At 45.0% G+C, this 144,179-nt stretch overlaps 1 protein-coding gene and 1 non-coding gene across 6 annotated transcripts; one reads left to right on the top strand and one right to left on the bottom strand.

The window, feature by feature from the left end:
• Window positions 1-186: 186 nt before the first annotated feature.
• LOC132356311 (U6 spliceosomal RNA) lies at window positions 187-293 on the top strand. Its single transcript, XR_009499828.1, has one exon. It is a non-coding gene; the product is annotated as a U6 spliceosomal RNA (small nuclear RNA).
• A 46,466-nt stretch (window positions 294-46,759) lies between these two features.
• AKAP1 (A-kinase anchoring protein 1) lies at window positions 46,760-117,808 on the bottom strand. Of its 5 annotated transcripts, XM_059906490.1 has the most exons (13): window positions 117,065-117,808; window positions 83,734-83,817; window positions 83,558-83,657; window positions 58,700-60,347; window positions 56,067-56,200; window positions 54,376-54,502; window positions 53,441-53,568; window positions 51,389-51,566; window positions 49,915-50,065; window positions 49,447-49,514; window positions 48,486-48,559; window positions 48,190-48,252; window positions 46,760-47,769 (listed from the first exon to the last, which is right to left on the bottom strand). In XM_059906490.1, exons 4-13 carry the CDS (start codon window positions 60,321-60,323, stop codon window positions 47,695-47,697), a joined length of 2,622 nt encoding a protein of 873 aa, XP_059762473.1. In that variant the 5' UTR covers window positions 60,324-60,347; window positions 83,558-83,657; window positions 83,734-83,817; window positions 117,065-117,808; the 3' UTR covers window positions 46,760-47,694. The 5 variants fall into 5 exon arrangements, with proteins under 5 accessions (XP_059762473.1, XP_059762475.1, XP_059762471.1 ...); XM_059906492.1 differs by lacking the exons at window positions 83,558-83,657; window positions 83,734-83,817; window positions 117,065-117,808 and adding an exon at window positions 79,418-79,439; XM_059906488.1 differs by lacking the exons at window positions 83,558-83,657; window positions 83,734-83,817; window positions 117,065-117,808 and adding an exon at window positions 79,150-79,235.
• Window positions 117,809-144,179: the final 26,371 nt, after the last annotated feature.

The raw sequence follows: 144,179 nt of genomic DNA, 5'->3' as shown, positions 1-144,179 counted from the left end.
ATTGAATTTATAATTTAAAACCTTCCCACAAAGAAAACTCCAGGCCTATGTGGCTTAACTGGTGAATTCTATTAAAAAATTTAAAAAGAAAATTCCAATTTTATACAAATGTTTTCAGAGAACAAAGGAAGAACAAACAATTCCAAACCAGCATAACATAACCCTAATATCAAAATCTGACAAAGGGTGCTCGTTTTGGCAGCACATATACTAAAATTGGAATGATACGGAGCAGATCAGTATGGCTCCTGCACAAGGATGATACACAGATTCTTAAACTGTTCCATATTTTTCTCTCACTTCTTCCATTGGATGGAGGAAAAACAAGCCATGGCTCCCCACCCAGCCCTCCCCTCCTCTCCCTTCAACAGTTTCTCCATGGGAAAAATCAACATGTATGAATAAAGACACCAATTGAATGGCAAAAAAAAAAAAAATCTGACATAAGGCATCATAAGAAAAGAAAATTTCAAGCCCAAATCACTTATGAATATAGACATTAACATCCTAAACAAAATATTAGCATATTAAATCTGCCAATTCATAAAAAACAATACATCATGACTAAATGTGGTTTATCCCAGGAATGCAAGGCTAGTTTCATATGCAAAAACCAATCAATGTAATTCACAATGTTAATAGAATAGAGGAGAACAACCATCTGAACATTTCAATAGATTCAAGAAAAGCATATAACAAAATCAAACTGATTCATGATTTTTTTAAAAAGAGAAAGAAAACTCTCAGCAAACAAGGGATAACATGAAACTTGCTCAATCTAATAAAAAATATCTATGAAAATCTACAGCTAACATCATACCTAGTGGTGAAAGACTGAACACCTTCCCCTAAAATTCATAACACAAGGATTCTTACCACAACTCTTCAACATAGATTCAGGGATCTTAACCAATGTAACAAGGCAAGAAAAAGAAATAAAATATATAAAAATAGATATTGAAGGATAAAACTACTTGCAGATAACATGATTTAATGCATGGAAAATTCAAAGGAATCTATAAAACCACTACTATAACTAATGGGAGGATTTGCATAATAAAAAGACAATGTAAAAAAATCAATTGCATTTCTATATATTAACAATGAATAATTGAAAAATAAAATTTTAAAAGAACTTTTACAAAAATACCAAAAAATGTTAAATACTTAGGGAAAATTTTAACAAAATAAGACTAAGACATGTACACTGAAAACTACATAATATTCCTGAGAGGAATTTTAAAGGTTTACAATGTCCATTGATTGGAAGACTCAATATTGTTAAGATATCAATTCTGCAGATTGATCTATAGATTCAATGCATTGACCTATAGATTCTAATCAGAACCTCAGCTGTTTGGTTTTTTTTTGGTAGAAATCAACATGCTTATTTTAAAGTTCATATGGAAATTCAAGTGACCTAGAAGAATCAAACAATTCTGAAAAACAATAAAGTTGGAAGACTTATATTACCTGCTTTTAAGACGTTCTATGTTATTGACATAAGGATCAATGGCAACAGAATAGAGAGTCTAGAAATAGGTCAATACACAAATGGTTCAGTTGAATTTTGACAAAGTTTCAAAGGTAATTTAATGGGGAAAAGATAATCTTTTCAACATGTAGTTCTGGAACAACTGGATATCCACATGGAAAATAATGACCATCGGTTCATACCTTACACTATACACAAAAACTAACTCAAATGGATTAGAGGCCTAAATGTGAAAGCTAAAACAATGAAGCTTCTTGAAAAAGCTTCTAAAACAGGAAATATCTTTATGACCTTGGGGTAAGCAAAAATTTCTTGAGACACAAAAGGCACTAACCATAAAAGAAACATAAATAAATTGTACTTCATCAAAATTAAAAACTCCTGTTCTTCAGAATATAAAATTAAGAAAGTGGATAGACAGCCACAGACTAGAAGAAAATACTTGCAATACATATAGCTGACAAAGAACTCATATTCAATATATATAAAAACTCCTACAAATTAAAAATAAAAGACAATGCAATAAAAAAGAACAAAAGACTTAAGAAAGTATTTCAAAAACTACATATCTGAATATCCAATAATCATGTGAAAAGGTGCTCCACATCATTTGTCATCAGAAACATACAAATTAAAACCACGATGAGGGGCTTCCATGGTGGCACAGTGGTTAAGAATCCACCTGCCAATGCAGGGGACACGGGTTTGAGCCCTGGCCCGGGAAGATCCCACATGCCGTGGAGCAAATAAGCCTGTGCGTCACAACTACTGAGCCTGTGCTCTAGAGCCCATGAGCCACAACCACTGAGCCCAAGTGCCACAACTACTGAAGCCCGTGTACCTAGAGCCTGTGCTCTGCAGCAAAAGAAGTTACCGCAATGAGAAGCCCGCGCACCGCCACTAAGAGTAGCCCCCGCTCACTGCAACTAGAGAAAGCCCGTATGCAGCAATGAAGACCCAAAGCAGCCAAAAATAAATAAATAAATAAATTTATTAAAAAATCCACAATGAGATAGACCTTTACACACACTTAAATGGATAAAATTTAAAACACTGAAAATACCCAGTGCTGGCAAGGTTATGGAGCAACTGGAACTCTCATTTATTTCTGGTTGGAATATGAAATGGTACTACCCCCTTGGACAACTCTTTGGTGCTTTTTAATAAAGTTAAACATACATTTATCATATAATACAGAGATTCAAGTTGGTCACACAAATTTGCACATAATGGCCAAAAACTGGAACAACCCAAATGTCCATTTATAGGGAATAAACAAACTGTGGTATAGAAATAAACAGCAGAATGCTACTCAGCAAGTCTGCCCAGCCTGGGTAACTTAACAAAATACCACAGACTGGGTAACTTAAACAACAGACATTTATTTCTCACAGTTCTGGAGCCTGGGGAGTCCAAGATCAAGATGCTGGCCAAGTAAGTTTCTGAGGCCTCTTCTTTTGTCTAGGAGGTGGCCACCATGTTGCTGTGTGTTCACATGACCTTCGCCTTGTGCCTCTTCTTATAAGGACACTAATCCTATTGGATCAAGGCCCCACCCTTACCACCTCACAACCTAGTTATTTCCTTAAAGGCCCCATCTCCAAATACAGCCACACTGAGGTTTAGAGCTTCAACATATGAATTTGGGGGGAACACAAGCACTCAATGTACAACAGCAACAACAAGGAAACTACTGTTACTTGAAACAACATAACTGAATATTTTAAAAACTATAATTCCAAAAATATGAAGTTTAAGGAGAGACAAAATGGATCTATGGTGTTATAAATCAGAATAGCGGTTACTTCTGCGTGGATGAGGAGGGATCGATGGAAAAGTGGCATGAGGGAAATTTTTTAAGTGATGGAAATGTTTTTTCTTGATGGGAGGGATGGTGACAAGTGAATACCTTTGCCAAAATGCATAGAGCTGTATTGCATTCCACCAAATTAATGCATTTATTGCATATAAATTATGGCTCACTAGAGTACATTTCTCTATATCAACTCATATGGAGTTACCTCTATCTTTGTAGCAGCTATATTGTCTTCTGTATATGAATGCATCATAATTTATTAAACTATTTCCCCATTGCTATATATTTATATGGCTTACAAGTTTTTGCTATTATCAGTAATGCCGTAGTGAACATACTTAAGGATAGATTCCTAAGTGGGATTGTTAGAGCATTTTCTCTGTAAAGATGAAGAATCTGAAGCCCAGAAGCAAGAAGAGACTTCTCCAAGGCCTACCGCAATTACGCACTGTAAGTTATGGTGGAAGAAGTTGGAACTGAAGAGGTCTGTGTGGCTCCACAGAAATACTGTTGGGGAGCAGGAGGGCAATGCTGGGCTTCCAACCAGAATAATAGAAACCATTTAGACTAATTCCACTTCCCTCTTTGTCTAACTCCTACTCATCCTGTGGGTAAAAAATGCCTTTGAGCTGCCTTAATTTAACATTATGCTAAGTTAATTCCTGGGATCCCGTAATACCCTAGGCTTAATAATAACTCACTATGTGCCAAGTAATGCAGTAGCACTTTAAATGCATTATCTCCTTTAACCCTCACAACTCCATAAGACATAGCTGTTATGGATTCCATGCCCATTATATAGATGGGAATACTGAGGCTTAAACAGTTTAAGTAAATTGCCCAAGGCTACACAGCCAAAAAGTAGTATAAACAGGTTTCAAACCCAGGTGCCTGATATAAAAGGGACTCTGTTATACTATACTACCTCTCAGGAACAGTACTTCACAGGATGTTGTTGTGAAGGTTACATGAAATGGTTGCAGTGTTCATTACTGGCCTCTCAACAACTTGAAGGCAGTTACTGCATCTTTATCTCTGTCCTCCTAACATCTGGTGCACAATGGAGTTCAAAGAGCTTAGCACTGTGCCTGACACAGAGCAAGCACTCAATGAGCGTTAATTATTATCATTATTGGAATCCAATAGAGATTTGTTGAGTAAGTAAACATTTGCATGAATGACTAATTATCTAAAGTATTCTTTCAGCAAATAAACAATGAACAGAGGGACAACAGGTTGCAGGCCTCCTCTCCTGCCAAGCAGCTCATTTGGAGGCAGCTGACCCATGAAGGAATCGCCAGCCCTCTTCTGTTCACATGTCTGCTTCCCCATGGGACACGGAAGCAGGAAGGGCATCTGACTCAGTGCTGCGGCTCCAGCCCCAGCTCAGTGTACCACAGTGTTGGGCAGAGTGTTCTTTCCTCATGCACAGCATATTTGTGCATAAGTAAAGAACCAGCTGGGGTGGTGGTGGTGCTCTGTGTGTGTCTGTGTGTGTCTGTGTGCATGTGTCTCTTCCTTCCCCTCACAGTGAAGCCAACTGACGATGGGGTGGTGTTGAGGGGGTGCTTAATACAAAGCTCTGGGCAACATCACAGCACACAAAGGACGAACACAGGCTTAAGGAGGACCACTCACGTACTCAGGGTCCAAGAACATCAGGCCCTTGAACCTCTGTTATATGTTTTTATTCTGTTGCTTCATCTTCTTCAGAGGAAGACCCTGCATCATGGAGGTAATGGGTTTAGGTTGGAGAAGAGCCTGCTCAACCTCATAAGCCAGATGAATGCTGCTTCCCTTGACCCACACGACCTTGGATGCTGGTTAGCATTCAGACCCTCTGTCAGTGTATTAACTGACCTCGACATCCACTCAAACCTCACTCTGGGCCCTTCTCTGATTCTCCTGCCTAGTGCCTTGATTAGCTTCTATCCTTGGCAGGGAGGCCCCCCCCTGCCCTTCCCAGTCCAGCTGCCTTGCTCAGGGACGATCCCATCACAGACTTGAGATTTGACCCTTTCAGTTCCTCTGCCCGATTGGCTGACCCTACCCACTTCTTGGCATGGGTGGGGAGCAGGGGGCAGCATGCCCCAAGAGCATGGGGACCAGAAGTAGCACCTGAAGCACTTGCCAAGACCACAGTTTTCTTTCTCCTCCCTGCCTCCTGCCTCACCTAGTTACTGCAGTCTTCATTTTAGGCCGCTAAAAGCCCTCACTCTCATTTTTGTAGTGAAGTTTTCAGAGCCTCGCTCACTGAAGGTAGTTTTTTTTTTTGTTTTTTTTTTTTTTTAAATTTATTTATTTATTTTTGGCTGCGTTGGGTGTTCATTGCTGAGCGGGGGCTATTCATTGCGGTGGCTTCTCATTGCGGAGCACAGGCTCCAGGCGTGTGGGCTGGGTAGTTGCGGCACACGGGCTTAGTTGCTCCGTGGCATGTGGGATCCTCCCAGACCAGGGCTCGAACCCATGTCCCCTGCATTGGCAGACGGATTCTTAACCACTGCGCCACCAGGGAAGCCCTGAAGGTAGTTTTGATTTATGTTTTATGGTTATCCTAAAAGTCTTAAGTGAACATCTCTTGTTTGAAATGTCTGTCACTCTGTTATTATAGACACAATATAACAAGAAATACATTTTCATATAAGACTGTAAGTGAAAAGACAAATTGTTCTCGAGCTTATATATCCTTGTGTGATTTGAAAACATCAAGACAAAGAGATGGAAAATACAAGCCAACAGAGGAGAGACAGGGAGGAAGGATCAAAAAAGTATCCAAGCATTAGGAGTTTCTGAAAAAAGAGGATGAAAACACAGAGGAGAGGAAATTATCAAAGAAATAATAAAGGAAAATTTCTCAGAGATGAAGGACACAAGACCTCAGAACAGTGTGTGAAGCAGGCCCACACCTGAAACAGGGAACATCACTGAGCTAGAGGTCAGCCAGGATAAGGAGAGCACCTTAAAAGCTTCCACTGAGGGTCAGGTCCCTAGAAAGTGATAGAATGAGAATGAATCAGGGTTTTCAATAGGAAAATCTATATAGCAGGCAACAGAGCAGTGCCTTCAGAGTCTTAAGGGAACTTGATTTACCACCTACGATTCAATGCCCAGCCCAAGTATCAATCAAGTCTAAAGGCAAAATAAATACATTTCCAAACATAAAATATTTAGAAATTTTACCCACCATACACCTCTGCATAAGATGTTACTTAATGGTATGCTCTGGCAAAATAAGGAAAGAAACTCAAGAATGTAACCCAAATCTTCGAAAGTATGGATCGAGCCCAGGAAATCAGTGAAAAGAAGTTCCTGGATTATTACTGTCCAGATTGAAGCAGGAGCACAGAAGACTCTAGAAGGTAGATTCTTGGGGAGGGGGAAAACTCAATAGAACACCTGTTGGGCTGGAAAGTTAGGGAGAAATTGAGAATATGATGAAGCCAACTAGTGCTAGAAAAAAAGAAAAGCTATTTGAAATTCCTGATTCAAGAAAAGTACTGCAAGAAAGCAAACATAAGCAGGTATGTCACTGGCTGGGCAACGAGCCATATGTGTATGTATATAAATCTCAGTAAGGTAAACATTGTTTATTAGTTTTAGAATCAATCTTTAAGCAAAGCATGGAAGGCTTCATTACAGTTACGAAACAATGGGAATGCTATGGATGGAGACGATGTAAAAGTACATATGACTGAAACGGGGGAGAAGAAGAAGGAGGAGAGATGAGGGGAGGCTGTGGCGTGAGCTGCCCTTTCTCAGGAAGCATCGGTGGGGATCATCGTCGGGAGATAACAGTAGTGTGTTTCCTAAAGTGACAATTGGTGATATAATCCAAAATAGTGATATAATTGTGTTGGGAAAATGAGACAAAGGGAGAGGGAGGCTGGGCTTGAGTGAGCTAAACCCTCTTCCAATAGCAGGAAGTCAATGAATATATTGTTAAAACATAAAATAGAGAAACAGCAGTGTTTGCACAGGGATATGCAGATAACATTCAGAAGAAACAGCTAAACAGGTGAGAGGTGGTTGCCCTGGTGATTGGAATAGAAGAACGGGGGACTCTTACTTTGACTGGAAAAAAAAGTATGTTAAGGAAGCACATTTATGTCCCATATGTTGAGCGGCCTGTGGTCCGTCTCTCATTTGAAGATGTGAGTGTGGAAGGGCAGGGAAGGCCAGGGGGCAGGACAGACAGGGCAGGGCTTCCGCAGGGCGACGCTTGCTGTGGTTTCGGTCTCCAGTGGCCGACAAAGCCAGTGGGCATGAGGGCCGGAATTCAAGTGCAGCCTGTCCCCAGACAACCCCCCGCCACACTTATTTTTTTTAAAATCATATTCTTACTGTAAAAACATGACGATGACTTTCCAGGAATGTGTTTCAATCGCCCATAATCCTCCCGAGGCCTGTGCCCAATAATTACTTAGTCTTTTCCGTGATCCCGTCTAGTCTTTTTCTATATTATACGTCATTGGGCATAGTTCTGATACTTGTGTCCATATAACTTTGTAAGCATTCTACCTCTCATAAATGGTGCCGCCTGTTTCTACATAGTCTGCATAATTATCCATGTTAATGGCTGCATATTATGCAGGATCATTTTTAATTAACAACACCACTCTGGGTTAACAGTTCATCATTCTGCCAAGTATTTCTTTAATTTCTAATCTCCATTTTGTATAACATTGTTCCTTTTACTGAACTCTTTCTTATCAACCTCACAACTTTACAGTATGTAATAGGGGCAGGTGTTAATATCCCCGCTTTACAGACAGGGAAACTGAGATCTAGAAGACCAGCTTGCCCAAGGTCGTACTGGCAGCAGAGATGGGGCTGAGAGGAAACCTTCCTCTGGGTCTTTTCTCTCCAAGTTGAGAACCCCTTTCATCACACTGCCCCAATGCTGGGCATGGCTCAGCTCATTCTCTTGTTGAGCCAGGGCCCTTCTCAGGAAGGAATTATTACCACCTCATTGTACAGGTGAGGAAACTGAGGCCCAGAGAGGGAGGTAACTTGCCTAAGGTCTCATGGCAGAGCCAGGAGTCAAACCCAGGCAGGCTTACTCCAAAGCCAGATCTCTTTCCAATAATTTACTTTTTGTGTTACTGTCTTTTGGCTACTTCAAATAATGCCGCTCTGAGCACTGGTGTACAAATATCTGTTTGAGTCTCTGCTTTCAATTATTTTGAAAGAAGTAGGTGAGCTGGGCTTCCCTGGTGGCGCAGTGGTTGAGAATCTGCCTGCCAATGCAGGGGACACGGGTTCGATCCCTGGTCTGGGAAGATCCCACATGCCACAGAGCAACTAAGCCCGTGCACCACAACTACCGAGCCTGTGCTCTAGAGCCTACACGCCGCAATTACTGAAGCCCGTGAGCCACAACTACTGAGCCTGCGAGCCACAACTACTGAAGCCCACGCGCCTAGAGCCCATGCTCCGCAATAAGAGAAGCCACCACAATGAGAAGCCCACGCACTGCAACGAAGAGTAGCCCCTGCTCGCTGCAACTAGAGAAAGCCCGCACACAGCAATGAAGACCCAACGCAGCCATAAATAAATAAATTAATTAATTTAAAAAAAAAAGAAGTAGGTGAGCTTTTAAAAACAAATCAAAACTGTTTACACTCTCTGTTTCCAGCTTTTCTGGGTGGCAGTGGAGGGCAAGGAGAGGGAGGCAAGCACTATATCAGAGTGCATGGGTGGGTAAAAATATTGCAGATCATATATATGATAAGGGGCTTGTATCCAGAAAATATAAAGAACTCTCACAACTCAATAATAAAAGGACAAATAACCCAACTTAAAGAAGACAAAGGATCTGAATAGACATTTGTCCAAGAAAGAAATACAAATGGCCAATAGGCACATGGATAGATGCTCTGCAACATCAGTCATCACAGAAATGCAAAACAAAACCACTAGGAGATACCACTTCACATCCACTAGGATGGCTAAAATCAAAAAGTCAGACAATAACAAGTGTTAGTGAGGATGTGGAGAAGTCAGAACCCTCATGCACTGTTGGTGCGAGTGTGAAATGGTGCAGCCACTTTGGAAAATAGTTTGGCAGCTCCTCAAAGTGACTAAACATAGAATTACCACATGACCCAGCAATTCCACTCTTAGGTAAATACCCAGAAGAATTGAAAAACAGGTGTTCAAACAAAAACATGTATAGGAATGTTTCTAGCAGCATTATTCACAGTAGCCAAAAGGTGGAAACAATCCAATTGTTCATCAGATAATGAAAGGATAAACAAGATAATAATAGTATAAATTATAAAATATAATGGAATATTATTCAACCATAAAATGGATGAAGTATAGGAGTCTTATTCATAATTGCACAAACTTGGAGGTAACCAAGATATCCTTCAGTAACTGAATGGGTAAATAGAGTGTGGTACATCCATACAGTGGAATATTATTCAACCATCAAAAGGAATGAGCTATCAAGCCATGAAAAGACATGTTACTAAGTGAAAGAATACAATCTGAAAAGGCTACATACTATGTGATTCCAGGTATGTGACACTCTGGAAAAGAAAAAACTATGGAGACAGTAAAAAGATCAGTGGTTGCCAGTGGTTGGGGAGAAGGAGGAATGAACAGGTGGAACACAGAGGATTTTTAGGGCAGTGAAACTATTCGTATGACTCTGTACAAGGAGAAGGTGGATACATTTGCCAATATCCACAAAATTTACAACACCAAGAGTGGATCTTTACAATACCTATGTTCAACTTTAGGTTTGGGTGACAATGAGGTGTCAATGCAGGTTCATCGACTGTAGTAAATACATCGAATGTAGTAAATGAATTTACATTTGACAGTAAATGTCAAATCCGGTGGCAGATTTAACAGTGGGGAAGGTTATGGGGGCAGGGGAGGGGACCAGGAGGTATACGGAAACTGTACTTTTCCCTCAATTTTGCTGTAAGCATAAAATGACTCAAAAATAAAATCTAAAAAAATGAATGAAATATTGACACATGTTACAACATGAATGAACGTTGAAGCCATTATGCTAAGTGAAAAAAACCAGTCACAAAACACCACATATTGTATGATTCCATTTATATGGAATGTCCAGACTAGGAAAATCTATAGAGACAGAAAGGAGATTAGTGGTTGTTTAGGGCAGGGGGATACAGGGTAGGGGTTGGGGAAGGGGGAGTCATGGCTAAAGGGTATGGGGTTTCTCTGTGAGGTCACGAAAATGCCCTAAAATTGTGGTGATAGCTGCACACATCCATGAATAAACTAAAACCATTGAATCATACACTTTAAAGGGGTGAATTGTATGGTATGTAAATTATATCTCAATAAAGCTACTTCTTAAAAGAAGAAGAAGGAGACCAAGGAGGAGCGGATAGGATTGCAGCCTCCCAGAAGTCCCTACTAACTGCCTTCATCTGCAGCTAAAAGGCTGCCCCCAGCAAGCCCAGCCCCACCCCAAGCCTGAGGGAAAACGCTCTGTCTCGAGTGATGAGGGATAAGGGTAAGCTTTCTGCCAGGAGGTTTCAGCAGCATCAACACAGCTCAGCTTAGCTGCCGAACAGGTGCTCTTACCTCGGTGGGCACCTCGACAACCCTCTCCATCATAACACTGTGACACAGACCATTACGGATGGGACACAGTGACCTATTGCCATTGAATCAGCAAAATGGGCCCACATGAGACAAAAGCAGACTGCTCCAAGGAAGTGTGTGATTTATGAGACTTCTGTCTTTTTCTCAAGTTCAGAGAAGGCAGCCAACCCTGCATCCCTCCCTCAGCCTGGAGGCAACCGCAGGCCAAGGCAGATTCCTGAGCCCCATGGAGCCTGTTACTTGACCTTTAGAGTTTGTTTTTGTTTTTTTTTTTAATTTATTTATTTGGCTGTGTTGGGTCTTCGTTGCTGCATGCAGGCTTTCTCTAGTTGCGGCAAGCAGGGGCTACTCTTCGTTGTGGTGCATGGACTTCTCATTGCAGTGGCTTCTCTTGTTGCAGAACACAGGCTCTAGGCGCGTGGGCTTCAGTAGCTGTGGCACGTGGGCTCAGTAGTTGTGGCTCACGGGCTCTAGAGTGCAGGCTCAGTAGTTGTGGCGCACGGGCTTAGTTGCTCCATGGCATGTGGGATCTTCCCAGACCAGGGCTCAAACTCGTGTCCCTTGCATTGGCAGGCAGATTCTTAACCACTGCGCCACCAGGGAAGCCCTACAGTTTTTTTTAAAGTTATAAAAGTTTAGAACTGAAAAAGACATTGGAAGTCATCCAGGTAGTGGCTTCTAGACTTTTCGATTTCATAGCCTATATCATCCCCAAATATCTGGGGAGACAGACAAGGTTGACAACTTTTTCTTTTGCTAAATTAAGAAAAATTTAAAAACTAACATCATTATTTGATTTCAAAAAGAACAGTTGACAAGATAGAACATCAGAATAAAGAGAAGCCATTTAAATGGAATAAATTGAGCTTTTTGAAAAACTTGCTGCATTTCTCCTTTCCCCTCCCTACCTCGCCCCTACCCCCAAGTAGAAGAAACTTGCCAAATCCTGGAGAAGGAATGGTTTGGGGGCCCAGGCCCACTCCCCATTCAGTACTTGAATCCTCTTGAAACCATCTCTGGACACATGCTTCTCCAACAGCAGGAGTTTAGTGTCAGGCAGACCTGGGTTCAAATCCTGCCTTGCAATTTACTGGCTATGTATAGATGTCTGCAAGTTTCTTACTTTCTCTGAGCCTCAATTCTCTTATCTTTAAAATAATCCTTGCCTCACAGACTTTTTGGTGGAAATTGTCTCACAGTAAAAGAAAAAAATAGGAGAGTCCTTGGCACAGAGTAGGCACTACATTGTTAGTTCCATGCCCTCTGGTGATGAAAATTAGTCTGAGGTAATTCATGCCATTTTCCTGGCACTTTGCTGGATGAAAAGATCTTCCCCAGGTAAAGCTAAACACGCCTCCCTGTATATCCACCCACTGATCTCCTACATGTACTTTAGGATCACATGCAATAAACTTAATCCTTCTGTCATGTGACAGACTTTAGTTTCTTTTTAATCTTCTGTTCTGCAGATAAGTATCCTGTCTCTGTCAATCATTCCTTAGAGAAGTCCTCACCACCCTGCTCTTATTGGTCAGCTATTGACAGAATAATGCTGTATAACAAACCTCTCCAAAAACTCAAAGGCAAAACAAACAACTCAATGGCATAAACTAGGCTTAGTGGGGTTTGACTCCAGGATTCAAGATGGGTCCAGGTCTGCTCCAGGTGTCTCTCATCTTCCTTGGACTCCCCAAGGCTTGTTCTTTTAATAACAAAAGGCAGAAGTGTAAGGAGTTATATTCATTTGTGCCTGCATATTTCCAGCCTTTGTTGCCTTCACATATCATTGGCCAAAGCAAGTCACAAGATGAAGCCCAAACTCAAGAGGCCATGGCAAGGGTATGGATGTAGAATATGGAGGAGTGAAGAATTGAGGCCAGTAATTCAATCTTTCCACTGCTCACTTTCCCTTTGTCTTATTTCCATTGACCTTGACCTATTTCCGTTGGACACATTTTTCTAAGAGCTCACTGGGATGTGGGGAGTAGGAGGCTAGGGAGGAAAAACAAGACCTTGCATGATCTGTCCCCTACCTACCTCTCTGGCCTCACCTCCTATCACTCTCCTCCTTGCTCTCCACTCATTAGCCACACTGGGTTCCTTTCATTTTCTTGAAGACACTAATTTCTTTGCCACCTCAGGGCCTTTGCAGTGCTGTGCCTTATGCTTTGTGTGGAAAACTCTGTTTCTCCTAACCTCTTCCTCTGCTCCAAGATGGCTTTCTTCTTATATTTAAAATAGAATTTACAAAACAGATGTAGAATCATGGATGTAGAAACAAACGTATCGTTACGCAGGGATAAGGCGGGGAGGGATAAACTGGGGATTGGGATTGACATATACACACTACTACGTATAAAATAGATGACTAATAAGGACCTGCTGCATAGCACAGGGAACCCTACTCTGTAATGGCCTATATGGGAAAAGAACCAAAAAAAAAAAAGTGGATATATGTATAACTGATTCACTTTGCTGTACACCTGAAACTAACAAAACGTTGTAAATCAACTATGCTGCAATATAAATTTTTTAAAAATAAATAAATAAAATAGAACTACATGGCATGTCCTAAAAGAGATGTCTTTCTGATCATCGAATCCAATTAAGTCTTCCTCTTTTGTTCTCTAGGGTCTTGTTTATTTTCCTCCTGGTACTTTACCTTGATTTGTAATTATTTGTTTATTTAATTTTGTTTTTCTTCCTCTGCTAGGCTCCAAGTTCCACGAAGGCAAAGACCATGTCTGCCTTGCTCACTTCTGTACCCCCATTGCCCAGCACAGACCCCAACACACAGGATATGCTTCATACACACTTACTGAGTGAAGAAATGTAGGATTAAATGCAAAGGAATAAGTGAATGAATGGCTTTCATCATTTTCTTTCCATCATATTCATTCACATCCTCTTGCCCTCTGTTCAATGACAGAAGGCAAAGGAGGAAAGGAAGTATAAACCTGCTCTCGGAACACAGCCCAGCAAAGGCTCCTACTCTTTTCTTAGGTGTATGGCCTTTGCCACCAATGCTTAACTACTTTGGGTGAGGATTTGCTTCCACGACTCATTTTGCTTAGACACTTGCTCAGAGGAATTCATGCCTTCTGACCACATGTTCACTGTCGAGGGAGGTGACCAGATCAAAAACATGCTACCAATCATTCACCAGGGAGACAATTGACAAGGGTCAGCCTAGGGGAATTATGGATAAACAGAGGTCCAGGACACAAACTGCTGCTTGCAAGATAGAGAGGTCTGATTTTCGACGCTAAATGTGTCCATTCCGGTGCCCACTTTGAAACCCTTCTCTGTCCTCCCACACAGCCTTTCACTGAGACTTTGCTCTTCACACCCCCATGAACCACTGAACCAAGGAGAAGGCTTGGACTTTTCTGTCTGTGGTCCTTTGAAAACATCTGCACCTGTATGATGAAGCCTTCTGTAGCGTAGAGAACAAGCACAACGGGAGCCAGAAGGTCAAGAAGTTTCTGAGTCCCATCTCTCTGCCCATTACCAGCTGGAGGATGCAGGCGGGTAGGTGACTTAACCTTTTCAAACCTCAAGTTTCCTCACCTGACAAACGGGCTCGGTCATACCTACTAACCGGGCAGTGATGAGGATTGGTTGAGACGGGACAACATCAAAGTGCTTCCTGAACCGTGAAAGACAATTCTAATACGTGATGTTATTTACCTTCTTCAGTCAAGTAGGGCTGTGTCGTGAAGCATAAGGGGTTAAGGATTCAGGAGCCAAAAACTCCCTCTACGATAGAAGAAAAGAGAAAAATAATGCCCACTTCCAGATGCACTTGAAGGACAGATTGCTTAGGATGGGATTGCAATCGGGTCTCCAAGTGGGAGAAATGATTGCCATCCTCATCAATATTACTGCCGCCTAAGTCTACGGGGAACAGGATCAGGTAATTGAGGTCCCCAATTCAGTTTTTATCCAGACACCAAGATTAATAGGAATGACTTCTTGGAATTAACTCTTTGTAGCTTTCTAACGTACAATGCACTTAGGATTTGACATTAACGTTTTAGACCTGCACATTTGGAAGGCAAAGATCTGTTGTCTGGTTTAGCTAGCCCAAATGTTACAAAGGCCAAGGTCATAGGATTTCTGTATAGTTGTCAGTTCTGGTTGACCTGAGGAGGTTCAACTACCTGAACCCCTAGATAGCCACTTCCAAGATGTCGTTGTAGGTCAAAAGGACGCTGGGAGAGAGCGGACGGTGATGACTGGGGCAATCCAACTTAGATGCCATAAAAACAACAACAGACCAGCAACACAGAAAAACATAACTAAACTGTACAGCAACACCACTCTGCTGTTGTCGGGGCAGTGGCACTTATATCATTAACTCAATAAATATTTACTGAATCTTTATCATGCACCCAGTACCATATTAATAGAAAAAAAAACCTATAGTAGATACAGACAAATCCCTTGGGGAAAAAAAATCCAACACCTTTTCATGATAAATACAATCAACAAACTAGGCGTTGAAGGGAACATTCCTCAACCTTTATAAAGGCATCTATGAAAAACTCTCTGCAGGCTTCCCTGGTGGCGCAGTGGTTGAGAATCCGCCTGCCAATGCAGGGGACACGGGTTCGAGCCCTGGTCTGGGAAGATCCCACATGCAGCGGAGCAAGTAGGCCCGTGTGCCACAACTACTGAGCCTGCGCGTCTGGAGCCTGTGCTCCGCAACAAGAGAGGCCTCAACAGTGAGAGGCCCGCGCACCGCGATGAAGAGTGCCCCCCGCTCGCCACAACTAGAGAAAGCCCTCGCACAGAAACGAAGACCCAACACAGCCAAAAATAAATAATAAATAAAAATTAAAAAAAAAAAAAAACTTTCTGCTAACGTCACACTTAGACTGATGCTTTCCCCCTAAGATCAGGAAGTAGACAAGGAAGTCCACTTTTGCCCCTTCTATTCAACATTGTACTAGAAGTCCTCGCCAGGGCAATTAGGCAGGGGGGGAAGTGATCCAGGTTGGAAAGGCAGAAGTAAAACTATCTCTATTCATAGATGATATGATCTTACATATGGAAACCACTAAAGAATTCACACACACCAAAACAAAACAAACTATTAAAGCTAATAAACAAGTTCAGCAACGTTGCAGGATCAATACACACAAATCACTTGTATTTCTATATACCAGCAGTGGGCAATCCAAAAATGAAATTAAAACAATTCCTTTCACAATAGCATCAAAGAGAATAAACTATTTAGGAGTAAATCTAACCAAAGAAGTGCAAGACTTGTACTCTGAAAACTACAAAATGTTGTGCTGTTGGTGTTATATTTAAGAAACTGTTGCCTAATCCAAGGTCACAAAGATTTATGTTTTCTTCTAAGAGTTCAATAGTTTTAACTCTTATGTTTATATCTTGGATTGATTTTGAGTTAATTGAAAAAATTAAATAAAGCAAATAAATGGAAAGACGTCATGTGTTCATGGATTGGAAGACTTAATATTGTTAAGATGCAAAATTCTCCAAAATGATCCACAGCTTCAATTCAATCTGTATCAAAAATCTAACTGCTTTCTTTGCAGAAATGGACAAGTTTATCCTTAAATTCATATGAAATTGCAGGGGGCCCCAAATAGCTTAAACGATCTTGAAAAAGAAGAACAAAAGTGGGGATCTTGTACTTTCCAATTTCAACACTTACTACGAAGCTACAGTAATCCAAACATTGTGGTACTCATAAGGATAGATATATAGATCAATGGAATAAAATTGAGAATCCAGAAATAAACCCATACATCTATGTGTGATCAATTGTTTGTGACAGGATGCCAAGACCATTCAATGGTAAAAGAATAGTCTTATCAACAAATGTTGCTGGGAATTGGATATCCACATGCAAAAGGATGACGTTGGATCCCTATCTCACACCATAAACAAAAATTAATTCAAAATCAACCCAAGACCTAAATGTAAGAGTTAAAACTACTGAACTCTTAGAAGAAAACATAAATGTAAATCTTTGTGACCTTGGATTAGGCAACAGTTTCTTAAATATAACACCAACAGCACAAGCCAATAAAAGAAAACGCAAATTAAACTTCATCAAGATTAAAAACTTCAAGAAAGACAGACACCATATGATTTCACTTATGTGTGGAATCTAAAAAACAAAATGAACAAACATAAAGCAGAAACATACTCAAAGATACAGAGAACAAACTGGTGGTTACCAGAGGGGAAGGGATTGGGCAGATAAGTGAAAATAGATGGGGGAGATTAAGAGGTGCAAAATTCCTGTTATAAAATAAATAAGGCACTGCAATGTAATGTACAACATAGGGAATATAGTCAATAATATTGTAATAACTTTGTATGGTGACAGATGGTAACTAGACTTATCATAGTGATCATTTTGTAATGTATAAAAATACTGAACCACTATGTTTTATACCTGAAAATAATACAATACTGTAAGTCAATTATACTTCAATAAAAATTTTACACTCGTGTATCAAAGGACATTATTGAGAAAGTAAAAAGACAACACAAAAAATGGGAGAAAATACTTGGGACTTCCCTGGTGGTCCAGTGGTTAGGACTCTGTGCTTCTACTGCAGGGGGCACAGGTTCCATCCCTGGTCAGGCAACTAAGATCCCGCATGCCTCACGGCCAAAAAGTAAAAAATAAATAAAATTAATTTTTTTTAAAAATGGGAGAAAATACTTGTAAATCATACATCTGATAAAAGTCTAGTATCTAGAATATATCCATAACTCTTACAACTCAGCAACAAAAGGACAAACAACCCAATTTTTAAGTGAGCAAAGGACTTGAATAGCTATTTCTCCAAAGAGCATATACAAATGGCCAATAAGCACATGAAAAGATGCTCAACATCATCAGTCATTAGGGAGATGAAAATCAAAACTACAGTGAGATATCACTTCACACACACTAGAATGGTTATAATCAAAAAGGCAAACAGTAACAAGTGTTGATGAGGATGTGAAGAAATTGGAACCCTCATAATTTGCTTGTGGGAATATAAGACGATGCAACAACTGTGGAAAATGATTTGGCTTTTCCTCAAAATGTTAAACATAGAATTTCCATATGTCCCAGCAATTCCACTCTTCGGTATATACCCCAAAGAACTGAGAACAGATGTTCAAACAAAAATTTGTACACAAATGTTCATAGCAGTGCTGTTCACAATAGCCAAAATGTGGAAACAAGCCATATGTCCATCACTGATGAATGGATAGTCAAAATGTGATGTATCTATACAGTGGAATATTATTCAGTCATAAAAAGCAATAAGTACTGATTCATGCTACAACATGGATGAAACTTGAAAACTGCTGAGTGAAAGAAGCCAGACAAAACAAGCCACATAGTGTGTGATTCCATATAGACGAAATTCCAGAATAGGAAAATCCATAGAGACAGAAAGCAGATTACTGTTAGCCAAGGGTTGGGAGAAGGTGAAAGGGGGGTGACAGTTTGAGTGGGGGATATCTTTGGCAGGTAATGACTATGTTCTAGAATTAGATAGTGGCGATGGTTGCACAATATTGATACTAAAAATCACTGAATTGTACACTTGAAAGTGGATTAAATGGTCACTTTTATTTTACTTTTTAAAAATATTTATTTAGCTGCACCGGGTCTTAGTTGCAGCATGCGGGATCTGGTTCCCTGGCCAGGGATCGAACCCAGGCCCCCCGCATTGAGAGCACAGAGTCTTAGCCACTGGACCTCCAGGGAAGTCCCTAAATGATGACTTTTAAATTATAGTTTAAAAGAAAAAATGTATGGCAAGTCAAGATGTTTGCTGATGGAATACAATAAAGGGAATCAAACTCTTCAGTCCCTGCATGTACAATTTGAGGTCCCTGCTTTTAACCCTGTTATGACTTTGATCACACGCAGCTCTCCACAAGACTGTAAGCTTAATGAGGGTAGGGATGGAGTCTGGATCCCAGAAGTCTTTCTCAGTGCCAAGAAAACAGTGGGACCTCGAAAACTTAGAGATGCCACAGAGACAGCCGATCAATAATTGACCCGGGGAGGAAATAGGACAACCTTTATTCTTGTCCAAATCTAGTGGTCCCTCTTAGAGTAACAGTACGAACAGAAAAAAAGAAACTCCCGTAAAACATGTGATAGCACAGAAGAACAATCTGAATTTCCTCTTCTACTTCCCTTCCTCCAAATTCTAAGGCATCAGGGCTGAAAAAGAAAGCATCTATTGCAATGAATGCTAAGGTTACCGAAGGGAAATCACGTTGATTATTGAAATGTGAAGATCTATCCACTCAAAGCACCAGGAGCTGTTAAAAGCAGAATGAGCCATCTCCATGGAAGAATCAGGCAGCCTTTCAGGGGTTATGATGGCAGTGCTAGAATGCTTGTTTCAGAGCAAGTAGGAAGAAAGTAAAAGCTAAAACTATACTTTATCACCTGACATTTTCACCCTCCTCTCCGGGCATGGCTAAGCCCCACTCTCAGATTCTCAGACACTTGACTCATCGTTTTCCTGCACCACAGTGAAGGCACATCTTTGAGTGTGGACTAGAGTTTCAGCCACGTCAAAATCTCCCAGTTGCCCGTTCAGGTTCTTACCTGGGTTCAGTCTTACAGCCTCTGCATTTCTCCAACCATACATGTCCCTAGGTCTTGGCTGAAGCTGTCCTCTCTTCTAACACCATCGTTCCAAGTGGCTGACCCTTATTCTTCTGTCAAGACTCAGCTGAGATTTCCTCTCCAGAGGGAAGTGCTTCCTGATCGCAGGCCGGATGAGACCACCCCGTCTCCGTCCTCACAGCCTCCTGGACCATTCCATCAGAGCCCACCCCTGTTTCCTGCCTTTTCCTCACCAGACTGTGAGTGCCTTGAAGGCAAAGAGCTCTGAGTTGACTGCCGTTATTTAAATCGATAACCAAGTAAACCCTCTAGGGCACATTTCCTCCTCTGTGAAATAATGGGGTTGGACAAGATCATTGATATGGTCTGAATATAGCCCACAGACCTATTTGGCCAACACAATACTTATTGCATTTAAACAAGCCTTTTAAAATTGGGAAAGTTTATATTAAAATCTTGATCTCTGCCTTGTCTTGAAAACTCAGGCAATTTGGCAGCATTGGGCCCCCATTCGTGCATGGAGCAGTCAGCCGCCTCTTTAGGTGGGGTGCACGCTGGTCCCTCACTCCTTTAGGCTTCTGAAGGCATTGAGCTTGAGTCCCTGGTCTAGATGCCTTCTGCAGCTCCAGATCTGAGGCTCTACCACCCCCTGATTCCAATTTCTCTTCTTCCTCCCCCATCCAGTCAACATTATCACTATTTTTTTTTAATCTTGGTGAGAGCCAATGAACTGAGACATTCAACTTTCCTTGTTTTTTAAAAATAATTAATTAATTAATTAATTTTTGGCTGCATTGGGTATTTGTTGCTGCACGAGGGCTTTTCTCTAGCTACGGAGAGTGGGGGCTATGCTTCGTTGTGGTGCGCGGGCTTCTCATTGCCGTGGCTTCTCTTGTGGTGGAGCATGGGCTCTAGGCACGTGGGCTTCAGTAGTTGTGGCTCGTGGGCTCAGTAGTTGTGGCTCGTGGGCTCTAGAGCACAGGCTCAGTAGTTGTGGCGCACGGGCTTAGGTGTTCCGCGGCATGTGGACTCTTCCTGGACCAGGGCTCGAACCCGTGTCCCCTGCATTGGCAGGAGGATTCTTAACCACTGTGCCACCAGGGAAGTCCCCTTGTTTTGTTTGATTGTTTGTTTGCTTACTTTCCTTGTACTTTAAGGCAGTAGTCACAAGCCTCCCCAGTTATTTCCTAAAAATTAATCACCAGATACGAGTTAATCATCCTTGGAAACAATGCCAGCCCTCTAAAAAGCACTGTGGCTTTTAGGTTATACAGAGAACCCTCCTCTTTCCCAGCACTGAACTGGGAATAGCAAACTCCAATTTCCAAAGCACATTTCAAAGGTAATCCAACTGAATACAGAATTCTTAAAAGTACCTCAAATGCTTGAACAAATCCTACCTATATATAACCATTTAAGCAATTTCAAATACATTTCCGTTGCATAATTATGCAAGGGCTTTGGTCATAAAACATGCTGCTGCAAACTTAAGTGAAATCACCACAAATGTTATTCGTAAGAAAAATGCCCAGTTACAAGGATACCTGTCATCAGCTCCTCAGTGGATTTCCATCCTTCATTTCCCACCAACCGGCTGGTCCCAATCAGTCCAAACTCAGGTCGTTGGAAAAGCTGCCCAGAACAAGCACCCAGCCCAAAGAGGAAACTCAATTAGCATCTAGCTGGGCCCTGAGTAGATTGGCTCATAATGCTGGGGATTTTCAGCTTGAAAGCAGAAGTCATTATGTTTCTATATATTAGTGAAAAGGGACCATTCTTTCCTCCAGAAACCCGCTATTTCTCCTGTATTCCCTATTGACAGAGTTTAGAGCAGCAGTTCTCAACCCTGGCTGTACATTAGAAACACCCAGGGGGCTTTTTTAAAAATGCCAAAATTCGGACACCACTGATGACCAATTCAGTCAGACTTTCAGAGAGGGGAGCCAGCTGGCATCAGAATGTGTAAGTGCTTAGATGATTCCAAGGCACGGCCTTGTTATTGGGATGCAGTGGTACCCAACATGTGGTCCTTGGATCAACCGCATCAGCATCACTCAGGAACGCATTAGAAATGCAGATTCTGGGACTTCCCTGGTGGCGCAGAGGTTACAAATCCGCCTGCCAATGCAGGGGACACGGGTTCGAGCCCTGGTCCGGGAAGATCCCACATGCTGCGAAGCAACTAAGCCCGTGCACCACAACTACTGAAGCCCGTGCACCTAGAGCCCGTGCTCCACAACACGAGAAGCCACCGAAATGAGAAGCCTGCGCACCGCAATGAAGAGTAGACCCCGCTCGCCGCAACTAGAGAAAGCCCGCGCACAGCAACGAAGACCCAACACAGCCAAAAATAAATAAATAAATTTTTTTTAAAAAAAGAAATGCAGGGCTTCCCTGGTGGCGCAGTGGTTGCGAATCTGCCTGCCAATGCAGGGGACACGGGTTCGAGCCCTGGTCTGGGAAGATCCCACATGCCGCGGAGCAACTGGGCCCGTGAGCCACAACTACTGAGCGTACGTGTCTGGAGCCTGTGCTCCGCAACAAGAGAGGCCGCGATAATGAGAGGCCCGCGCATCGCGATGAAGAGTGGCCCCAGTGGCCCCCGCTTGCCGCAACTAGAGAAAGCCCTCACACAGAAATGAAGACCCAACACAGCCATAAATAAATAAATTAAAAAAAAAAAAAAAAAAAAAAAGAAATGCAGATTCTCGGGCCTCACCCCAGACCTACTGAACTAGAAACTCTGGTGTAGGTCCCAGTCATCTCTAGTTGAACAAGCATTCCAGGTGATTCTAATACATGCTAAGGTTTGAGGGCCACTGGTATCATGGATTCAGTCAGGCTTGGGTTTCCATACCAAACCACCATTTACTAACTTTGTGACCTGAGTGCTTTCCTAGCTGAGGCTCAGTTTTCACATCTATAAAATGGGCATAATGAGGAATTAAATGTAACAAAGCACAGAATGCACTTAATATACTATCCGATACAGAATCAGCACTCAATTAAATGCCAGCTAATATTATCCAGGTGTCCAAATTGGAAGTTATCCCCCATTTCCCTTCCCCACCATGCCCCCCATCCAGTCCTTGACCAAGTCTATCCATCTTTTACTCAATATTTCTTCCCTTCTTCTCCTCTCCTTCCACTACTGCCTTGGAGTCCAAGTTCTCATCACCCCCCATTGGAGTGAAATGCAGATTCTGCACAAGGGCTGAGACTAGGAATGAGATGACAAAGGAAAAGAGACAAAGGAGCTCAGGGCCCCTCCCTGACACAAGTTCACAAGGTCATCAGGGGCAGGGTCACTTCTGAGGAAGAGGATGAGCCAGTGCTGGCCAACTGTGCCAATCCTCTCCTCTTGGGATTTCATGCTGAGTGGCAAGTTCGGCCTGAAATTTTTTTTTTTTCAATCAACAGACAAGATTTAATACAAATAATTTGTTAAATAGATATTGGAGAACTGAAAAAGCAGCTCGGCAAAACAGAAATAATAAGTATAAGAGGCAGCTATTATTTCTAAATCTGGGAGAACCAAGGAAAGGTTTCTCCAGAACCCTTTCAGCGGAATCTAGAAGCTTGGAGAAGAAGCCCTGTGGAGTTGGGGAAATTCTAAAATTGCAAAATTAGAAATCTCATATTAGCTAATTTACATAGCTTATGGCATATTGATCCAAAGTCATTTGTATCCCTAAGCTTTAAACCGGCCCTGAAATTTTAAGAAAACCCTTAAGACTGCAGTACTGTTGCCCCTGCAGCAGAGTCATTTCCAGAACTTCCCGTGTTATTTATTGGAGCTCAAGGCATCCTTGAGACCTACTGCTCTGTTCTCAGCAGCTACCCCCCAGGAAGTGAGAAAGCCACGTCGGAGATATTGGCCAAGGGGCCTCAGTTCTAAATGAGGCCCGATCAATTTATCCACAAAGCCCACTTTCAGGTGGGTCCTCACGCCTTCTCCCTGAAGGGCACGATTGCTCATCGAGAGAAACAGCCCCTAATTTGTCCTTCTTGGGTAATGTTCCCAAACTGTCTCCCCAGGTAACTGTCACGTGGATGGAATAAGCAAGAAAAGGGGATTGGGATCCAGAGCCTTGGTGACACAGGGAATGTGACTTCACCATTGCCGTACTTGTCTGGGCCCCAGTGGCCTCCTTACTGTCCCTCAGGCTCACCAGGCACATTCCCACCCTCGGGCCTCGGGGCTGGTCCTTGCTTCTTCCTGGCTCTTGCTTCCCCTCACAAGCCCAGAGAGCACCGCCCCATCTCCTTCACACTTGGGTTCAATCATCGCCTCTCACCGAGCCCACTGTGACCAACCTATTTACAGCTGCAGACCAACCCCCCCAAAACACACACACACACACACACACACACACACACACACACACACACACACGCTCTCCATCTCCCTCCCACCCTCCCTCCCTCACTGGGCTCTTCTTTTCGTTGTCTGTTATCTACCATCTTTTAGCTCAGAGCATCTCTAACTTGAGTTGCATCAGAATCATCTGGCGGGCTTGTTAAAACACAGGCTGCTGGGCCCCACCCCCAGAGGGTCTGATTCTAGCAAGTCCTCAAATGATACTGACGTTGCCCATCCAGGGACCTGGCTTTGAGAACCACCGTGCTGACATACCACATACCCTGCCGGTATACAACCCCGTGACGGGTTGGAGTGTATGGTCTTGGGAGTAGGACAGCCCTGAGTCCAAGTACTAAGTCCACCACTTCCCAGGTGTGACCTTGGGCAGATTATGTATGGGCCTTGGTTTGCTCGTTTGTAAATTGAGTATAATCAGGACTGGTACCGAATTTGCAGGGCCCAGTGCAACACGGAAACACGGAACCCTTTGCTAAAAAGTTATGAAGAATTTCCAGGTGTTGACAGCAGAGCATTAAACTGAGTGCAGGGCTCCTTCTGAGACCAGGGACTTGCGTGACTACGCTTGCGTGTGTACCCAAGCCGCTGGGCCTGGGTGTGATAATAAATAGTATCTGGTCCATTGGGTTGTTGTGAAGACCAAACAGGATTAGGTATGTGGAAGACCTTATACAGTGCGTGGCATATAGTAGCTGCTAAAAGAACACGAATTTCCCTCCTTGCATCTTACCTTCCTCTTCCACCCATCTGTTACCCCTCAGAATAAGCCTTCTTGGCTCCACGGCTCCAGTCCTCACCCTTGAGCTTGGTCCTGCTGGGACGCACAGCAAAGCCCTCCCCTGCCCAGGACTTGGCCTTGCCCTGCTGTGGCTGCCGGCTGCCCCTGGGAAGTGAGGGAGGGACCCCCTTCCAGCGACCCTTTGTTGCCTGGGTAGTTCAAGGGGCAAGTTCTGGGAGGAGCAGGCTGGGCTGCAGGAGTGAGCAAAGGCCAGCCCACAGCTGTGCAGCTGGCCCCGGAGCTGCTCCCCTGGAATGAACGAGAGATCACAGGTGGGGAGGGCACCGCTGTGCCCCCTGCGAGGCCGTCGACGTCCCACAGAATGACTGAGCCCCACACAGGGCTGGTGACTTGCTCCTCCTACCCATCCGAGGGAACAAGCAGAGGGATGGTTATTTCGGGACCTGGAAAGCATCACTTTCTTTCTTTTTTTTTTTTTTTAATTTTTATTTATTTATGTATTTATTTTTGGCTGCGTTGGGTCTTCGTTGCTGTGTGCGGGCTTCCTCTAGTTGCGGCGAGAGGGGGCTACTCTTTGTGGCGGTGTGTGGGCTTCTCATTGCGGTGGCTTCTCTTGTTGCAGAGCAAGGGCTCTAGGCCCGCAGGCCTCAGTAGTTGTGGCACACGGGCTTAGTTGCTCCGCGGCATGTGGGAATCTTCCCGGACCAGGGCTCGAACCTGTGTCCCCTGAGTTGGCAGGTGGATTCTTAATCAATGCGCCACCGGGGAAGTCCCATAGCATCACTTTCTATAGCTTTACTGCGCTAGCTTACCTCACAGACTCTGAAATAATCAGACCTGGCAGAAATGACCAGCCCCTCTGTGGATGCTGAGCTGGCAAGGGTGGTGGTAAGGGGTGGAGAAAGCAAGACCCTGGCCCTCACGCACTACTCCGAATCCTGCAGGCTGTGGACGCCTCCTACCCAACCAGGCCAAGGCAGAGAGCCAATCGGGGGCCTTGCCCACTTCAGGCCACTGCAGACCAAGGCAGGACGCCGAGCTTCCCGCAATGTACACGTGATGGCGGCAGATGGGGTGGGTGGTAGGGGGAGGGGGGTCCATGCACCCCTGCTTTAAGCAAGTGTCAATGATAAAAACCTATAGATTCACACCCAAGAAAAGACAGGGTCACATTTTCCAATGGCCTCACCCTATATCTCCTATTAGATCTTTTGTTTAAAAGTCACCTCTCCTGGTAAATAATGTAATGCAATTCACAAAACATCCCTTTGTGCTTCGTCTTTCAGAAAGAGCCATGCCTGTCACAGGAGGTAGTGTTCACACGCACACGTCTGTGTGTATGTGCACACATGTGCACACATGTAACTCACAGTCACAGGGGCTCTGCTGGCCCAGGAACCATGTGGCCTCCCCACTGTGCCGGGTGGGCTGGGGCAGGTCCTGTGTTGGTGCTTCCTTGCTCTGTGACCCTGCGTGAGTTCCTTGTCTTTCTGCTTTGCCTTTTTCTCTTTTGTACGTGGCGCAGTCGTGAAGATGGGTGATAATGAACATTAACGAGGTGCCTGACACAGGGTAATAGCCAATCATGCCAAATTTGCAAGGCTGGTGGAATGGTCGCACGAAGTAACAAATGCACCTGGCATGTGGGAGCTGCCCAAAAAATGTCAGCTGAAAGGAGTCAAGGACCCTGAGTTAGGGTCCACGTGGCTTTGCCTGATCCCACAGTGAGAAATGGCAACTCGGGATCACTTCCTCTCCTTTCTCCCATCGGGCCGTCTCCTTCTCGGGTTAGTTGCCCTTTCCCGACCTCATTGATTGGGAGAACACTTCCCCCACCCCCATCGCTTGGGTGGCTGGAGGATGAGGAAAGGCTGAAGTACAGCAAGGTGATGGTTAATTTTATGGCTCAGTTTGCCTGGGCTGAGGGAGGCCCAGGTAACTGGTAAAATATTATGTCTGGGTGTGTCTCTGCGGGTGTCTCTGGAGAAGATTAGCATTTGAATCAGGAGATGGAGTAAAGAAGATCGCCCTCCCGGATCCAGGTGGGTATCATCCAATCCATTGAGGGCCCTAGTAGAGCAAAAAGGCAGAGAAAGAGTGGACTGCTCTCTTTGCTTGAGCTGGGACATCCATCTTCTCCTGCCCCCAGACATCAGCGCTCCTGGTCTCAGGCCTTCAGAGTCAGACTGAACTACACCACCTGCTTCCCTGGGCCTCCAGCTGGCAGACAGCAGATAGTGGGACTTCACATGAGCCAATTCCTATAACAAATATCCTCTTATAGAGACCAATCGGTCTCTGTTTCTGTTATATAACCTACTGGTTCTGTTTCTCTGGAAAACCCTAATACAGGCAATTCCTAAGACAAAGCAGTGCCTCTGTGGCGTTTTCTTAACAGATAGGAACCCAGTGGGGCACCAGGAGGCTGCCCAGGCCTCAAGGAGGTCCTGAGTAAACTTTGACATCTCTCCAAAATACTCCATTCACAGCGTGACACTGAAAGGACTAAGGACATGACATTTGTCCTCCATCTCTAAATGTCTATTCCATACTCATGTGCTGCTGTGAGAGTGGTAATTGGTACAACCACTTGGGAAAACTCTTTGGCCATATCTTTGAAATCTGAACATACACATACCCTGTCCAAGGGAAACGAGTGAATATGGCCATGAAAAAAGCGTGCAAGAACATTGTCTTAATCTGTTCAGGCCGCTATAACAGAAATGCCACAGACTGCGTGGCTCATAAACAACAGAAATTTATTTCTCCCAGTTGTGGAGGCTGGGAAGTCTAAGATCAAGGCACGGGCAGAGATGGTGCCTGGTGAGGACCTGCCTCCTGGCTCATGGACAGCTGTCTTCTTGCTGTGTCCTCACACGGTGGAAGGGGCAAGGGGCCTCTCTGGGATCTCTTTTATAAGGTCACTAATCCCACGACCTAATCACCTGCCAAAGGCCCCACCTCTATACACCATGGCACTGGGGATTAGGTTTCAACATAGAATCTTGGGGGGAAACAAACATTCGGTCTATAGTAAGTGCTCATAATAGTTTATTCGTGATAGTTCCAAAATGGAAATAACCCAGATGCCCATCTATAAGAGAATGGGTAACTAAATCGTGCATATTCATACAATGGAATGCTACATAACAGTAAAAAGAATAAACCACCGCTAAATGCAAAAGCATGGATGATCTCACATATTACGTTCAGTGAAAGAAGCCAGGCACAAGAGAATATACATTGTATTACTCAACTTACATGAAATTCAAGAACAGGCAAAATCAACCCATGGTGATAGAAGTCATGATGGTGGTTACCTCTTAGGGGGTATTGACTGCAAAGGGGCATAAGAGAACCTTCCAGGTGCTGTAAATATCCTGATCTGTGTAGGGTTACAGGGATGCATGTAAGAATGTAAAAGCCACCAAGTTGTATACCTAGGATTAGAGTACTTTACACATACTTTGCTGTATGTGTTATATCCCAATAAAAACGAAAGAATACTTATATTCCTTTACCAGATTCTATTGTCTGTGTGAGCTGTGAACAAATAAATCCACTAACTATCTTGGAAAAAGCACACTTAAATTACTTTATATTATTTTTTGCGCTAATGGCCTTAATTTTAAACATGTTCACAATTGAAATACACTACAATGTTTGCAAGCCATTTTGGCATGTCTTCATTGGGTAATAAACCGAAGCTTGAAGAAAGGGCCTCTCTGGCCCCCTCTGAACCTCTGGGAGGCCCCGTCCTGAACGCAGCCACAGGACAGGTGAAGACGGGTGGGGTCTGTGGGAGGTGGGAGATGGGACAGGGTCTGAGAAAGTGCCCACATTGGGGGCCCTGATGGGGCAGGAGGGTGGCCTCGGGGGCCCAGTCCAGGCTCTAGTCCCAGCTAGGTCTCTTGCTGGCTGAGACATCTCAGCCGAGCTATAAACCTCTGTGCTTCAGCCCTTTGGCTGCAATGTGAGGGTAACAGCAAAACTCCTAGAGAAGATGTCAAGAGAATTAAATCTGCCTTTGGCACCGGGCCTGGCACATTACAAGTGCTCAATAAAGTTTCGTGATTAGTGTTAAGATGATCGAGGGAGGATTATTGCGGCTGTAGTCTTGCCTGGACCTGCCTCAGAAATGCCTTTTCTAAAGGCAGGAGCCAAAGAAAGAAGATTTAGGATTAACTCTTCCAAAATAGCAAATGTTTTCTCTTTGGCATTAGGTCTAACACCAGCTGCATTGTTACACCCCAGGAGAAATGTGTCCTCATCAAGTCACAAAAGGCTGGTTTCAACCCACAGAGGGAACAACAACACAACAAAAATAGTCTGAAATCCTGAAAAAGCCAATAGCTTCAGGTACACATTATCCAGTCCATCTTTGATTTGGGGGTTCACTGAAGCATGGCTGACGCGTGGTTATCTTGGGTCCTATGTGTCGCTTCTGTAAATAGACTTTCATTTAAAAAAAAAAAATGGACTGACTTGGAAAAATGGAAAGAAATACGAGGAGCAGGGAGAAATACTTTTTCTCTCTATCCTTTCCCAGGAAATTGACAGGTCTGAGGAGTCTGGCTGTTCACACATTAGTTAACCTCTCGTAGCCACTGTTTCTGCCCTTGTACATGGGATGCACACAGTGGAGACTAGGAATGCAGATTCTGGAGTCAGACTCCAGGGGGTGTCTTCACACCATCACTTTCCAGTTGCTTGGCCTGGGACCAGTCGTGGGGCTCCCTGTGCTTCTGCTTCTTCACCTCTAAATGGAAGAAATAATGATACCTGCCTCCTGGGGTTCTTGTGAGGATGACAACACATGTTTGGTATATAGAACGGTGCCTGGCATAGGATGCACTCAATAGATGTTAGCTGCCGGTCACAAGCATACTGCACCCAGACACTGTCGTGCAGAATAATGAGGGAGTAGTAGTAGCGACCATCGTTATTGCTATTTAGACGGCCCCAGGACCTCTGGTCTTGTGGCTGCAGGTCCCTTTTGAGGAAGCCTTCAAGAAGGTCACACCAGTGATGGTTCAAGGCCTGGGAGACAACCTCCACCTACCTGAGATCCTCCCAACCTTCCGAGGGCAGTGACCATAGAGCTCAAAGGCATTTTAATGTCAGAGTGAAGAAAGCTGGCCTTAGTGGGCAGCGAGTCCACATTCCTCATTTATATGTGAGGAACCAAGGCTCAGAGAAGGCAAGCGACCCGCCCAAGGTCACATAGCAGAGTATGTGACCTGAGCTGGGAAGCCGGCTCAGGGCTCATGACTTGCCATAGCCCTGCCCTGCTCCTTCCCTCCCACAGCTCGTTCTGCCAGAGCTTCTGGCACCTCACACAGTCCTCCCACCTCACCATCTCCCGGGTGGGCTCTCTATCAGGTTATGGGCTCATCTAATTCTTGGCCACATCCTGCTGAAGACCCATTTTTCTTACTGAATCAGGCCGCCATTAGGTCCTGAAAGCCCCATAAGTCTTCTGTGGATGAGCACATCCTTTAATCTATTATTCCACAGTCCTATTTATATGTATTTATCCATATGGCTATATAAATAGGGCTTTGAGACATATACGTGGCAGGTTATTGCTGTAGCATAGCTGTTCTCCCCAAGAGGAAAACAAAAATGATGTATGGCTGAGGCTCTTTTCCATGCAGAAAGCTCCCATCTGATTTATTAAGAGTTAGGTGGCAGCCACATGCTCTGGAGGTAGAGAATCTATTGCAAAGTTATCTAAGACCAGGACGCTCTCAGCTCCAGACACCAAAAGGCAAGGCTGGGGCGTGGCAGGAGCTCAAAGAGGCTTAGAGCACCTGCTCACAGACGCCTGCCATGCCCTGGTCCATTAACTAGGAGCCCTTTGGTTGCAAATTTAAGCAAAAAGGGGGAGTTTGGTATAAAGATACTGGGTGTCTCCGGGAACCCAGAGAGGAACGTGGCTGGGTATCAGGAATGGCTGGGTTTGGAGAGATGAACACCAGTGTGTCTGTCTGTCTGTCTGTCTCTCCCCCTCACACCTCTGCTTCTCTCCATGCCTTGCTTCCAGTCCTCCTGCCCCCTCCAGAGTGACATTGTCCATATGGAAGAAGACACTCCCAAGTTCTCCTCTTACTGCTTCCACAGGCTGACTTTGCCTTTTCTCTGATCCCGAGTACAAGAAACCCATGGACTTGAACTCCTGTCCCCTGCTTGGTCCAAGGGCCATAAGCAGGGTCATGAGAGACCAGAGCAGCTACTGCAGGCAACATATGGACAGACTGGGTGTGAGAAGAAGCAGTTCCCCAGATGCAAGTGAAGGGATTTTGGTGAAGAAGTGCCAGTAGACAAAGCCACCAGATTGCTTATTCTGTTCATTTGTTCCATTCGCTGTGTAAACTCAGAAAAGGCACTTAACCTCTCTGTGCTCCAGCATCCTTAAGTGTAACATCAGAATTGTGGTGTGCTCCATAAAGGCAGACATTTGCAACTGTTGCATCTCCAGTGCCTAATCAGAGCCTGGAACACGGTCATGTTCAATAAATCTCTAAATACATAAATAATATCTAAACCTCTATTTAAATGAATGGAGGATAACTCCCTTGTAGGGTTGTTGGGAGGATTAATTGAGATAAAAATAACTAACATTTAGAGAGCACTTACTTGCCAGGAACTGTTCTAAGCATGTAATTTAGTATGTGAAGTGTGCTTACAATAGTGCCTGGTGCACGCACCCACACATAAGAATAAACTAGGGTCCCCGGAAGTTAGGCAACGTGGTGAATGGCAAAAGCAGGATTCAGATCGAGGGCTTTCTGAAGCCACAATGCTACCTTCCCCATCACCGACATCTCTAGTCCGGTAGTTTCCAACCATGGATGGAGAGGTGGAGGAATGTGTATAAATCCAGGATGTGGAGCACATGTCCGTATATGTATAAAACATGGTGTTGAAGAAATATGTTGATCACAGATACATTTATGACCATTTCAAAATATATTACATGTTACAGTGTTTAATGAAGTACAAATTCATTGTAAATCACTCATGAACTCACAGTAGCCTAGGATGTTATTGTATTTTCTCAATCACAGAATACTGTGAGTACATCTGTTTTTTACGGGGAAGGTGGTGAAATTTTAATTTTGAGTGAAAACACTCAGATTAGGAACCTCTGAGCTAGCGCTACCTCCTCATGTCACAGATGAGAGTCAGGCTGGGGTGGGGGCCCAGGAAGTGACTCACCCAAGGCCACACGGTGAGTTAGGACAGGCTCAGGGCTAGAACTCAGTCCCGGGACAATCAAGGTTTCCGGAGGGCAAGGGTATCACACACTAGCGGGATGGTGGGGGGCACAGTCCCCTTCCTTTCTGACAATTCCAACACAGGTGAGGATGGGGAGTTACAGGGGGGTGTGCTCTGCTCTGGAGGGGAATGCAACTCTTATAAGCCTTGGAGATGATTTAGCATTTTCCGGTGAAGTTGGGGTATATACACCCTGTGATTTAGGATTGTGTCCTAGAGAAGCTCTAGACACATGAATAAGGAAATATGCTCAAGATGGTTCACTGGAGCTTTAAAAAATGGAATAAAGTAAATGACCATCAAGAGGAAAACATAAGTTGAAGCATTCAAAGACTTTCTTTCCAGTGGTTAGAAAGAATAATCCAGTTATATCCATTCACAGGAATAAACCTCATGGCTGGAAACAGGACAACCTGGGCTGGCGCTGGACCTGTTGTGAGGCCTTAGTCCCTTCTCCTCTCCAGGCCTCAGTTTCTTCATCTGTAAAATGGGAACGTGTGATTAGACCAGTGGTTTTCAAACTGTGCTTGGCAAAGCCCTAGAGAGGCTTCACAGGTTCTGCAAATTTAGATGCAAATGTCACCTTTCAAAAAGATTTTAAACTACTTTAAAGCTGTAGGAAACAGCATGCACACTCCAATGTGCTTTGTACAAATGTTAACCCCTCGCAGACTGGTGGTGCCAGGGCAGTGTGAAGGCTGCTCCACTCCTATTCTACAGAACTCAGAGTGAGCTCCCCGCCTTCCCTGTTTCATCGGAGCGCATCCTGAGACGGCAAGGCAGCAGCTGTTAAAATCTGTTGCCATTTTCAACTGCTCAGCTGAGAAAGTCAAGGTTTTGTTTCAATGTCGTGTAACCAAAGCAAAACATAGCAATAATTTCTGTGTTTTAGAAGATGATAATGGTCATCCATAATTTCAAATTTGTACTTTTTGTTAAATTTTATTTACTAATGCAATAAAATTGTTAAAATAACCTTTTTCTTTCGCAAATTTTATATTCACAGGAGACTTGTAGTCCCAAGAGTTCCTGAATACCCTCATACAATTTCAGTTTCTCCTAATATTTGCCATCATACATTACGGTGGTATATTTGTCAAAACTAAGAAACCAACCTGGGTATATTACTATTAAGTAAACCCTAGATTTTATTTGGATTTCACCGGTTTTTTTCCCCACTAATGTCCTTTTTCTGTTCTAAGATCCAATCAATCCAGGATACCACATTACGTTTAGTAAAATTTGTATTTTCCTCAATCTCAATATCCTCCTTTAACAAATAAATGTGCTAAATGTAAGCCCGTAGTTCTTTTTATTTAAATATTTATTTATTTATTTATTTATTTTTGGCTGCATCGGGTCTTCATTGCTGCACGCGAGCTTTCTCTAGTTGTGTCGAGCAGGGGCTAGTCTTCATTGTGGTGCACGGGCTTCATGGGCTTCTCATTGCGGTGGCTTCTCTTGTTGCAGGGCACGGGCTCTAGGCTCACGGGCTTCAGTAGTTGTGGCATGCGGGCTTCAGTAGTTGTGGCTCGTGGGCTCTAGAGTGCAGGCTCAGTAGTTGTGGCTCACGGGCTTTGTTGCTCCGCGGCATGTGGGATCTTCCCAGCCCAGGGCTCGAACCCGTGTCCCCTGCATCCAGGGCAGACGGATTCTTAACCACTGCACCACCAGGGAAGCCCGAGCCCGTAGTTTTATACTAATAAAATTTTATCTATTTTGTGTAATGAAATTCCAGGAAGACTCTCTAGGGGAAAAGAGCAGGGATACACTGTTTTTTTAAACAGTTTGCAAACACCTGGAGGAGCTGATCCTTGAGGTCGGTGTGATCCCAACAGCCCGTGGGGCACAGTTCCAACACTGTTGGGTCTACCAGGACTTGCTAAAGAGAGCTAAGTCCCCAGGTCTCAGTGTGGAAGTTTCATGCCCTCTTTAGGTTGAAATTGCCTCTGGCTGTTCATCCTGAAGGGACTGGGATGCTCTTCTCCAATAGAACGAACATGAACCAGGCGTTCATTTATTCATTCAGGTGCATTAAATATTTAAGCACCTGCCATGTGCCTGGCAGTCTAGGAGCTGGGGCTACCGATGGGTCAAGTAGACAAATTACTGCCCTCGCGGAGCTTATATTCTAGTGGAGGAGATAATGATAAACGAGAGAGAAGTAAACTATACGATGTGTTAGATGGTGGTGCCTAGAGAAAAAACATAGTGGGAAAGGGACATGAAAGGTTGGTGGGAGGTGAAATTTTAGATAAGGAAGGAGCACACATCCTGGGGAAGAGCATCCTAGCAGAGGGATTGGCAAGTGCAAAGGCCCTGAGGCAGGAACACACCTGTGTGCTTGAGGAACAGCAAGAGGGCCGGTGAGGCTGTGGGGGAGAGACCAGTTAGGAGGCTGGATGGAACCTGAGGGGCTGCCCAGAGCCTTCCAGAAACGATAGCTGGAGACTTTCGGGCAGCCCTGAGGCTCTAGGTGAGCAGCAGGGGCTGAGCACTCATAGTCTGAGCTTATATACGAGTGTGACCACGTGTGCGTCCCTGGGGCAGCAGGAATACACCCTGACAGACAGTGGAGCATCTCAGATGTGTCCCTACATGGAGCGAACTGGTAGAGTAGGGCTGGCCTGGGTACCATGCTAGGGCGGCTGCTGGCACCTCTCCTGACCCAGCTCCCTGAGGAGCCACAGACGCAAGGAATGGGTGTTAGCCAGCCCCCCACACCCAGCCTGCCCTCGGATGGGGCCCATGGGGGTGGAGTGAGGCAGGGCACTGCCCAGGCAGGTCTCCCTGTGCTGGCAGCAGGCCCTGAACTTAACAACCCACGGAGAAATGAACCCTGCAGCTCTTGGGGCTCTTGAGAAATTAGGAGAAACTTGGGAAGCAAGAGGAACTTCCTGCAATTCATGGCATGGGTGGGGGGGCGGTTAGAGACATTTTCATGTGAATATTAAACTGAAATGTCCTTCTACACATGGATAAATCTACAAAGTGTGGTCCATCCATTCAATGGAACTCAGCAGTAAAAAGGAAAGAGCCATTGATATTGGCACCAACATGGATGTGTCTCCACAAAGGATGCTGAGTGAAAGAAGCCAGCCAGAGGGACTTCCCCGGTGGCGCAGTGGTTAAGAATCCACCTGCCAATGCAGGGGACACGGGTTCGAGCCCTGGTCCGGGAAGATTCCCACATGCCGCGGAGCAACTAAGCCTGTGCACCACAACTACTGAGCCTGCGCTCTAGAGCCTGCGATCCACAACTCCTGAGCCTGCGCTCTAGAGCCCGCGAGCCACAACTACTGAGCCCACGTGCCACAACTACTGAAGCCCGCGCACCTAGAGCCCGTGCTCCGCAACAAAGAGAAGCCACCGCAATGAGAAGCCTGTGCACCGCAACAAAGAGTAGCCCCCGCTCACCGCAACTAGAGAAAGCCCGCGCGCAGCAACGAAGACCCAACTCAGCCATTAAAAAAGAAAAAGAAAGAAGCCAGCCAGAAAAGAACACATACTGTACGATTCCATGTATACAAAGTTCCAGAAAACACAATCTAATCTACAGTGACATAAAGCGGATTGCTGATTGCCTGGGGATGGGAGGGCAGCAGGGAGGGACAGGAGGGACTTCAAAGGGACTGGAGTAAATTGGGGGGACGATGAATACGTTCATGATCTTGACTGTGGAAATGGGTTCCCAGTTGTGTACATATGTCAGAATTTATCAAGTTGTGTGCTTCAAATATGTGCAACTTATGGTATGCCAATTATACATCAATAAATTTGAAAAATGTAAATGGAGTAAACACTCCAAGTAAAAGTTAGAGAGAGAATGGGAAAAACAAAAGGTGTGACTTTATTTTCCAAGATTTTACTTATACTTTATGTATATATGTACATTTATATATGTTTAAAACATGATTACATGTTCTATATTTCATGTATGTTATAATTTTATACATGATTATATACTATAATGTATACTTCTATGTATTGTACTTGTATCATATAAATATATTTGATTTTTATGTATCTTATATTTTATCTTACAAGTTTACAGGTTTATAAATATATTTAACATACTGTATATAATTTATACATATCGTGTGTTATATAAAATTTTGCATTTATTCATTTTATATATTGTGAACATATATATTTTTAAAATTTATTTATTTAATTTATTTATTTTTGGCTGCGTTGGGTCTTCGTTGCTGTGCATGGGCTTTCTCTAGTTGTGGTGAGCGGGGGCTACTCTTCCTTGCGGTGCGCGGGCTTCTCATTGCGGTGGCTTCTCTTGTTGCGGGCTCTAGGCACGCGGGCTTCAGTAGTTGTGGCACGCGGGCTCAGTATTTGTGTCTCATGGGCTCTAGAGCACAGGCTCAGTAGTTGTGGCACTACTACATGGGCTTAGTCGCTCCGCGGCATGTGGGATCTTCCCGGACCAGAGCCCGAACCCGTGTTCCCCCACATTGGCGGGCAGATTCTTAACCACTGCACCACCAGGGAAGCCCATGAACACATTCTTGTGTGTGTATGTGTGTTTATAAAGAAAATCCCAGGCTGCCTAAGGGGTGGTTGATTCAATCGTCTCATTCCATCAGCCAAAGCTCTCTCCAAATTCCCAACTGTTTGAAGTTCTAGACTTCCAGCCTCTGTCTCCTGGCTGTGGCTTCATCTGCACCCCAGTATTAGTTTATAAAGGAGACACACATCACTTCCGCTATCACACCACTCCCCTGCTACTCCCCAGGGAACCTCGAATACAAAGCTGCTGCCTAAAAGCTGAACTTTCTGTGACTGCTAGGGGTTCACAGCTGCACCTCACAGCAAGCAACTTACAAGGGCATCTTATTCCTCGGGCCACCCTGGTTGGGGCTTCTCCTCCGCCCCCCCGCCCAGCCCTCCTCCCTCCCGGCTCCCCACTTTCCTCTATGCCCCGCCCTGTTGGACCGCCTCAGATTCTTCTCTTCAGAGCAGGGCATTCTGCCTGCCCAGAGCCTCCTCCCAAACTCTCAAAATGTTCGACAGAACAAAAGACCAACAGAGGATAGTTGTGGCCACTGACAGCTATTTTTTTTCCAGCCTCCTACATATATATATATATATATATATACAGGTTTGTAACTGCACATGCATATGTATTCAGGTGTACACACACACAGGCTTACCCCCCGAACAACTACCGAGATGCTAACCCAAAAAGCAGCTCCCGAGGACTGGCCGGCCACCCCACCCCCTGGGTTCCTTTCCCCTCCCCACGCCCACGTCCCGGGGGCCCTCAGAGCTGCTGCCTCACCCCCTCACCCTCTGAAGTGTCTTTCCTTCCTGTCCTGAAGTGGTACTCCGCATCCCTGCTCTCTCCCTCCGGGGCTTCGTTTCCTGAGTAAGTAGCAAGCCCGCCAGTACAAAGGCTGAATAAACAGTCGGTAGAAATTAACTTGAACGTTCAGGGAGAAGAACAAAGACTTTCACATGAGCCGGGGTGGGAATCATAATTGCCAGAGAGAGAGGAGCCGCGGGCTCCGGGCTACAGGAGACACAGAAGCAGGGGTGTTGACAGTGGCAGAGACAGGCAGGTGCGATGCTGATTTGATAAGTAGAAGGGGGAGAATTCTAATGTAATGGAGATGCTGATGGAAAGGGGAATTGGGACCGAGAAAGGAGAGGGCTTCTGCAGGCAGCCAGCTGAGGATGTGTGCCCGGATGGGGGGGGGGGGGGTCCCAGCCTCACTGCCCAGCCCAGCTGGGAAGGAAAGGGCATCTGGCAGCAGGGGCCTGGGTAGCAGGCGTTTTGATGGTGTCATCCCCCTGGAGCCATAATTATGGCCAAGGAAGCAACCCATGGTGGTTCAAGGGGACAGAGGAGAGGGGACCAGCAGTTGGGTCCTCAATGTGGAGGAAAGGATCCAGGGGAAGGGGGTAGACCCCACCCTGGAAGAACCCACAGAAGCAGATAAAGATGGTCTGTTTGAGAGACTTCTTGAAAGAAGCATTCAGCCAATGTTGCCCTCACACCTACCCCATTCAGCAGCTGAAGGGCATAAATAATCAACAAAATATTTATCAAGTGCATCCTAGATGTCTGAAACTTTAGGTTAGAGTTCCACAATTTGAGATGGCACTATTATTATTGACCCTAGTTCACAGATGAGCAAACTGAGGCCCAGAGAGGTTAAGTAACTTCCCTGAGATCACACAGCTCTTAGCCAGTCACAGCCAAAAAACAAGGAAATAGTCACGGAATTCCCTTTGCGGCATTTCATCCTCTTTTAACTGAGTTTCTGTAGTATCTGCCTGAAGGCAAATGCACTTAATCGTTTATTCTGTCAACAAAATATTTTTGCGGGCCTGTGATGCTCTGGGTCCTGTTTCATATACTAGTTACAGAAAGAGAAGACATGTCCTGCTCTCAAGAGACTCACAAATGCTAGGAGGCGATGTCTCAGTAGAAGGGTGCTCCACGTGCTGTGACGGCCCGGGCGGCCGTGAGGGATGGGTTGGGGGTACCGTTTCTCACCTGGGGGGGAGAATTCAGAAGTACGTCCTAGAAGAGGGACCCTCAACGTGTTAGAGGAAGAAGGGACAACCAGAAGCAGAGACAGCTTTAGCAGAGGCAAAGAGCAAGAGAACTCGACTTTCCAAAGTTTGGAATGACTGGAGTTGAAGGTTGAGGGGGGGTGGTGAGTCCGGAGGCTCTGAAGGCCCACAGCGTTCTGGAAGCCTTTCTGGACACACCAGGGGTCTCCCCTGAGGGTGGTGAGAATGGCCGGAGCCCCCATCCAGCCTGGAAATGAGGATAAAGAAATCTTCTGGGAGTGTTTCCCTCCCTGAGAGAAATGGAGGCGGCTCCCTAGGACCTGTGGCCGGTCCACTCAGGTTAGTGGGCGAGGATCCAAACATCAAACCGTGACCCTTTCGGAGGAACATCACGCCATGCCGCCTCCGGACGCCCAGGAAGCCGCAGGAGGGACACACAGTGTCCCTGTTGCGAAGTTGCTCCATGTTCTATATGTTCTCAGGTCCGAGGACACACCATAAATATTCATAGCTGGAAATACAAGTGAGGTCCCTCCGTGCTCCGGAAGAAACCACCCAGGACACCTGGCTTTTGTCATCCTGCCTTTAAATGCCAGGTCAGAGCCGAGGAAGAACTATACCCTCTAAAACCCGGCTTCATTCATTTGTTTAACAAAAGACATCTCCATGCTCTGTGGCCTCTTAATTTCCGTAGATGTTAAAGTGCAGAGAATTAAAGAATCAATGGGCAATTAAGGAAGCACTGGCAGATTCTGGCCAAGAGCGTATTATTTATTTATTCAGCCAGCCACACTGATTCTTAAAGCGCTAACTTTCCATTTTGTTTCTGACATCAAAAATAAATCAAACTAAACTGTACACGTCATAGCTGAAAAAAATTATTTGCACGATGCATTGCCCCTTTGTGGGCGGAGCCACCTGCAAAAGGAATTTTTGTCTGTGTCAAAAAAAAAAAACAAAAGATATGAATTCATTCTGGCACTGGCCTCCCCTTAGGACACAGATAGGATTGAAAAGAGAGAATACGATTTTAATACACTAGTGATTTTTCCACCTAGTCTCAAGGTTCTTTTTTATTTCTGAGCATCCATCTTCCTGGATCATCTTGGGAGGGTTGCAAGATTTTAGTCCATTAACACAGTGGTTGCTTCGGTGAAATTTCAGAACGGGTAGATAAAATAGTAGGGACATAGGCTGGCCAGCCTCTGTGTTTCTGCTCCTGGTCCAGGACCTTTCATCTAAAGTGGGGGTTCCCTAGTGACCCCCCCTTTTTCCCTCCATCCAGCTGACACCATTTGACGTGCCTAACCTAAAAAGAAAAATAAAAAATCGCCACCCAGCCTTTTGTTCCTTAACTGCTCCCCTATTTGGACGAGCCCTGTCCAAATATGGACAACGTGGATGTCCCTGCACCAGCGACCTTCACTGTCCCCCTCCGCAGCCTTCCCCCCTGACCCCGCTCACCCCTCTCCAGCAAGACCTCTATCCACTTCCACTCACGTTTACCCAAGCTACCCCAAGGTAGATTCTAGGACAGTGATTCTCAAACTTAAGCGTGCAGCAGAACCACCTGGATGGCACGTTAAAACGGTTTCTGATTCAGTAGATCTGGGGTAGAGCCTGAGAATTTGCATTTCTAATAAATTCTGAGATTGAGACCTTACTTGAAGAACCACTGTTCGAAGACAAATCGGTTGGTAGAGTCAATACCTCCAGAAACTTGTGCTATGGCGCCATCTAGTGGTCTAAGACCACAGTGGCAGCAATCTGTGCTGGGCGAATTGCAGACCCTGAAGATTATCCAAGAAATTCTTGGCTTGCGGAGAGTGCGTTTACCTTTGTTATCTCTGCTTTTTTTTTTTTTTTAGGTAAGCTTTTTATCGAAGTTAAATGATTTCTCTTCATCCTCTGAGCAACCACAAGCAGAACTGAGACTGGAGGACAAGTCTTTTGAAGCCAGAAATTCAACTGTACAGACTTTGGTGTTTGTCCCCCAGATTCTTCTAACGTAAGGCATGACAACTCTGACACACTGGCAGACAGCAAAACAGCCACCCAGGTTACACAATATTTAATTGCTAATTTAATTTAACCCAAAACGGTCCTCAACACTTCCTGGCAGCCAGGTTAAAGAAGGAAATAAGTGTTCCATCTTTTCACAATCTGAAGCAAGGGGGCATAACTGTTAAAGAGGAAAATCAAATTGCCCCAAGTTCTAGAAGCAGTAGATCTCAAATTTAAGAGGGCAGGAGTTTAGCTGGGGGATTTATTGAAAATGCAGATCCCCAGTCCCATTCGTAAGAGTTTCTGGTAGGACTCAGCACTTTGCTTTTTTTTTTTTTTTTTTTAATACATTTATTTATTTATTTATTTATTTATTTATGGCTGTGTTGGGTCTTCGTTTCTGTGTGAGGGCTTTCCCTAGTTGTGGCAAGCGGGGGCCACTCTTCATCGCGGTGCGCGCGGGCCTCTCACTGTCGCGGCCTCTCGTTGCGGAGCACAGGCTCCAGACGCGCAGGCTCAGTGGTTGTGGCTCACGGGCCTAGTTGCTCCGCGGCATGTGGGATCTTCCCAGACCAGGGCTCGAACCCGTGTCCCCTGCATTGGCAGGCAGATTCTGAACCACTGCGCCACCAGGGAAGCCCCACTTTTCATTTTTAACAGTCACTCCAGGTAAACTCTGAAGATGGCACGAGCCCCTGATTTGAGAAAGACTGTCTGAAAAAGTAACCTCCTGTTACTTTTGGAGGTTACAAGATGTTACAAGATGCTCATGTACTTACTGGATGATTCCATTCATATGAAGTTCCAGAATAGGTGAAACTAATCTTGAGGTGATAGAAGAATGATGATTACCTGGGGAGGGAGTATTGACTAGAAAACTCCATGAGAGAAACTCCGGGAAATGTTCCTCTTTCTTCACCAGAGCATGGTTACCCAAGGTGTCATTATATGCAAAAATGTATACATTCTACACTCAAGATTTGTGCACTTTATACACAAATATAGAGTAGACACTGTACCTCAAAGGTAATAATATATATACACACATGTACATATATTTACCTCAATGCCCAGGCTGCAGCCCAGCTCAGTTAAATCTGCATCTCTGAGAACAGGTCCCAGGCATTGGTAGTTTTAGAAGCAGTTCCAATATGCAGCCAGGGTTGGACACAACCAACCCCCCTGGACCAGTGCTTCTCAAACCCTGATGTGCACACGAATCACCGGGAGTCTTGTTAAGATGAAGATGTGGGTCAGTGGGGGGCCTGAGAGTCTCTCCAGGTGCTGCCGGTGCACTGGGCTTGTGGACCACACTTTGCTGCCCCAATGAGGGCCTTCCTGGTCCACCCAGGTCTCTGGTCTGGTCACCCAGCCAGGAACAAGGCCTCCAGCAGGGGGCAGTCTACAAGACACAGAGCTGCCCCTACAGAGAATCCCAAGGAACCTCAAGATTCTGTAATTCTCAACGTCTGAAGACTTCACGGTTGGAAGAGGCAGGACATACTGAGTTGGATTTTTAAACTGGGGGGACAAGTGCACAAGAGTTTACAGTGGGGGGTGGCTCAGCCAACTTTCTCCGTAAAGGACTAGGTATTTGGGGCTTTGCAGGGCAGCTTCTATCACAGGTTCTCAACTTCGTGGCTGCAGCACAAACGCAGCCCTAGACAACAGGTAAACAATGGCCATCGCTGTGTGAGAGTAAAACTATTTACAAACACAGGCCTGGCTGTGACCGTGTTTACGTCACACTATCATGCACGCGGCTGAAGAGGAACATGAGAACCTCATAATAGTCTCCCCGGAGAGGAAATGTATGTCTGGGGGACAGGAAAGGAGGCAGCCTTGCATTGTTATCTTCACGTATCTTTGGAATTGTGTACTGTGTACATTCATCGCCTTTTAAAAAACCAAAAACAGAGACAGAACTTGCCCACAGGACGCATTTGCAGACAGCCTGCTGTGAAGCTGTGTCTGCTCTTCTACCAGTCCCTTGTCCAAGTGCCGTGAGCCAGACCCACGGGACAAGCCCCATCTCAGCAGGAGGAGGGCCTTGCTTCTCCTCCCCCTCCCCCCACCTTCCTCGGCCTCGCCTTCCTTCAGCGGAGCCTGGTGGAGGCCGCCTCCTGCCGGGAGCCCCCGCAGCAGCACAGGAAGGTGGGCCTCACTCGTCCTTGTCCACACGGCTCCTTTGGCTCCATGAAGAGAAGCAGAGGCACTGCATGCAGGGAAAAGCAGTCAAGTCTGGAAGGCTTGGGTTCAAGTCCAGCTCTGCTGATTCTGAGCCCCGGGTGCCCACCTCAACCAGTGGTTGCCAGGATCCCATAGGAAGTGAGGGAAGCCAGCTCCACAGCAAAGCACCATCTGTGCAGACCTCACGGAGCCCACCTCCCAATTAGAGATGCTTCTTAAAGGGCCAGAGTGCGTCCCATCCTTGCAGCCCTCTAAGCAGGATGCTTGGCATACAGCAGGCACTCAATGGAGAGGAAGAGATCAGTGGGAGTAGGCAGAGCTCCTGCCCTTCACCAAGTCAGGGGGACCGGGAGAGATGAGAAACCCATCCCTGGTCGAGGTAGGAGGTGGTCGCCTTCCCCAGCTTCTCACACGCCGTCTGTCGCCACCAGATGTCAGCTGGGCCTACTGCTAGCAACAAACAGCCAAGATCTCTCCTAGATAATCTGCTTTGTAAAAATACAAAATAAGTCAGTCTCATTAAGAGGAATCTCCAGGAAGGCCCTTACAGATCAGTCTAAAATCAAACCTGGCAAGTACCTCTGTGTACTAATTCGGTTAAGGGGACAGAGAGGGCAAGGAACTTGCCCCAAGGCCATGGCCAGAGCTCTGAGTCCTCAGAAGAAAGTTTGGGACCCAGAATGGTTCTGTTGATCAGGACAAGCTAGGATAGGCCACATGTGACCCCCAGACCTCATGACCCATGCCAGACCTGCTTCGTACACCACACGAGGTGTCTTGGGTTGGCTGCAGCTCTGTCCTACACAGAGCCTTTTAAATTCACCTATTGACTTTCCAGATTTCACCAAAAAAGAAAAAATTCTAGCAATGTGCTGTTTACAAACCACCTACCTCCTGTAAAGTGATGGAGAAAAGATGCTTTTGAATATAAGTTCAAAACAAAAAGCACCAAACATTTTATGTTGATGAGAAAATACCATTCACGAGTTTTTTTTTTTTTTTTTTTGGCTGCACCACGTGGCTTGTGGGATCTCAGTTCCCTGACCACGGACTGAACCTGGGTCACAGCAGCGGAAGCCCAGAATCTTAACCACTGGATCACCTGGGAATTCCCACGAGCTTTTTAAAACTGAGCTTCAACCAAAACTTATAAAAAGCAGCTGTTGAGGAAAAACAGGAAAACATGATAATACCAATATACAATCCTTTAATGTACTTTTCTTAGAAATGGACAGATAGTACAGGCCAAAAAAAAGGGGGGGTGGAGGGAGATAGCAAAAAAGAAAAACAGATTTAAATAATTTACAAGCTGAATTTAACAGATTACATAAAACTTTATACCAAACCAACAATATGCATTGTTTTCAAATGTGATAGAACGTTTTCCATGATCCCCTCCCCCAAAAAATCATTCTAAAGTTCATCTGGAGAAAAAAAATGCACAAAAGAATCTAGCACTTTTTGAGTAAGAACATATCCATGAGGCTGTTAGTACTGGTGTGATGGTGACCAACGGAATAGTCCAGTCCTGAGCTGTCCAGACTGGCAGTCTCCAGCCACCTGTAGCTGTGGAGCACCTGAGCTACCGTGAGTCTGAACCCACAGGCTGGAGTGTAAAATACACACATGGGATTCCAAACTTAGTATAAAAACACTGTAAAATATCTCGATATTTCTAATGTCCATTACATGTTGAAAAAATGGGTTAAACTATTATTAATTTCATCTGCTTTTTCCTTTCTATTGAGGCTCCTAGAAAATTTAAACTATGTCTACTGGACAGCACTGGTCCTGAAACGGGCCTGGGTTTTCAATTTTCTGTCCACATCCTTTATGACACTTGTTCACGGAGTCTTAGTCTTCCTTTTTGATCATCATAGAGTTAAGAATGTTCACTCTCTGGCCTAGATGCTGCCAAGTTTCTCCTGGATTTGTTTACATAAATTTTAATTTTTCAAACATGCAAAATGATGGATCTCTCCCGCCAGCGTTTTTCCAATTCTCAGTTCCAAAGCTTTCCTGTGGGCTGGTCAATTAGCCACTGCGGCGTGTGTTCGGGGACACGGAACGAGGCACGATCATCCTCATGTTGCTGCAGAGCAGTCGTGGTTGAGAACCTGGCTCTGAGTCTCGGCTTCACTCCATCTGCAAACTGGTCTAGTCCCCATCTTCTACTTCTGGCATCAGGCCCTGCCTCGCTGGGTTGTCATGAGGACTAATAAGCATTACCTGTAAAAGAGCACGGCGTCTGACGGGAAGTTCTCCAGCTAAACCTTGTTCGATCTTCAGCCCGCAGTGGTTAGGTGCCACCTCTAAGCTGTACAAGGTGCAGCAGTAACCCCAGAACCCAGCCTCCACGCTGATACCCCACTAGGTCTGGTCACTCCTCCCGTACCCAGCAGGGCCCCAAGAACCAAAGAGGGGCTACAGTCCACACAAACACCTGCAATGAGAACAGGCTGGATGCTCTAGCTCCTGGACTCAGCCATCCACCTCTCCCTTACACCCCCTCTCCAGCCCCAGCTTCTCCCAAGAGGTCAAGTTCACACTTAAGCTGGCCCCTGGATGGCCCAAAGGTAATTCAAAGAACATATCAAAAATGTACTCGCCCAGAGGGTCACCGTCTGGCCGGGTGGAATAAGCACCTCTGTAAAACCGTAAACCCACTCCTCTGTAAAAGCAGCAAGATTACCAGCAAAATGGTCAAACTCCAACTTTTTCAAAACTCTGGAAATTACTCAAAGGCCCCTAGCAATCTAAGAAGTGTTTATCCGAAAAGTACATGCCTTTCAGCAACTTCCAACTCACTTTTCCTCCAGTATTCCAACCCTGAAGGTTAAAACCCGGGACACCAAGCACAGCCCACCTCCACATCCCCATGGCCTCCCCTCCCCTCCCCCGTCCTGGGGCCTTATCCAAGGATCCTGACCCCGTCATTTGTCAGACCAAGAGCCATCCCAGAGGAAGCCTGTCTCGGCTGGACCACCCTGGCTTTGGTCTCTGCTCCTTCACCTCGCCCATTCTCCTCCCTGCACCAGAATCATGTGGTTCCCACCATCAAAACCCCTCCGTGGCTCGCAAAGATAGAGACCAAACCTGCACACCCAGCTTTGTGAGCCTTCCTCAAACTAGCTTGAAGGCTCCCACACACCCTTTCCTGCTCCAGTGATGCAAACTGTAGGGAAAAAGCTTAGACCAGAGTATAATCCACCTTCGCCGAAGTCACACCCAATTGCCGCTGGGACTTAGGGCTGTTGGCAGGTAAGACCACATGAGAGCGGGCAGTGGGCCAAGCTCTGTACAAGCAGAGATATTGGGTTGGCCAAAAAGTTCATTCGGGTTTTCCCGTAACACCTTACAGGAAAAACCCAAATGAACTTTTTGGCCAACCCAACATTTCCATTTCATTTCGTTGCCTTACGAGGTTGGTACCATTACCTGATCCCACAGATGAGGGAAAGTGAGGCTTTTATTTTATCCACTTGGTACCCACAGCGCGGGAGAGTGGCTGCAGCTCTGCAGGAGGACGCCTTCAGTGTGAAGGACCCCGGGGCTAGCTCAGCTCTCCAGAGACCCCTGGAGGGGTGGGCAAGCCCAGAGGCACAGAGGCCTGGGCCTACCTTTAAGAGGAGGGGCCCCTGGATCAAGACTTAGCTCTGCTCTCACCATGTAAATGTATTTTTTTATATCATTCTTAGCACTACAGTACCTTAAATAACTTCACAGATCTATGAAGAATGCACAAAGAATTTGGGAAACCAGTGCTTTAAACTCAAGCCTGGCTATTTGAGACCATCACTGGAGGAAGCCAGAGGAAGCTTGGCTGCCACCATGTGGGGCAAAGGCGGGGAAAATACCAGATGGAAATTTCTGGCTAAACTGTCTTCAAAGAGCCATGGGTCTCCTAGTTTAGTTGGGACCCTACAGCCCATCACACTTACAACCATCCTTCACTCCCCTTTTTCACCATGGAAAAAAAGGACTCAAAGTTATAGTGTATACAATTTGAGATTTATATAAGTTTATAAGTTTAAGTTATTTAAACTGCACAATGCTGAATGCAGTCTAAAAAAGAATCAAACACAGACCACTGCAAGGTAATTCAATGAGCTGCTTTTTTTTCTTTTCTTTTTTTTTTAAACAAATTTGTACAGAAAAAAAAAAAAAAAAAAAAAAAAAAATCCCCGGATCACACCTATACCATACGGTCACGCTGTCAGGTACGCAGGACGCGATGGGAGCTGGGACGGGCAGCGGTAGCCGGCACAAGTAACTTCTGCTCACAGACAACATGGGATGTGGAAAAATCGTGGGTTCCCTTTGTTCTCCAGTGTATCTTGTACAAAATAATTACATTTTTTAAACATATTTACAGAGTTTGCACAAATAGAAAATGGTTACAAATCACAACCAGGCTTGGCAAGACAACAGTTCCCCCCTCTCCCACTGACCGAGGCTGGAGGTATGATTGCTTTGTATTTACAGATGCATTAAAAAGTCTGCCTTCTTAGAGACCTAGATGGAATTTATAAAAAACGGTTAAATATCATAAATTCATTTGTAAGCTGTACAAGTGATCGATGCCCATCAGTCAGTTCATGTCTTGCTCTCTGAAGAGAGACTCTAAAGGTAAAAGAAACCCTTCCCCACAAGCAACACCTCCCTTGGCCTGTCTGCTACAGGGGTTTGGGTTTGGGGAGGGGAGGAAATAGGAATAAGGGAGGAACGGAATGGAGGGGGGCCGGACAACCTAGTTGAGACAGTTTTCCTTCCACTTTTTTTTTAAATAAACAGCTTGTAACCAGGTTAAGCAGACTGGCTTGTTACACGCCATGCTATCTATGGCTTTGAAAAGAACCCACAGTTCTTTCCTTGTCTCAGAGACGAAACATCTCAACATGACTACAGTACAGAAAGAAAGGATTTCTGGGGAGGACAAATGTTTGTAATTCTGATGTAAAGTCTTTGCCTTGAGTACCAAGCCCAATTTCAACAGTGCAAAAAAGACTCCAGTAGCGGCGTGGGGACGGGGTCAGAGGCTTGAGTAATAGCTGTCCACCCACTGAGCCAGTCCTCGCTCCACCAGCGACCGGTTTATCAACACCACCTAGGAGAGAGAGGTCCCTTGAGAGCATGGCCACGGCACCAGGGACCACTTCCCAAGCCAGCATGGGTTCCCCCCTCACAGCCCAGGCTGCCCCTGCAGGCGCCTGAGTCATGGGGTGGAAATTTGATTCATCTTCTGGGCCAACAGGGGATTCACTTATAGGTTCTGTCGGCATGCAAACAGCCTTTCCAATAGGCTGAGGAAATCTAGGCTTTAGGACCAGGAGATGAAGGGGAAAACCCAAATGGACAAGGTCCAGGAAGGCTCACGGACATTCTGTTGTGGGGACTGTCACGTGCCCTGTGGGATGTTTAGCAGCATCTCCGGCCTCTGCCCACTAAGATGACACTAGCATTACTCCCAACTGTGGCCACCAACCGCGTCTCTGGACGTTAAAAGGGGAAGGAGGACAGAACTCACCTCGTCTCCAATCACGCTCCAGAGCTGAATCAGAGGAAGGCCGGCTGGACTGTAACTCGTCACCTGAAAAAAACAAAAACAAAGCCCTCCACAGCACGTCTAAGAGCTACGCCACACACCTCTCCTTAAAGACTGCCGGCCAAGCCGCGGCGTGAGCCACAGGAAAGCAGGCTCCGAAGAGTCGGTTCCCAAGAAGCCCAGAGAGTTAGGCGAGGCTGGGAGGGACTGCAGATGCCAGGCCGGAGGCTCCCGAGACAGACCCTGTCCAGCCTGCCCCACGCCCCCCAGCCACACACCTGAGCCAGCAGTGCTGTATTGCCCGTCATCTCGCTCACAGCTGCATCCGCCTCAGGTGAGAAGTGGTCATCATCTTTAGGAGAAGGAAAAGCAGCATTTAGACTCTCACTGAGGCGAGGTACTCGTCACTCACACAGCTGGCAGGTGTTTTCCAAGCAGAAGACTTCACACGCTCCTGTGGACTTAAGAACTCCACGGGGCGTAGCCACACCTACGCCAGGTTCAGAGCCCCAAGCCTCCCCGGGGCTCCAAGTGGGTACACTCGGGGTGCCTGCTGCATGCCAACCACTGGGGGACGGAGGGCCAAAGGGACAGAAACTCTGCCTTCAGCGGAACTATCACCACCACCACCACCACTTATTTGGGGGCCGAGTGGACTGAGAAGGTTGTATGTGCTCTCACACCGAATCAAGAACACGCTTTACAGGCGAGAACACGGAGACACAGGCCAGTGGCCAGAGGTCAACCAGCTCCCAGAGCGATGTAGGTGGAACTCAGATCCAGGCAGCAGGCCACACAGCCCAATTCAGGCAATGACTCTAAGTGGGCAGGGCACACAGACCACATTCTTTGTCAGATTATACAGGTCACGTCCTTGTACAAGGACATACCCAAGGCGAGAGGCAGTAAGGACAGGAGGGGCAGGATTAAGGTCTGGGAACGGCTCATGAACTACGTTCTGGGAGGTGCCTCTGTTGGAAGCCTCTCAAAGCTGGAGGCCTGGGTAGAGTCTACAACAGTGGACCTGGAAGGGTGGTCCACGGGCCAGCAGCACTGACATCACTGGAGAACTTGTTAGAAATGCAAGTTCTCGGGCTTCCACCCAGACCTATTCCATCAGAAGAGTGGCAGCAATCTGTGTTTGCTTAAGCCCTGTAGGTGAGAACAAGGGTCTCAAAGAGAAAGACCTACTTTCAACACCTGCCTGCATCCCCCCAAGCCAGAGGCCCCACCTGTTACCTGACAGGGGCATCACGCTGTCCAGAAGGACCTCTGCTCCCTGGAACGGCAGGGTCACAAAGTCAGACCTAGAAAGGCAAGAAGGGCACAAGCTGAACACGGACTTCACAGCTCACTCACACTGGGCTGACATTCACCTTCTGCTTAGCGCCGTGACCCCCACAACCCAGGGTGAAGCCACACGGAGGTACACACGACAGGCAGCAGGCCACAGAGCCCAGCTCGCCCTGCCGCAGGCCTGGCCTCAGAGGCGCTGCTTGCATCCAGCTCCCAAAGAGAAGCCGCCTCACTTTCGCCGAGTGACACTTGGGGGAATTCTTCTACCAGACGGGTCTTTCTAGCTCCGTCTGGCTGAGGCGAGCATGGAGTTTGTTTATATCATACTCTGCTAAAACAGAGTAGGCAGCAGCAGGGAAGAATCAACCCACGTCCCAGGCTCCAGCTCTGCAGAAACCACACCCGACTCACCGGATCTGCCGGAGCACGTCTACTTTCACTCTCTTGTATCCACCGTAGTCAACGTAGCGAATCTCGACTTCATTGGTCTCCTCGTAGGAGGCCACCACTTGGGCTCGCCACCAGGCACCGTCCATGCCAGGGGCAGCGCAGATGACCGTTACTGCAGGGCAGGACGAGAGCACGTGCAAAGGCCTGGCGCAGGGCAGGGCGACAGCAAGCATCCCCCAAGGGAGGGACTTGGCCCGCCTTGCATCTGTGCCGCCCAAAAAGCTACCCAGACCAAAAAGTGTTCATCCACATCTGTTTACTCTGAGACTTACTGAAGCCAGAGGTAGACACAGATAATTGGAATAAACCAAGTAAATTCCAAACTTCAGGGAATGGACCAGCAAATCTGCCTTATACTCTTAAGGGAATGTCCCAGAAGAAAAGAGAGCCTCCAAGTGCAGATCTCAGTGGCTGGTTGCTAGCACCTGCTCTGGCCCACGACAGCTCAGATGGAGGGCTCATCAGAAGGCTCCCAGGCCTAAACCCCACTTCTTCTGGCCTTTGCTTCAGGAAGGTACTGAGAGCACTAATGCCCGGGGCAGCCAACCAGGCCAGAGAGCAAGTGCCCCCAAGTGTCACCAACCGCACCCTGGGGTAGCAGGGGTGGGGGCCTGTGACACAGCTGGCCACACTGTGTCCTAACCCTTAAAGGCAGCCCCTGGCGCAGTCACCTCCTGGCCTCCAGTTTGGTCTTTACTTCTGGGTTGAAGCAACATCAGAGAATCTGACAAAAGTGAAATCCTTATTCCTCTAAAAGAAAAACCAAAAAAAAGTGCTACCGAAATTTCAAAGGTTTTCTTTACGCCTTAAAGCCCTCTGGGGGCTCCAGGTTAGGAGTCCCTGATGGGGTGGGTTAGAGACGCGTTTCGACATTCGATTCCCGCTAATGAGGGCAACAAAGGTTAACAGCTCCTGCGCAGGGACCACCTAGGCAAGTCACTGACTTCACTGACTTGAAGCTCCTGCACAGGGACCACCTGGGCAAGTCACTGACTTTCTCACCTGTCGACTAGAGATGACCCAACCCACCACAGGACTTTGTTGCACTTGGGGATCTTCTATGGGACCTGCATCTGCATCAGGTACTGTGCATGTGTTAACGCACACAGTAGCCAACTGCAATTCCTAGATCAAGTGGGCATCAGCCCCACTCAACAGGTAAGTAGCAGAGCTGGATCCAAACCCAGGTGCCAACACTCTACTCTGACCCCTTTCCTCCATCAGCCGATGGAAACGCCATATTGGGCTAGCCAGGAAACTCAGCCCAGCACACTCCATGCCAACAGCAAGAACCCAGGGATGCTGTTCCCATGAAGGGTCCAGAGCAGCCTCCTCCCGGTCAAGACCAAGGGCAGAACAACAGGAGACCTCCAACGCTTCTCCCCAAGCCTGGCCAGAGCCCAGGTTCCCCTCTGACCCCCAGGGCAGCACTTACTTTCCACTGGGGTGGGCAAGGTGGGGATTCCAGGCTGAGAGTAGCAGAGGTACATCTGCTGGTCCAGGCTGCGCAGCGCATGGAAGGTAGGGTGTGTGTGCTGCTGCACAAACAGGTGCCCAGCATTGACCTGGTTGACCACGATCACCTCCACAGTGATGCCATCTGGGAGCATGAGCTGCAGAGAGGAGAGGGGTAGTGAGGACTGCAGCAACTCTTCTCAAGTCTGGGATAAGCACTGAGGCCCCAGGGCAAGTCTCTGAACTGGCACATCTTTGAAAAAGGCATGACTACCCAAAGCAACATGGCACCCAGATGACAGAGGTTCAAGGAAAACTATTTCAGCCGTGCAGTGTTTGGCTCCACTGCGGCCCTTGCCCTGCAATATCACAAGTAACCACTAGAGGCGGCCTCAGCTCAGCTGGGCAGAGAGGCTCCCAGGAGCCAGCTGTGGATGGAACGTCCCGCCTCCCACTGGCCTGGGCACAACTTCCCTCCCTCGCCCCTTCAAGAGTCTATAAGAGCCAGGGAAGGCAAACAGGAATGAGGTGGCCACTGAGAACAAGAGTAAGAGGTAGACCGGCCCTCGGACCCCTCAGCCAGCTAGCTCACTGGGACCGGCAGCTGACCCCAGGAGTTCCGGTTTGACAGCATCTCTCTGCTCTGCCTTTCTACCAGCAAGCAGCGGCCTGAGGTCAGGTCCACTGTCAAGGTCTGCATAGTCCGAGTCATTTGTTCTTCTCGACTCTCCACAGACATCCTCCCAACTCATTCCCACTCTGGGATTCGGAATGTAGGTTTGCTCGGTGCGAGGTCCCATGTTAAAGACCCTAGAAGAGGCCAAGATTGGTCTCTCAAAAAAAAACACAAAACTGTCCTTAAGGCACTAGCTTCCCTGATACTAAGACAACATCCAGGTGCGCTGGACACAGTAGGGCATCTACTCCACCTCCCAGCCAGGTGGCCACAAAAAGAGCCTCTGGCTGGGAGTTCTGTGCCTCCCCCCTGCTCCCGCCCCCGTCCTCTCAGTGCTGCTGGCTGAGAGGCACCTCTCCGGTCCCACCCAGCCACAGAGCACAAGGGGAGGAAGCCTCACCAACCACTCAATTACTTAAAAAAAGAGTGGGTCTGGGGTCGAACCTCGTGGGAAAAACCCTATGATTCAGAAGTGAAGCATGGAGTGGGGTTCAGCGCACTCCCAAATACCCATGGGAAAGGAAAGGGGCATTCACCTCTTCCTGCAAAGCACAAGGGTCTTTGGAGGGAGGAAGATACCCTCTCCTAAACAAAATCCAGGGAGGCCATTTGCTTGGAGCTGCACATTCACTCCACCTGTGAAATGCAGTGTTCTCGGCCTTCAGAACCCTACAGCTCCACTCCCGGTGAGACGGGGCTCAACAGGGCTGGGGGCACACAGCAGAGAAGGGTGACAGGCCCCAGAGAGCCTGCAGCCCCAGCACGCGGGCCCCCGATGCGCCCGCTCCCCCTCTGCCAGGGCTTCCGGGGTGCGGGCGGAGGCAGGGGTTCTTCTCCTTTATGACCCAGGAACCTCCCGCGAGGCAGGAAGGCGAAGGGGATCCTTCGCCAGGGCCACCGCTAGACCTGGCTCAACTAGGAGGAAGGAACAACGACACAGCAAGAGCCCGTTCGAGCCCAAAACGGTGGGTCCCAACCAGGTCTCAGAGGTGACCCAGGACACAGCACCAGCTTTAAGGAGTCCCGAGCCAGCCTGCACACACCCAGTCTGGACAGACTTATAATCCTTTCTAGGCAAATGCCCTGAAAACACAAAGGGTGCCCAGGTGGCAGAGCCAGGGGAGAGTGGTCCTTCCAAGCAGGGACCGAGAGGCCTGTGGCTTCAGCACTCCGGCCCTCAACCCGATCCAGAGAACACAGGCTAGAAGCAGAACTGACTGGTGGAGGGCAGAGGTGAGAGGGCACAGGCACCAGTGCGCTCCCGGCCTTCCTGGCCCACGGTCTTGGGAGTCTCCTGTTTGGGGCAGGTCGGGGGAAAGGGGCACAGGCAGCCCCGGCCCCCAGGAGCATGCTCACCCAGGAAGTCATTGGAAGAGAAGGCAGTGCCAGCGAAGGCAGTGGCGGAGCGTAGATGTTGGTGAGGTTCAGTTCCTTGAACTTCTTCCCAATCAAGCTCAGTGCCTTGTCCACATGATGCTGAGAGCCTGAGTGGGGTGTGGGGAGCAGGACACAGTCACAGGGGTAAGACAAACAGCAAAAGTGAACTCAGGCACACCTCCCACTGCATGGGACTTTTCCTAGAGTTCAGGTACATCTTTAATGTGCCAAAATGCCCGGCCTGGGCTTCCCTGATGGCGCAGTGGTTGAGAATCTGCCTGCCAATGCAGGGGACACGGGTTCGAGCCCTGCTCTGGGAAGATCCCACATGCCGCGGAGCAACTGGGCCCGTGAGCCACAGCTACTGAGCCTGCCGCGATAGTGAGAGGCCCGCGCACCGCGATGAAGAGTGGCCCCCACTTGCCACAACTAGAGAAAGCCCTCGCACGGAAACGAAGACCCAACACATCTATAAATAAATAAATAAATTTATAAAAAAAAAAAAAAAAAAATGCCCGGCCTCGCCTTAGGATGAAAGGCATCTAAAGAAGCTTGACGCCTGTTGACCTTTCAAACGAGACCTCTATTGTTGTGACTACACTCAAGGTAACAGGAGCCTAGCAGACAGGGAGGCCCGGCCTTCATCCACCATCAACCCAGGACCCCTGGCCTGCCCGAGTGCCCACACCTTTCCTGACCAGAAGACCAGACTCGGGGGGGACCCGAGTCTCCTTCAAGCACCAGAAGTGGAGATGAGGGTAAAGGGAAGCCCCACTCCCTTCACCTAGGGTGAGAAGCAGGGCTTTCCATTCAGAGGCTTAAATTCCAAAAGGGGAGCAACTGGGACTCAAATGCTTCAAGTTACTTACATTTCAGGTAAGAAAACTAAACACAGGGCAGCAGCTGCCACTGACCTTCTATGTGGCAGATCTGGATGTTCTGGGTGTATGGCAGGGTTGAGATGTAGATCTTGGCACCAGATGTCTGCTTCAGAAAACTCACATACCGTCCCTGCTTGCCAATCAGCCGACCAACTAGGTGCTTCCAGAGAGAAAGAAAGATGAGAACTTAATGAGAAATCAATTCCCTGCATCCCCAAGACCTGCCTTTGTTTTATACCAGGTCAGACTCGAACATAGTATGTGTTAACACGTCAGCACTCACTTGCCAGGCACGGTTCTAAGCACTTACATTTACTCAGAGTAAATGTATGAAACAAACAGCATGTGTTTATCACCATTTTACAGTTGAAGGAACAAACCCAGAGAGGTTAAGTAACTCGCCCAAGCTCACACAGCTACTAAGCGGCTGAACTAGGCAGTATGGTTCCAGGCCTCGGCAGTTTCGATTTCATCCCCGACAGGGGGGCCCATATTCAGAAGCTGCAAAGGCAGTTATTTTCTCCTCCCAGATCCACACTGTGAGATAGATGTTTCACTAGCACAAAGTTTGATTTACAAGTCGTCCACCTCTCCAAGTCTGCTCAGGTCCGAAGAAGAGGCTCGATTTGAAAATAAAGGTCTATGAAAGAACCCTTGGGCTCCTGCTGCCAACTCCAGAACACAGGTGCCCCGCAGGCCAGAGGAGCCAAACTTAGCCACAGTGTAAGACAAGCCCTGAAACATTCCCCAACGACCCCACCCCGAGGAGCTGCTAGGGACGTGGTCACTCCTCACCCAGAGCTGCCTGGGTGTGCCCTTTGCAACCACTGAAGGAGAAGAGGGCAGGACTGCCATCAGGGTCACCAGGGGAAGAAACAGCTGAGGGAGCCAGAACCGCAGGGCAGAGCAGCCCCCTAGACCCCGAGTTCAAACCAATCCAAGTCTCCACCTCGGTGGGAGGCTAAGAGCCTCAGGAGAATGCAGTTGGCCAATTATTTCTGAGCCCCAGAGACAAACACCACAATCAAGCTAGTAAGATGTAAGTTAGAAAAGAAGCTAGAGAAACCACTCGAGCACCCTGGAACTGGGGGACTGGTGAAGTAAATTGACATTCACACAATGTATAATGCAGTTAAAATTACATTTTCAAAGAATAACACAGGAAAACTAAATTGTTAAATATTTAAAAGCATTAATTAAAGCAACATAATCTTAGTTTTGTTTAAAAACCACAGGGTGCAAGATGAGAAGGAAATAAAAGTCTTCCCAGTCACTCTCAGGGGTAGAATTAGAGCTGATTTTTATTTTCTTCCTACACTGCTATACTTCTCAAGCCCTCTAAGATACAGATGTATGCTGTGCTCAATTATAAAACACACTCTGCGTTGGAGAGCATGAGCAGGGCACAGTGAGGGGACTCCTGGCCGGCCCCTGCCCTCAGTCTGGTCTTGCTGGCATCTCCAAACAGATCTGAGCCCCAGAACCAAAAGAAAAGCCCCAGAGGAGGGGAGCAGGCCTGCGAGTTTGAAGAGGATGCTCCTGAAGGCAGCTGGAGGGATTTCACTCTGCAGGAAGCTCTCTGGACCCTGGCGAAGTGGAGCGCTCCCATCCCTTCAGCCTCTGGCTCCCTGGGGGCTTCTTCCGGTTTACGGCCCCTCCCTCAGACCCCTGCCCCCAGCCCGATGACGCTGCGCCTGGGGGCACCGAGAGCTCGCAGCCCTTACCTTAGGCACCTCGATCTCCCAGACGGTGAGGTCGACCTTCTTGGGATGGGAGCCTGCCTGGGCATTTTGGAAACCGTCAGGCTTCCTGAGGCCACAGCAGCTGTCCACCGAATCCATGCTGTTCCCGTCCGAACCTGCAGGGGAGGAAGCAACACGCACAGACACCAGCCAGACCAGTTAATAACATCCAACTTCCAAACTCGCATTCCTGGGAGGCCCCCGCCCCATGCCCCCTCCCTCAAACTTGGCAGGCGACTGTCAACTCGCAGTCTAGAAGGCTCAGAACAGCCCCAATGAAAGGAGGCCTGGGGGTGTAGAGACACCTAATTTTAGCCTGTCACTTGCAGTCCCACTTGCTTAACTGGCAGCCGCGCCCAGCACAGCTGCTGGAGCAGAGACAAGTGGTGAACTGGGAAGAGACCGACGCTGGCCCAGGAAGGGGGGTCCACGGGGTGGTGTGGGGGGGGGGGGGGGCCAGCAGGTCCCACGGTCTCAGCAGCTGGAAGGAGGTTCAGGCCCCCATGGAGACCAACCCGTCACAGCTGGTCCGCACCCTTCCAACTATGCAGCCCCTCAGACGAAGGGCCCCTGGTCCCCAAGGCCCCAGGCCTGTGCACACAAGCGGTGGCCTTCAGCCAAGCAGAGCTAGAGACAGTCCTCCATCGCCCTCATCCCGGACAGGGCCCTGCCAGAGAAGGTGACTGAGGAGGCCCCCCTTCCCTCTGCTTAGGCCTGACTCGTGCCCCTCTGAATGCTCTTCTGGGCTCAGGGTGGGTCTTGGACCCCCGCTCAAAACCGGAGCAAAAGCTCGGTCCCGAGAGGAGAGAGCGGGGAGCGGGACTGGCTCCGACAGGGGCCGCCCTATTCCCATGCGGGGTGTGCCAAGGGGCCCATCACAGGAAAACGGGGGCCAGACCAGCTTCAGAGAAGTGGCTCTGGCTTAAACATGGAAGACTCAACTGCCAGAAGGAGATCACATCTGAGAGTCTACTAACTAGGTTATTTTCCACATGGTTTCTCCAAACCCTGGACGGACATAATCCTCTGCCGAGCAATCCACATTCTACCTGGATGCCGAGGAGGCAGGCGTTGCTGCCAGCTAAGGACGAGTCACCGCAAAGTGACTCCTTCAACCCCGGGGGCTCAGACGGGCTTCACGCAGGGAACACCACCCCTTCGGAGAGAAGCCTGCTTAGCCGACCTGCTAGAACCGGAGGCGGCTGACGCGGGGCTCGGCTCGTACACGGCCCCCAGCCGCTGCCCGACAGAACAGGACAGGCCTGTCACCCCAGTGACACCTAGAGGCGGCTCCAACCACACCAGGACTCCGGCAAGGCCGGCTCCACTCAGCTGGGTGGTCCCTGGGCCACTCTAAGCTTTGACTTCCTCGCGCCCAAGGCAGGGCTACTGCGGGAGAATGCTGGAAGGCTCGAGCCTGGAGCCGGGCACAGCTAGTGCTCAGTGGGTGGCTCCACCATGCTCCCACCTGCCATGCCCACGCCCCCCTGCTCACCACTCCCTCCCCTGAAGCCTGGACACATCTGAGTAGCTACTACAGTCAAACTGGAGTCAGCATGGTGAGGCTGAGGGGCAAGAGGCAAAGGGAAAAACTCCTTTATTCCTAAAAGATTTTCACCCTTTTTAAGATGCTTTAAAATAATTTTAAAACATTTTAACATCCCTGAAGTTGGGTGCATCTTACGGTCTCTGGCTTCCTACACTCATGAGCAGTAGCATTTTTTTTTCTTTTAGAGGTACACACAAAACAGTAGTGTCTTAATCAACAATAGCATCTTACAGGTGTGTGGTACACACCAGATGCTGCTGAAAGCAGTAAAATTCCCAAGAGTCCCAACCTTCCTGGAGCTGAAACGGCAGGGAGTGGCTCCAGGACAAGCAAGCTGGATACCCACAGAGGGAATCCATGGCCTCTTTCCGTGAGATAAATGAAAATACCCCAGGGAAGCTGCAAAACCAGGGTCAGGAGCTGCTGACCTGTAAGTTAGCGGTCTGAACTGTCTACGCTGGGGTCAGCACTCGAAAAACCCAGTGGACACTTCGTTACCAAAGTGCCCCTTTCCCGGGGGTGGAACTGCAGCTGCACAGAAAGGAAATGGCTGAGGTTCTCTGCGAAGGAATAGGTGACAGCAACACGCAGGAAGGCGCGAGCCTCCCGCAAGGATTCAAGGCTGTGGCCATTCTCTGGGCACTTACCCCGAAAGAGCTTCTGGAGAAGGAAAGCAGGCGAAGACATGGGAACAAGCACATGATTAAAAGGAAATAAATCATTAAAAAAGCTTACCCATTCTTGGTACTCAAGGGAATTAAAGCTGAGGAGGCCTCTCCTTTTTTATAAAAAAAGCTATTTACGAGGTTAGCGTTTAGGAGAGAGAGACACACTTAGGTTAATGGGTGAACCCAACTTTGAGCTGGTTCCTTCGGAAGGACTGGGAAGGGTCCCTGGCTGACGAACCAAGTTACAGCTCCTGTGGCTTTGGGGTTCAGGGCAGCTTAACTTCGCAGTTACCCACCAGCTCTATGCTGTACCCCGACTTTCTGCAGGCCGGCTGCCTTTCCTGACCAAATAGAGGGAGACCCCCTGGTCCTCTGAGGGACACCCCAGGCCCTCCTACCTCCCGAATGATCTGCTTCCGCATCCACGGTCCATCCATCCTCAGCCCCCAGGTCCGACAGCTCCCCTTTCAGCACCCCGTTGCTGAAGGGCACAGTACTTTCTGGCAGCAGCGGGGTGGTAGCCTCGTCCCTGGGGCTGGAGGTGGTCTCTGTACAAGAGTCTTCGAGCCCCAAAGTGCTGACAGAATCTGAGCACCGCCCAGAGGAGGCCACTGAGGGGACACCCTGGCCGTTGTTGGACATGCAGGTGACACAAGCGGCATCTTCCGCCAGGATGCTTGCCTCGTCCAGTGACTCTCCAAGCGGGGCAGCCGGTGGAGGGCGGGCGGCCAGGGAGATGTGGTGTGTGGAGTTCTTTGGCTTCCTGTCCTTGGTGGGGCTGGACAGAGGGCTGGTCAGGCAGCTCACGTAGGTCTTTGGTGGCGGCAGATCCTCTGCCAGCAGGTCTGCGGAGGGGAGGACGGAGCCCACCGGGCCCGTGGCTGCCTCTGCTGTGGCCAGAGCAGGCTCCGCGGCACGCTGGCCCAGGGCAGTTTTCTGGTTGGCTCGGGCACAGCTCTCCTCCTCCTTCGGCCCTTGGGGCTGAGCAGCCGAGGCCTGATACATCCGACCCGCGATCCTGCCCATCGTGGTGGTCAGCACCTCCTCGGTGGCCTCCAAGATCACTTTGGAGATGATCTGGAAGGCAGCCTGCTCGACCTTCTCGTTTTTGTCCAAGGTCTCTTCCTTGCCCAGCTCGCGGCTGAAGTCTCCGTCCCAGCCTCTGCTCCCCCTGACCCGGGGCGTTGGCGTCTCATCGGGCGTCGCCAGCTCCGCGTGGGCCGACTCCACGAAGCTACTCAGCAACTGCCCCACGGGGTCCTCGCCCACCGCCAGCAGGCTGCTCCTCCCCTTCTCTCCCCCTCCTCCCAAGGGAGCCAGGCTGGGGGCTCTGCTGCTCGGCAACTCGGGGCCCTGCTCCCGGGACACGGGACCTTCTTCCAGCACGTTTTCTCCCATCGCCGCGTCACCTGTGCCTTCGGCGCCACCCATCTCCCTGGTCTTCTCCCCGGGGCCCACCTTCTCTGCGGGGGCTGCAGGCGGGCCCTGCCGGCGCCACCCTGCCGGCCTGCCCATCACGGTCTCTCGATTACACACCTCAGCCGCTTCGTGGGGGAACGGAACGCCTTTTGGGGACGGCAGGGGACGCTCTAGAGGAGCAGACTTAGCTTCGTCACCCGTCAGAGCGAGCTCCATCCTTGCACTGTCCTCTCTGCGTGGTCCTGGACGAAACCTCGTGTCCGCGGTGCTGGGAAGGCCGCGCGAGGACTCTGATCGCCGGTAGGCCGGGTGTGCCCGCAGCAGGGCGGGCGGCTCCCCAGGGGGCTTGCTGGCGGTGGGGAGCTCCCTCTCAGGCGGCTGGGCGGCACCGGGGGGCGGGGCCGCTGCTCCGGGAGACGGGTCCTCCACGGGGACCGCTTCCTCCGCGGCAGGGCCAGCCCTCAGCTTCACAGCGCTGGCCCCCATCTGTTTGTTGTGGCTGCTGATGTGCTCTTTTTTACGAGAGAAAAACCACCACCAGCCGAGGAGCGCCAGCACTCCAGGCAGTGCCAAGGGGAAAAGTGAGCGGAACTGGATCGCCATCCTGGAGGCCTGAAGCAATTATACCTGCGAGAACAGGAGAGAGAAGGGGATGCTGTGAGAGCCAGGTAAGAGGATCCTGATAGGACTGCACAGCAAAGACAGCCAAGAGGTGACGGCAGAGCCTCTGCTCCCCCACTCTCCCTGACCCTGGCTGATCCTTGGAGGTGGGTGGGCAGGAAGCCACACCTCCCCCCGCTCCTGCTCCCTCATCCACGCACACTCCCTTGGAACAAGCTGAGCCTTCTCTGGAAACCAAATCCTTTCCTGCCTCACTTCTTGATGCCAAATTCTCCCTATGTTCCCCCAAGGGACTAGTTATGTTTAGTGCTTTAGTTCTCTAAACTCCCAGAACACTTATCTATTCAGATGGTGTTGGAGCATTTTTAAATACCAATGGAATCCACATGTACATGTCTCTCGCATGCACCCCCAAAATCATGAGTCAATGAAATAGTAGTTTCGCAGCAGTAAAGTCAGAACAGAGGACGAGTAAGAGTTTTAAAAGGATAGGGGAGGACTTCCCTGGTGGCACAGTGGTTAAGAATCTGCCTGCCAATGCAGGGGACACGGGTTCGAGCCCTGGTCCAGGAAGATCCCACATGCCGCGGAGCAGCTAAGCCCGTGTGCCACAACTACTGAGCCCACATGCTGCAACTACTGAAGCTGGTGCACCTAGAGCTTGTGCTCCGCAACAAGAGAAGCCACTGCAATGAGAAGCCTGCGCACCGCAACAAAGAGTAGCCCCCTCTCACTGCAACTAGAGAAAGCCCACACGCAGCAACAAAGACACAACGCAGCCCTCCCAGAAAAAGGACAGGGGATACTCCAAGGTGAGGGACCAGTAAAACACACAGTGGCGTGGAGATAGGGTCATGTTTGACCCTATGGGGTCAAAAAAAGTGGGCTCGATGAGGGTCCTGCACCCGCTGCAGAGTCTGGACTTTTTCCTGTAGACAACAGAGAACCAGCTTTGGTCTGCAAGGCACACACACCAAACTGTGTTTCTAGCTTATTCTGGGAGCAGGACAAAGAGTATATCAAGCGAAAGAAAGCTTAAGACCTAGTCCGTTAGATCCAGGTAAGCAGAAATAAGAGCCTAGACGAAGGCGGTAGACACGTAAAGGAGACAGGGAACTGTTTTTTTCACCTGTAAGATGGGGACACACCTTGTAAAGGATGGCTGGTATAAGATCACTTGAGATACGTGTTAATCCTTGTAAAGCAGGGTTAGCTCTCATTAGAGGTATGTGACAAACTTATTCTAGAATACACACTTGTATCCTCTGCCTCCCATACAGCAAATTTTATTGTCTGCAAAAACTGTAAGTCTTCTTAAAACCAAAAATCCTCCACTGATATGGTGAATTACTCAATTTGGTTTGTGCTTTGTTGCAGAGATGAATGTAAATGCTTTAACAACTCTTATTTACTTATGTCAATGTTTAATTTACTTGTATCGATGTTCTCGGGAAAAACCAGAGCACAGAGTTCCCCAGGTGGTTCTAATGTTCAGGCAAGGCAACAAAAGTTCAACCACTGCAAAAAAAAAAAAAAAAAAAAAAAAAAAAAGTCCTGGAGACTTTGCTTCTCAAAGTGCAGTTTATGGACCAGAAGCACTGAGCATCACCTGAGAACCTGCTATAAATACAGTATCTCAGCCCTACCCCAGACCACTGAACAAGACCAGCAAAGGATTCACAAGCAACATGACAGCTTGTGAAGGAATCGAGGAAAAGTGTTCTGCTCCAAAGTGAGGGGGTCGGGGAGGGGTGGGAGGGGTCATCTCCAGAAACTCCTTCAACTGTAAAGATAAACCTTCTTGCTAATATTTGAAGATGAAGCAATGGGATTGGAAAATACAAAGCAGAGTTAAACAATGGCCAGGGCTCAGAAGACTGTATTAATCCCTTCAGGCAGAAAACTTCAATGATGCTACCTTAGAGCTTCAGATTCAAACACGGAACCTCACTAGATGCTTTCCCTTGCATTGCTTAATCCTCAACCACCGGGTTTGGAATATGTATTACCATCCTAAAGGTTAAAGTAACTCAAGGTCACACAGCAAAGAGGTTGAACTCAGGTTCTACTCCACATTAAATCTAGAACCCACTTTAATGAGTCTGTGCAGACGAGGCATTGTACAGGCCAAGGAAAGGAGAAGCTTGTACCCCTCTTAAAACTTGATGGCCCTATTTTTTGACCCACCTCCTCGAATAATGGAAATAAGAACAAAAATAAACAAATGGGACCTAATGAAACTTAAAAGCTTTTGCACAGCAAAGGAAACCATAAACAAGACGAAAAGACAACCCTCAGAATGGGAGAAAATATTTGCAAATGAATCAATGGATAAAGGATTAATCTCCAAAATATACAAACAGCTCATGCAGCTCAATATCAAAACAACAAATAACTCAATCAAAAAATGGGCAGAAGACCTAAATAGACGTTTCTCCAAAGAAGATATACAGATGGCCAACAGACACATGAAAAGATGCTCAGCATCACTAATTATTAGAGAATGCAAATCAAAACTACAATGAGGTATCACCTCACACCGGTCAAAATGGCCATCATCAAAAAATCTACAAACAATAAATGCTGGAGAGGGTGTGGAGAAAAGGAAACCAACCCTCTTGCACTGTTGGTGGGAATGTAAATTGATACAGCCACTATGGAGAACAGTAGAATAGAAAAACAGAATTACCATATGACCCAACAATCCCACAACTGGGCATATACCCTGAGAAAACCATAATTCAAAAAGACACATGCACCCCCAATGTTCACTGCAGCACTAATTACAGGTCATGGAAGCAACCTAAATGCCCATCGACAGATGAATGGATAAAGAAGATGTGGTACATATATACAATGGAATATTACTCAGCCATAAAAAGGAACAAAATTGGGTCATTTGTAGAGACGTGGGTGGACCTAGAGACTGTCATACAGAGTGAAGTAAGTCAGAAAGAGAAAAACAAATAGCGTATATTAACGCATATATGTGGAATCTAGAAAAACGGTACAGATGAACCTGTTTGCAAGGCAGAAATTGAGACACAGGTGTAGGGAACAGATGAATGGACACCAAGGGGGGAAAGGAGTGGGGTGGCATGAATTGGGAGATTGGGATTGACATATATACACTATTATGTACAAAATAGGTAACTAATGAGAACCTGCTATATATAGCACAGGGAACTTAACTCCTCTTTGCTGTACAGCAGAAACTAACACAACACTGTAAAACAACTATACCCCAATTTAAAAAAACAAAACAAAACACCTTGATGACCCTACCCTATGACCCAAAAATCCCACACCTGGAATCTTTCCTTAAAAAAAAACCACAGGCAGAGGTCTATATAAGAGTGCTCACTGGGGTATCATTTGAAACAAGACTCGAAGCAATGGCTGCTAAATCTATTGTAGACTCCATGGTCATACCAGTTTTGGAGAACGAAGCTGATTCTCACGTACTGACATGGAAAAATTGCCGTGGTACAGAAAATAAAAGCTGTAGACCACTGTGGGTATGTGATGTCTATGTCCACATAATCCCATGGAAAAACTGGGAAGGAGCCATACCAAGCCTTTCAGCTGTGGAAGAGGGGAAGGTTTGTACATTGATCTTGTATCCTACAAACCTTCCCAAACTTGTTTTCTTCCTTATCTGCAAATAGAGATAGTCTTCCCTTTTTCCTTTTAGAAAGAGAGATTTTTATATTTCTTTAACAGAGATTCTCCAACTTGGCTGCCCATCCGCATCACTTGGGAAGCTTTTAAAATCTCACAGTGGCACCCAGATCAATTACATCAGAATCTGAGGGTGAGACCTGGGCATTGGGTTTTTTTTTTTTTTCAACCCGGGTGATTCCAATGTGCAGTCAAGTTGGGGAAATCACTGTTCTGTAACAACCTGCACACACCCGCCAAAAGGTGGTGGTAGATTATGGAGATTTGCTTTCTGTTCAATGTCCTTCACATTAAATAAATAAATAAATAAAAAGAAATTTGAGAAGGAAAAGAGATTATGGGGGACGGGCACACTCAGGATAAGGCAGTCTGTCCGTGGCCCGTTATTTATCGGGAAATCAAGTCCCACCCAACAGATCACGTGCAACAGGAAGTGGGGCTGGGGTCTGAACACAGGTTTTCTTCTCATCAGTAAAGTTATATTCTAATTCCTTATTATTCTAATCCCATTTCAGCAGGGCTTAGAGTTGTGATTCCCATAGTATTCTAGCAATTCTCTGCTCTCAGGTAAAAGATTAAATGGAATGGGATGGAGAGGAAGAAAAAGAATCCTATGTCTTAACTACCCATAGGGGGCAGTCTCCTCACTTTACACACCAAGGACCCAAGGCCACAGACTTACATCGGGGTGTGTGTGTGTGTGTGTGTGTGTGTGTGTGTGTGTAAGGGGGGAGTTGTTACCAAGACGTAAACTGCTTCTAAAAATAGCTGGAAGAAGCCCCCACCCACCCCCCACTTTGGAACTAAAAGCTGATCACAGGGGTCTGCTCTCCAGCAGGTGTCTCCATCCCACCCCCAAGATCTCAGAAGTTGGCTACAGTACAATAAGGCAGAGGCCCAACACAAACCACCAGTCTAGCTTTGGTTCTGCACTCCAGGAGATGCACATCGCGACCCAGACCACAGCCCACTGTGTCCCGGGCCTCCCAGGCCACCTCCTGCCACCTCATCTGTTCCGTTCCCAGTCCTAGTTCAGACTGAACGCACAGAACCAGCCGCCTGGGGCCATGACACGTGCTCCCTGCCTGCTGCTCTGTAGCCCAGGGACACCGCTGCCACTTGCCCAACTAACCCTGCCAGCCGAGCTCGGTCCCCAAGGGACTGAGGCTCAAGCCCCCAGATCCACCATCTATAGCACCCCCCCCCCCCGCCCCCCAACAGGCTATTCAGCTAATGACAGCTCAGGAAACACTTTCTGCATTTCCAAGCCAGACAAATACCCCGTTGTTGTGCCAGAAGGGCCTCAGAGAAGGCGGGTGATACTGCCACCGTGAAGCAGTGTCACCCACCCCACGGGACCCTGAATGTCCCACCTGATCCCGGTGCCCAGCACTCACCCCAGGGACTGGAGCTGAGGCACCAGGAGCCGCTCCTTCTACGTGAGGAGCAGCGGTGGCCCCTCTTCTCCACGCCCACCAGGACAGGGAGAGCTCCAGGCGCTTGAGAAAAGAGGTGTGAGAGCCCCAGACAGAAGGAGAACGCGGGGCTCCTTCACTTTTCCCTAGCAACCAGGGGATTGTGAGTCGTCTCAGGAGCCAGCTCCACCGAGAACAGAGCCAGGAGCCGCCGGGATCAGGACACACCCCGCCCAAAGGTGGTGGGTTCAGGAGGCTAGTGGGTTTCACCAAGGGCGCGGCAGCCTGGGGGCACCTCACGGAGAGCCCCGCTTCTCACCAGTCAAGAAGAGTCTCTCACTTCCTCGGCCCTTCAATTTCGAAGGGCCCGACCTGAGCCAATTCACTCAGACGGACTTGTGCATCGGTATGGCGCCGTTTTCCCTGCTTTACCCGGTCTGATGGGCCTGGACAGCTGGTGCAGGACGCACCCACCTTCCCTGAAGCCTGACGGGGCTGCCTTCACTCGCACACACAGCTGCAGCCCTCACGAGGCCCACTGCTACCTTCCTTCTCTGGGCACAGACTCATGAGCAGCGCTCTCTTTGCCCTGGTTTTGTGTGCGTGTGGTTTTTTTTTTTTCTTTTTTAAACCTGAACCTCTGAAGATGTAAGTGGCATTTAACACTGGAGGTCTAACGGCCTTCACACTCACTCACTAACGAAGACGGCCTCCTCCCCCAGGGCCTCCCACCCCAGGCCCAGGACACTCAGGCGCCGGCAGGAAAAACCTCGCAGAAGAATGCAGAGCCGGCCCTAGCATTGGTGGGGAGGAGACCTGGCTATTTTGAATCTGGTGGCACTGAAGAGCTGCCTGCTTATTTTTAGCAGGTCCATTTGCTGGGAAATAGATGCAGGCTGGCTGGCTGCCCAGTGGTCACACAGAGCTCAAGGCAGGCACGTGCCAGAGCCCCACAGGCTGCAGCACTCACCTGGTCTGTCCAGGTTCTAGAAAGATTTCTTCCTTCTCCCAGAGAAGCGGGCAGCTTCTCAGAACAGCTTACCTCTGGAGAAGTAATGGTCTCACTCCCAAGCACGATGACCAGTGCAGGCACTGCAGTCTAGAGCCTTCTGCTAAATAAGAAGGCAAATCTCTGGGAGATTTACTAAACAAGAAAACAAAGAGTGTTGGTTCCACTCAGTCAATTTGGCTGTGGTTATTGTGGAAAAAGAGCTGCATGTGATTAATGATGGGGGAAAAAAAAAAAATCGATCCTAAAACAAGAGCTTAGGGTGCCAAGAGCCTTACAAGTCCAGTGTGGGCTTGGGCCTGCCCAGTGAAGCCAGATCTACTCTGTGATCCGGGTCTTAGTTGCAGCATGCAGACTCTTAGTTGCGGTATGTGGGTTTCTTAGTTGCGGCATGCATGCGGGATCTAGTTCCCTGACCAAGGATTGAACCCAGGCCCCCTGCACTGGGAGCGCAGAATCTTACCAGTGGGCCACCAGGGAAGTCCCTACTCTGTGTTCTGAGTGGACTTTTAAACACTCTCCAAGAAATCTGAACATTTCTTCCATTATTCCAACGTTACATATTCACTTTTGCTGAAGACGGTCCCTGGGTGTTCACCAACAGGGGGCGCAAGACAGCCCATCTCTAGAGTGTCCAGCACATCAAATTCTTGCTAAGGGGCTTCCCCTCTTGAAGGGGGCCTTCCAAGGACAGGGAACAGCTACATGACTCAGAACCTAAAGCCTAGCACTTGCTGCCACTGCATTCAGAGAATAACAGCAGGCTGCTGGCTAGGCCCGTGTTGTCCCCCACCTGCTCCCCACCCCAGAGGAAGGCCACATACACAGAGGTCTTTACAAGACTACAAGGGTGTCTCTGGGTTTGTACAGGATGCATTTACCCAATTCCTCATCAGGCTGAGGTTCCGCACATACAAATACGTTTAAGTCGCTGCAAGAAAACGCTTCTGGCCACCAGAAGCTCAAAATCCCGATGGAGAAATCTCTCTGTGTGTCTCTCACACACAGATGCACCAAGCTGAGCCTGACTTCAGAAGTGGGCAAAGAGAACACAAGGAGGCTGTCTCAAAGAAGGCCATGATTTCCCTAGGTTGTAATGGTGGGCTAACAGCATAAATTAACGTTCTAAACCCAAGATGCCTTGGGGGATGGAGGGGGCAGCAGAGTAGAGCAGGATGAGTCCCAGAGTGGGAGCTGGAGCTGAATAGCTGGCGGGGCAGGACAAAAGGTGTTTGACCTTTACTGTCAGGACAACGGGAAGAGGCTGTGGCAGCTGTGACACAGCCAAAGCAGAGCAGGTCGCCAAGAGGCAAAGGCCTGGGCCATCCCCGAGGGGCGACTGCAGTCCAGGACTGGTGGCCACTTAAGTCACAGGGGGCTCCTGAGCACTGGAAATGTGACCGGTGTGACTGAGGAACTGAATCTTAAATTGTATTTGATGTTAATTTAAATCTAAATAGCCACATACAGCTGGTGGCTACCCAGTGTACAGCGCAGCGCTAGGCGGTGTCCCCAGAGACCTGAAGGAAACACAAGAGCTGGATAAATGCTGCAATGGCCAGCGCCTACCTTGCTGAGCAGAGTTTGGTCCTGCCCCTGGGGGTGGGGGACGATGGTGAGCTGGGCCACTGACCCTCAGCGGCATGGCTGGGGCCCAGGAATCACAGCGCTGGGGCCATGCCTCAGGAGGTTGGTCTCGCCCGCCCGGGCCCATGTTCACAGGGTTGTTACCTTCATCCTTAGGGGGCCTGGATGGGCTGTGACTCATGTTGGCACCCTAAAGGCTCCAAATTAGCTCACAGTGGGGACTGTTCCCCACACCCTCCATTGTGATGGTCCAGCACAGCGGCCAGGGGAGCCAGTGCGGCCAGACCAACCACACTGCCCGTTCTGGGTGCACCAGCTGTCCCACAAAAGTCACGGAACACTTCCAGTCTGCTTTCCGGGAGACCGGAGGCTTCCCCCAGTAACATCTGGGTGGGAGAACCTGCTCACTGAAGCCTTCTCCAACCAAAGCGGAAACTCGGGGTCCAGTACCTGAGCTCCAGGTAAGAAGAGTCAGAAGCAAAAAATCCCATCTGGACATGGTCTCAAATTAAGAGCTCTTTCTCCTCCAGCTCAACTGAAAATTAAACTTCCACTTAGGAAAACTCGAGAAATCAGGGACCCACGCAGGGTTAACTGCCCAACCTCTCTCCTCCTCTGACCAAACCCACAGCCATCCAGTCTCACTAGGCTTCAGATGATATGGGAAAATCAGCATCTCCTACAAAGGGCTTCCCATTGCTTCCCTTGGGGGCAGGGATGTGGTTTTTAAAAACGTGAACGACTATGTCACATCCATCCTGCCCCTTATCCCTGGCTCCTGGCAACCTTCTTGCTTTACAAGTGAATTCTGACAGGTTTCTGAGGACAGTGATAGAGCAGGTGCCAGGAAACTGTTCCCAGGCACATGGAGTTCCCACCCATGACCACAGAACACAAGACTGCCCAAAAGGTATGAAGGTGTGCTCTGACAACAAGCTCACCTGAAAGCTAATAAGGACGGCATGTGCCTTCAGAAGGCATCAGAAAAGATGCTGGTATGAGGCAAAAGACCCTTCCCACCACCGCCTCGGGTGGGAAAAGCAAAGAGGTAAGACACTGACTTTCCAAATGGCAGACAGTGCAATATGACCAACTCAGAAATCACATAAAGGCATAAGGTAATTTCTACTCAACAAATATTTATTGGTACCAACAGGGTACAAAGCTCGGTGGGACACAGACAGGAATCAACAAACGCACTGCCCTCTTTCAAGCCTTTCAATTTCTTTGGGGGCAAAGCCCCCCAATGACCTCTTCTCCAGTGGGCCTGGTACTGCCACCCTCTGCCACTGACCAAAAAAGCCAGCCCAAAAGTCTGCCACAGCCCAAAAGTCAGGCAAGTGTCCTGGCTGGGCCAGGGGGCGGGGGTAGGAATCAGGCTGCCAGACACCCCAAATTAGGATGTTCTGGTGTCCTGGGGTGAGAGATGAAAGGATGTTAGCCTTAATGGCAGTGCCGTGGGAGCCAAGGGGGCTGGGGTGTCCCATTCAGCATGCAGACTTTCATTCTCACCACGACTTGGTACCCAGGTCCAGATCCCCTCTCATTTCAACTACTCCTGAAGTAAAGCCCGGCCTTTTGCTGGTGTGGCAGAAGGGACCTGGGGGCCTGGTTGTCTCTGCCGTCTTTCCACCAGCCCTCCGCCTTCAGCTGCACAGCTCCGACCCCTGCCTTCAAAGACGCTTGTCCTTGGGCACAGATCAGCGTGCCTCTGGTTGGCTGCCCACCCTCGCACGCTTTCTCACCAAGACGAGGGAGTAAAACAAGAAAGGAGGGGGGCACCAATCCAGGAAGCAACACAAGAGAAGGGGAGAAGGAAGTCCCAGGATGCAGGGGAAGCAGAGCCAGGGGACCGGGGACGCTTCCCAGGAGCGACTCGGAACTGCTGAGTCTGCGGTAAGTTTAAGCACGAGAGGAGCTTCCGGAGAGGAGCTTCCCGGCAATGGACTGCAGTGGCCAAGGCCCTGGGGAGAGTCAGAGAACTGGTGAGACATACAAAGAAAACCAAGCTAAGGAAACAAAGGAAATTAACTAGGAGAAGAGAAGGGAGGGGGGAGACAAGAGAAGAAATATGGATTGCAGCCATAGCAATATTTAGATCGCAACACTGTAATGTAACCAAATGTTGGGTTACCTCTATACTGAGAGGATGAGGGGGAAAAAGTGTAGGAATGGGCCAAGTCCTTATCTTCCAGAGCAGAAAAACAAAACATAATATTTTTAAAAAGGAAGGAAGGAAAAAAAGGAGTAGTATACTATTTAGAAATACAGTCAGTCCTCCCTATCTATGGATGCAGAACCCAAGGATAGAGACTGTAAGGGATTTGAGCATCCACAGATTTTGGTATCTGCAGGGGTCCTGGAACAAATCCCCCAGGAGACCAAGAGACAACTGTGTAGAGGTAAATGGCAGGGAGGACAGCTGCCTCTAGAAGAGAACAGGACAGGGTGCGGAAGCACTCCGGGCAAAGGGCTGTTCTTTCAAACCTTAGCAGAGTCAAAAGTCAAATCTGTCTACAAGCAACGCCTTGATAGAAAAATACATTCTTAAATATTAACTACAACGGATGCTCTACTACCATACAACTTTGTTTCTTGTTAACCATTATAACAAACATGTATTAGTGCCAATTCATCTATGTACAAACTTATACTGCTTTATTTTCCCATAATAACTGATACCGATCTTCCTTCAGAAACCCCCAACTGCCCCGCTGATGTACCGTAACAATCAGAAAGAGAACAGGCTTACTGACAGCTAGACCCTTTCAGAGACAAGGCGTATGATCTCCCCACCCCGCTGAGGTCTCGCCAGCATCAGGCAGCAGAACCCCCCAGGGCTAGCCATTTAATAAAGATTTTAATACCCACAGCGAGCCAGGTTCCACTGGGGTTGGGGGCGGGGAGGTGGGGGAGCCCTCTGGAAGCAAAGGTGGAGGGAGGGGTAGGGAGTCACATTTCAGATGACGAGATAATACCGCAAAGACGCCGGAACCTGCAGCCTCTCTCAACAGATTCAGACAGCTGAGCCCCGGGCATCCCCTGCATGTAATGTAACCATACTCCTGTGCATCCAGAACGGTACTAGTTGGGAGAGCTGAGAAAGCAAATCACTTTCCGTGTGGTGTAGATTAAACAAGGAACCCAGGCTGACGAAGGCTGGATAAAGTGTGCCTGGGAGAGGGGGAGCTTTAGACACAATGGTCAGGGAAGGTCTCTCTGCAGAGGTGGCAGGAGAGTGAACAGCAAGGAGCAGCTCTGCCAAGATCTTGAGAGGACACGGAAAGGAGAGGGGGAGAAAGTTCCAGCTGGGAGAAGACGTGCCAGCAACCTAAGGCAGGAACAAGCCTGGCTGACTCAGGAGACAGCAAGAAGGGGAGGCAAAGACGAGGCTGGAGGGCTGCTGCCAGAGACACTGCTCCCCGGCACCACTGCGCAGAAGCCACGCTGAAGGTTAAGAACCTGGAAGAACAGGTTCACCCAACTCCCTCCAGAGAGGGGGACCAACTTGCCCCAAGAGCCAGGGGACTGTAGTTTCTGAATCAACAGAAGTTGACTGCAGCATCCACTCCAGGACAGAGTGCCTCTGTGGCTGGTAGCATGACGGGTACATACTGTGTGAGCCAACAGAGGTCCCCTGAGTTCTCAGCGAATGCATCTGCCAGGAAGCCCTGGGGTCGTCAGCCTTGGAGGACCGCAGCTAAGCCCTCACCCACAGCGCCTCCACACCCTCAAATGAATCTATCTCAGTAAGGTGGCCCAGCCCCCCTCGGGGGGGGGGCGGTTGCGGATGGAGGACAGAGACAGACAGACACACACACACAGCCCCACAGAAGTCCTTGCCACTTCTTTGAATCGGACTCTGCGAAAACAACCTTGTTCTCCAGCCAACATAAACCACAGGCAACAGAGGACCTTATATGGCTCTAGGCTTTCTTAATCAGAAACAAGAGAGATGGGCTGGAGCTGGCAGCTCCAAGTGAGAGGAAAGAAGGGACAAGAAAGGGGGGAGAAAGGAGGTCAGCGAGGAACAAAACTTGTTTGTCAAACCCCTTTTTCGTATCTCTTCAGCCTCAGTGGCTTCCCAGTAAGAATTCCTCCTGAAGGGCATGGGTTTGCCTTCTCTCGTGGTTTTATTTTGGCTTAAGTCAGAGGATGCCAGTTATAAGGCTGCCGCGGATTCACAGTTTTACAGTTTTTAGTGGCCTGTCCTCAGGTTGGGTGACTTCCCATGACGACAGAACTAATGTGATTTTCCTGAGAAATCAGCTGCTGGGTCGTCCTCCCCTACCTAGGACAGCAATCCTGACCTAGGAGTGCCTGCTCACTGGGCTGCCTCGGTCACATGCCTGCCTGGCCCAGGAGGCAGGGGTGGGTCCTTGCCACACGTCCAGATAGAAAAGGCAGCCCAGGGACCTCATAAGTGGCCGCACACACATACACATCCCCCACGACAGTCTCTAGGGTGGCTTATTCTCCTTCCTCCCCTGATTAGGAGAGGCAGCAGCTCTGGCACCAGGACCTGCCCCGTACACTGAAGCCACATGCACTTGGCCCTCCTAAAGGATACCACCTGCTAAAAATAGCAGGACAGCACATGCTTGGCTGGGCGGGCCTCACCAAAGTCAAAGGACAAAGCAAGGAGGTTAGTCTCAGCATGATCTCTCCTCACTAGAGACCGAGCTCACGCCCATCCCAGTGCAGCTCAGGGCAAGCCACTCCTATCTCTCAGGAGGGTCAGGAAGGGGGGAGGGGCAGGAGATCTGTCTTCCCGGCCAAGGCTGGAGGGAAGGGGGGGGGGGGCAGGGCAGTGTGCTGAGGACGGAGGGCTGAGGGCTGAGGGCTGAGGGCTGAGGGCTGAGGGCTGGGCTGGAAGGATCCTGCTGCCTGCTCCAACAGGGAGCAAGCCGAGCTACTCTCAGGCGACGGCCCGTTGAGGCCAGGGGATGGTCTCCAGGGGATGGTCTCGCAACACTGTGAGGTCTGAGAGGCCACACTATTATTAGCCAGGGAATGAGTGACTTCAAGGCTGCCTTTTCAACCAGGTGACCAAACTAAGCCAGAGTCTTCAGAGCAGTTTTCCAGGCCCTAAGGCATGGTTACATAGCCTAGGAGGCTGTCTGCCCTTGGTCACAATCACTAGTTGTGCAGGTGTCACTACTTGTGCAGCTTGAAGGCACTGGACAGTTGCATAATTCTGATAAACACTTGCCTTAAAGATCCTTAACTTCTGTTTCCTGTAAAATGATAACATCCAAAGAAATGGGATACAAATACCTCCCTCCTAGGGCTGAATGAGGCTGTAATGACCTAACAGTTTGACTCAGTTTGTGGGATTTTATTCTTTTAAAAACCCAGTTTCACTTTCTGGATGAGGATGGAGGGGTAATGGGGCAGTTAACAAGAAACAGCCTCTAAGCATGGAGCTAGAGATACTGAACCCTGATCTAAGCCCCAAGACAGGCCAGTCCTGTGCCCTAGGATCAGCTTACCTTCCTCAGGGCCTCCGTTTCCACATACACAAACTAGAAATTCTTTTTTTTTTTAATTAATTAATTTATTTTTGGCTGTATTGGGTCTTCACTGCTGCATGCGGGCTTTCTCTAGTTGTGGCGAGCGGGGGCTACTCTTCGTTGCGGTGCCCGGGCTTCTCATTGCAGTGGCTTCTCTTGTTGCGGAGCACGGCCTCTAGGCGCGAGGGCTTTAGTAGTTGTGGTTCTCGGGCTCTAGAGCGCAGGCTCAGTAGTTGTGGCGCACGGGCTTAGTTGCTCCTCAGCATGTGGAATCTTCCCAGACCAGGGCTCGAACCTGGTCCCCTGCATTGACAGGCGGATTCTTAACCACTGCGCCACCAGGGAAGTCCACAAACTAGGAATTCTTAACCTCATAGGACTGAGAGAGAATAAAAAGGGAATAACGTGCAAAAACCCTGCTAAGTTATCAGGTATACGGTAGGTGCTCAATAAGTGTCTGTTATGCATCTTCTGCTGTTGGGGTCCAAAAAAAGAATTCACATTATATGCCAAAGGCCAGTCTAGCAGGGTTCAAACTAAGCACACCCAGGACTAGATGAGGGGCATCTGGAAATAAAGCCCACTCCCCAGAGCCGGCCCCACACCAACACTTCGGGATCCCCATTGGGGACCAACTCTCCCCGAGGCCTTCAGTAAAGCCAGGCCTCCTAACGCTGAGATGGATTGGAGGAGCAGAATGAAAACGACGCTTGTCCATAAGGTGTCTGCAACCTGGTTCAGCACAGGGCCCACAATAAGACCTGCAGGAAGTCATCAGGTGAGTGAAGGACCAAATAGCAAGTCTCCTGACGTAACGACCAAGGCCAGTGAGCACATGCCTTGGAGAACCAGCGAGGACCTTTACACTGATAAACAGGCTCTCAAGCCAAAACAGCTTTCCAAAGGCTTAGCATCTGGCCCCTTCACTTCACACTCCCATCCCGAGACCCCTCACTACACTCCTTTCTCAAACTGTTTCATAATTGATCACTGCCCTCCAAGCTGGCAGACCGGAACTTGTTCTGAACATGCCATGGAGAGAGCTGATAAATAACTTGTTACCAAAGCTCTTGGGTTTGTGGAATATGGAAGACTAAGCCCAAACACATGATGCTTTACAAGGCGAGACAATGAAGCTTTTAGAGTTGGGCAAAGAACTAAGTCCAGTGCTGTCCAACAGAGCTTTCTGTGATGATGAAAATGTTCCAGAACCTGCACTGTCCAGTACTGCAGCCACTGGCCACATGAAGCTACTGAGCACTTGAAATGTGACTACTGTCACCAAGGAACTAATTTTTTAATTTTACTTAATGCTTTAAAAAATTTATATTTAACTAGCTACACATAACTAGTAGCTACCCTATAGGACAAGGCAGCTCTAGACCCTCAACCCTAAAGACAGATTTAGGAGAATAAAGATATTGTAAAAAATAAAAATATTTAGTACAGTAGCACCTTAGATTTAAGTGAACTTCAAATGCACCTAAAACAGTGGATTGCCATTTTTTTCTTAGACTTTGGCTGGTACTACCCAGGCATCCCCAGCCCAAACACACCCTGCCTCCCATACCCAACCCTGCAGGCAAACTCTACCTCCCAGCAGCCCTAAGGGGCTGACTAACTCCAGGGCTCTTAGGGGCACAATCTGAATGCCTTTGATGTTGAGCAACCTTCTTTCACCAGCTGAAGAAACTAAGACCTTGAGGGCCAACAGACCTGCCTGGAACCTCAGCCAGGTTTCAACCCTGAAAGCGGCACCCAGATCTCAACCTCCACCCCACCCACAACCCCCAATCCAGGGCTCTTGCTAAGCCCAGAGTGAAACAAGCCTCATCAGCCCTCAGCACTGCATACCTTTACTTCCAGAACTCTTCTGGGGCCCTGCTTTGTTCTAAGTACATGGGCCTCAGTGAGGACCGGCTAAGTACAGGCTGTACTACCAGATGGGGACAGAATGTTTACTGTCAACTGCTGCAAACTTATCAAACCGAGCTGCAGAAACATTCAGATGGCAAGAACTGGACAGAACGAAGACCACTTAGTAGAACCATTTAGGAGGAGGAAAAGGACACCTCGAAAGTTCCTTATAACTGAAAGCCAGTCCTCAGAATGCTGAATGATAACACACATTCCTTTACTGCAACAAGCTGTTTAGAAAGCAACAGAAAGATTAGGTGAAAAGCCCATGGACTTGATGACTCCTTGTCCTTCTCACGAAAGCCCTCCAGAGGACCTAGTTTAAGTCCAAACCCACACTTGTCGGTTTCTCTATCCCTCTATTTGTATTTTTTATCAGTCATTGAAACAATCCCGAATGAACTCTAGCTTCACCCTCCTCAACTGCACTCAGAGGTGTCAGGATTAAAGGATTAGGGAGGCGTTTGCTTGTAACTCACCTCCCACAGTAACTATCAAGGAAGAGGTGTCCCCTAAATTTTAGTTTCCTTGTCCCCACCAGCTACTTCTGCAGCTACTCTGTCCTACCCGAAACACTGTCACTGTTTTACATGGCCCAAGTTTAAAACTAGGTACGAGGGCCAGCAGGTTTGCTCGGCAGAAATGCCACACACAATGGGTACTTGATGTTAAATGATCAAAGGTGAAACCTGTGTGAGACATTACACCAGAAAGGGATGTGGAAGAAACAACCTGCCCTAGAAATGAAGGTTTAGGATTAAAATACATCCCACAAAGATTAGCAACTCAAACAGTATGAAATGATTTCAGTGGGATAAGAGCCCCATAAGGACCCACCACCACCTGCCCAGAGCAGAGGAAAACTCCCTAGAAAGGCAAGCTGAAGGTATTAACTCACACCCAAAACTTCCCCACAAGAGCACAGCAGTCCAAACTGCAGAGAAGCCCACTCATTCTAGACTCACAGGGAAGATTAGGAAGGAGGAGCCTGGGGAGAGCGGGCTGGAAGGCACCAGCTCATCAGGCACATGGGGTGTTGTAGGCTTGAGCCAGGAGGCTGGCTGGCAAACTGTGGGGAAGCCAATTTGTTTTCCCCCTCCTTCCAACCAAGTTTCCAGGTCAGAGGTTGGGGAGTAGGGTACTTTTATTAAAATTCAACTCACTTAACAGATTCAAGGGAAACTTAAAGTCAGTCTCAGAGACTCTTTAGGAAGGGGGTGGGGGGGAATCAATGCTTGAGCACCCATCATGTACCAGGCACAGTGCCATGCGCCACAAATATTATCTTAATTTGTCTTTAGGATGAGAGAACACTGAAAAGCCTAAAACTAGCCTTCACCCACAAACAATGGTTACAACCTGGCCTCGGTTCAAAGCCCAAGAATAATCTGGGTTACCAGGTAGAGCAAAACAAATTACTTTAAAATATTGATGCTGAGCAACCTTATACTGGAGACACATCCCCTTGGCACCTGAGCAGCCACTTCCAACAGACACCTTCACTGTCACCCTGCAGTGGCCAAGTTTGAGTGTACTTCCTAGAAACAGCTGGGAGGAGGAAATGATATTCCTCCAGCTGGGCTCCAGCTAGACAGTAGACCAGTCTCACTCACAGGCTGGGAGGGGATCAGTTACCTGCAACTTCTGGGCCATCACCTGACAATACATATGACAATAGGGCCTATTTAATCCAGGTAGGCACAAAGGCTTCAAAGATTTGCATACCTGTAGGACCCAGAGAACCTACTCTAGCCTAGGGCCATTCTTCATCCGAGAATATACCCAGGAATTACTACCCAGAACCCACAAAACTAGTTTTGAGGTTCAAGAGCAAAGGTTCAACACAAGTCAGAAAAGCTCCCCCAAAATTACTTCACTTGTTTCCAGTGCTGAGAAAGTCTTAAATAATCAGCAGGTGAACCACCTGAACTTCAAGAAAAGAGGAATCTGATAAATGGTCAAATCATGCTGCCCTCTCTGCATTTCAAAGATGCTCTGTACCTTTAAGAGCAAAGAGGGTGGGTGGTGCTTACTAAGAGCCCAAACTTCTAAATAGAATTTAAGAAAAAAAACTAATTTGGGAAGGTCTTAGTTACAATAACAGGGTAGCAAGGTAAGGTTACTAGTTGCCAGAATTAATAGCTTCTTGTGAATGGTGTTTCCTGATCAATAATTTCGACAAAGGGGGTGGGGGGCTTCGATAGCAAACCAACCAACAGATATGACTGTACCAAGGGTCCAGCAACCCAGATTTCCCTGCAGGAAATAAATTTAAACACCAAGCAGCCTGAACTTCATAGGGGAAAGATGGCTAGTTTAACTTAATTGTCCTGCCCACACACCCTACCCGACTTGAGAGGCCTCCTCTCACACCTGGAGTTAAGTGCACCGGGTTTGTGTTAGCGGAGGCCGAGGGGCAAGAAGGCGCCGGCCAACCTCTGCATCTCCGCGGAGAAGGGAGACCGCGAAACTCCCAGGGCTTCCAAACAGTCCCAGGTCGATTCGGCACCACCCACCACCAAAAGCTCCTACCCGTCTCTCATGCCTTCCTTGGAGGGGAAATGGGAGGAACCGCACCCAAGGGCACAAAATAGTAAAACTGGTGAAAGCCCGCCCCCAAGGCGTCCAGACCCAGGCCTGCCCAAACACACTTTGATCCGGAACCCCGAAACTAGCGTGGTCCCTCCGGCCCGAGGACCGGAGGTGGGTGCAGGCGGAGCCCGACACTGACCCACAAGCCCGCGGGCATTAAGTCAGCGGGCACACGGGACAGGACAGCCTCTGCCTCTCCGACACCCTTTAAGGGGCTGCAAAAGCTAATCCTCTTGAGAGACACCAAGCCTTTTACATCGGGACCCCAACTCGGTTCAAACGGTTTCCCTCCGCCCGCAACACGGTTCCAATCACGACCTATCTCCTAGCTCATCCTCCCGGTTCTGCAAACCGAGCCCCTTCCCCTGGTTCGCCGCACTGAACTCACAGGGGCAGAGCTACCAGCTCCGGTGTGCCACCGCCGGCCTCGGTGGGGAGCACCCCCGGGCGAGATGAAGGGGCCCAGAAGTTGGGCGAGGTTCCTGAAGTGACCAATTCAACTCCAATCCCTCAGGAGGGGGGAAGGAGTGCCCGCAGGCCTTGGGACACTTCCTCGCCCTTGTGAGCACCTGGCCCTGCCCACAGCCCGCCCGCCGGCGCCTCTCCCGGCTCAGACTGGGTACACACGACCTTTGAAAAGTAAACGCGTGTGGGGTTGGGCGACCTTGGGTGGAACACACTCAGGTCCGTCTCTCGGGAGAGTGTGCGCGCTCGGGGAAAGTTAAGCCGCAGAGGGGTATCCCGGGCGTCGCGCCCTCGCCTCCCGCCCCCGAGGATGGTGACGCGCGTGGAGAACACCGCGCGGCTGCAGAGCGCGGCCCCAGCCAAGCACACGCGATTTGTCAGCAAGAGCCCGGCGGAGAAGGACGAGGGAGCGCGCAGGCGACGAAAGAGAAAGGGCCTGCTTGACAGCAGGCGACGGGCCGGAACCCCTCTGCACGCCCTCAGCGTCGGGAGCCTCGCACCCCGTGAGTCCTGGAGCACGCGACGCACCCTGCACCTGCACCCTAGGCTCACCATCACCCCAGCGGCGCCGCCCTCGGGGCCCCGGCAGGTGGTCCCCAGTTCAGCCGCTCCCTGCGGCCCCAACTTACCAGCTCCTCGGCGACCGTCGGGATGCAGAGTCCTCGCGCCGCCGCCGCCGCCGCCGCCGCCCCCCCGGCCCCTCGGCCCCCCCCCCCCCCGCCTCTGCCCCTCTGCCACGCCGGCCCCGCAGCGTTGCACTCCAGCCGCTCCCCCACGTGCTCGCCCAGACCCGTGGAGCACAGAGACATTAAATACTGAGGACGCGCAGAGACGTGCCCGCGGCGCGACGCAAGGCCCCGCCCCCCGCCCTCTTGCCCCCGCGCCTTCCCGGCTCACCTGCGCGTGCGCGCCGCCGGCCGCTCCCGCCAGCGCCTCTGCCAGCTGCGCCAGAGGGGGCGCGGTCTAGAGTGTTCCCCCAACATCCCGCCCCCGCCGCCCGCAGCCGGGCCTTGCTCAGGCTCTCGCGAGATGAGCTGTAATCTCGGCTGGGCTCGGGAAAGAGGCCTGGCTGGAGTCTTCGGAACGCCCCTCGCTCCTCCCCCACCTACGAACCTCGAAGGTCTGGCCCCCCAGCCCTGCGCGAGTTCGCCAGCCTCGGGTGTGGGAAATCTCGAGGGGCCAGTTAGACCATCTGCCTGGCTCTGTATAGAGAGGCCCCTGGAAAAGGCAGAGGGGCAGGTGATGCGCAGGGCTCCTCTTGCCTCCCTTGCCTATATATACTATATATTATAGATAGAATATAGATCTATATTATATAGATATATTCAATGTAATTCATCATTACATTGTACGCATGATTTAGTGATATTAATAATTGCACGATAATAACTGCGTAACGGGAGTACGTGGCACCACTCAAATGCGGCATTCTTGCGCATTTTCACAGCTTGGTGATGTCAAAGTGAAACAAACTTTCCTCTAAAGGGGGTTGGGTTTTGGAATAATTCCTGCCAAGAGATAGTCATCATGATCTATCAGTGACTCCCTGAGGAAACTTGGGAAAATAAATTGCCCCCAAACAGGTGAACAGGGTGGGGTTCCAGCTGGCCAGAGACATAGGGACTCTAAGTGAAAAGAGATCATGCTAAGAACTATTACTTGGAAACATGGTTAATCCTAACTAGTTATCAAATGCAAATTTAAATGATGATGAGCTACCTATTGAGTTGTAAGTATAAGTTCATATATGTATATGAATCCCAATTGCATGGTGTGATTAGGGACATGAAGGAAACAATCAGGAAAGAAATAACAAGAGACCTATTTTAGGTTCTGTGGTTCAAAAAGGCCTAAGGTGAAACTTAAACTGAAACCTACTTGATGAGAAGGAGCTGGCCTTGCAAACTGTACTTGAGAATAAGGGTTGGGGAGTAGTCCAGCAGAGGCAGCAACACTGCCTGCGTTGCAGGAAACAGCGTTTGCTGAACTAGATGAGTGTGGATGGACTACAGTGAGGTGGGGAGAGTGCTAGAAAAGAAGGTTAGAGACTATAAAGGGAGGAGGGGTTTTTTTGGGGGGGCAGGGGGTGTGAGGGAACTGGACCACTTTATAAGCCATAGTAAAGCTTAGGTTTTCTTCTACTCTGTTTAGCTCTCAGGCATACTTCTACCCCAGGGCCTTTGCACTTGCTATTCCCTCCAACTGGAATATTCTGCAGAGCTCAACTCCCTCACCTCTTTCAAGTCCTTTGCTCAAAGATCACCTACTCAGTCTCAGTGAAACCTTCCTTGGAGTCCCTGTTTAATAACTGTAAAGACACACATACACACACAATTCCCTGTCCTTCACGCCTTCTTTATTTTTCTTCACAGCATTTACCACTATCTACATACTACATATTTCTTTTACTTCGTGAGTGGAGGCATTGTTGAGGGTATGGCACATCGAGGGCACTCAGTCAAAATATGTTTAGTGAATGAATGGGAAGCCATTAAAGAGAGTTAAGTAGAGAGTGACACAGTATAATTTCTGTTTGGATATGGGAGCTGTAGCTACTGAGGAAAGAATGGGCTAGAGGGACACTAGCATAGAAGCAGTGAGACCAGTTGGGAGGCTGGTGCAGTGATCCAGGTGAGAAATGATGTTGGCTGAGCCGAGAGTCATGGCAGTGAACATGAAGAGACTGCTTTGGACTCAAGACAGATTTTAGAAGTAGTAGCAACAAGACTCGCTCATGTTGTTGGGGGTAAAGAAGAGGGAGCAATGCTTCCTCTGGCCTGAGTTACTGTGTGAAATGGGGTACAGTTTATTGAGACGGGGGAAGATGGGGGCAGAGAATCATTCGTTTCATTTTGGACCCATTAAGTTTGTAATGTGTTCGTAACATCCAAGTGCAAATAGTAATTAAGCTGGATATGCAAGCCTGCAGCTCAGAGGACTTGGGCTCAGAGGAGTGGATGGGAAATAAAATTATGTATTGAAAACCATGTAAAAAGTGGATATTTTAAAGGAAGACAATGCCCTGGTGGTGGTGGTGGAGGTAGGAAATGTCCACAAGGAAGAAACTGAAAAAATGATGCCAGGGGGGTGAGACCTGGAAAGGTGGCAGGAAAAAATGGGGGGACGGAGGCAGAGGGGAGGAAGAGGAAGAAAGAGGGAGATGGGGCTATGAGTATGGTTATGAGAAGGAGGGACAGAAAGCAGGGGCAAAGAAGGCGGAGATGTCAGTCATATCTATGCCTGGGGATGAGGGCAAAGCCTGCCAGGATAAAAGGAATGAGGGGAGAAAAGAGGAGTGGGAGAACGGGAACACTAGGGAAGGTACAAGACTCAAGTCCAAGGGGGAGAGGTGAGAACACAGATTAACTGTAATCACAACTAGAAATCAGCCCAGCAGCTGTGGCTGAGGAGGTGGCCACAAGGTCAGGGCAGTTCAGAGGTCAAAGAGTGATCCTAGTATGAGATTAGAAGATAGAGGAATGAGAAGGGAGGTGAGGATGGAATGTGAGTCTAAGAACGTGGCCATGAGGAAAATAGGATTCTATTATTAGACTTAAACTCCAACAGGAGCTCATAATGGGCAAAAGCCTGCTTAAGGCAGGGATTTTAAGCTAGGTTGCCCAAGCTTCTGGATGTCCATGAGCTCCCCGAAATTGCTCACATAGTTTTATAAGTATGGTATTTTCTGTGGAAATAAGGGTTTTTTTTAATATATTGTTTTTGTCTCATTAGATTAATATAACACCCCGAACAAAGTGAAACAAACCTCTCTTACTCTCCATCCCACTCCCTGTTCCCTTAAGCTGCAGAAGCATTTGGTTCTGCCCCAGGACATGTGTGTCTGCAGGGAAGAATAAATGATCTCCTTCTAGGGAAGTCAATGGAAAGAGTTGGGAAGTAACAACACTAATGGCTAATACTTAATGAGCACTTAACGCACAGCACCGTTTACAGCACCTTATTCTAACCTCCACAAACCTCAGTCACACAGCAGCAGAGACAAAGTTTTTAACCCAAGAAATTTGGCTCGGAACCCATGGGTTAACCAGTTCACTATACTAGAGGCGGATCTAGGGATCCAGAGAGCAGTTTTATACAGGAACGTGTCTGCTATAGATTGAATTGTGGCCCCCTGCCAAAAAAAAGATAATGATGAAGTCCTAACCCCCAGTACCTCTGAATGTGACTTTATTTGGAAATACGGCTGTTGCAGATGTAATTAGTTGAGCTGAGGTCATAACTGGAGTAGATTGGACCCCTAATGCAATATGACTGGTGTCCTTATAAGAAGATGGCCATGCGAAGACAGGGAAACAGAGAGAACATCATGTGATGACAGCAGATTGGATTTATGCATCTATAAGCCAAGGAATGCCAAAGATTGCCCGCAAACCACCAGAAGCAAGTAAGAGCCAAGGAAGGATTCCCCTGCAGGCTTCAGAGGGAACAGAGCCTGCTAACATCTTGATTTTGGACTTAATCACTCCTATACTGTGAGACAATACATTTCTATTGTTTTAAGCCATCCAGTTGGTGGTGCTTTGTCACAGCAGCCCTAAGAAACTGATACAGTGCCCTTCTTTCTTGAACCCACGGATGCCAGGTGATACAAGAGAATGTGAAGTCATTCAGCAGTTGATAAAAGGTGGCTGTCCCCTTCCTCCCATCTGGACCCAAGGTGCCATGGCTTCACAAGGCAGAGGCCTCATCCAAGTGGCTATGATGAAAGGGCCTCAAATAGGCACTACCCAGGCTCTGACACCATCACCACTACATAGTTCTTGGGAATTTTCCAGCTACATATTTAAGATCTTAATTCTGGTTCTCTTCAGTGGGTGTCTGGCAGGTTGGCCATTTCCCAGAGCCCCCTCCACTCTTCCCAGCTTCTTCCAGTTTTGAAGTGGAGCCTGAGAAACTCTGCAAGCTACTCCAGACAGGGTGAAATTCTACCCCAAACCAATTTAGGTCCTTCAACTATAGCCAAGCTCGTGCATATAGAGAAGCAATTAAACCTTCTATAGATAGATTGTTACCTACCTCATTTTGTTCCACGAGAGGCATCTCTTTGGGGCCAACTGTTGGGATCCGTAAGGCCGCACATGCTGGGTGCTGTATGAATGTTTGAATTGCTTGGACTCTATAAGAAAAACTGCAGTGAGCCCTCTCTGGTAAGGTTAATAATCTTTATGAAATATTTTTGTTAGTTTGCATACCTTGCTGTGCACCACTGCAGCTGGGATGGTCTGAAACAGCAAGATCCCGAAGTCTCAAGTAACTGCAGAGAGACAGGAACCTCCCTGGGGATGAGACATTTCGTCAAGGTGACCCACCTCTAGGAGGGATGGGGCAGAGCACATAGCACTATGGGGCCTCAGACCCCCCTCAAATTTTCCATTGCCCCCAGCCTCCGCATACCCTCTGCTATTTCTCTGGAACCATTTCCTTGCTCTATCCATTCTAAAACCTGGCAAGTTTCTTAGTCATCTCTGTCTTCTGTTTGATCAGGCATTCAGGTTTCCCATAGACTAGCACATTCTCCCCAGGACTATCACTAGTCTACCCAGTGGCATTGTGCAGATTAGGTAACAAGGGTCCCTTCCCCCAGACAGACAGCTCTGTGCCAGGCACCATGGTGAGCGCAGTGCAATAGCACAGCCTAGATTTCAGTCCCTACTTGCCCTTGGGCTGGATACCCTTGTGCAGAACTTGACCTGCACAACCCTCCGTGACATTCCGGTAGTTGGGAGGCAGCCTTCACAGAGCGAGTGCTGTCTACCATGACACAGTCATCCAACCAGACGCCTGAGGGTTTTGGGCACCATACTGAAGTGGCTTCATTCATCTAATTGCTGCCAAAGCCTAAAGCACTGCCTTGCTCAGCACAGGTACACTTGTGACCTCAAGGAACTTTGCCTAGACTCTGTTTCCTCACCTGTAAAATGAGGATAATAATAAGACCTACTTCATGGGATCGTTGTGACAATTAAGTGAGATATTCAGCATAAAATACTTTGCACAGTGCTGAGCCCAAGAATAAAAACAATTATTGCATTTCAAGTTCTTTCATCAATCAATCAAGAGCAAGTCAAGGTTCATTCAACAAATATGTATTAACAACTATTTTGTGCCAGGCATCGTGTAGGGTGTTGTGGTTACCAAGGTGAATACCCCCAATGTGGTAGGGAAGGCAGACGTGAATGTACACAAAGGCTGTGTACAGCGGGATCAGGGCTGTGACAGAGGTCAGTACAGAGGTGGGAGGAGAGGTGGTAAATGTCAACGAGTTTCATTCTGCTTGTGATAGGGTTAAGGAAGCTTGACTATATCATTGGTACCCCTTCTGCATTTGACATTCACCAAAATAAAAGGTATTGCTTTAGTTCTGTTGTTGCGTATCAATTCACCCCCAAACTGAAATGGCTTTAAACAACCATTGTGGGCTTCCCTGGTGGCGCAGTGGTTGAGAATCCACCTGCCAATGCAGGGGACTCAGGTTCGATCCCTGGTCTGGGAAGATCCCACATGCCGCTGAGCAACTAAGCCCATGCGCCACAACTACTGAGCCTGTGTGCCACAACTACTGAAGCCCACGCACCTAGAGCCCGTGCTCCACAATGAGAGAAGCCACCACAATGAGAAGCCTGCGCACTGCAATGAAGAGTAGCCCCCGCTCGCCACAACTAGAGAAAGCCCACGTGCAGCAACGAAGACCCAACACAACCAAAAATAAATAAATTAAATAAATAACTTAAAAAACAACAACAACCATTGGTTGTCAGCTCATCAGGAGGGTTTGTTTCTGCTCCAGATGTTGTTGGTGGGGTGGCTCAACTGAGATTGGAGGATCCAAGATGGCGTCACTCACATGTCTGGTGCCTGAGGTGAGATGGCTGGAACAGCTGGGCTGGCCAGGCATTTACCTCTCCCTCCTCGTGGTCTCTCCAGCAAGGAAGTGGAACGTGTCTATATAGTGGCTTGGGGTTCCAAGAGGATGAAGGCTGAATCTGCCAGGTGTCTTAAGACCTAGGTCCAGACCTAGGCAGCAACACTTGTGCTGCATTCTTTTGGTCAAAATAAGTCACCAGGCCAGTCCAGGTTCAAGGGAAGCACCAATAGACTCCACCTCTGGGTGGGAGAAGAGGCAGAGAACTGGGGACATGTTTAACCCACCACCTGTTATATCATATTCCATTTTACAGCCTATTTATTTATTTAATAAATTTATTTATTTATTTATTTATTTATTTTTGACTGCACTGGTCTTCGTTGCTGCGCACAGGCTTTCTCTAGTTGCGGTGAGCGGGGGCTACTCTTCTTTGCGGTGCACGGGCTTCTCATTGCAGTGGCTTCTCTTGTTGTGAAGCATGGGCTCTAGGTGTGCGGGCTTCAGTAGTTGTGGCACACAGGCTCAGTAGTTGTGGCTCGCGGGCTCTAGAGAGCAGGCTCAGTAGTTGTGGTGCAGGGGCTTTGTTGCTCTGTGGCATGTGGGATCTTCCCGGACCAGGGCTCGAACCCACCTCCCCTGCATTGGCAGGCGGATTCTTAACCACTGTGCCACCAGGGAAGTCCCATTACAGCTGATTTATGACTTAGGAGGTATCTATCAATAATTGGTGAGATTCCATGGCTGCTTCAGGAATCAGTGGCGTGAAATGCAGTGTGGTATAGCAATGATAGAACACAGGGTTCAAATCCTCATTTCAGTACTAACTTGCTGTATGACCCTCGGGCAAGTTATCAAATCTCTCTTCCCACCCTTTCCTCATCTGTAAAATGAGGGGCAGTAAGATCTAATTTGCCAGGGTTATTTTGAGTATTAGAGAGAATGCATGGAAAGTGCCGGCGCCTGGTAGATGAGATAGCTGAGCAGTTCTGTAATACTGTTGTTATTAGGCTGCCTTTCTTCTTCTTTTTTTTTTTAAATTTAATTTAATTTAATTTTTTTCAGTTATCTTCCGGTCTTTGACCATTTCCTGGGCAAAGAGAAACATTTTATTTTTAATATTTATTATTTATTTATTTATTTTCGACTGTGTTGGGTCTGTTGCTGCGTGTGGGCTTTCTCTAGTTGCGGCGATTGGGGACTACTCTTAGTTGCGGTGCGCGGGCTTCTCATCGCGGTGGCTTCTCTTGTCGCAGAGCACAGGCTCTAGGTGCGTGGGCTTCAGTACTTGCGGCACTCGGGCTCAGTAATTGTGGCTCACAGGCTCTAGAGCGCAGGCTCAGTAGTTGTGGCTCGCGGGCTTAGTTGCTCTGCGGCATGTGGGATCTTCCCGGACCAGGGCACGAACCCGTGTCCCCTACATTGGCAGGCAGATTCTTAACCACTGTGCCACCAGGGAAGCCCTGTCTTTCTTCTTAAGTAAGGTAATAGGACTGGTAATAGAGTGGTTTCTTCTACCTGTCAGGGGAACACCTAACAGACCTCTAGTATTGCTTGCCCCTCGCTGAAAACCTCAGCAATTATGCTGTGGAGTTGAGGCATGGCTTTGTGAATTTGTTCAACCTTTTGGAAAGCAATTTAGTAATCATTAACAAGAGTCGTAAAAAACGTTCATATCCTTTGACCCAATAACCAGATTTCAAGAAAATTATTCCAAGGGAACTGATTCAAAAGAAAAGCAAAATCCATATACATCAAGTTCTTCATTGCCATTTTCTGTAGAATGGCTAAAAATAGAGAAACAGCTTAAATGTCTAGTAATAAAGAAATGGTTAGCTAAATTATGATACGAATAAAAACTTGTTGGAATATTACATGATTCCTAAAGTGACAATTATTATCACTACATGAAAGCATGGAAACATTTCTTAACAAAATGCTAAGTGACAAATTCAGAATTAAAGAATTTCTCTACATAAACAACAACTAGAGACAAACAAGGGAAAAAAATTTGTTAGTGTTTGGGAAGTGGTTTTGAAATTGATTTATTTTCTTTAAAAATATTCCTTATTTTTTTATATCAAAATCAGAAGAAAAATTTAGGCAGGGCCATGTGGGAAAGTGGTTTATTAAAAAAGAAATGCCACGTCATAAAAGCCAGAGAATAAATTGCAGACCTTTTAAAAATACAAATGCCCAAGCTCCTCCCTGGAGATTCTAATTCAGAAGGTCCCAGATAGGGCCCAGTTACTTATATTTTTTCAGAGCTCCACAAATGATTTTGATGTACACGAGGGTGAAACTCATCATTATCCTTTCAAATGATCTAATAAACACTCTGTTTGATGAGAAATAGAAATACAAGGAAAACTTACATAACTAGAACTCTTTTTCCCTAATAAAATTGGTTCCTACTTGTGGGCCTTCTCCATTTCCAGTTATTTAGTTGTACTCTGATAAATTGTGGCCTTTGTACATAATCCAGAACACAGAAAGGACAGCTTTCGATAAACATGTGTGGTTCTGTACAATGTAAGGAAACAACATGACATAAGAGCTGATGACCTGGGGTTTAGCAGGAAGAGTAATAGCATCAGAAAAAAAATCTCATCTCCGTATCAGTCAAAAGATATTGACAGAATTTCAAGGATCATCTCCCACTGTGACCAGCTGTGGCCCTTTCTTGAGGAATAGAGATAGTGGGTAGGCTCATGAAAATTAATATGCATATTTTTCTTTCTTTTTATATTGCTAACATTAACCCATAGACAGTTATTGTTAAAAACGGAAGAGTAGGAACAGATAAAGCCAAATAGAGCCTTGTTCTACCCAACTTAGCTTCCACAGAATATAGTGAAAGAGACAGTAGATTCTTTGCGAAAATCCTGGAGTTAACCAGTTTTCACAATAACTGTCTCCTGAGACCACCATTTCCCAAAGTGAGCTCTTTGTAAAAAGCAGTTCCTCAGAAGGCTGAAAGGTATTGCCTGAAAAGGGGTTACGTGATGAAATAAATTTGGAATGCAGGATTTAACTGAGGTAGAGAGGTTTCTTTGCAGGACTTGTCAGGGCCTTTGTGAATCTCTGAGAAAGAATTGTGGTATGAAATATGAAAACCTCCTCTTGGTCGATGAGACATGATTTGCAAAACACTTCCATAGACCATATGATTTCCAGTAAGAGCTAAATAAACGTTAGTTGTTAAGTCAAAGAAAATTAATACAGGGTATTATGATCCTAGGTTTACATTACTAAATTTGCATATTTCACCTAAGGAAAATTAACTTTTGTGTAAAAATTAGGAGATAAAATTTCTAGAAAATTCAAGAGCCTCTCCAGACAAATCCTCAGAACTGATGAAAAAGTTGACTACGATTTCCAGTAAAAAGAAAGTTGCCAAAAAAAAAAAAGCAAATAATTAGAAAATTTGATTTTAAAAATACCATTCATAATAGGACAAAAATCTATGAGCTATGTAGGAATAAGTCTTATAAAATATGGTCAGACTTCTATGAAAAACAATTTAAAGCTTTTACTGAAAGACTTAAAAGTATTCCTAAACAAATGGAGAGATGATACCATGTTTGTGGCTGGGGAGACTCAATGTAGTAAAGATGTAATAGTCTCCATCTTTCACTTCCTTTTCTTCCTAATGAAGACCTTTACCTCTCATCCTTTCATTTTCTTGTTTCTTGTAATGTCCAAAAACAAAGAAGGTAGTAGCTCTTTCATTGCCAGAATGTCTTCTGCCTATCTTAATAAGCCTCTAGTGAGACACATTTTAGAGCTCCATCTAAAGATGCCCATTGGGGCTTCCCTGGTGGCGCAGTGGTTGAGAATCTGCCTGCCAATGCAGCGGACGCAGGTTCGAGCCCTGGTTTGGGAGGATCCCACATGCCGCGGAGCGGCTGGGCCCGTGAGCCACAATTACTGAGCCTGCGCGTCTGGAGCCTGTGCTCCGCAACAAGAGAGGCCACGATAGTGAGAGGCCCGCGCACCGCGATGAAGAGTGGCCCCTGCTCTCTGCAACTAGAGAAAGCCCTCACACAGAAATGAAGACCCAACACAGCCATAAGTGAATAAATAAATAAATAAAATTTAAAAAAAATAAAGATGCCCAATGGTACCCTGGTAGTTGTTTTTAAGATTTCCAGTGTAATATTCGTGTAATATCAGATTCTGTGAGGGGCCTAGGCAATTTATTTGTGTCTTCCAACCATTGGATATCTCTTTGGATGGCTTAGCTAGAAAGGGCTTTTCTTGTGTTCGAAATTGCCAATTTAATTTACTAAGCAGGGTGCGATAGAGATAAATGAAGGTACCTTCCTGGTTCACAATAATACTCCTAGTGGCCACATTTGTGCTACAGTTCCCCTGATAATAAACTCAACCTCAAGTCACAGAGGTGGGCAAGCAATCCCACCTGGGTTAATTATAATGCCTCATTCCTCAGGCCTGTAATTGGACCAGTGGTGGATACATGACCTGAGCTGGGCTGATCAGTCTTTCCTCATAGAGGGAAGGATAAAGCTAACAGGAAAAGAGCAGAAGAGATAAGAGACTGATAGTTTTTGAATCCCTGGCTCCAGTCACCCCTCTTCTTTCATGGGTGGAGGATACAAGCCAAAAAAGGTCCCCCTTTTGCTTAAATTAGTTCAGTATGTCTTGCCGCCTCTTGCAACCAAAGACTCTTCACGGTAAGTAAGCAGGTGGAAGCTTCCATGCATCGATTTCCCAGGAGTCTCCACCGGCTACTAGTAATGCAGTCAGAGGTTATTCAGGGAAGGAGAAATGCTCCAAGTCATAGAGTAGGAATTTATTATAGGAAGGAGACTTAAACAATGGTGGGAGAAATTGGTGAAGAGAAGGACCAGGAGGAAAGTTGGAGATCAGAGAAGAGATCACTGTTTGGTCAATCTGAGAAGCTAAGCGCATCCAGTACCAAAATGAGATAGATGGCAAAGCCAAGTCTCATGGGAGGTCAGTGGGAAGCTGTGCCTTTGGGGAGCGACTGCCTTTGTGGATCACTGTCAAGCATCTGGTGTGGGGGGCCACTGTTAGTCATCAGGGTTAGCAGTTGGTAAGAAGAGGCAGATCCGGAGCAGAGGAGAACACGGACGAGCTGGAACCCACAGGCACCTCTGCATCTATCTGTAACGGCTTCTGACCACAACAACCTGCAGAGGGTGATGGCCGCTGCTTCCTCTGCACCTTCCAAATCTCATGCCAGTTCCTTTTTTGGCCAAATCCTACCTGGAACCATACAGAGAAGGGGATCCTGGGAAATGTACATCCCAACTTACCCAAACAGACACAGTACAAATTATCCTAACTTTATCCAGGAGGCGCACATTGAGAACTTCCTGTAAAAGAAGGACAACCAGACGCTACTGCACTTGACTTGACCGTGGGCTCTGCAACAGTCTGACCCTCCAGATACTTCTCATCGGGCAATTTTTCTCACCCCCTTCCAGGTTCTTAGCTCTGCAGCCCTCTTCTCTTATACCTAAGAGCCCTTGATCCTCCTCCCAAATCTGTAGACTCAGCCCTGTCACAATTTCTAGGACCAATTCTAACTTTAGAAAAGGAAGATTAATGTTTAGTCTGATGATCGGGGACACAACATAAAGGTAAGTTTGCTCTGAGATCATCTTTGACTTCTTGCTCTGTCCTAGGTTCCTTTGGCTGGGGCCAACAAGGCCCTTTTCATTATCATCCTAGTCCTCCCAGGACTAAGTCCCTACCAGGCTTTGGCTCTCCCCAAGCCCCACCCAAGTCCTGCCTCTGAACTCCAGCTGGGAGAAATGGCTGCTACCTGCAAACATGCTTTCCCAAAACCGGCGCCTACAGGCTTGATTTCCAATTGCAGCAAACCCATGACATGCTTGAGCAATACTCTTCCAAGCCATTTTGAACCCCAACGTTGTATACACAAGTGACTCTTGTTCTCCAGAATCAAAGGGTCACCTGCTTGTCGTGTGTAGCCTCTCATCACCTACTCACCTCCCTTTCAACGTTCGCTAAAATTTAACTCTCTTTTGATGACCAGTTTCTGTGCCATACTCAAACAGCTTCTTTAATTTCTTTTTTTTGTATAGAACACAAGTGGACCTGTTCATCCCTTCCAGCCCAGCACAGCTGAGTTTGACATTCAGTTATATTTCATTTTTCTGACCAAATTTCTCTTCAGTTTAATACCAGCATCAGCAGCTAACTTACTCTTTCAAAGAAAAAACCATTGTGGTTATTGTTATTTTTAAATTACCTAAGGAAAATTTCTGTGTGCCCAACACTGAGCAAAGAACCACAGCGTCATGGTGAGATGGAAGACCAGTCATTCACTCAGTTAGCTCACACGTGCTCAGGTATTTAAGATGCTTGTCCTGGCAAAATGACAAATGGCTGCATGTCATGGATCTTTGGGGTCACTCAAAAGTACTTTAAGTGGTGACTGTGACATCCAAGAAGGCCAAGGGTGTTAATTTATTAGCTGCTCTGTTGCTACCCTGTATCCTCCTCTCGTCATATCAGATGACCCTGATGTCTCCTATTTTACAAAACAACTGCTTATCATTGATTGCCCTGTTCCCCAGATTCCATGTTCTGCCTGCCACACTGGAGAGACTCCTAGCACCCAAACCTGTGGGCTGCATTCCCAGGGCATATCCTGGGTGGGTGTGTCAAGTGCCAGGTCCCCACCCCTTCCAGTGCACCTTGTTTCTTTAATGCTCTGGACCAGATTGGCTAGGATGGCTGCCATTACCAATAACACATTGAACACTGGATGTACTGACTCATGGAAATAGTTTTAAATACCTCTGCTGGTTCCAGGGAAACATATCAAGAGAAAATACAGGAATCCGTAAGATAGCTTAGATCATTAAATCACCTCTTATGAGCCATCTAAACTCTAACAAGTCGAGCAAGATTATCATTTACCCTTTATAGCCATCAAATTAGGCTCTAGTTCAAGTGTTTGATCCAATGGCACTTTTATGCACTTACAGCTCATTGGGCTCTTGTGTAATCACTGCAGCTATATTTAAGTCTGTTTTATAGAAGTTGGAGCAGCACACTTTTATTGTTCTAGGTGATTACAGATTTTATAATCTTTTCTCCTAGGATGTATTTTTGACCATGTCTCTGACTTATTTAATGCTGAGTCCTTGGTTAGGAGCCCACTGTCCCATTTTAATAGTATTCCTATGAAGAAATGAAATACATCTTTATTTTTTCATTCAATGAATATGTTAATGTTTAAATGATCCATTCTACTACTGAGGACATTATGAGCAGTCTGCCTCTGATTTGTGCACTGAGTGTGTGTGTGTGTGTGTGTGTGTGTGTGTGTATAGCCAATAGTGAGGGAAGGGGTGGTGTGGAATGGATATGATCCTTGGAGAAGAAGCTCTATTCTAGGACTGATAAGTGTGACAAGTTTCCCAAATGGTAAAAAAAATAGAGAGCCTGCTGGTTGGGATGACCCTGAGCCAGGCTCCCCCAAAGATTCAACACTTTCAGCTTCCCCTAGTTTTCCTCCCTTAGAATTTCAGCTCATTCTCGTTCTTTCTCTGGACAAAACGGAGCCATTCCTTTTTATCTTGACCCTACTTTGGCTAGAGGCCCTAGCATCTTTTCCCCAAAGTCTCAGCCTCTCCTAAGTAGCTCCCAGGGATGTCCACATCTTAATCCCCAGAACATGTGAATATGGTACCTTGCAGGGCAAAGGGGACTTGGCAGATGTCATTAAGTGAAGGATCTTGAGATGGGAAGATTATTCTGGGTTATTTGTGTGGGCACAACATAATCACAAGGGTCCTTATAAGAGGGATGCAGGAGGGTTAGAGCCAGAGAAGGAGATGTGACTATGGAAGCAGAAGTTGGAGTGATGTGAGGCTATGAGCCAAGGAACGTGGACAGCCCCTAGAAGCTAGAAAAGGCGAGGTAACAGTGTCTCCAGAAAGAAGGCAACCTGACCAATATCTTAGCCTAGTAAGACCCATTTTGGACTTCTGATCTCCAGAACTATAAGAGAATAAATTTGTGTTGTCTTATGCCACTCAATTTGGGGTGACTTGTTACAGCAGCAATAAGAAACTAATACAGTGCCCCAGCCAACATTGACTAGAAGGTAGAGACAGAGGGCTTATCTAGAGCTGTGCTGCCCAATATGGTAGCCATAGCCACATGCAGCTACTGAGCAGTTGAAATGTGGGAGGTCTGAATTAAGATGTGCTGCCAGTGTAAAATACACACCAGATCTTAGGAACTTCATTAATATTTTGGATACATTGGGTTAAATAAAATATACCATTAGAATTCCTTTCACCTGATTATTTTTACTTGTTTAAATGTAGCCACTAGAAAATTTAAAGTTACACCTGTGACTTGCATTATATTTCTATTGATCAGCGCTGTTTTAGGGATTTGGATGAATCTTCCTGCTGGGGTTTCTTTTATTACTGTGAAACCTGACTGGGTTGGACCAGGCTTTGCTTCCAGCTCAGATGTCTCTAGTCCCTGTTGAGTACTCCAGGATGCTGCCAGAAGGAGGACCAGTCCTGAAGTTCCCTGCCTGTCTTGAGTCCTTGTATTCCATTTTAAAAGTTTTATGGACTGGGGGCCACCTTTAAGAAAAAGAACAGAAAATTAGGTATGGGTCTTGGAGCAGTCTGTGCAAATAAAGGGCTTGGAAGCTTAAGCCTCATTTAGCCTCATGGTGATCTGCCTCTGCCCCCTCTCCCAAATCTCACCTAGCGGGTCTCCTTTCTCCTAGTTGCTGATCTGCCAGGTTTTCCAGTCTCCATAGATTCTCGCTATTACAAAGACAACATCCGAAGTGGACACCACAGCCCTTAATCCAGGCAAAAGGGGCCCAAGCCTTGAGCTTTACACAACAGGTAAGTGTATTAAGGAATGTAAGAGTGCCCATCATTTGGGGTTTGGCGGTCAGTGCTACCACAGCACAATCCATAAACCCTAAACATTTGTTCTCATGACTCACACTGCTCAGGTCCCAAGAAATGGCTTCCTTACATTTCTAACCCTATGTCCTTGAAATACAAAGGGACTGAGACCAAATGCCATGAAGATTTGTCAGTGGTGCTACCGCTAACATAGGGCTAGACATTGCCTCTAAGCGCAAGGAGGAGGAAGCACTTAAGAGAAAAAGACAAATCAATTAACTTGTCAAATCCTTCCTCTCAGCTAGCTTGAATGCAACAGATTCCTGCATAACAAGGTTATCATTTCCCGGTGGTGCAGGTTCTGGTATTTGCAAGAGTTGCAAGTAAAAGCTAAGGGATACTTTGTAACACTAAATAATTCATATTACTCTTAAATTTGTATATATGCATGTTTAGATGCAACATTCAGGAAACATTATATGAATTGGCAACTAGGTGGACAAATACAGTGGCAACTAGATGCATACTGAATGCAAAAATCATGAATTTTCATTAACATTTGAATAAGATGTAAATTTTTCCAAAATTTAGATATACATTTCAGCTTTATTTAAATAATTTTGAAAATGAGTACAAGATCATCATAGAGATAGAAAATACAAAAGTGAAGCTCAGTGAAGAAAAAAGATGAAGGAAAAGGAAGTATTGATAGAAAGCAGTCCGCTTACATAGAGAACAGACTTGTGGTTGCCAAGGGGAAGAGAGGGTGGGAGAGGAACTAATTGGGAGTTTGAGGTTAGCAGATGCAAACTATTATATATAGAATGGATAAACAACACGTCCTACTGTATAGCACAGGGAAATATATTCAATATCCTGTGATAAACCATAATGGAATAGAATATAAAAAAGAATATATATATATATATATATATATATACACATACATATATGTATGTATAACTGAATCACTTTGCTGTACAGCAGAAATTAACACAACGTTGTAAGTCGACTATACTTCAATAAGAAAAAAAATCAGTGCTTAAATTTCTAAAAACTAGAAACAATGAAAGTGAGCAGATTTCTGCTGAGCATGACCCACATAAAAAGACAGACAGGATTTTACAAATTTTTTACCTAATAAAGATTTCATTACTAATCAAATAACAATGAACAAAAAAATTTCCAACTCATATTTTGGAAAGATTAGATGAAATCCCTGCAACTTCATATTCTCCATTAAATAAAGGCTTAATTATTGATTAAAATGATAACAGCAACAAAAAGAATTATTCATAACAAAGTTATGACTCAGGGAGCCAAATGCAATTCTGGCCTGTCTGATAGCATATGAAGAAAACTGCATTTATAAAAGCTGAAATTGAATGTGAAAACGAAAAACCTCTGGAGCTTTACTGTGTTTATTGGACAGTGAGCATGAAAAATGGCTGTCACGTCCTTCTGACAGTGTAAATATATTTCTAGCAAGATGCAATCCAATTCAAATTAATGATTACAATTTTCCATTGCATGAATATGGCAGAATTAAATTTAGTATTTAATTTTACAGCAAAATTATTTTAGATGGAGAAAGAAATTGTAGAAATAGCTGTTATATGTTTTTATATCCTAGGTCCAAAAGCAGTATTTTGTTACCACTGTGACAAAATTTTAAAGCAAGCCTCATGATCAGTTTTGGCCAATTAAGATGTTTGTGTCTGGAATCACTTAGGTTCTTGACTAAAATGAAACACCACTTGCATACAAAAAATATTACATATGCAACTACTATGATTAATTTTTTAAAAGATTGAATAAACAGCAAAACAAAAATAGTATTCAACAGAGACAAATGATGTTCTTATATTATGTATGATGCTCTTATAAAATAGTATGTGTCCAGATGGCAAGTAGGCACCTGAAAAGAAGCTCAACATCGCTAATTATTAGAAAAATGCAAATCAAAACTACAATGAGGTATCACCTCACACCAGTCAGAATGGCCATCATCAAAAATATACATACAATAAATGCTGGGGAGGGTGTGGAGAAAAGGGAACCCTCCTAAACTGTTGGTGGGAATGTAAATTGATGCAGTCACTAGGAGAACAGTACGGAGTTTCCTTTAAAAACTAAAAATAGAGTTGTCATACGATCCAGCAATCCCACTCCTGGGCATATATCCAGACAAAACTATAATTCAAAAAGATACATGCGGGCTTCCCTGGTGGCGCAGTGGTTTAGAATCTGCCTGCCAATGCAGGGGACACGGGTTCGAGCCCTGCTCTGGGAAGATCCCACATGCCGCGGAGCAACTAGGCCCGTGAGCCACAATTACTGAGCCTGCGCGTCTGGAGCCTGTGCTCCGCAACAAGAGAGGCCGCGATAGTGAGAGGCCCGCGCACCGCGATGAAGAGTGGCCCCCGCTCGCCACAACTGGAGAAAGCCCTCGCACAGAAACGAAGACCCAACACAGCCAAAAATAAATAAATAAAGAAATTTATAAAAAAAAAAAAAAAAAAAAAAAAAAGATACATGCACCCCTATGTTCATAGCAGCACTATTTACAATAGCCAAGACATGGAAACAACCTAAATGTCCATCAACAGATGAATGGATAAAGAATATGTGGTACATATATACAATGAAATACTACTCAGCCGTAAAAAAGAATGAATTAATGCTATTTGCAGCTACATGGATGGACCTAGAGATTATCGTATGAAGCAACGTAAATCAGAAAGAGAAAGACAAATACCGTAGGATATCACTTATATGTGGAATCTAAAATATGACACAAATGAACTTATCTACAAAATAAACAGACTCACAGACATAGAGAATGGACTTGTGGTTGCCAAGGGAAAGGGGGATGGAGGAGGGTTGGATTGGGAGTTTGGGATTAGCAGATGCAAACTATTATGTATAGAATGGATAAACAACCAGATCCTACTCTATAGCACAGGGAACTATATTCAATATCCTGTAATTAACCATAATGGAAAAGAATTTTTAAAATTAGAGGATAAAATTGTATGTGTCCAATATTTAATCAAGCATAATGATGCTTTTTGTGGCAATGGCAGCTCAATATTTACAGAAAACAATGGAAATTTTCTCAGTTTCATAAAAATTATTTTACAACATAATGCAAAAATGTTCAGCATGGAAAAAGAGAAAAAAAGAAAAAATAAATTTAAAAACAGAAAAACAAAAGATAAAAAAGAAAAAACAACTACAAAAAAGGGGAAAAATGTTCAGCATGTAATATAGGTTAAAAAATGCATCAGATGATCACTATATAGAATGGAGGACTCAAAATGAGATTATTAATTTAATGTGTTTTAAAGTAAGAGGAGAAATCATATACAACATACTTAGAAGTAAATTTTACTTAGGTACTCAACTTACTTAGATTATATTACAGAATATAATCAAAAGTATTATTTCTTTTTCTTTATTATTATAAAGGTAACATTTCAAAAGTCATGGAAAACAAGTAATATATATTATATATGTTGATGAACCACCAGAAGGAAAAAAAAACAAGGAAATTGAAATTAATATTCACTGCAGTAATAATTACATTCAGTTATCTTTGCTATTTTGCTGGCTTTAAGTCATGTTAAAAACCACAGCTTTATGGATTTTTGAAAAATTTTGTTGTCATGAAAGTATATTTGTTTTGTTGTGATGAAGCTGTATGTGTTAGAGAGTTAGAATTTATTTTATTTAACTGTTTATTAGTTTGATTCTAAACTCTTAATTATTTAAACATATGGTACATGAATTTATTTAATATTCTTACTTGGGCCCAGCAAATGTTAGGTGTAGACCCAGTTGCCACCCACCACCTTTCTCAGGTCTGCAGATTCAGAGCCTTTAGGAACCCAACTTGCAGCTACACCAGTTTGCCAAGTCCCGGTCACACCAATTCCCAGGTTCTTCCACAACCCACATAGCTAGTTGTTGATGTACCATCAGGTCTCAGGCACAAGGGCACATATGTAACTACCATAAAAGTCTCCAAAGTGTAAAACATACTAAATCAACCATGTGTGAGGAGCAGCCTCACAGATGAACACTTTTACCAGCTGATGAAATGATCCTACTTCTTTCTCACACACTCTAGACTCCCAGACAGCTAGTGTTTGGAGTACCAGACCTATGGGAAGTGAAGAGAGATTTAAGTTTATACTAATCTTCCTCACCCAGAGCCTAATTACATCATGGCCATTCATCTGTGTGAACTCAAATGGCTGTGTAGAGTCAGGGAAGTTATGTATTAATTATTCAAATTACTGATCTCCTGTGTGAATTAGACCCTTACCTTTGCCCAAAGTTCCCAGCCTGGTTTCCTCTCTCATCAGCCACTCTCTTGTGGGATACAAGCTCTTTCAAATTGTCAGAGCAGTACATTTGCTGGTTCAAACAACAAAAACTAAGTATCTGTAGATGAACACCCTGGGTTCAATCACCAATGGTTTGGAGGATCTCCTCATGTTTTATATCACTGCTCCTTTCTATTATCACAGATCCTTAAGAGTAGCTGCAAAGAGAAGAACTTAGTGGCAAGCTGTGCCCACATCCAGATAAGCGACAAACTGCTCCAGGCTCTTTGATGCCTTGAGTCTGTGTGGTAGGATTTCCCTGAGAGCGGTGCTTGTATTCGTCAAAGACAGACTGCGAGAGTGAAAACACAAACAAAAAACAAAACACAAAAAAACAAAAAAATAGGACAACTGAAGCCTGCCAAGATAGGCTGGTACCTTATCCATCCCATGGCATCTGGTCATGAAGCTTTGCTAGATCTTCCAGAAAAATCACTCACTGTTTCTCTTTCTTTTATAGTGACATGTTTTTCTTGTTTCTTTTTATCATTCCATAAGAGTTGCTATGTATTGTACAAACTAGAGGAATTACAGATTGGCAAAATAATATTCAGCCAGCTGCATATATGCAAAGTAAAATATAATTTTAAAAATCACCTGTAGTTCTACCCACACTATCATTGGTAAACTCTGATGTATATCCTTCCAGTTGTGTGTGTGTGTGTGTGTGTGTGTGTGTGTGTATTTTAATAAGAATGAGATCATGTTGTAAATGTTATTTTGACAATCTGACTTTTTAATCTATAATATTATGAATGGTTTTTCATGGCTTCGAATCTTCTGCTATATTATTATAATTATTATTATTGAAAATGAATTCTCAGTATATGATAGCTACTTCTATGTGCCATGTACTATACTAAGCACTTCACCTATGTCATTTAATCATTTCTGTGACCCTGGGAAGTAGGTATTATTATCCCCATTTCACAGATTAGGAAAGTAAGTCTCAGAGAGATTGAATAAGTTAAAATATGCCAAAGAGTTAGTAAATGGCATAGCAGATTGGAGCCCAGTTCTCTCTGCTGACAGAACTCAGGTTTTTAACCAATATGATAATAATTCTGATTAGCAGAATTGAGTGTTCTAATAACCTTTTAGTTAGAAACATGGATAGATCAACAGGTAGTAGGTAGATCAACAATCAAAAGATATACATAAACATATGTAAATATAGTCGAGCATGTCATCATATACATGGATGTGCATGGGTATTTGTAGACACACACACGTGCACGCACACACACACACAGAGAGAAAAACAATATAATTCAGGATCAAAAGAAGGAAAACCAGAAGAGAGAGTAAGGTCAGAGGCAATGATGTAGAAAATGTTCTCATTCTTTCCCTGGATAAGTTGTGGATGTCTCGGAGAAGTAGAAACTACCCTTTAGTTCCCCTTTAACTCTTTTTTTCTTCTATTGGGGTAAAATTGCTTTACAATGGTGTGTTAGTTTGTGCTGTACAATGAAGTGAATCAGCTGTATGTATACCTATATCCCCTCCCTCATGGACCTCCCTCCTACCTCCCCATCCCACCCATCTAGGTCGTCACAGAGCACCAAGCTGAGCTCCCTGTGCTATACAGCAGGTTCCCACTAGCTATCTATTTTACACATGGTAGTGTATTTATGTCAAACCTAATCTCCCAATTTGCTGCACCCTCCCCTTCCCCACCGTGTTCTCTACATCTATGTCTCTATTCCTGCCCTACAAATAGGTTCATCTGTACCATTTTTCTAGATTCCACATGTATGCGTTAATATACGATATTTGTTTTTCTCTTTCTGACTTACTGCACTCTGTATGACAGACCCTAGGTCCATCTACATCCCTACAAATGGCCCAATTTCATTCCTTTTCATGGCTGAGTAATATTCCATTGTATATATGTACCACATCTTCTTTATCCATTCATCTATTTTTGGACATTTAGGTTGTTTCCATGTCCTGGCTATTGTAAATAGTGATGCAATGAACATTGGAGTACATGTGTTCTTTTGAATTATGGTTTTCTCAGGGTATATGCCTGGTAGTGGGATTGCTGGGTCATATGGTAGTTCTATTTTTAGTTTTTTAAGGAACATCCATACTGTTCTCCATAGTGCTGTATCAATTTACATTCCCACCAACAGTGCAAGAGGGTTCCTTTTTCTCCACACCCTCTCCAGCATTTATTGTTTGTAGATTTTTTGATGATGGCCATTCTGACTGGTCTGAAGTGATACCTCATTGTAACTTTGATTTGCTTTTCTCTGATAATTAGTGATGTTGAGCATCTTTTCATGTGCCTCTTGGCCATCTGTATGTCTTCTTTGGTGAAATATCTATTTAGGTCTTCCGCCTATTTTTGTGTTTTTTTTTTTTTGATATTGAGCTCCATGAGCTGTTTGTATATTTTGGAGATTAACCCTTTGTCCGTTGCTTCATTTGTAAATATTTTCTCCCATTCTGAGGGTTATCTTTTCGTCTTCTTTATGGCTTCCTTTGTTTTGCAAAAACTTTTAACTTTAATTAGGTCACATTTGTTTATTTTTGTTTTTATTTCCATTACTCTGGAAGGTGGGTCAGAAAAGATCTTGCTGTGGTTTATGTCAAACTGTGTTTTTCCTATGTTTTCCTCTAAGAGTTTTATAGTGTCCAGTCTTATATTTAGGTCGTTAATCTATTTGGAGTTTATTTTTGTGTATGGTGTTAGGTAGTGTTCTAGTTTCATCCTTTTACATGTAGCTGTCCAGTTTTCCCAGCACCACTTATTGAAGAGACTGTCTTTTCTCCATTGTATGTTCTTGCCTACTTTGTCATAACTTAGGTGACCATACGTGCATGGATTTATCTCTGGGCTTTCTATCCTGTACCATTGATCTATATTTCTGTTTTTGTTCCAGTACCATACTGTCTTCATTACTGTAGCTTTGTAGTATAGTTTGAAGTCAGGGAGCCTGATTCCTCCAGCTCCATTTTTCTTTCTCCAGACTGCTTTGGCTATTCGGGGTCTTTTGTGTTTCCATACGAACTGTAAAATTTTTTGTTCTGATTCTGTGAAGAATGCCATTGGTAGTTTGATAGGGATTGCATTGAATCTGTAGATTGCTTTGGGTAGTATAGTCATTTTCACAATATTGATTCTTCCAATCCAAGAACATGGTATATTTCTCCACCTGTTTATGTCATCTTTGATTTCTTTCATCAGTGTTTTATAGTTTTCTGAGTACAAGTCTTTCGCCTCCTTAGGCAGGGTTATTCCTAGGTATTTTATTCTTTTTGTTGCAATGGTAAATGGAAGTGTTTCCTTAATTTCCCTTTCTGATTTTTCACTGTTGGTGTATAGGACTGCCAGAGATTTCTGTGCATTAACTTTGTATCCTGCAACCTTACCAAATTCATTGATTAGTTCTAGTAGTTTTCTGATGGCATCTTTAGGATTTTCTATGTACAGTATCATGTCATTGGCAAACAGTGACAGTTTTACTTCTTCTTTTCTGATTTGGATTCCTTTTATTTCTTTTTCTTCTCTGATTGCTGTGGCTGGGACTTCCAAAAACTATGTTGAATAAGAGTGGTGAGAGTGGACATCCTTGTCTTGTTCCTGATCTTAGTGGAAATGCTTTCAGTTTTTCACCATTGAGTATGATGCTTGCTGTGGGTTTGTCATATATGGTCTTTATTATGTTGAGGTAGGTTCCCTCTATGCCTATTTTCTGGAGAGTTTTTATCATAAATCGGTATTGAATTTTGTCAAAAGCTTTTTCTGCATCTATTGAGATGTTCATATGGTTTTTATTCCTTAATTTGTTATTGTGGTGTATCACATTGATTGATTTGCATATGTTGAAGAATCCTTGCATCCCTGGGATAAATGCCACTTGATCATGGTGTATGATCCTTTTAATGTGCTGTTGGATTCTCTTTGCTAGTATTTTGTTCAGGATTTTTGCATCTATGTTCATCAGTGATATTGGTCTGTAATTTTCTTTTTTTGTGATATCTTTTTCTGGTTTTGGTATCAGAGTGATGGTGGCCTCATAGAACGAATTTGGAAGTATTCCTTCCTCTGTAATTTTTTGGAAGAGTTTGAGAAGGATAGGTGTTAGCTCTTCTCTAAATGTTTGATAGAATTCTCCTGTGAAGCCATCTGGTCCTGGACTTTTGTTTGTTGGAAGAATATTAATTACAGTTTCAATTACAGTGCTTGTGATAGGTCTGTTTATATTTTCTAATTCTTCATGGTTCAGTCTTGGAAAATTGTACATTTCTAAGAATTTGTCCATTTCTGTGTGGTTCTCCATTTTATTGGCATATAGTTTATTGTAGTAGTCTCTTATAATCCTTTGTATTTCTGCGGTGTCAGTTATGATTTCTCCTTTGTCATTTATAATTTCATTGAATTGCATCCTCTCCCATTTTTTCTTGATGAGTCTGGCTAAAGATTTATCAATTTTGTTTATCTTCTCAAAGAACTAACTTTTAGTTTTATTGATCTTTACTATTGTTTTCTTTGTTTCTATTTCATTTATTTCTGTTCTGATCCTTATGATTTCTTTTCTTTTACTGACTCTGGGTTTTCTTTGTTCTTCTTTCCCTAGTTGCTTTAGGTATAAGGATAGATTGTTTATTTGAGATTTTTCTTGTTTCTTGAGGTGAGATTGAATTGCTATAAACTTCCCTCTTAGAACTGTTTTTGCTGCGTCTCATAGGTTTTGGGTCATCATGTTTTTGTTGTCATTTGTTTGTATGTATTTTTTTATTTCTTTTTTGATTTCCTCAGTGATCTCTTGGTTATTTAGTAGCACACTATTTGGTCTCCATGTATTTGTGCTTTTTACAGTTTTTTTCCTGTTATTGATTTCCAATCTCATAGTGTTGTGGTCAGAAAAGATGCTTGATATGATTGCAATTTTCTTAAATTTTCCAAGGCTTGATTTGTGACCCAAGATGTGATCCATCCTGGAGAATGTTCCGTGTGCACTTGAGAAGAAAGTGTATTCTGCCACTTTTGGGTGGAATGTCCTATAAATGTCAATTAAATCTATCTGGTCTATTGTGTCATTTAAAGCTTGTGTTTCCTTATTTATTTTCTGTTTGGATGATCTGTCCATTGGTGTAAGTGGGGTGTTAAATTCCCCTACTATTATTGTGTTACTGTCAATTTCCCCTTTCATTGTTGTTAGCATTTGCCTTATGTATTGAGGTACTCCTATGTTGGGTGCATAAATATTTATAATTGTTATATCTTCTTCTTGGATTGATCCTTTGATCATTATGTAGTGTCCTTCCTTATCTCTTGTAACAGTCTTTATTTTAAAGTCTATTTTATCTGATACGAGTATTGCTACTCCAGTTTTCTTTTGATTTCCATTTGCATGGAATATATTTTTCCATCCCTTCACTTTCAGTCTGTATGTGTCCCTAGGTCTGAAGTTGGTCTCTTGTAGACAGCATATATATGGGTCTTGTTTTTGTATTCATTCAGTCAGCCTGTTTCTTTTGTTTGGAGCATTTATTCCATTTACATTCAAGGTCATTATCAATATGTATGTTCCTATTACCATTTTCTTGTTTTGGGTTTGTTTTTGTGGGTCTTTTGTGTTTCCCACCTAGGGAAGTTCCTTTAGCATTTGTTGTAAAGCTGGTTTGGTGGTGCTGAATTCTCTTAGCTTTTGCTTGTCTGTAAAGCTTTTGATTTCTCCATTGAATGTGAATGAGATCCTTGCTGGGTAATCTTGGTTTTAAGTTTTTTTCTTTCATCACTTTATCTTGCCACTCCTTCTGGCCTGCAGAGTTTCTGCTGCAAAATCAGCTGATAACCTTATGGGGATTCCTTTGTATGTTATTTTTGATTTTCCCTTTGCTTTTAATATTTTTTCTTTGAATTTAGTTTTTGTTAGTTTGATTAATATGTGTCTTGGTGTGTTTCTTCTAGGGTTTATCCTGTATGGGATTCTCTGTGCTTCCTGGACTTGGGTGACTATTTCCTTTCCCATGTTAGGGAAGTTTTCCACTATAGTCTCTTCAAATACTTTCTCAGACCCTTTCTTTCTCTCTTCTTCTGGGACCCCTATAATTCGAATGTTGGCATGTTTAGTGTTGTCCCAGAGGTCTCTGAGATTGTCTTCAATTCTTTTCATTCTTTTTTCTTTATTCTGCTCCTTGGCAGTTATTTCCACCATTCTTTCTTCCAGCTCACTTATTCGTTCTTCTGCCTCAGTTATTCTGTTATTGATTCCTTCTAGTGTGTTTTTCATTTCAGTTATTGTGTTGTTTATCTCTGTTTGTTTGTTCATTAGTTCTCCTAGATCTTTGTTAAACATTTCTTGTATTTTCTCAATCTGTTCCTTCATTCTATTTCTGAGATTCTGGATCATCTTTACTATCATTACTCTGAATTCTTTTTCAGATAGGTTGCCTTTTTCCTCTTTATTTATTTGGTCTTTTAGGTATCTACCTTGCTCCTTCATCTGTGACATATTTTTTTGTCATCTCATTTTTTTTTTTGATGGGTGGGATTGTGTTCCTGTCTTACTGGTTGTTTGGCCTGAGGCTTCCAGCACTGGAATTTGTAGGCTGTTGGATAGAGCTGGGTCTTGGTGCCGAGGTGAGGCCCTCCCGGAGACCTCACTCTGATGAATATTCCCTGGGGTCTGAGGCTCTCTGTTAGTCTATTGGTTTGGACTCGGAGCTCCCACCGCATGAGTTCTGGCCTGACTGCTGGCTTGTGAACAAAAATCCCACAAGCCGTGTGGGGCAGCAAAAAAAAGAAAAGAATAAAAGGAACAGAACTGTAACAAAGAGTAAAAAATAAAATAAGATTAGAAAATTAACAGATACGTTAGAAAGAATAAAAAAGTAAAAATATAGATGAAACAACAACCAGAAGGTAAAACAGAACCACTATAGTAAAAAAGAGGAGACAAGAAAAAAAGAAGAAGCTGGAAAAGGCCTTGGCTGGGGTGTGGGGCTTAGGCTTAACTCAGCAGGAGGGGCGCAGGAGTGCCTCTGGCCTTGGAGGTCGGAGGACCAGGTCCAGGACTCCAGCAGGCTCACTGGGCCTGAATGGGTGGGGGAAATGCTAGGCACGTTCCCCCCGATCCTCTGATCCCAGAGGGCCCCTCCCCATTGGCATCTCTTTTTCTTCCCCTCCTCTCCCTTCTATGCCCCTAGTAGCCATATAGACAGAGGGGGCCCCAGAAGGCAGGGAGGGGACCAGACCCAGAAGCCCAACAGGCTTCCTGGGGCCAAGTGGGTGGGAGAGATGCCCTCCATGCCACCCCTGATCCTCCAGTCCTGGAGGGAACCCCCCCACCGTCAGCCTCTCTCCTCTTCCCCTCCTCCTCTCTCCCTCCTATGGCCCTAGTATCCACAAGACTGGAGGAGGCCCCAGAGAATGGAGGACCAGAAAATCATTCCAGGGAGTTTTGTAGGAAATAATGGGAAGAGACTCTTCCTTTCAGAGTTGGTGGATAATAAGAAACTGCTGGTTGCTATTTTTATCATGACTAGGGAGACACTAGTTGAGAATGAAGCCCAAACAAAAGGGAGCTGGATCACTGAAGACGTCTCTGAGTACCGAGATCCAACTGTGTCTGAAGCCAAACGACCCCTAGACTCAGGTGAGTCAGCAAATTCCCCTTACTGCTCTGGCCGATTCAAATATGATTTGCCATTTGTAACTGAAAGAGACTTGTAGCATTCACAGGGCTCTTCACAAATACTCTGCTTCTTTCTTTCCAGACACATGATAAGACTGTACTTCCACATCCTCTTTAAGTTAGGGGTGGTTATGGGACCTGCTTTGACCAATTATGTGTGAACAGATATTTTAAGAGCCAGTACAAGATCTGCCACTTTTTTGTCTGTGCCGTAGCAACCAGCAATACTCCAGATAGTGTCTCTCCCATCAGCCTGGTTCCCAGCTGACATGCAATGGACATGTAGCGTGAGTTAAAAATAAACCTTTATTTTTTTCAAGCCACTGAGATTTTGGAGTTTTTTGTTACTACAGCATAACCTATGCCATCCTGACCAACACTAATATAGACTAGTTTAGAAAGGAAAGGGATTATTGCTTTGTTAATCTGTGTATCATTTAAAAATCGTCAGCATGCACAATAATGTAAATATACATAATGCCACTGAACTGTACTCTTAAAAAATGTTTAAAATGGCACAGCCCCTTTAAGGGGGTTACAGTATCATCACCACTTTACTGCAGGTTGTGATCCCAAGTACCGGAGCTGTGACATCAGTCACCTTCATGAATGATGCTCTTCATTTACACTTTAAAGTTGCTCACTCTCACGTAGCTCAGCACCAGACTGATGTAGCCCCTTCCACTTCTGTCCATCCTCAATCCCACTACAGCACAGAGAGCAATGCAGGGGCATATATATGAGGTTTCTGATTGGACCGTAACCATGAACAATACCAAATTTCAAAATTCCACTCTCCAGTTCGGATATGGTATGATGCCCTATGACAGCTCTGAAGATATCATTAAAAGGCCAGGTTACTTTCTTCTGGAAAAAAAAGGTTAAAATTGTCCATTTTATGCTATCTATATTTTATCATAATAAAAAATATCACCAGCAGGCAATCAGGTATTTATTAGGGCCCTATGGGTTAGTTCCATGTAAATGGCTCTGATGGCCAAAAAAATTCTTTCTTGCATTCATTCAGCAGATCTTTATTGAGCACCTACTATATGCCTATCACCATGCTAGGCACTGGGGCTACAGAGACCACACTTTTGCTCTTGAAAAGCTTTCATCCAGCAAGAGGGTACTCATCACAGCTGTTCTCCATTCTCGACCCCCTGCCCACCCCCCCACCCCCACTTTCAAGTTCTTGTATTATCACTAGACCCATCTATAGCCCTCATCAAGCAGTAATGACTCAAAGCCATTGTAGCCATTTAAAGAACACTCCCTCTTTCTAATCTTTTTGCCCTCCTCCTCACTAGGACCGTGTTTACGAGGATAGGCTGGAAGGTCCAGCAGGCAGAGTCAAATCCCAGCTCTACCACGTAATAGTTTTGTGACCTGGGCAAGTTACTTAATCTCTTAAAATGGAGATGCAAATAGTAACTGCTTTGTGATGGTTGTGAAGATTAAATGAGGTATTTCACCTAAACACGTAGCCCAATGCCTGTACAGAGTAAGTGCTGAATAAATATTAGTTACCATCAGTAGTTGTTCTGAACTTCTGGTTTACCCTGTGACGCTCACATACCCAGCCCACTAGTGGAAGTTGCAGTCAAGGATTCTGTATCCCAGGCTTCTCCATGTTCTCCATGTCCTGATACGTAGAGTTGGGCTCACATTTCTTGCCTCTCTGCAGGGGACCATTGCTGGTCCACAGCCACTTGGGAGCACCCTTGAGTTAGGCACGACCTGTTCTTCCTCCAGACAGGTGGCTCCATTCCCAGCCAGCAGAATCCAGTCAGAACCTTTCACTTTCTCATTTAGTCAGAACTGGGTGTGTCCTCCCGGACACGGACACGAGGCTGGAGGCTGGTTCCCAACAGCTAAAGGAGGCCACCCCTGCTGAGAGAAGGCTTATAGCAGCTCAGTATCCGAACTTCCCAGCCTTGTCAGCAGGATTTGTGAGTGTGGCTGGATTAATATTTCAAAGTCCCCCTCACTCTTGTCAAATTTCTGGAAGGCCTCCTGCATACCCTGCCCTTTCACCCTTTGTGAACAGGAGTCACCCTTCTGAACCAGAGAACAAGGGTGCAAACACTGGACAGTTATAGGCAAGATGCTGCTGGGCTAAACAAAGAGAGACCAAAGGGCACATTTGTAGAGAAAATCTGCATGTACAGTTCTTCTAGATGCTAATAATTTTCTTCCAGGCGTTCGTAGTTATCTCAACCAAATCTAATTCCAATGATTTTTTTAAAAAAATTCCAAAATTTTTTATTTTTTTAAAAATTCCAAAACATCTCATTTGGATTTTTTCTTCTATTTTCCTTATCTTTTAGAAAATTAGCAGACATTTTTTAGAGCAGTTTTAGGTTTATAGAAAAATTGGGCGGAAAGTACAAAGAGTTCCCATATAACCCCCTCTCCCCAAGTATACACTTTCCCGTGTTATTAACATCTGGCATTAGTGTGTTATACCTGTTACAATTAATGAATCAAAAATTATGCATTATTATTAACTAAGGGTCCTAGTTGACATTAAGCCTCACTCTTTGTGACATACAGTTCTATGGGTTTTGACAAATGCATAATGTCATGCACAGTATCAGACAATAGATTCACTGCCCTAAAAATCCCGTGTTCCACTTACTCATTCGTCCCCTGCCCCCAACCCCTGACAACACTGATCTTTTTACTGTCTCTGTAGTTTTGCCTTTTCCAGAACATCATATATTTAGAATCATACAGTATGTAATCTTTTCAGATTGGCTTCTTTCACTTAGCAATATGCATTTATAGTTCTTCCATGGCTTTTCCTGGCTTGGTGGCTTGCTTGCTTGCTTTCTCTCTTCCTTCCTTCCTCCCTCCTTCCTCCCTTCCTCCCTTCCTCCCTTCCTTCTTTCCTTCCTTCCGGCCTATTGAGATATAAATTGACACATAATATTGTGTAACTTTAAGGTGTACAATGTGTTGATTTGATACATTTATAAATTGTAAAATGATAACCACCATAATATTAGCTACCACCTCCAACCCATCACATAGCTACCTTTTTTGTGTGTGTGTGGTGAGAACATTTAAGATCTATTCTCTCAGCAACTTTCAAGTAAATGAAACAGTATTATTAGCCCTAATCACCATGTTGTACCTCAGATCCCCAAACTTGTTAATCTTATAACTGGAAGTTTGTACTCTTTGACCAACATTTCCCCCACCCCTGCCCCCAAGTGGCTTATTTCTTTTTATCATTGAATAATATTACATTGTATGGATGTACCATGATTAGTTTAATCCATTCACCTATTGAAGCACATCTTGCTTGGTTCCAAGTTTTGGCAGTTATGAATAAAGCTGCTATAAACAATTGTATACAGGTTTGTGTGTAGACATAAGTTTCCAACGCATTTGGGTTAATACCAAGAAATATGATTGCTGGATCATATGGTAAGACTATGTTTAGTTTTTAAGAAACTGCCAGACTGTCTTCCAAAGTGGCTGTATTATTTTGCATTCCCACTCTTTTGGATTCTCTTTTTTTTTTTTTTCATTAATGTGCAGTGAGAATTTGCAGTCAGAGGAAATCTAAGTATAGCATTTTCCCAGATAATAATGATCTTTCAGTCATTTGCAGTTATTTGAATCAAATCCAATTTTTTTTTAGCAGCTGTCTCTTATTGAGAAATCCCAAAACATCAAATTCGGAGTTTTCCTCTTCTTTTTTCCTTATTATCTTTTGAAAACCTTTTTATTATGGAGAATTCTGAACATAGTTCAAAGAGCAGATGGTCAGTGTTAATGAAACCTATGTGTAAGCATCGCCAGCCCCCCAACCAGGAACCCATGACCAACCCTGTCTCATCCATACCCCCAGCCATGTCCCCTCCATATTTTAGTTTTTCAACTAGCACTTTTATTGAGGTATGCCTTTATTGAGGTTATACCTTTATTAAAGTAAAATTTATACACAATAAATTGCATCCATTTTAGTGTACAATTTGATGAGATTTAACAGATGTATACATCCTTGAAACCACTGCCATAATCAAAACACAAAACATTTCTATCAGCCCCCAAATTTTCTTGTGCCCATGTGCAGTCCATCCCTCCCTCTGCTGCCATTCTCAGGCAACCATGAGCTGCCTTTTCTTTTTTTTTTTTTTGGACAACATACGTTCCCTCCTCATATTATTTTGAAGCAAATGTCAGATATTGTTTAATCTATAAATATTTTACTATACATTTCTAAGAGATAAGAGCTCCTTAAAAATACATAATGTCAGGACTTCCCTGGTGGTCCAGTGGTTAAGACTCTGTGCTTCCACTGCAGGGGGGCATGGGTTCGATCCCTGGTCAGGGAACTAAGATCCTGCATGCCACACTGTGTGGCCAAAAAAACAGTAAAAAAAAAAAAAAATGAAAAAAACCCAAATGTCATTATTATACTTCATAATTAACAATAATTCCTGAATATTATCAAATATCCAGTGCAAAGCAGGTGTGCATCCTGCACACTGGGTAGAAACCCCCAAGGGCTGGCAAAAGGGAGAGAAACGTGAGCAGATCAAGCAAGCGTAGGCACTGCTGGCTGCACAGAGCCCAGGAGCATTTTGCCTGCATCCAGCTGTCCTTTCCTTTGCTAGATGCTGGGTACTCTCTCCCCTAGGGTTGCCAAACAAATACACAAATAAAAATAGAGGATGCTCAGTTGAATAGTTGGATTTGAATTTCAGATAAGCAATGAATAATTTTTTTAGTATAAGTATGTCCCATGCAATACTTGGGGCATACGTATACTTAAAAGTTATTCATTGTTTATCTGATATTCAGATTTAACAGGCGTCCAGTACTTTATCTGGCAACCCTACCTCCTCTGCAATTGATGGTGGAAGGACGCTGTCATGAGCTCAGGGCATCTAGAGGGCTGGAAATTCAGAGAGCAAAGCTCCATCTGACTAAGGTGGGACTGGTTAGAAGGAGCTCAAAATCCCCCAAAGAGATAGGACATCTCCCAGCTCCCCACCCCCAGGCCCCTATTCCTACCCATGGACAGAGATTGGCTTCCAAATCCCTCTCAAGCATTTCCAGCTGGTCTGGCTTCACAGCCTCACACAGAACCCACCCTAAAAGACCCCTCTGCTTTTTGGACAGATTCTAAAAGGGAATAAATTAAAGCCTAATTAATCTGAGGTACCCCAGGAGTGAGCTTTCCCTGGCACTTTTCTACAAAGTTGCTCTTTGCTTTGTACTGATCTAAGTGGCCATTGTTATAATGGGAATCGTCTCCAGCAGCCCTTTCTGCAATAGGAAAACCCCACTTGCTCAGACTTGCTGTATCAAATTGCAAGATGATCTCACCAAGCGCTGTCCTCCTCAGAATTTATTTTGGGTGTAACACATGTTAAGAACATAGGGGTGAGCCAGGCTGTGAATCTATCTGTGCCAAAGGCAAAAAGACCTTCTGCCCCTCATGTCTATAAAAGAGAGCTCTTTACCTGCCATCACAGGTGCCTGCACCTGGCAAATAACATCCCACTCAATGCAATTGGTTTTTTATTGTCATTTTATTTATTGTGAGATATCTGATATATACAGAGGAGTAAATAAAAACACATATACAGTTTAATGCATCATTATAAACCGGACACCCATATAACAACCAACTAGGTCTAAAAGGGCACTCAGCCTTGTGAGGCCCCCATCCCAAATCATATTCCCCTCCTCCTCCAGAGATGCTCACTATCCTAACCTGTGGAAATCATTTCCATGCTTTTCTCTTTAGGGTTATGACTATTTGTGCACCGCTAAGCAAGCCCCTGTTTTTGAACTTCATACAAATGGAATGATATTGCATATATTCTTTGTGACTTGTTCCTTCCTCCCAATTGTTCTTAGACTAGCAATGTTTTCTGGAGTAGGCTGTCTTCATAAAAATGACTGGCCTTGAAGTCACACTAACCAGTTTTGCCCTCCTGGCTCAGCCACTTACCCACTAACTGTGTGACCTCTCATTTCCTCCTTTGTCAAATTGTATCCCTGGACATGAGCACCTCAAGGGCAGGAAGTGCACTTCATGTATCATTCTGTTCTCAGCAGCTCACAGGGTCTGATACCTGATGAATCTTGTGTGAATGAAGGCGTCGTGGTGAGATGATGTATTCAGGGCCAAATCCCACACCTGATTCATAGCAAATGGTCAACACATGGTGGCTAAAATTATTATTGTCATCAGTGTTGTTTATTTGAATATGCACCTGCCTATGGGAGGAAGCCTCTGCAATGGCTGCCAATGGTCCCTGCCTCCTGATAGAATGTGGCAGGAGTGATAAGGTGTCACTTCCAAGATTCGATTATAAAGGGCCATGACTTCCACCTTGGGTCCTCTTTCTCACTGTCCCTGGGGGAAGTCAGCTGCCATGTAATGAGGTAGTCCTGAGGAGAGGTCCCTGGGATGAGGGACGAAGGCCGGCCAACCACCACACAAGTGAGCTTTGACGCGTATTCCCTCTCCAGTGGAGCCTTCAGATGAGACCGTGGCCCCAGTACAGCTTGACTACAACCTCTTGAGAGACCTTCAGCCAGAGGCTCCCAGCCACACTGGGCCTGGATTCCTGACCCACAGAAACTATGAGATAATGAATGTTTGCTGTTTTAAGTTACTACATTTGGGGGCAATTTGTTACACAGCAATGGATGACTAATACACTGCCTTTTCTTGGATGAAGGAGCACTGGCAATTTTTAGAGCATGTGGCAAACAAGGAGATGCAGTGTTCAGATCCCCATTTAAGGATGGACTCCTGCCCAGATGCAAGGAGTACAATTAACTGACAGCCTTTGGGGTCTAGCCCAGATGTCAAGCTGAGATCACACTTTTCTTAAGCGCCTTCCCCAGCCAACAGGTAAGCTGAAGTAGTGGTACAAGGACTTGGCCATCTCCATCTCTGTCTTTGCTTACAGAGCTCCATGTTGGGCTCCAGAGACTTTGACAGGTCTGCACTGGAGTCTTACCTTTCCATGGGTGTCACTCTCCAATAAACCTTTCTTGTTCCCAATCCCATCTCAGCCTATGCTTCCCAGATAACCCTTTCTGCAAACCAAAGACAACATCTGCTTCATAGAAGCCCAAGCTTTCTAGTCAGCCCAGACCTGGGTCCAATACAGACTCTGCCCCATGCTAGTTCTGTGACTCTGTGGAAGTTACTTAACCTTTCTGAGCCTTTTTTTCTCACATGTAAATTGGATGGTAAATAACGTGGGGCTCAAACAGGATTTTTATTTACAGTGTATTACAGAATGAGCGACACATAGTTAAGTGCTAGATAAAGGACAACTATTGTCTATCCGTAGACTATATACCAACTAGACACTTTATATTTTCCATAAAGTTTTATTGGAAATTATTGCAGTAATTTGTCCAAAATATGTTGTCTAGTATATCTATAGTAGACCTTTGATTTTCATGAGGGTGTCGACAAAAAATGAATCATTCAATCTAAGAAAACAATGGAAAATTTTATTCAAGCCAAATTTGAGGATTATAACCTGGGGAGAGCATCTCAGAAAGCTCTGAGAACTGTTCCACCTCCTTAGAAGTCAAGGCACAGTTACATAAGTTTTTTGAGACAGAGGACTGTACCTCAAATGACGTATTATTGACAGTTTACATAATCCAGATATAAGCCTCATCGTGGTGGGTCATGGGACCCCTTACAAGATCAAGAAGGAATGCTATCTTTTAAGAGTTGTCTTGTTGATGCTGGGAGAATGTTGTTCTTTATGGCTGAGCAGGTATTTCTACCGATGGGGGAGTCTGGTCAATGTACAATGCAGATACACAATGCACAGTGGGGGAGAGAAGAGGCCAAAGGGCAGAGAGTTTTGTTTAAATTTTTCTTGTCTTGCCATAAAAATAAGACTTCTATTTCACAAGGGTTATACCTGTTATCTTTGTGAAACCTCAAACCACCAACTGCCCCTCTAGCACGTACTGTTAGCCATAAAATGAAATCAAGTACAACTCAAACATATACATGACTCTTTCAAGTCCTTAACAGTTCTATAAATAAGGAACTAAACCTTTTTAAAGCCGTTAACTTGTGCCAAATCAACTGGGTGAATTGTTTCTCTTGTTTGCATTGAACTTTATCACATCAGAGGTCTGAGCCACCTCTGAATGCTGCCCTTTTAATAGACCCAGTCATGTGAAGTTTAAGTCCAAACCTGTTCCTCCCACAGTCTGTCTCACTTTGATGGATAATTCCAAGCCAGGAAATGGGAAGCCATCTGTGGCACTGCCCTCTCTCATTCCCCACGTCCAGTCCAACAGCATGTTTTGTCTTCAAAATGCCCTAAATCCACACACCTCTTTCCATCTCCATGGGCACCATCCCAGCCTCCTTTCTTTCAAGAGCCTCCTAACAGTCTTCCTCTTGCATCTAGAATAAAGACCAAAAAACTCTTTATCAAGGCCTAGGGGTTCTGCATGAACTGGCCCCTCCCCTCCAAATCTCCCCTCCACTCTCCAAACACTCCTTCCCATGTGTCAAGCTTGCTCTTGTCTCAGGACCATCCTGCAGGCACTTCCGGTGTCTGGAACTGTCCTCTGCCCACTCTGTGCATTGCAGCCTCCTTTTCCTCCTAAAAATCTGAGCCTAGTGAACTGCTTTCTCAAGCAGGTTCCATCACTCTCAACCATAGCACCCAGGTCATTTCTTTCAAAGCATGCATCTCATTTTATCATGACCTATTTATTAGTTTACTCAAGGTTTCCCTCGATTTATTACAGTCTCTCTGAGTGCAGCGGTCTTATCCCTTTTGTTCATCCAGCACCACGCCCAGTGCTGGCCACAATACAGCCTTGATAAACATCTGTTGGATGGATTTTCTAGCTAAAAATATCACTTTTGTCTTTAACAATTATTTTTCCCCTATTGCAAAAGCCATACTTTTCATTGTAGAAAAGATTAGAAAGTACAGATTAAAAAAACAAAACAAAACATGTTATCTCACATTTAGAGACAGCTGCATTAGTCTTCAGATGTATTCTTCTAGGACAATTTCAATGCATCTCTACCCACATATACAGGGATACATATGCTCCCAAGTCCTTCAGCTTTCTGGGGTTACTCTTTCAACAGCCAAACAAAATGTCTTGGTCCCTGGACAACACACAAAGGGAAATCAAGCCTTCTAGAGGGACTATAATGGGGCTTGGTATCCTAGGAGGAATAAACATTACAGATGGTGGCAATCAGAGACAAAAGCCTTTGGGAAGGTCCCTGGAAGGGGAAGAGGAAGCAGCTAACATGGAGAACTGACCAAAGCTAGAGGAAAAGCCTCTGTCTCGTAATAAATGTGTTTGACTTAGTTTATTCCATCTTAGCCAGTTTAGTTTTCCCAGCAATCTCAAAATAGCCTTTGTCATACTTCAGCCAACCTGCCCAGCAAGATGCTAAGATGAGGCCAACTGGGTTTCCAGACAAAACAGAGAGAACAGTTCTCACTGAGTATGACTCCAGTCAAACTTAACCAAATGTGGGAAAAGTCTGATGTGCTAGAAGCCCCCAGAGCTATTTAGAATATGTGTGTAGTAAAGCATAGTAGGGCAGGGGAGCTCCCAGGCAGTGTCATGATCAAAACAGATGGACAGGTCTTGGTCAGCTACTTTTCATGTTAGTTCACCCGCCCAACAAGCCTGCACCTCAGGTGAGGTGTTTTTTTACCCCTTTCACAGGGAGGTTAAGTAATTTGCCCAGAGTGATTCAGCCAGAAGGGGCAGAGCTGAGATTGGAACCCAGTCTGTTTGGCCTCAGAACCTGAACCCTCTCTGTGGATCAGAAAGATGGATATAAGGGTACCGTAATCATCACTGAGCTGCAGGGCTGTTCGTGGCATGATCCTGTGTTGTTGTTAGAAATAATGATAACAACTAACATTTAGTGCATTGTGCCAAAATTCTTCTGTACGCATCTCAATTACTTCCCCTCACAACTCTATAAGGAAGGCATGGTTATTGTCTTGCCTTTGCAGATAAGAAAGGTTCAGAGACTCGGAATAACTTGCCCAAGATCACATTACTAGTAAATGGCCGAGCTAGGATTCAAACCCAGAGAGTCTGGCTCCAAAACCCACACATTTATGCCCCATGCTATGCTCCTTCTACCAGAAATAGGGGCCAGAAGCTCATAGACATGAATTCCCACAGTCCCAAAGCTCCATGCAGGGGCTGGGAAAGGGGGGTGGGGGAAGGTGTGACTGTACAGATAATTAAGGCATGAGCTTTGGAGTCAGGCAGTTCCAAGTTCACATCTCCCCTCACCTTGGGGGCTTCGAGCCTCCCTTCTCCACCCCAAAACAACTCTGGCTGTCATTTCCCTTCTGCTGTTTTCCAGGATTGTGATGTACACACACAGAGGAACAAAAGTGCCATAACCCAGCTGGGGCTTTCCTCTCTCCTGTGTCCAGCCGCTCCCTCTTTTCACCCAGTGTCGACAGACCACAGAACTCAGCAGCTCCCCAGTGTCCCCCAAGAGGATGCACTCGGGACTTCCCTGGCGGTCCAGCGGTTAAGACTCAGCGCTGCCAATGCAGGGGGTGCGGGTTCGAGCCCTGGTCGGGGAACCAAGATCCCACATGCCGCGCAGCAGGGCCAAAAAAGCCCCACAAAAAGCAAAACAAAACAGACAAACGAACAACGACAAAAAAAACCCAAAAGGATGCACTCACCACAACAGGGAACAACAGAAACATTACTGAAGATTTCAAAGCAGAGCTGAGGAAGGGGATCTCCAGCGCACAACTCACAGAAGACAACAATTCCACTTCTATTCTTCCATGCTTCTTTCCAGCCTGCCACCCGTTCTTCTGTCACCACTCCCTCCAGCCTCCCTCCCCCCTCCCCCACACATCCTCTGCCTGGCGTGGCAGGTGGTGGCTGAGGGAGGACTTCCCTCTTTTCCAAGTCTCTCCTTCTCACTCTCCCCTTCTCACCCAAATTCCTCTTGGAGCCGCGCTCGGGTTAGCAAACCAGTTTTCCTCATCCAGCACATCCTTTGGGTGCCTCCCTCCAGCCCAAGTTGTTAAAGGCTTTATTCCAAATAAGTGTTGTTCTCTCCCTGCTTGGAATCCTGATTAATACATTAGCTTCCTCTACCAACCCTCCTTCGAAAAAGGAAGCTCTTTTGAGAAAGGAAGGCAATGGAAATGTTTGGGGCAGAGCTGTTGTGCCTGTCTTGCCGGGAGCGGGGAGGCGGGATTCACCTGCCTTGGCCTGCGCTGGCCTTTCCCCCATTTCCTCTGTTTGGAAAGGTCACTGGTTTCAAAGGTCTTGGCACGTCTGTCCTGAGCCCCTGTTTTTCCATCTCTGGGTTTCTAGCTTGTCCTAACAGCAAAAGGGATTTGTCTCTGGTGAAGGCTGCCAAAGGTAGTGGCAGGAATCTCTCAGAGAGCAATTACCTTGAAGAGCCCTCCCTGGAGAACTGGCTCTTTCGCTTCCGAAATGGAAAATTTGCACGTCATGCCAATTATTCCAGAGGGCACTTGGACCTTTACCAGCTGAAACACTAACGAGTCTTAAAGGGAAAGTGAGCAAGGAACAAGGGCAACCTTCCAGGCGCTGGGGCAGCAGGCAGGTGGCTTTTGAAGGAAAAGCCCAAGGTAATAATGAGCTGTGTCACTGGTGGAACACACTGGAATGTAATGCTAAAACCCATCAACGATTAAAGTTATACGCCCCAGTCTTTTTTTCTTTTTCTCCAAGAGAGTATAGATTTCATCGCCAAGTTCTACAACCCTCTCCTTTACCCTAGAGGTGAAATGTCTATTTTTAAAAAGACTTATGACATGAGAAACCTCCTAAAGTCCATACGTAAATTTGACTTGCTGAAGGTTAATTATTTATCACAATAATAGAATGGCTGAGGATGTTTGCAGGTTTCTTTTTAATCCCATTGGCTTTGAGATGCACTATATGATTTATTTTGGAAACAGATTTGCTACCTCTGTTAGGCTTTGCCTAAGACAAAACTCAACTTTGCTTTCCCCAGGTGAACACTGATTGGAGTAGTTCAGAGGTGTGCAGACAGGCGGGAAGAAGCTGGCCCGGGTTGACATCTTGCCATGTGTAATCACAGATTGGATGGCCCCTCTATAGCTCGTTTGCAAGCACCCAAAGCTTCAATCCAGGATGAGTTAGAGGGAAAGAGGGCATCTTACAGGAACTGGCCAGACCTATCACATGTGGTTTGGCAGAGAGGACAGTGGGCGGGGAGGTCTGGTCGAGAGAGTTCTTTACACCAGAAGACATCAAATTAAGCTACGTCATTGGCGATGCTATTTCATTCTGAAGAGGGTCACCTACAGGTTGCTCTTTGCTTTTGAATCTGCCCCTGATTTTGACTGCCGACAAATTCCTAATGGCAGGAAAAAGCAAGGGCCAGGATTGCTTCTAAACATCCCAGCAAAACATTTCACTCCCTTTGCTGCCCCCAGAAATGAGCACTTTTTTTTGACAAACAACAACAAAAATCCCTGATTCCCCATTCCCAACATATCTGAGCCCCAAAGTTATCTGTGCTTTCACCAAAATACATTCTAACATGACTTTCTTTTGACCTGGCATTTTGTTTCTCTTTTTTAGATTGGCATTTTTGTTTTAAAATATTTTCTTAGTGGTTTCTTTTTCCCAGCTCAGAGGAAAACAGAGCTAGACTTGGGCTTTAGCAAATTAAAACAGGTTATTCTTCTCGGATCAGAGTTAAATGTGTTCCCAGAGAGATGCCAATGCCACTTTATTTTTGGTTTCAGTTCTCTCAAGAGGACCTTTTAATAGTTCTTGGAGTAGGGATGGTAATCTCTGGAAACAAGATAAACTGGGATATATTTACCCTACTCCCTTTTTTTTTTTCTTTTACACTTGAGGTAACTAAATTGGAAGTTGGACATCATGAATCCTATAGTTTTACTTGGGATTTCCTGCTGTTGACACTAAAGTTTTCTTTTTTGTTGGAATCAGCAATACTTAAGCCAAACCTAATGACATGTTCTCGAAGTACATTTGAAATGCTTTTTGCCAGGGCAGTAACTCTTCCCTTCTCTGGGCTGATGAAAAAGAGTGTAACAATGCTATTCCCAGTTTCTAAAGCCACACGTATTTAGTTAGAATAAGGTTTGGCTGTATGTGGTAGAAAACCCAAACCACCAGTGGCTTAAGATGGAACTTTCTCTCTCCCATGCAAAGGGGAGGGAAGTGGAGGGAGTGGAATGGTGGGTGCATTCCTCAAAGTTCTCAGTGACCCTGGCCTCTTCCAGCTTGTCTCCCACCGTGACTAGGCTTTTGTCCTTATGCTCATTATCCCAAATGATGGCATCCATATTACCAGCCAGTAAAGTAAAAAAAGAAGAGGAAAAAATAAAAGGCAAAAAGCACCCATTGGGGAAGGTTTCCATCCACTGCCAAGAGAACACTTCTGCTTATATCTCACTGACCAGAACTTAATCACATGATCACACTTAGCTACAAGGGAGGCTGGGAAATGTAGTCCTTTTTTCTGGATGGCTGTGTGCCCACTTAAAAATTATATTTCTAGGGGAATTCCCTGGTGGTTGGGGAACTAAAATCCCACACACAAACCGTGCGGCGCGGCCAGAAAAAAAAAAAGCAAACCCAAAATTATATTTCTATGACATACACTCTAGGTCTTATGTTCTTAAAATTAATGTTTCTATCAATTTTACCTTAAGAATTTTGAATCACCTTTTGAGATAACAATATAAGATGGTGTAAAATCAGTATTAGAAATGCCCCATTCTATAATATCCATACTCTTTTACCAGTAATTTTACTACAATTTAATTAACTCAAAATTCAGAAAAAGTTTTAAACAAAAAAAATACTCATTACATAGTTATATATAATCAGACACAATAAAAGGGATCAGAATGGCAAAATATAGGAGATTGATCAAATAAACCATGCTATACATCCTTAATGAAATATGCATCTATTAAAAATTATGTTTACAGGGACTTGCCTGGCAGTCCAGTGGTTAGGACTCAGTGCTTTCACTGCTGGGGTCCAGGTTTGATCCCTGGTCAGGGAACTAAGATCCCGAAGCCACGTGGCACAGCCAGAAAAAAAAAATTATGTTTACAAAGAGTCCACGGTAACTTAGAAAATTGCTTACCCAGTTAAATAAAAATATAGGAATATAAACTTGCAGTACAGTTACAATTAACCTATATATAGAAAGAAAAACAAAAAACAAGTAAACAACAAGTAAACAAAACCAAAAAATCAAACATTAAAAATCAAACATTAAAACCCCAATGGCAGGCTTCCCTGGTGGTGCAGCGGTTGAGAGTCCGCCTGCCAATGCAGGGGACACGGGTTCGAGCCCTGGTCTGGGAAGATCCCACATGCCGCGGAGCAACTAGGCCCGTGAGCCACAACGACTGAGCCTGCGCGTCTGGAGCCTGTGCTCCACAACAAGAGAGGCCATGATAATGAGAGGCCCGCGCACCGCGATGAAGAGTGCCCCCCGCTCGCCGCAACTAGAGAAAGCCCTCGCACAGAAACGAAGACCCAGAACAGCCAAAAAGAAATAAATAAATTTAAAAAAAAAACAAAAAAACCCCAATGGCTTTTTGGTTAATAAGAATTTTAATGACTATTTTTCCTACATTTCTTTATTTTCCAAGTTTTCTTACTATTATACTTATTTATTATATTAGAAATAAAAAATAAATCCTATTCTCTTGTCTCTTTAGGTACCTACATCCAACCCACCTCATAGAGCTCAGTTTAATCCTTCTTCCTATACAAAAGCTTTTCCTGATTACCCTCTCTCTCTTTTGTGTTACTGTTATTACCACTTAAAATGGAAAGTCAGCTTTTTTGACTTACCACCATCAAGGGGAATCCTCTGCTGGAGGAGTCTTGGGGTCTAAAGCGGGCTAGATGTCCCCTCTCCCTGCTCCTTGGCAGATACAATGCAGTCCTATGATCCGGGCACACTAATCAGATGACATGAAGCATGGGATATGCTTTAAAATAGTCCATTTCAGGGGATGGAGGGTAGACTAGGTGAAATAAGTTTGTTCATGAGTTGATTAACTGTTGAAAAGAGTGAGAGAAGCATATTGGTTCATTATACCATTGTCTCTACTTTTGTATTTGTTTGAAATTTTCCATAATGTAATTTAAAAAAAAAATGATACTTAGAATTTACTCCAGTTTCTGAAACTGGTTAACTATGCAACTTCAACAGTTCATTTAATTAGGGCATTAACAACTGGGAACAAAGTCATTAGTAAATTTTAAGGCAGGAGGCAAATGTTATCAATGGCATCATTTAGGGCTGTTTCCATTCCAAGTGAAGGAAAATCTAATTCAAAATGGTTTAAGCAATTTATTGCATCCCATTCATGAAAAGTTAGAAAATACGACTCTCTTCAGCTTGTTAACCTAAAACAATAAACAGCCGGTTATTTTATCAGCAAAATGGGTTTATTTGGGAGCAGCAAAAAATTGCAATTTGGGACATGCAATTACGGAAAACCACATGCAAGTCCCGGTAAAGCAAAGGAGAGGAAACTCTTTTATAGAGAAGAAGGGGAAGTTGGGAGGGGCTATTACAAACAAAATGTCCATTAGAGGAAAACTGGAAGTTTCCCAGTATAGTTGCTTTTCATTGGCTGAGTCGTGACAGTCTCTCATTGGCTGAGCTGTTGCCAAGCAAAGAGAATCTTTTTTCTTCCTTCTGCAGGTGATAAAGTATTGTCACTTCCTGCTGGAGACGCAAGGTACCTCTCTTCCGGTTGGGATCTGAATTGTATGTGCATGAGATCTCCCCTTTCTGGCCTCCTGACTCTATTTTAGTAGGGTTTCCCTTTATTAATTTTCACAAGGCGTTGTTCGAGCCAGGGTTCAAACATGCCATTGCACTGGGACTCTCTATATCTCTCTGTCTCTTGGCTCTGCCTTCTGCCAAGTTAGCTTCATCCTTGGACTTCACAAGGTGCTTCCTCAGGTTCACATCTGATCTGGTTCAAGTCTAGCAAAAACAAGACAGTAGCAGTTGCTGTTGCCGCCCCCTCCCCCATGCACACACACACACACACACACACACACACACAATATTATATTCATCTTTGTATCCCACCATCACCCAACACAGTCCTCGCAAATGAAAGGGGTTCAACAAATGCTTCTAAATGCTTTTTTGAATGGAAAACTTTTTGCCAGTGTACAACTACAGGGCCAACCAGGAAGACTTGGAAAAGGAATTTTGCGACACCACAGAGAGAAATTTCATTAGACCTGTCTGATGACTAATGTCTGATAATCTCATGGGGGATAATACCATTTGCCAGGCTTCCCAAGAGATAAACCTTTACAAAAAAAAACAAACTTCCTCTTTCTGTGGAATGATTAACAATAACAGCAGCTAGTGCTGACTGAGGGCTTACTGTATGCCCTTCACATTTCATCATCACAATAAGCCTATTATTATCCTCATTTTACAAATGAGGAAGTTGAGGCACAGAACAATTAAGTCAATTACTGTAGGTCATCTGGCTAGTAGTAACTTGAGCCAGGATTGAATTCTGGTGACAGAGCTCGTTCTTTTTTTTTTTTTTTTTTTAATTAATTAATTAATTTATTTATTTTTGGCTGTGTTGGGTCTTTGTTTCTGTGCGAGGGCTTTCTCTAGTTGTGGCAAGCGGGGGCCACTCTTCATCGCGGTGTGCGGGCCTCTCACTATCGCGGCCTCTCTTGTTGGAGAGCACAGCCTCCAGACGCACAGGCTCAGTAGTGGTGGCTCACGGGCCTAGTTGCTCCGCGGCATGTGGGATCTTCCCAGACCAGGGCTCGAACCCGTGTCCCCTGCATTAGCAGGCAGATTCTCAACCACTGCGCCACCAGGGAAGCCCAAGCTCGTTCTTTTAATCCCTCTCCTTCTTGGTCTTGCTGATACTTCCAAGCACTCTTTCTCAAACACTCTCCCTTGCAAGTCAGGCTCCAGTACCTGGCCGTTAAGTGTTACAAGTTCTCACAGGATTCTGCCTAGGCCCTCCTCTCCTCTCACTGTCTAGATTCTATCCCTGTGCAATTACATTAAGGCCCTTGGGTTCAGTTGCCATCAGTATCAAGACTGCATTTGCCTACATACAGTTGGCCTTCTGTACCCATGGAAGTGGAACCCACGGATACAGAGGGCCAACTCTGCCATTTTGTATAAGGGACTTGACCATCCTTAGATTTTGTCATCCTTTTGGGGAGGGTTCTGGAACTGTTAGGGGAACCACTGACCAAAACCGCCCACCCTGGCCAGACATGATCGTAACCACTTGCATGAGTTATCTTACAACAGGAGGTCCTGGTAAGGAACGTGGAACTAATAAGCTACCGCCAACCGGAAGAATTTGGTAAAGGTCAAAAGGAGAGAGGAGACTCTAGTCCATACGTCCTACCAACCTCTCAGAATACTTCTTGCTGGAATCCATCTTGGCAATGCACAGGCCACCAGGAAGGACCCTGAGTCAGAATGATTGACCAGAGACAACCTGGAAACTAACCCCATTACCCTAAAACCTGAGACTGTGAGTCACGTTGCAGAGCAGTTCTCCTGGGTTCCCTTACCCTGATGCTCTCCGCCCAGACGCCCCTTCCCAATAAAGTCTGTTGCGTTGTCAACATGCGTCTCCTCGGACAATTCATTTCTGAGTGTCAGACAAGAGCCCTGGGAGGGATCCCCTTTCCTGCAACAGAACTAATCCCCCATGGATACTGAGGGACGACTGTATAGCTAAAAAAGTGACTGTACAGTCATCAAAAAATCTAGAAACAGTAAATGCTGGAGAGGGTGTGGAGAAAAGGGAACCCTCTTACACTGTTGGTGGGAATGTAAATTGATACAGCCACTATGGAGAACAGTATGGAGGTTCCTTAAAAAACTAAAAATAGAATTACCATATGACCCAGCAATCCCACTACTGGGCATATACCCTGAGAAAACCATAATTCAAAAAGAGTCATGTACCAAAATGTTCATTGCAGCTCTATTTACAATAGCCAGGACATGGAAGCAATCTAAGTGTCCATCGTCGGATGAATGGATAAAGAAGACGTGGCACATAGATACAATGGAATATTACTCAGCCATAAAAAGAAATGAAATGGAGTTATTTGTAGTGAGATGGATGGACCTAGAGTCTGTCATACAGAGTGAAGTAAGTCAGAAAGAGAAAAACAAATACAGTATGCTAACACATATATATGGAATCTAAGGGAAAAAAAAAAAAAAAGGTCAAGAAGAACCTAGTGGTAAGACAGGAATAAAGACACAGACCTACTAGAGAATGGACTTGAGGGTATGGGGAGGGGGAAGGGTAAACTGTGACAAAGTGAGAGAGTGGCATGGACATATATACACTACCAAACGTAAAATAGATAGCTAGTGGGAAGCAGCCACATAGCACAGGGAGATCAGCTCGGTGCTTTGTGATCACCTGGAGGGGTGGGATAGGGAGGGTGGGAGGGAGGGAGATGCAAGAGGGAGGAGATATGGGAACATATGTATATGTATAACTGATTCATTTTGTTATGAAGCAGAAACTAACACACCATTGTAAAGCAATTATACTCCAATAAAGATGTTAAAAAAAAAAAAAGGAAATGGTTGCAAATTGGAAATTCCCTTTAGTGTGTGTATGTTTCCCGAATGACCTTCTTTTTAATTTGCTGTCATTTCAACTTTGAATTGAGTAGAAGAAAGAGCTGTTAAGTGTATTAAATATTGGGGTATTAAAAAATAATTCTATCATGCTTTTTGTTTAACTTGGGGAATCAATGAAGGAATTTTTAGGGTAATAAAAAAAAAGTGACTATACTAGCTTAACCAAACGGGGGCTTGTTTTTCTAGTAAGATTAAAAATACTATATATCTATATATGTATCTGTATAGCTATACATGTATACGTATAGCTGATTCACTTTGTTATACAGCAGAAACTAACACACCATTGGAAAGCAATTATACTCTAATAAAGATGTTAAAAAAAAAATACATGATCTGGGCTCTGCCATGTCATCAGCGTCCTAGGGACCCTTGACTGTTCCTCTCCACCATCCTCACATGTAGCTTTCATTCTCATGCTCTTTTTGCCTTAAATAACAAGATAGATGCTCTGCCTCCAGGTTCAAGTTCATATTCCAGGCAGGTAGATGGGGGAATGACAAAAATTTATGAAAGCCTAATCTATCACTTTGTATAAACTTTCCTGGAGCTCTTACCTGGCTACTTCTGTTTACCTCTTTGGTCAGAGCCGGCAATTTCCAGCAGCCAGGAAGTCAGGGAAGGTATATTTAACTGGGCGCATGGTATCCTGAACAAATTTAAGACGCTGATAGAATGAAGGAAATTTATATATATACAATGAAATACTATTCAGCTATGAGAAAGAAAGAAATTCAGCCATTTGCATCCAACAACATGGATGGAACTTGAGGGCATAATGCTAAGAGATAAGTCAGACAGAGAAAGACAAATACTATATGATATTACTTGTATGTGGAATCTAAAAAAGCTGAACTAAAAACAGAGAGTAGAATGGTGGTTACCAGGGGCTGGGGGCTTGGGGTTGGGTGGGTGGGGGAACTGGGAGATGTTTAAGGGTGCAAACCTGCTACTAGTAAATAAAAAAGTTCTGGAGATCTAATGCATAGCATAGTACTTATAGTCAACAATGCTCTATTATAAACTTCAAAATTGCTAAGAGACTAGATTTTAATTGTTCTCATCACAAAAAAGAGATGATAATTAGGTGACGTGATAGAGGTGTTAGCAAACACTATTGTAGTAATCATATTGCAACACAGAAATGTGTCAAACCAACACACTGTACACCTTAAACTTACACAATGTCATATGTCAATTATATCTCAATTGGGAAAAAAAAGGAAGAGAAATGATATTGGGAAGGCAATCAACACACCATTTATATACCATTGACCTCAAATTTATAATTCTATCTCAGACCCCTGCACAAATTGAAGTTGAGATGAGTTTATGCTGGACTCTGTTTCCTGTTGCAATAGTATTACTGAATAAAGTCTAGCCTCACCACTTTAGCTAGTGTTCAGCTTTGTTTATCTTTGATACCATGTGTTGTTCAGGCACACATTCTCTGCCCTTTTCTTGCAGGATCTTTTTGATCTTCAAATGTCATTTCTTTTCTATTGCAAAATCAAAAGCTATAGTTTCCCAACGTTTCTTAAGTACGCTTCAGGAGCTTAGGTTGGAAAGTCAAAAGTTAACTGTTCCTTTCTGTTTGCATTCCTGTTTTAACAACTTCAATTCTTCCCAAGGCATTTAAGATGTCTCTGGATGATTAGGTGAAGGATCACGTACTCAGTAGAATAGAGAAGAAAGCCACAAAGATTAATAATCTCAAACTATTATCTTGCTGTAGATACAGAATGCTTGTGGCAATAAATATAAAGAGAAGCCAACAATAGATGAATGACATAAACCATTATATATCAATTTCATGGAATTGCGAGTCAATAAATTACATAATTTCAAAAATTACGTAAATAACTGGAGTTTGTTGCTGTTTTACTTACTATTACTGGTTTATCATTAGTTATTTATTTATTTGGCTGCGTTGGCTCTTAGTTGCGGCACGTAGGATCTTCACTGTGGCAGGCGGGATCTTTCGTTTTGGTGCATGGGCTCTCCGTTGCGGTGCTCCGGCTTCTCTAGTTGCGGCGCATGGGCTCCAGAGTGAGAGGGCTTCGGTAGTGGCGGTGCAAGGGCTTAGTTGCCCTGCAGCACGTGGGATCTTAGTTCCCCAACCAGGGATCAAACCCAACCCACATCCCCTGCACTGGAAGGTGGATTCTCAACCACTGGACCACCAGGGAAGTCCCTATTACCGGTTTATTATACAGGATACAATTCAGGAACAGCCAGATGGAAGCAATGCATAGCGCCCGGTATGGGGTGAGGGACACACAGCTTCCATGCCCTCTCTGGGTGCGTCACCCTCCCAGCACCGCGATGCGTCCACCAATCTGGAAGCTCTCAGGATCCTGTTGTTTAGGGGTTTTGTGGAGGTTTCATTACATAGGCATAGGTCTTTGCCCGTAAGTAGATGAAACTCGAAACACAGGGGCTTTTATCATTGTTCCATTCTCCCACCACTGCTAGGAAAACAGCATGCAATTCAGCCCACCTCGCTGATTTGTTTTTTACTTTCTTTGATCAGAGAGGTGGCCTTCCAAACAGGATGTTATCCGTTTACCTTACAGCTGCCATCCATAAACCAAGCAGCTCTTCGTTGGTCGGTTGAGAGCTGTTTACAGGGCACTGGCTAAGTGATGACAGAATCTGGTGGGTCCTCATACAAAGTCAGTCCTAGGGGAAAAGAGGCTCCCTGCTCGTGAGTACATGATCCTTACATTCCACAGGTAGCATGATTCTGTATAAACCATTTTTCTATTTTATTTTTTAATTGAAGTATGGTTGTTTTTTTTTTTTCCCATTTTATTATGGAACTCTTCTGGGCGTTGCCCTCCCTGATAGAGTGTTTTTCTGACATCATCCAAGACGTCATAGGCGTTTCTGGTCTCAAAATTATTTTCTATCCTTCAGTCACAGGGGCAGTTTTAATTAATGTCTGACAGCAAGCTAGTAATTGCCCCTCAGATGGCAATTTGCTAAAGTCCTAGTACTCAACGCGGGGAGGTGCTCACAGGCTTTTGCAATAAACCCTAGTCTCTGCTCCACACACAGCTATTGCACAGAGAATTTGTCCCTGTCAGCACTCCAGGTTGTCAGCACTCAGGCAGTCTTATTGGTTCCAATTTAGCACATCCAATTAATACTGCCTGAAGGGCAGATTTACACATTTTCTGTTTTCAAAAACAGTTCCCTAGTCAGGCACAATGTCCAGCCCCATAATCATTCAGATAAAAGAGATGCAACCACTTCACATATACGAATTTTCATCTAAACTTTCACCTTAATCCTATCAATCTTTACATTCCTAACTGTAGGTTGGGGAGGTGTTCCCAAGTCAGACATGATATCCATCCCACAGACCATTCATATGAAGGAGACAGTTTCAACCTTACAATTTTCATCCAAACCTCCATCTAAATTCTATCAATCTGTTTATCACTATATTCTCTCCATCTAACTGAGGCCCACCTCAGGCTTCACTGATGCATTTTGGTACCACAGTGCTTGGGTATTCCATGTCTGGGAGAAAGGTCCCAGAGACCTTTCTCCTTCACTCCCTGATCATTTCACCCACTCAAGTACACAACGTGTTCGGTCCCCAGCAAGGGGATGAGCCTGGGGACCCTGGCCCTTTGTCAGGCGTGTTAGAGAACAAAATTCAACCGAGTAAAGTTTAAAGACCTTGTTGGCTTTATTCAGAGATTTATAAATTGGGGAGCATCAATCTAGTAATAGATAGATAGGAGCCTCAAAGAACTGTACAGGGCAAGAAATTTTATAGGCAGAAGGGAGCAGGAACAAGGAAGTTATGTTGGGCATTTGCTGATTTGTTAAGGCAGGGTTTCTTTCCTTACATGGAGCAAAGGGAAATCTTAGAAGAGCTGGGCCAGGTAATTTGTGCTGAGCAGACAAGAGCTGACGGGTTGGCTTAGGTCCTCCTTTTCCAGGAGAGCCCAGCATAAAAACTTAGTGAAGTTTTGGTTTGATGACATGTGGTTTAGCGTGAGTGACTCCATCTTGGCCCTAATCTGGTTACTTTAACAGTCTTCATCTTGGTTTACTGCCTAGTTATTGCCCCAACCTACTCCAGGTCAGGTTTCTCATTGTAATCTTTGTCTGCCAGCTTTTTAAATTTACAAAAATTTCTTCAAACTGAAGTAAATAGAGTGGACTTGTTTGGGGCCCACCAGGGGGTCCCTTTTGTCCACCCAACCTTCAAGCGTGCTGTATTAAGACTTTTGTTTCAATCCCATCAATGTCCAGTTTTATTTATCTCATTTCTAAGGACTTCCATCCTGCTGGGATGCATCCCTTGATCCGCCCACCCCCCACCTTTCCACATTCTCTTGTTCATTAACCTAGAGTTTTTATTAGCATCTGTAAAGCCCATGAGGAGAAACTGAGACAGCAAATTCGATAAGGCTTCTGGGATTATTGCTGATTTTGCAGCAGTAAAGTTACACAGGGTGCCCAGTGAAAAAGGGCACCCCTTAACCACAGAATTTACCATGACCTGGGTTACAGGTGTGAAAATTAATAAACAGAAACCTCATTTAAAATGGAGTCAGGATGAGACTTCCCTGGTGGTCCAATGGTTAAGACTCCACGTTTCCACTGCAGGGGGCACAGGTTCAAATCCTGGTCGGGGAACTATAAACTAATTAATTAAATAAAATGGAGCCAGGAGGCCAGAAGGGGGAGCTCTTATGCACTAGCACTTGTAGTCAATTGCAGACCCAATAGGAAGAGACATACCTTTGCATCTCCAACAGGAAGAAGATTACTACTTTACTACCCAGCAGGAGAAGGAAGAATTTCTTCTTGCTCAGCAACAGCCCAGCCAATGAGAGGCTGTCACCACTCAGCCAATGAAAAGTCACTACACTTGGAACTCCCAGTTTCCTCCAATGGACTCTTTATTTACAACAGCCCCTCCCAACACCTCCTTTTCCTTTATAAAAGAACATTCTTCTCCTTTGTTCTCCGGACTTGCTGGTGCTTCGTCGAAGATTTTATGTCCTGAATTGTAGTTCTTTGCTGCCCCCAAATAAACCCATTTTGCTGCAGGTGAATACCCTGGTCATCATAAAGCCAGTCCCGCACAGCTTGCATATAGAGCGTATCAGCTGCTTCATGTGGGGTGTTCACTTGGCCTTTATAGAGAGAGTCAGACAGTCTCCCTTCTCAGGGTAAAAAGAACTTACATTCACTTTTAGTCATTCACCAGACTGGTGTTTCCTTGGGAATAGCCTATTATGTTTCTGAATCTTGTACAGCCACCTGTGATTGTTCCATCATGAGCTGTGGGTCCTACATCAACCCAAACATGCTCTTCCACTTTGCAGCTTTCAAAACCAAAGACAGTGCTCCTAAATTACTCTCATAATCTATTCTAGTAAAGGTTCTTCAGGAAGCTGATGATACCAATCCACAAAATAAGACGGATTCTTCATGCTGTACCCTCTGGTTTCAATAGTTTCTTGATTTTGCCCTCCCCCAGTGTGGACCACCTCCTTGGTGACCAGAGATATTGGAGTTACTCTCTGTTGTCCCCCCATAATCCATCCTTTTGGGGTGGCTTTGAGGCTTGAGGCTGAAGCTCAGACTGATAGAAATGTGAGCATGGTTCAGTATCAAGGTCTGACCCAGCACTCTCTTTTAATTTCATTTTAGTCTTTACAGATAACAATAACTTAGGGACTGTGTGTTTTGCTTTTTTCTTATTTGTTTGCATTTCTTTTGTTTTCTTTTTAAATTTTATTTATTTTTGGCTGTTTAAACTTCAAAAAGAGAAGTTTAAACAGCCAAAAATAAATAAAAATTTATTTATTTTATTTTATTTTGGGTCTTCGTTGCCGTGTGTGGGCTTTCTCTAGTTGCAGCGAGCGGGGCTACTCTTTTTTGCGGTGCACGGTCTTCTCATTGCGATGGCTTCTCTTGTTGTGGAGCATGGGCTCTAGGTGTGCGGGCTTCAATAGTTGCAGCACGCAGGCTCAGTAGTCGTGGAGCACAGGCTTAGTTGCTCCGCGGCATGTGGGCTCTTCCTGGACCAGGGCTCGAACCCCTGTCCCCTGCATTGGCAGGCGGATTCTTAACCACTGCACCACCAGGGAAGCCCTCGTTTGCATCTCTTATGTATCCAGTGGACCAGCTCCCTGGGAGCTATTAATTTTTACTGTTAGTAATTTATCCCACCACAGCTGCTGCTCCGTACTGTGGATGGCCACATGACTACCCAGGGATTAAAGGTTCCTTATACTCCACTCACTTTTTCTCTTCCCAAATCACATGTTTCAGAGAGCAAGGCCGTTTCAGCAAATCCCACATTTTTTCTGACACTGAAAAGAGCTGTTTTAACGTACAATACTTCTGATACCAAACGTGTGGGGTTTTTTTTCACACCAACAACCAATTCTCTGATTCTCTGACACCAACTAGGTGTCTTACAATTCAACTCAATTCTGACACTAACCACCCAGAGTTAGCATCAGGCCCACAGGTTTAAGGGCTCGGTCCCATACATCAGACACTGGTCACAAATGGGGTGGTCAGGGTACCCACACTTCTATCTAAATTGGCTAAAGTTTGGGGGTTCCTACGAATCCATCTCCAAGGCTCAATAATTCACTAATACAACTCACTCAGGAAACAATTTACTTACTATTACTGGTTTATTATAAAGGATACAACTTAGGAACAGTCAAATGGAAGAGATACATAGGGTACAGTATGGGGTGAGGGGTACACAGCTTCCATGTCCTCTCCAGACACATCACCCTCCCAGCACCTTGATGTGTTCACCAGTCCAGAAGTTCCAATAACTGGAATGTTTTATATGAAATACTATTAAATGAAAAAAAAGTATAGGATATAAAATACAAATACATGATGATTAAAAACACATAAAAATTAAATGTCCACATGGTGCCTGAGCTTGTTTGCTTTCTTCTTGATCCCAGATGGTAAGGCTGGAGTTACGAAAGAAGGTGTGAAACTACCATGAGTCCAGGAAAAGTATTTGGGAGGTAGCTATTCTTTACAACTGTACTCAGACAGTGATCATCAGGAATAGAGAAAATTAAGCCAAGTGACAAATGGGTCACTAAAGAAATCAAAGAGGAAATAAAGAAGTACCTAGAGGCAAGTGAAAATGAAAACACAACAATCCAAAATCTATGGGACATAGCAAAAGCAGTTCTGAGGGGAAAGTTTATAGGGATAGAAGCTAACCTCAGGAAACAAGAAAAATCTCAAATAAACAACCTAAATTTACACCTAAAGGAACTAGAAAAAGAAGGACAAACAAAACCCAAAGTTAGTAGAAGGAATGAAATCATAAAGATCAGAGCAGAAATAAATGACATAGAGACAAAAAAACAAAAATCAATGAAACTAAGAGCTGGTTCTTTGAAAAGGTAGACGAAACTGATAAACCTTTAGCCAGATTCATCAAGAAAAAAAGAGAGAGGGCCCAAATTAATAAAATCAGAAATGAAAAAGAAGTCAACGCCAAAACCACAGAAATATAAAGGATCATAATAAATTACCATGAATAATTATACACCAATAAAATGGACAACTTAGAAGAAATGGACAAATTCCTAGAAATGTACAACCTCTCAAGACTGAATCAGGAAGAAATAGAAAATACGAACAGACCAATTACCAGTAAAGAAATTGAATCAGTAATTTTAAAACTTCCAGCAAACAAAAGCCCAGGATCAGATGGCTTCATAGGTGAATTCTATCCTTCTCAAACTATTCCAAAAAATTGCAGAGGAAGAAATGCTTCTGAACTCATTCAATGAGGCCAGCATCACCCTGAGACCAAAACCAAAGATATCACAAAAAAAGAAAATTATAGGCCAATATCACTGATGAATGAACATAGATGCAAAATTCCTCAACAAAATATTAGCAAACCAATGCAACAATACATTAAAAGGATCATACACCATGATCCAGGGGATTTATCCCAGGGATGCAAGGATGGATCAATATCCACAAATCAATCAATGTGACACATTACATTAACAAAGTGAAGAACAAAAATCATATAATCACCTCAATAAATGCAAAAAAAGCTTTTGACAAAAGTCAGCATCCATTTATGATTAAAAACTCTCCAGAAAGTGGGTATAGAGGGAACATACCTCAACATAATAAAGGCTACATATGACAAGCACACAGCTGAACATAATTTTCCACGATGAAAAGCAGAAAGCACTTCCTCTAAGATAAGGAACAAGACAAGGATGCCCACTCTCGCCACTTTTATTCAACATAGTATTAGAAGTCCTAGCCACAGCAAGCAGATAAGAAAAAGAAATAAAAGGAATCCAAATTGTAAAGGAATAAGTAAAAGTGTCAGTGTTTGCAAATGACATGATACTAAATATAGAAAATCCTAAAGATGCCACCAAAAAACTAATAGAACTCATCAGAATTTGGTAAAGTTGCAGGATATAAAATTAATATACAGAAATACGTTGTGTTTCTATACACTAACAATAAACTATTGGAAAGAGAAGTTAACAAAATAAACCCATTTAAAATTGTATCAAAAATAATAAAATACCTAGAAATAAATCTAACTAAGGAGGTAAAAGACCTGTAGGTGGAAACTGTAAGGCACTGATGAAAGAAATTAAATATGACACAGATGGACAGATATACGGTGCTCATGGATTGGAAGAATTAATACTGTTAAAATGACCATAATACCCAAAGCAATCTACAGATACAATGCAATCCCTATCAAAATACCAATGGCACTTTTCACAGAACTAGAACAAATAATTCTATAATTTGTATGGAAACACAAAAGAAATTGAATAGCCAAAACAATCTTGAGAAAGAAGAACAAAGCTGGAGGTATCATGCTGCCTGAGTTCAAACTATACTACAAAGCTACAGTAATCAAAACAGTATGGTACTGGGGCTTCCCTGGTGGCGCAGTGGTTGAGATTCTGCCTGCCAATGCAGGGCACATGGGTTCAAGCCCTGGTCTGGGGGAATCCCACATGCCGCGGAGCAACTGGGCCCATGCGCCACAACTGCTGAGCCTGTGTTCTGGAGCCTGCAAGTCACAACTACTGAGCCACGTGCCACAACTGCTGAGGCCCGTGTGCCTAGAGCCCGTGCTCCGTGACGGGACAGGCCACCGCAATGAGCAGCCCGCACACCATGGCGAGGGGTGGCCCCCACTCGCCACAACTAGAGAGGGCCCACGCACAGCAACGAAGACCCAATGCAGCCAAAAATAAATAAATTAAAAAAAAATAGTTTGGTACTGGCACAAAAATAGACACACAGATCAATGGAGCAGAATAGAGAGCCCAGAAATGAACCCACACTTGTCTGGGCAATTAATCTATGACAAAGGAGGTAAGAATACATCATGGGGAAAAGACAGCCTAATAAATGGTGTTCAGAAAACTCGACAGCTACATGCAAAAGACTCAAGCTGGAGTATGTTCTCACACCATGCACAAAAATAAATTCAAAATGGATTAAAGACTTGAAACCATAAAATTTCTAGAAGAAAACATAACCACTACATTTTTACATCAGTCTTAGTAATATTTTTTTGGATATATCTCCTCAGGCAAGGGAAACAAAAGCAAAAATAGACAAATTGGGCTGCTTCAAATTAAAAAGTTTTTGCACAGTGAAGGAAACTATCAACAAAATGAAGAGGCCACCTACTGAATGGGAGAAGACATTTGCAAACAGTATCTCCTATAAGGGGTTAATATCCAAAATATACAAAGAACGCATACAACTCAACATCAAAAACACCACTCAATTAAAAAATGAGCAGAACATTTTTTCCAAAGAAGACATACATATGGCCAATCAGTACATGAAAATATGCTCAACATCACTAATCATCAGGGAAATGTAAATCAAAACCACAGTGAGTAGGTAAATTATAAGGACTCACTGTATAGCACAGGGAACTATATTCAATGTCCTGTAATTACCTGTATTGGAAAAGAATCTGAAAAAGAATATATATATATATATATATATATATATATATATATATATATATATATATATATATATATATATTTTATATATATACATATGTATATATATAATATACATATGAATCAGTTTGCTCTACACCTGAAACACTGTAAATAAACTATACTATGAGTTATCACCTCATAATTGTCACAATGGCTATTATTAAAAAGACAACAAATACCATGTGTTGGTGAGGGTGTGAAGAAATGGGAACCCTTACGCACTGTTGGTGGCAATGTAAATTGGTGCAGTCACTATGGAAAACAGTATGGAGATTCCTCAAAAAATTAAAAATAGAACTCCCATATGATCCATCAATTCCACTACTGGGTATTTATCTGAAGAAAAAAAAAAAACACTAACTAGAAAAGATATATGTATCCCTATGTTTACAGCAGCATTATTTACAATAGCCAAAATATGAAAGCTACCTAGGTGTCCACCAGTAGATGAACGGATAAAGATGTGATCTATATATACAGAAGATATGATGCATATATATATGCAATGGAATTTTACTTTGCCATAAAAAAGAATGAAATCTTGCCATTTGCAACAACATGGACAGACCTAGAGGGAATTACACTAAGTGAAACAAGAAAAGAGGGTATTATGCTAAGTGAAGTGGGGAAAGACAAATACTGTATGATTTCACTTATATGTGGAATCCTAAAAACAAAACAAATGAACAAACATAACAAAACAGAAACAGAATCATAGAGGTAGAGAATAAACAGGTGGTTGCCAGAGGGGAAGTGGTGGTGGGGGGGAGGAGAGAAATAGGTGAGGGAGATTAAGAGGCACACACTTTCAGTTGCAAAATAAATGGGTCATGGGTATGAAAATTATAGTGTGGGGAATATAGTCAATAATTATATAATATTTGTGTATGGTGACAGATGGTAACTAGACATTGTGGTGATCATTTTGAAATGTATAGAAATATCAAATCACAATGCTGTAGAACAGGAACTAACATAGTATTGTGTTTTAGGGTAATTATACTTCAAAAACAAACAAACAAACAATCTCATAGAAAAAGAGATCAGATTTGTGGTTACCAGAGGCGGGAGATGGGGGGAGGTGGAATTGGATGAAGGTAATCAAATGTTACAAATTTCCTGTTATAAGATAAATAAATGTTAGGTAGGGATGTAATGTACAGCATGATAAATATAATTAACACTGTTGTATGTTTTATATGACAGCTGTTAAGAGAGTAAATCCTGTGCTCTCATTCCAAGAGAAAAATAGTTTCTTTCTACTTTAATTTTAAACCTATATGAGATGATGAATGTTCACCAAATTTATTGTGGTGATCGTTTCATGATGTAGTAAGTGAAATCATTATGGTGTATACCTTAAACTTGTACAGTGCTGTATATCAATTACATCTCAATAAAACTGGGAGAAAAAATTCCACTATGAATCAAAATTGGAAGAGCTTATACTTAACCTCAGTAAATCTATTTCCTCCTAAATAAAATGGGATGGTTTTTTTAGGTGCCCATTTCATGGGGTTGATGTGAAGAGTAATGAGATGAGGCATGTAAACACTTGGTCCAGCATTTCACACATGGCAACTATTCCATAAATGTTAGTTGTTAGCATGGTGTATGAAGAAATGCAAATTGTTGTAAGCTGGTGAGGTAGGAAGGGCAAATACTTTTTTGTAAAATTGTTTCAAGACCAAACAGTTTTAGGAAAAAAAATTTATAAGAAAACATTTTTAGCCTAATAAAATACCAAGTATCTGTTGATGAACTAATCGGAGTCCTATGTATCTCCAATAAGACTTGACACATCAAGAAACTCATAAAGACCCTAAGAAGACAATGGAAAAAAATGCAACCCAAGCTAGGTTTCAAGTTGGGCCATGCTAAATATCAAATAGACATAACATAAATGATGCAATGAATGTGCACCAGGCAAGAGTCCCCCTAAAGTCACAGAGTGATGTGAGAGATGGGCAAAAGAACAGGTGAACTGTTTTTTCATAAAGGCAGCCCCATTGACGTCCGGGATGGACTGCATGGTGAGGCGAAGTCTGACATCACCTAAGTCCCAAATGAAACTGGAAACATTAAACTGGAAATGCACTTCTCCATTTCTTAAGTAGGTTCCAGGCTTCCTGCGTGATGCTCATAATTTAGTTTGGTTTGTCGAATATTTACCGCGTGCTCTTATGTGTCAGGCATTGGGACAGGTACTTGGGATCTGAAGATGAGTAAGACACATTCTTTTATTTATTTATTTATATTTATTTTTTTAACATCTTTATTGGAGTATAATTGCTTTACAATGTGTTAGTTTCTGCTTTATAACAAAGTGAATCAGCTATACATATACATATGTCCCCATATCTCCTCCATCTTGCGTCTCCCTCCCATCCTCCCTATCCCACCCCTCTAGGTGGTCACAAAGCACCGAGCTGATCTCCCTGTGCTATGCGGCTGCTTCCCACTAGCTATCTATTTTACATTTGGTAGTGTATATACGTCCATGCCACTCTCTCACTTTGTCCCAGCTTACCCTTCCCCCTCCCCGTGTCCGCAAGTCCATTCTCTACGTCTGCATCTTTATTCCTGTCCTGCCCCTAGGTTCTTCAGAACCAATTTTTTTTTTTTTTTTAGATTCCATATATCTGTGTTAGCATACGGTATTTGTTTTTCTCTTTCTGACTCACTTCACTCTGTATGACAGTCTCTAGGTCCATCCACCTCACTACAAATAACTCAATTTCGTTTCTTTTTATGGCTGAGTAATATTCCATTGTTTATATGTGCCACATATCCATTCATCTGTTGATGGACATTTACGTTGGTTCCATGCCCTGGCTATTGTAAATAGTGCTGCAATGAACATTGTGGTACATGTCTCTTTTTGAATTATGGTTTTCTCAGGGTATATACCCAGTACTGGGATTGCTAGGTTATCTGGTAGTTCTAGTTTTAGTTTTTTAAGGAGCCTCCATACTGTTTTCCATAGTGGGTGTATCAATTTACATTCCCAGCAACAGTGCGGGAGGGTTCCCTTTTCACCACACCCTTTCCAGCATTTGTTGTTTCTAGTTTTGATAATGGCCATTCTGACTGGTGTGAGGTGATACCTCATTGGAATTTTTTTTTTTAATAAATTTATTTATTTTATTTATTTATTTTTGGCTGCGATGGCTCTTCATTGCTGTGCACGGGCTTTCTCTAGTTGTGGTGAGCAGGGGCTACTCTTCGTTGTGGTGCATGGGCTTCTCACTGTGGTGGCTTCTCTTGTTGCGGAGCATGGGCTCTAGGCACGTGGGCTGCAGTAGTTGTGGCACTTGGGCTCAGTCATTGTGGTTTGCGGGCTTAGCTGCTCCGCGGCATGTGGGATCTTCCTGGACCAGGGCACGAACCTGTGTCCCCTGCATTGGCAGGCGGATTCTTAACCACTGTGCCACCAGGGAAGTCCCCTCATTGGAGTTTTGATTTGCATTTCTCTAATGATTAGTGATGCTGAGCATCTTTTCATGTGCCTCTTGGCCACCCGTATGTCTTCCTTGGTCAAACGTCTATTTAGGTCTTTCACCCATTTTTTAACTGGATTGTTTGTTTTTTGATATTGAGCTCCATGAGCTGTTTGTATATTTTGGAGATTAATCCTTTGTCTGCTGTTTCATTTGCAAATATTTTCTCCAATTCTGAGGGTTGTCTTTTTGTCTTGTTTATAGTTTCCTTTGCTGTGTAAAAGCTTTTAAGTTTAATTAAATCCCATGTGTTTATTTTTGTTTTTATTTCTGTTACTCTAGGAGGTGGGTCAAAAAAGATCTTGCTGTGGCTTATGTCAAAGAGTATTTTTCCTATGTTTTCCTCTAAGAGTTTTATAGGGTCTGGTCTTATTTAAGTCTTTAATCCATTTGGAGTTTATTTTTGTGTATGGTGTTGATAGTGCTCTAATTTTATTCTTTTACATGTAGCTGTCCAGTTTTCCAAGCACCACTTGTTGAAGAGGCTGTCTTTTCTCCATTGTATGTTCTTGCCTCCTTTGTCATAAATTAGGTGCCTGTATGTGCGTGGGTTTATCTCTGGGCATTCTATCTTGTACCATTGATCTATATTTGTTTTTGTGCCATTACCATACTGTCTTCATTACTGTAGCTTTGTGGTATAGCTTGAAGCCTGATTCCTCCAACTCAGTTTTTCTTTCTCCAGATTGCTTTGGCTATTTGGGGTCTTTTGTGTTTCCATACAAATTGTAAAATTTTTTGTTCTAATTCTGTGAAGAATGACATTGGTAGTTTGATAGGGATTGCATTGAATCTGCAGATTGCTTTGGTTAGTATAGTCATTTTCACAATATTGATTCTTCCAATCCAAGAACATGGTATATTTTTCCATCTGTTTATGTCATCTTTGATTTCTTTCATCAGTGTTTTATAGTTTTCTGAGTACAAGTCTTTCGCCTCCTTAGGCAGGGTTATTCCTAGGTATTTTATTCTTTTTGTTGCAATGGTAAATGGAAGTGTTTCCTTAATTTCTCTTTCTGATTTTTCACTGTTGGTGTATAGGAATGCCAGAGATTTCTGTGCATTAATTTTGTATCCTGCAACCTTACCAAATTCATTGATTAGTTCTAGTAGTTTTCTGGTGACATCTTTAGGATTTGCTATGTACAGTGTCATGTCATTGGCAAACAGTGACAGCTTTACTTCTCCTTTTCCAATTTGTATTCCTTTTATTGATTTTTCTTCTCTGATTGCTGTGGCGAGGACTTCCAAAACTATGTTGAATAAGAGTGGCAAGAGTGGACATCCTTGTCTTGTTCCTGATCTTAGTGGAAATGCTTTCAGTTTTTCACCATTGAGTATGATGCTTGCTGTGGGTTTGTCATGTATGGCCTTTATTATGTTGAGGTAGGTTCCCCCTATGCCCATATTCTGTAGAGTTTTCATCATAAACCGGTGTTGAATTTTGCTAAAAGCTTTTTCTGCATCTATTGAGATGTTCATATGGTTTTTATTCCTTAATTTGTTCATGTAGTGTATCACACTGATTGATTTGTGTATATTGAAGAATCCTTGCATCCCTGGGATAAATGCCACTTGATCACGGTGTATGATCCTTTTAATGTGCTGTTGGATTCTGTTTGCCAGTATTTTGTTGAGGATTTTTACATCTATGTTCATCAGTGATATTGGTCTGTAATTTTCTTTTTTTGTGTGATATCTTTGTCTGGTTTTGGTATCAGGGTGATGGTGGCTTCGTAGAATGAATCTGGGAGTGTTTCTCCCTCTGCAATTTTTTGGAGGAGTTTGAGAAGGATCGGTGTTAGCTCTTCTCTAAATGTTTGATAGAATTCTCCTGTGAAGCCATCTGGTCCTGGACTTTTGTTTGTTGGAAGATTTTAAATTACGGTGTCAATTTCAGTGCTTGTGATAGGTCTGTTTATATTTTCTAATTCTTCCTGTTCAGTCTTGGAAAATTGTACCTTTCCAAGAATTTGTCCATTTCCTCATGGTTGTCCATTTTATTGGCATACAGTTGTTTGTAGTAGTCTCTTATCATCCATTTTATTTCTGCAGTGTCAGTTGTGATTTCTCTTTTTTCATTTCTAATTTTATTGATTTGCGTCCTCTCCCTTTTTTTCTTGATGAGTCTGGCTAAGGGTTTATCAATTTTGTTTATCTTCCCAAAGAACCAGCTTTTAGTTTTATTGATCTTTGCTATTGTTTTCTTCATTTCTATTTCATTCATTTCTGCTCTGATCTTTATGATATCTTTACTTCTACTGACTTTGGGTTTTCTTTGTTCTTCATTCTCTAGTTGTTTAAAGTGTAGGGTTAGATTGTTTTATTTGAGATTTTTCTTGTTTCTTGAGGTGAGATTGTATTGCTATAAACTTCCCTCTTAGAACTGTTTTTGCTGCACCCCATAGGTTTTGAATTGTCATGTTCTCATTGTCATTTGTTTCTATGTATTTTTTAATTTCTTCTTTGATTTCTTCCATGATCTCTTGGTTATTTAGTAGTGCACTGTTTAGCCTCCATGTATTTGTGTTTTTCACAGTTTTTTTTTCCCTGTAATTGATTTCCAACCTCATAGCATTGTGGTCAGAAAAGATGTTTGATACTATTTCAATTTTCTTGAATTTTCTAAGGCTTGCTTTGTGACCCAAGATATGATCTATCCTGGAGAATGTTCTCTGTGCATTTGACAAGAAAGTGTACTCAGCCACTTTTGGGTGGAATGTTCTATAAATATCAAGTAGATCTATCTGGTCTATTGTGTCATTTAAAGCTTGTGTTTCCTTATTCATTTTCTGTTTGGATGATCTGTCCATTGGTGAAAGTGGGGTGTCAAAGTCCCCTACTATTATTGTGTTACTGTTGATTTCTCTTTTCATGGTTTTTAGCATTTGCCATATGTATTGAGGTGTTCCTATGTTGGGTGCATAAACCTTTATAATTATTATATCTTCTTCTTGGATTGATCCTTTGATCATTATGTAGTGTCCCTCCTTACCTCTTGTAACAGTCTTTATTTTAAAGTCTATGTTATCTGATACGAATATTACTACTCCATCTTTCTTTTGATTTCCATTTGCATGGAATATATTTTTCCATTCCTCCACTTTCAGTCTGTATGTGTCCCTAGGACTGAAGTGGGTCTCCTGTAGGCAGCATATATATGGGTCTTGTTTTTGTATCCATTCAGCCAGTCTGTGTCTTTTGGTTGGGGCATTTAATACATTTAAATTCAAGGTTATTATCGATATGTATGTTCCCATTACCATTTTCTCAATTGCTTTGGGTTTGTTTTTGTAGGTCTTTTTCTTCTTTTGGGTTTCCCACTTAGAGAAGTTTCTTTAGCATTTGGTGTAAAGCTGGTTTGGTGGTGCCGAATTCTCTAGCTTTTGCTTGTCTGAAAAGCTTTTGACTTCTCCATCGAATCTGAATGAGATCCTTGCTGGGTAGAGTAATCTTGGTTGTAGGTTTTTGTCTTTCATCACTTTAAGTATATCCTGCCACTCCTTCCTGGCCTGCAGAGTTTCTGCTGAAAAATCAGCTGATAACCTTATGGGGATTCCTTTGTATGTTATTTTTTGCTTTTCCCTTGCTGCTTTTAATATTTTTTCTTTGAATTAAATTTTGTTAGTTTGATTAATATGTGTCTTGGTGCGTTTCTCCTAGGGTTTATCCTGTATGGGATTCTCTGTGCTTCCTGGACTTGGGTGCCTATTTCCTTTCCCATGTTAGAGAAGTTTTCCACTATAGTCTCTTCAAATATTTTCTCAGACCCTTTCTTCCTCTCTTCTTTTCTAGGACCCCTATAATTCAAATGTTGGTGTGTTTAGTGCTGTCCCAGAGGTCTCTGAGATTGCCTTCAATTCTTTTTTTATTTAATAAATTTATTTTTATTTATTTTTGGCTGTGTTGGGTCTTCGTTGTTGCACATGGGCTTTCTCTAGTTGCCGCGAGCGGGGGCTACTCTTCGTTGCAGTGAGTGGGCGTCTCATTGCGGTGGCTTTTCTTGTTGCAGAGCACAGGCTCTAGAGCACAGGCTCAGTAGTTGTGGCTCACAGGCTTAGTTGCTCTGCAGCATGTGGGATCTTCCCAGACCAGGGCTCGAACTCGTATCCCCTGAATTGGCTGGCGGATTCTTAACCACTGTGCCACCAGGGAAGCCCCCTGTCTTCAATTCTTTTCATTCTTTTTTCTTTTTCTGCTCCTTGGCAGTTATTTCCACCATTTTGTCTTCCAACTCACTTATTCCTTTTTTTGCCTCATTTATTCTGTTATTGATTCCTTCTCATGTAGTTTTCAATTCAGTTATTGTGTTGTTCATCTCTGTTTGTTTGTTCTTTACTTCTTCTAGATCTTTGTTAAGCATTTCTTGTATTTTCTCAATCCATGTCTGCATTCTATTTCTTAGATTCTGGATCATGTTCACTATCATTACTCTGAATTCTTTTTCAGGTAGGTTGCCTATTTCCTCTTCATTTATTTGGTCTTGTAGGTTTTAACCTTGCTCCTTCATCTGTGACATATTTTTTTGCTGTCTTTTTTTTTTTTTTTTATGAGTGGGATTGTGTTCCTGTCTTACTTATTGTTTGGCCTGAGGCTTCCAACACTGGGGTTTGTAGGCTATTGGGTAGAGCTGGGTCTTGGTGCTGAGATGAGGAACTCTGTGAGGTCTCACTCCTATGAATATTCCCTGGGGTCTGAGGTTCTCTGTTAGTCCAGTGGTTGGGACTCAGAGCTCCCACCTCAGGAGCTTTGGCCTGACCCTGGGCTCGTGAACCAAGATCCTTCAAGCTGCCTGGGGCAGCAAGAAAAAAAAAGTAAAAAATAAAATTAGACTAGTAAACTAACAGATATGTTAGGAAGAATACAAAAATAAAAATATAGATGAATCAACAACCAGAAGATACATTAGTACCACAACAGTAAAAAAGAGGAGGAGGGAAAAGGAAAAAAAAGGGTGGGGAAAGGCCTTGGCTGTGGAGGGCAGGGACTAAACAAGAGCAAGGTTTGGGCGGTGGGTGGGGCCAATGCTCAGGACCCACAGAATCACAAAAGGCCCTGGGGGCTGTGGGGGGTGGGGCTTAGGCTCAAGAAACAGAAGGGGCCCAGGCATACCACGCATCCCTGGTCTCAGAGGGCAGGGGACCTCACCTGGGAGCCCAGCAGGCTTCCTGGGCTCGAGTGGGCAGGGCAAACGCCCGCCTCTCCTCTCCTGCTCCTCCGGTCTGGAAGGGCCCCTCCCGCCTGCCTCTCCTGATCTCCCCGGTCTCCCTCCTATGCCCCCAAGGACCCGCGCGGCCTGGAGGGGACTTTGGAGGGCAGGGGGTCAGCCTGGGAACTCAGCAGCCTCTCTGTTCCCGAGTGGGCATGGCAATTGCCCTCCGCTCCTCTCCCGCTCCTCCCACCTGCCTCTCCTGTTCTCCCCTCGGCTTCCTTCCTATGCCCCCAAGGACCGACACGACCTGGAGAGGGGTTTGGAGGGCGCTTTGGAGGGCAGGCGCTTTGGAGCTCAGCAGGCTCCCCAGGCCCAAGTGAGCAGGGCAATCACCCTCCGCTCCTC

The sequence above is a fragment of the Balaenoptera ricei genome, chromosome 20 (assembly GCF_028023285.1).
Source record: "Balaenoptera ricei isolate mBalRic1 chromosome 20, mBalRic1.hap2, whole genome shotgun sequence".
Lineage (NCBI taxonomy): Eukaryota > Metazoa > Chordata > Mammalia > Artiodactyla > Balaenopteridae > Balaenoptera > Balaenoptera ricei.
Note: the sequence above shows the minus strand (reverse complement) of the source record. Positions and strands in the feature narration are given on the sequence as shown.

Coding starts and splice junctions, on each gene's coding strand:
- AKAP1 (XM_059906490.1), bottom strand. CDS start 60,323: ATGGCGATCCAGTTCCGCTCACTTTTCCCCTTGGCACTGCCTGGAGTG. Junction 50,066..51,388: donor CTTGCCCACCCCAGTGGAAA/GTAAGTGCTGCC, acceptor CCTGCCCTGCAG/TAACGGTCATCTGCGCTGCC. Junction 48,253..48,485: donor ATACAGCACTGCTGGCTCAG/GTGTGTGGCTGG, acceptor TGTTTTTTTCAG/GTGACGAGTTACAGTCCAGC.